The following is a 116,311-nucleotide window of genomic DNA, read 5'->3' as shown; positions in this document are numbered from 1 at the left end:
CAAATGGGGGAGGCTATTAGTGGAGTGGTGGCAGGTGGGAGAATTCAAGTTCAGTTTTGAACATATTAAGTCTATTAGTTGGAAATTTTTAAACACACAAAATTAGAGACATTAGTTCAGTGAATTCCATTACTGTTCCAAAAGCTACCATATCTATTCTTTTTCTATTCAAGTATTTTAAAACACATCTTGGGAAATATATAATGTAACCCATATTACCTTGGTGTTTATCTTTAACAGATCAGAACTTCTGTTTTTGTTTTTAACAAAGCCACAGCTGGGGCACCTGATTTCAGCTTAGGTCATGATCCCAGGGTCATGGGATGGAGCCCCTTGTCAGGCTCCCTGCTGAGCGGGAGAGATTCTCTCTCCTTCTGCCCCCTCCCCAACTTGGGCTCTCTCCAAAAAAAAAAAAAGAAAAAAATTAAAAAACAAAAACAGAAACCCACAAAGCCACAGTACTTCACTAAGACTTGTCTGGATTTAGACAAATAAGTATTGTGTTTTAAAATCTAGATTTCCCCCCCCCCTAAAAGATAAACTAGGAAGAATTACCTTAGGAAAGAATTACTCTTTTTATTTTTTTAATGCTTATTTATTTTTGAGAGAGAGACACACACAGAGTGCTAGCGGAGAAGGGTCAGAGAAAGAGGGAGACACAGAATCCAAAGCAGGTTCCAGGCTCTGAGTTGTTAGCACAGAGCCCAACACAGAGCTCAAACTCACAAACCGTGAGATCATGACCTAAACTGAAGTCGGACGCTTAACCGACTGAGCCACCCAGGCGCCCAGGAAAGAAGTATTCTTTAGGAAAGAATTATTCCTTCCCCCGCCCCAAATAATTCATTAAATACTAGCTAGAGATATCATGCTTGTCTGGCATATAAAACACTCGATGTAGAGAAATTAAATATACAGACTTTTTAGGTTATCACATAAAGCAATAGTTAATCATTTTATGAGGAAGCATAATAAGAAAACATATTTCCATCCTTGTGAGCATACAATCTAGGGGATTAAAAATCTATAAACAATCTTACACCATTTTATATCATTGTACAAAGTGCTGAGAGGATTAGAAGTGAGTGCTGTGAGAAGTGTCTGGAATTCACAGAATGTCTGGAAGGTTTGAGCGTTTGTGCCCATGTTTCATTTTGCGTATGTATGAGTGCATGTCTGCTTTAACTCTTTTGGTGGGAGAGGGAAGTTAACGTTTTCAAACATAAAAATAGAATAGCATAATAAGCTCCCAAACTCTGATCTCACAGATTCAGCTATTATAAACATTTTGCCACACTGGTTCTACCCATTCCATTAAAAAAATTTTTTTTAACGTTTATTTAGAGAGAGAGTGAGAGAAAGCACAAGCCAGGGAGGGGCAGAGAGAGAGAGAGACACAGAATCTGAAGCAGGACACTTAACCAACAGAGCCACCCAGGCACCCCAATAATGGTTTCCTAACATCTGTCTTTGTTCTTAATGTCCCCAGCCCATATTCAGATTTCTCCACTGTCTCAAAAATATCTTTTACAGTTGGTTTGTTTGACTCAGGATCCAAACAAGGTCCACTCATTGCATTTGATAATGTCTCTTAAGTCTCCTACAATCTAGAACACCTTTTTTTAATACTCTGAAATCGTTGAAGAAATGAGGTCACTTGTCTGTACATTGGCCCACCTTCTGGATTTGTCGGATTGCTTTCTTGCAGTGTCATTATTTCTCTTTACTGGAAGTTGGAGACAAAAGCTTGATTAGATTCAGATTCAACTTTTAAAAAAATGTTTATTTATTTTGAGAGAGAGAGCATGAGCAGGGGAGGGGCAGAGAAAGAGAATCCCAAGTGGGCTCCATGCTGACTTGGGCTTGATCTCATGACACATGAGATCATGACCTGAGCCAAAATTAAGAGTCTGATGCTCAACTGACTGAGCCACCCAGGCACCCCAGATTCAACAATTTTTTGACAAAAATTCACTACTTCCTAAATATTGTGTAGTTTAAATTGCATCACATTAGGAAACATAATTATAGCTGTCCCACAATACACGATCTAAGATTGGTTAAAATCTATAGGGGATCCCCCAATCAGTCCTCTAATGGTTTTAGCATCCGTCATACCGTTGCTGAAATCAATGATTTACTACGCATCCTTGTTCTGGTCCAGATTGTTTTCATTAGGTTAGTCTCACCTTTTATTGTTCCCTTTATTTCTGTAGCCTACTGTTTAGAAAAGATCTTTTCACCCTCCAGCTCTCTTTCGATTTTCAGATCCATTAAGTCTAGGGTCATATGGGACTGAGGACATCTAGGGCACCGTCTGCCTTGCCTAGGGAGATAATGAATTGGAGTCAGTGTTTCCTAAAGTTCATACCTGAAGCTCATAAAGCAGGAGGTTGTAATAGTACTCTGAGTGGACTGGAGTTAGGGGAAAGTGGGTTGGAGGGAAACAAGGGATGTGGCCGCGTGTCCTTTACTGGAGTCAAACTCAAAAGGCTTTTGCTGAGAAATAAGAAAATTCTTCAATAAAGCCTTAATTACTTGATTTTAGAGGAGCGAATTAAGGCACGGCCCAAGTCAGTCCATAGATGTGAGGTGGAATCAGGGCTCAGAAAAGGAGAGAATCCTGGAATCCCAGAATATAGTCTTTCAGGGACTCAATCTCGGGACTACAACTCCCAGAATTCTGCTCTCCGGGTCTCACGCGCACTGAAGCGACTGCGCTTGCGCGCGGCTGGTGACGGCCGTCCTTCCCAGGTCCCACAACCCCCGAGATTCCGCGCGCCAGCCCTCCTCCCTCTCTGCCGAGATAGCCTCTTCCAGGCCCTCTGTCCGTCCGCTGGGGGCGCGCGCAGATGCGTGGCAGGCGGCCGCGGCGCCGGCGGCTGGGAGCGCGGGTCGCGTGGTGGTGTGTGGTTGCTAGGGGCGTCTGAGGCCGCCCGCTCGCCCCAGCAGGCCGAGGAAGGAAGCAGCGCGGAGCCGGCGCCGAGCCGGGGCGAAGCTCGGTCCGCTAGGTGAGTGTGGCGGTGAAGCTGGGGGAACGACCCGCCGCCGGCCCGACTCTCTTGCCCCTGCCTCTGCCCCGGTTCTTTCGCGCGGGTCCCCAAGCCCTCCGGCGGCTCCCGCCCCAGCCCCGCTTCCTGCCCGCCAGCTCTCCATCTCCGGGTAGGCGAGGGGGCTGCGGCCTTCCACCGGGCCGGGTCTTCGGACGTCCTGGGGACCCTTCTCCCCCTCCGCCACGCCCCGTGAACTTAGCCCGCCTCTGGGCGCCCGGACCCTGCAGCATCCCCTCACCCTGGGCCTCCGTGCCTCCCCTTTCCCGCCGCGCTGCGGTTTAAATTCTCCTCGCCTGTGTGTGAGCCCAAGCTACCTCTCAGGCTTCATAGGTGAAGTGAACACGGATATCCACTTTTTTAGTTCCCCACCTTCAGTAGGTGTAGAGAGATACTATTCCCAAACTGTAGAGTTTCAAATAGGGTTTGAGATCCTGTAAACGTTAACTCTTCATTTGTTCATCCCTTTATTTAATCATTCATTCAACAGTGTTTTACAAATATCGACAAATATTTAATGAGCCAGAGACTGTGGAAGGCGCTGGGGAGGTGTAGTGGTGAACAAGGCAGGCATGTCTTCGCGGAGCTTGTAGTCTAGAGATTTTCATCAAGTAAACTAGCATTTGCCATGCTGTGTGGTGTGTGCTCCGATAGAACGTTAGATATTTAACCCAGCCTTGCTCGGAAAATTATATCATCCCCATTCCCTGGTCTTCACATTCTCTTTCTGGATGTTGGAAATGTTTGAATCCTTCCTCCTTTATTGAGTAATCCTTGCTCCCCCAGATACTCCAGATCACATCTTCCTCAACTTCATCATCTGTTGGTTTAGCCAATCAACAAATAGCTGGGGGACCCTTTGGGACAGTGTTCCCTCCGTCCTTCATTTCTTGCAGTAAATATTGAGCTACTGTTTGCATAAAACCCACCCCCTTGGTGCCCAGAAGGCAACCAGCTGCTTATTGATTGGTAGAATGGAACCTTGAAAAGTTATCAAGTATTTTCTGGGAATAAAGAAGTGAGAACACATTCCAGATACAAAATAACTTTAGAGAAAATACAGCAAGGCCTAAAAAGAGAACTGGAAGCAGTTTGACAGGCCTGAGGTGCATTTAGAGGTAGCTATCCAGTGACAAATAAGAAAAGGAAAATTAATAGGGGTTAGATCACAAAGGGCCTTGGATGTTTTGTTAAAGAGAACAGTATCCTCAAGAGCAGTGGTTTTTCAAGCAGGGTAATTGGGGCCCAAGACTTCCAAGGGATACACCTGCGTATATAGCTTTAGAAGGGTCCATTTCCAGATCCTCAGCTTTCAAATGAACTCTTCTGAAACTGACTTGACAAGAAAAGGCAGGTGGAGGGGGGCCTGGGGAGGGATGTTATATCCTTCACACTTCCCTGTATTATCCCAAGTGTAAAAACCTCAGGTTGCCAAACAAAGCATTTGGAAATACTGATTTCAGGAAGGCCTCCTTTGGTGAGTAAATTACTTTGAAAACCCAGAAGGCTTCCTCTCCCCCTAATACACATCGGTGTTAGGGTGAAGTCTGTGATATTCTGAATTCAGAAGAACCCCACAGTTAAATGTGATGAGAATGTTTTTTGGGACCATGGGTTTTTCAAGCTATAGGATCAAACTTGTATGAAAAGCTTTTAAAGAGATTTCTTTTAATTTAGGTGTGTGTTATTCAATAAGATAGCTAGAAATTATTTTATTAAATCATGAAATGCTTATTCCAATTATGGTTAACTTAGTTCTTTTTATAAAATGTTTAGTAGTTTCTACCTCCTTTTTTTTTTTTTAAGTTTATTTATTTATTTTGAGAGAGAGAGAATCCCAAGCAGTCTTCTTACTCTCAGCGCAGAGCCCGATGCACCCAGCTCTATTCCATGAACTGCGAGGTCATGACCCAAGGCTATGCCAAGAATTGGAAAGCTACCCTACTGAGTCACCCAGGTGCCCCTCTGTCTCCTTTTAACAGAAGAATAAACTTGTTTAAACTTGTGATGAAAAATTTTAGAATTAAACTTTATTTATTTTTTAAATGTTTATTTATGTATTTTTGAGAGAGACAGAGCACGAGCAGGGGAGGGGAAGAAGAGGGAGACAGAACCCAAAGCAGGCTCCGGGCTCTGAGCTGTCAGCCCAGAGCCCGATGTGGGGCTTAAACTCAAAGCCCTGAGTTCATGACCTCAGCTGAAATGAATGCTTAACCGACTGAGCCACCCAGGTGCCACAAAGAACTTTGTCCTTGGGAGCCCTCGGGGGTGTTCTGGACAGACAGTGGTATTCTAGACCAGAGTGCTCAGACTTACTACTCTTAGGACTTCTTTTTAATTTTTTTTTTTTTTAATTTTTTTTTCAACGTTTTTTATTTATTTTTGGGACAGAGAGAAACAGAGCATGAACGGGGGAGGGGCAGAGAGAGAGGGAGACACAGAATCGGAAACAGGCTCCAGGCTCCGAGCCATCAGCCCAGAGCCCGACGCGGGGCTCGAACTCACGGACTGCGAGATCGTGACCTGGCTGAAGTCAGACGCTTAACCGACTGTGACACCCAGGCGCCCCATCTTAGGACTTCTTTATACACTTCAAAAGCTCTTTGGGATCTTCAATATATTTTTTAATTGGGATACATAATCTTGATAGTTACCGTACTAGAAATTGAAATATATATTAATTCATTTAGAAATAAAGCCATTACAAGTTAATGTAGAATTTTTAAAATGAAAAATGATATTGTTTCAAAAAGATAAGTAGAAGAGTGACATTTTTTCAAATCTCTTTAATGTCTGGCTTAATAGAAGACAGCTGGATTTTCATATCTCTTTCTGTGTTCAGTCAGATTTGTTGTTTTGGTTGAATTATTAAGAAAATCCAGCCTCACATGGACATTTAGTTGGAAAAGGAAGAGTATTTTTAATAGCCTTTTCAGATAATTGTGGATATTCTTCTTTGGTATTACACACAAGTTAACAAGGGATGGTTTTATGAAAGTTATTACAGTGTGGTATCTGAAATGATAGCAGTGAACTTTTCATACTTTGTTACATTAAAATCCATTGGTCTGTCTCTCATTTTGACTGCGTCTTTTACCCAGAGAGGATTCTGTAGCATTGTGTGATAGGTATCTGGAAAATACTGGTTTCACTGAGTTACGTGGCTCTTCCAAATGTTGACACATTTTATTAACAGTGTCAGAAAAATCATATCACCACACTCTCATCAGAAAAAGGGTTAAGTGTTGGGAAGCTGTCAAGCTCATGGCGGCAGATACAGTTTTGCCAAAATTCCAATTTTCTCTTGGAAGCTCGAATTTTATCATTGGCAACAAATACTGTCAGTTGTTTTTTTCTCGAGTTGCCAGTCTCACTTTGTTTTATTTTCTAGAAAATGTTTGCCAAATGCCAAAGTCTGAGTAACCCGTCGCTTTTGTGACATTTATTCTTCCAAGTGAGGATGATGTTCCACAGAAAAATTTTGCAATTCACACGCACAGTGCTTTCCTTAGAGGTAGCCATCACCTTCTGTATGCCACATAGGTGTTTTATATGTGCTTCTTGTTTTGTCACACAGAATATTAAAAAGATGCCCTCCAGAATTGAGCTTTAATAGAATTTTTACTCTGCCATCAAGGACATTCTTGGGTAAAGCTGGCATTCTTTCACTGTGTGGTGAGGAGGCGTGTGGTGGTGAAGGATCTAACTTGGCATGCCATTGTCTCACTTCTTGCTCCGGCACCAAACGTTGACCCCCCGTCGCTTTTGTACCGTCAGTGGGAAGGCCAGCACAGTTAAAAAGGCGAATCCCATCTTAGTTTTGTTAGGAAAATTGTTTCACCAGCAGAACCTGTGGACTATCCCCAGAGGACCACCGTCCACCCTCAGGAGGAGGGAAGAGGTTCCTTTCCGGTGATGAAAGCGAAGGCTTTAGGAGAGCTAGTCACCCAATTATGTTAAGCCTCCAGCAGTTTTCACTTTTCAGTAATTTTACCTCCCTCAGCTCTAGGTGCTGTAAGCTAGATTTTTCTCTCAGGTTGGCCAACTCCTTTTGCATTACTGAACTGTGTTCTGTAAAAGCTGGCTTTCTTAACTTGTGGTATTGACCCTCCCTTCTCATCGGGCTACGGTATTGACCTTCCTTTCTCAGGAGGCCTTCAAGAAGTTCATTGCTCCTCCACATTTTTTTAGGGAGACATAGCTTGGGATTTATCTCATAAGAGAAGTTGAGTCTGATTCCTATATTCCTCCCCATTCAGCTTGGTTCCAGATAAGACAGTTCTATCTTCTAACATATCTACTGAGCGATTAAAGCAGTCTCATTAGAGAGCTTTCGAATTGTAGACTCTGAGCCATTTCTGATGTCCTGAGTTCCCCCTGGTGACGGTGAGAGACAACCTAGGTAGAGGAGGAAAAGGGAAGTGCAGGTCCCAAGGGCCACACCCACTTCTGTAATATAGGAGAGTGATTTGATCAGTGGGTAATGAATAATTGCTTTCTGTAGAAATAGATACCTTGTCCAAGTTGGTCTGGACCTGGCCCCTGGAGACTTGATGGTTTGAAACAACAGCCATAGATTTTCTAGCGTAGGTTGCTCATCATTCACTCTCAACTAAGGAGGAAACTTGAGGCAAAATTACATCTCAAAGCGTGGAAGGCGGAATGAAACGGGCAGTTTGTGGATGCCGGATAAAGATGACAAAGCAGATTGGTGTGCTTCCTGAGACTGCTTGCTCTAGAAGAGCAGAGGCTACAGCCCCGGACGGCAGTTGGGGATCTACTGCAAGAGCCCTGCGTTTGGTGAGGTGGGTGGGTGGAGGGGGTAGATATTGGGCTAAGCTAGCTCTGTAAACAGAAAGAAAGGGATGTTTGAAGTCATTTTGCTTAAGAACGTTTTGTAGTTCTTTATCCTTTTTATTTTTTAAATTAATTAATGTTTTTATTTATTTTTGAGAGAGAGAGACAGCGTGCGATCAGGGGAGGGGCGGAGAGAGAGGGAGACACAGAATCCGAAGCAGGCTCCAGGCTCTGAGCTGTCAGCACAGGGCCAGACGTGGGGCTGGAACTCACTAGCTATGAGATCATGATCTGAGCCAAAGTCGGTTGGTTAACCGGCTGAGCCATGCAGGCGCCCCCTATCCTCCTTTTTTATCCGTTTAGTCAAGTTTTTTTGTTTTATTTTTAACAGATTTTTTTTTTTTAATGTTTGTTTATTTATTTTGAGAGAGTGCAAGGGAAGGGCAGAGAGGGAGGGAGAGAAAGAATCCCAGACAGGCTGGGGACATCAACTGTGAGATCATGAACTGAGCCAAAATCAAGAGCTGGATGCTTAACCTACTGAGCCACTGAAGCTCACCTATTTTTTTTTTTAATTTTTTTAATGTTTATTTATTTCTGAGACAGAGCATGAGTGGGGGAGGGGCAGAGAGAGAGGGGGACACAGAATCCGAAGCAGGCTCCAGGCTCTGAGCTGTCAGCACAGAGCCCGACGCGGGGCTCGAACTCACAGACTGCGAGATCATGACCTGAGCCGAAGCTGGACACTCAACCGACTGAGCCACCCAGGCGCCCCTGAGGCTCACCTATTTTTAACAGCTTTGTGAATGTATGAGTGACATTGAATGTACCCATCACCCCCAAGTCCATGGTTTTCGAAACCTTGTTCTAGGGAGCCTAGTGCCGGTGAGGTTGTTTGGGGAGGAGACATGGGAGGCATTGCTGAGGAGGAGGTCAAACTAGGGCAGTGATCTGCCCCCTTCTGCCAGATTAGCTTTGCATTTGTCTGTTATAGCTACACCCGGATTCCCTATGAAGACCATCATGGAGCTTGTGAGGTATATCCAGGTGAAAAGAGAACAGTGTTGAGAGTAGCCTTTGCAAAGTATCACGTTAGAGGAATAAATACGCAAGAGATATTTATGGAGAGAGTGGGGCTTGAGTTGTGCCTGGAAAAGGTAAATAAAATACAGGGATTCAGAAGGAAGAGGCTTAGTGGAGTAAAGGCCTGCAGACAAGTTTGGAAGGTTTATTCCAGGAGTTTAGTGTTAAGACCAGCACAGTTCATACAGCAGTTCAAGGTAGAAGGAAATGGAAATAAGCCTTTCAAACCCAAGCTGAGAAATCTGGATTTTATTTATTGACTCATGTGAGAATCATCTGGAATGTTAAAAATGCAGATTCCTGGGTGGCTCAGTTGGTTAAGCCTCTGACTTGTGCTCTCAGCTCAAGGATTTGATCTCAGGGTCGTGAGTTCAAGCCCTGTGTTGGGCTAGATGTGAAGCCTACTTTAAAAAAAAAAAAAAAGCACAGATTCCTGGTCCTACCGAATCCTCTCTGAAGATGGGATTCAGGAATCTGCACCCCATGTTATTCTGATGCGGATGGTTGTTGGGCTACTGTGGTATTTAATGAGGACTCCTAGAAAATGTTTGAATCAGGAGTAACCCATTGAAGTAAAATCAAGCAAAGTGAATCTGGAGGCTGCCTGGAGGATGGGATTCAGGAGGGCAGGCCCTGGAAACACAGACTTCAGTCTGGATGTTATTGCAATGGTCCAGAACTGGGGTAGGGGTGGAGAAATGAAGCCTGCTAAGGAAGAGAATCTCTTAAATTTTATCACTGGTTTGGCCATGGAGAATAAGGGAAAGGATGAAGTCCGAGGTGACTGACATATTCTTAGGTGACTGAGAGAAAGAAATTTCCACTGAAAGAAATTGAAGGACAAGTGTGCAGGGCTGGTTTAACAAGCTGGATTGAAGTGATTGGATACGCATGATGAAAAGGTAGAACAGACAGTTGGTGACGAGGACATGAAGCTTGAGAGAGGTCAGGTCTGAAGAGTGGCTCTTCTGTAACTAATAGTTGAAATTGCAAGAGCAGATTGGTTGGATGTGAGGGAGGGGATAAAAGAGGAACTTGGAGGACTTTGGAGGGGGCTTCATGGGGAGAAAAGGCACTGGGGAGGAGTTGGGTGTGGCTGTGGCCTGGTTCCTGCACCGAGTAAAGAAGTAGCAACAAGGAGATGGTGGTAGGAGCACCTGTGTGACCTGAAGAGCGTCCACTGGTGGCTGTGCTGGTTTTAGCTGTTATAGATACATTTGAATATTCAGCAATATTTAATGAGCCCCGATTACATTTCCAGGGCTCGTCATAACACTATGTAAACAAGGTCCCAGTTCTCAAAGAGCTTTCATTCTGGAAGGAAAAATAGACAACAAAGGAATGCATAAATAATTGAAGTTTTTGTTTTAAAAATAAGGAATATGGTTTTTGACTAGGTGATTCATTTTTATAGACAGAAATTAAAATGATAAAGAAGATAGGTAAGTCTCACACCCCATTGATAAACTTAAAAAAAAAAATCAGTTCCTATTTATTTTTCCACTATTTCTTTAGGGAGTTACAAGGAAATATTCACATCCAATAATTTCAGTTAGTGGAGGAGTGAGACTAAAACGAGGTAGTGTGATAGGGAAGGATCGGGGGTACTGCATCAGCGTAGACAGGCTTTTTGAGGTGGTGATATTTGCTGAACTCTAAAGATCTGAGTGTTTCAGAGAGAACAGTGGAGCCTCTGGGAACACAGGTGGGAACACACCTAGTGAGGAGGAAGAATGGCTCTCATAGGGTCAGAGATACAGGAGTCAGATCATGTAGGCCTTGGAACCACCAGATGGCTTTAAGCTACATTTTATTTTTTTATTTTTATTTAAAAAAAATTTCTTTTTAACGTTTATTTATTTTTGAGACAGAGAGAGACAGAGCATGAACAGGGGAGGGGCAGAGAGAGAGGGAGACACAGAATCTGAAACAGGTTCCAGGCTCTGAGCGGTCAGCACAGAGCCTGACTCGGGGCTCGAACTCACGGACCGTGAGATCATGACCTGAGCCAAGGTCGGACGCTTAACCGAGCGAGCCACACAGGCGCCCCTAAGCTACATTTTATTTATTTATTTAAAAAAAATTTTTTTTTCAACGTTTATTTATTTTTGGGACAGAGAGAGACAGAGCATGAACGGGGGAGGGGCAGAGAGAGAGGGAGACACAGAATCAGAAACAGGCTCCAGGCCCTGAGCCATCAGCCCAGAGCCTGACTCGGGGCTCGAACTCACGGACCGCGAGATCGTGACCTGGCTGAAGTCGGACGCTTAACCGACTGCGCCACCCAGGCGCCCCCCCTAAGCTACATTTTAAAAAGGGCACCATGACCACAGTCTGGAGAATTGATTATAAAGAAGGCATAAGAGTTAGAAGCAGGAAAACCAGCAGGTGAGAAGTGATAGTGGTGTGGACTAAGGTAATGGTAGAATTGGAGAATAGATGGCTCCAAGGGCATACATTTGAAGCTGGAAAGACTTGATGGTGGATTGAGTGAGTGGGAGTGAAGATCTGAGGTCAGGGTGAAATCATTGCCACAGGGCATGTTGGGAGTGTTGGTGTTGCATGAATACCAAAGGGACTTAGCCCCTTCTGCCTGCATGTTTTTTTTTTTTTTTTTACTGAAGTCTTTTTGTGCATTTGAAGCTTATTTACTGCCTCTGATTCTACAAGGTCTCTAAAGGTGAGTCGGTTAAATGAGGAATAGGATTGAAATGATTGATGGCATTCTTTTTTTTTTTTTTTTTTTTTTGAATGTTTATTTTTGAGAGAGAGAGAGAGACAGAGCATGAGCAGGGACGGGGCAGAGAGAGAGGGAGACAAAGAATCCAAAGCAGGCTCCAGGCTCTGAGCTGTCAGCATAGAGCCCGACACCGCCTGGTGCTGGAACTCACAAACTGCAAGATCCTGACCTGAGCCGATGTTGGATGCTTAGCAGACTGAGCCACCCAGGCACCCCTGATTGATACATTCTTATCTCAGCCCCGCTCCCATTGTCCTTAGCACGACTTTACTGAAATATGACATTCCCATCTAGTTTCAAGAAGATTAACAGAAAACATGTTCCCTTCTTGAGTAACAGTGGTCATAGGAAAAAACAAAAACAAAAAACCTTAAGCTTCCCATGTTGTCCCCGTGGTCCTTCGACCCTAGCCAGCCCTTATCTCAGCCTCAAGGTTCTTGTTTCTCAACTGGTGCTGACAGCAGCTGCTTTTCAGTTGAAGTCAGGACCAGGCCTTGTGTTTTGTTGGACAATGAGGTTTTGCTTAGAATTAGGTTTAAACAGCATTTCTCCCCTAAAAATCAGAGACCTCCCCCTACATGGTGTGTTGATGGGCCCCAGAGAAAGTGCTGTTGAACTTTATCTGCCAGGCTCCCGTGTTTGCCTTCTTCCTCTTATTCCCCTTTAAGCCAGGGTTGGCAAATTCCCTGGCAGGTTAGAGCAGAGTATGCTGGGTGACTAGTTCATATTAAGGTGGCTACCAGTGGCTACACTGAAAAGACTTATATACTGGGGAGGCCCTTCTTTAAGGCATGTGACCTCAGTTCTTGCACCTTAGTGATGGATCCCCAGTCAAGCCTGCTTCAGGTAATGGAGCAATGAGTTTTACTTCATTGGCTGGAATCATTCACTGGTAAAATTCATTCCTGCCAGTCTAATTTCAAACAAAAATTGAAGTTGATTGTGCGCTGCCTACCTCCTGGTCTGAGGACAACCAAGCTTCCCTTTAAGTAGTAATAACCTTTTTTTTTTTTTTTAAGTTTATTTATTTTGAGACAGAGAGAGAGAGTGTGTGTTTGTGTGTGTGTGTGTGTGCGTGCGCGTGTGTGCAAGCAGGGGCAGAGAGAAAGGGAGAGAGAGAATCCTAAGCAAGCTCCGTGCTCTCAGCTTGGAGTCTGATGTGTGATGTGGGGTTTGAACTCACCGTGAGATCATGACCTGAGCTGAAATCAAGAGTCAGACACTAGGGGCGCCTGGGTGGCTCAGTCGGTTGAGCGTCCGACTTCGGGCTCAGGTCATGATCTCACAGTTTGTGGCTTCAAGCCCCGCATTTGGCTCTGTGCTGACAGATTCTGTGTCTCCCTCTCTCTCTCCGCCCCTCCCCCACTCGTGCTCTGTCTCTGTCTCAAAAATAAATAAACATTAAAAAAATAAAAAAAAAAAAGAGCCACTCAACCAATTGAGCTACCCAGGTGCCCCCAGATGTTTTCCCTATTTTTAAAATTGCCTATTTAAAAAATTTTAAATTGGGTTCGTTTTCATCCTTTTTTTTATTATTTATTTTGAGAGAGAGGAAGGAAGAGGGCATATGCACACACGCATGAGTGAGCAAAGGAGGGCAGAGGGAGAGGGAGAATCCCAAACAGGTTCCATCCTGTCAGCTCAGAGCCCCACTCAGGACTTTATCCTATAAACTGTGAGATCATGATCTGAGCTGAAATCAAGAGTCGGAAGCTTAACCAACTGAGCGACCCAGGTGCCCTTCATCTTGTGAGAATTCTTAGTATATTCTGAATACAAGTCCTTTATAGTTGCAGCTATTTCCTCCCCGTTTGTAGATTTTTATTTTTCATTCTCAGTAGTGTTTTTCTAAGTTCTTTTTTTATATATGTGTGTGTAGCTTTTTTTTTTTTTTAACTTTATGTGTTTATTTTGAGAGAGAGTGTGGGTGACCGAGAAAGGGAGAGAGAGAATCCCAGGCAGGCTCTGTGCTGTCAGCACACAGCCCAACACGGGGCTCGATCTCACAAATTGTGAGATCATGACCTGAGTCAAAACCAAGAGTTGGACACTTAACTGAGCCACCCAGGTGCCCCTTTCTAAGTTCTTAATTATGATATAATCCAGCTAACAGCTGGACTGTTAACCATACTTTCCTTTAAAATTTTTCAGTCACGATTTTTGTATCATATCTAATAAATCTTTGCCTTGCCCAAGGTCATAAACATTTTCTCCTGTTTTTTTACCGAAGTGTTATAGTTTTGGTTCTTACATTTAGCTCTATGATCCATTTTGAGTCAATTATGGTCTAAAGTAAGAGTCTGAGTTCATGTTTTGTACATGGATACCCACTGTTCCAAAGTCATTTGTTAAAGATTATCCTTTTCCTCATTAAATTGCATAGGCAACCTTATTGAAAATTAATTGACCGTAAATGTAAGGGTTTATTTCTGGACTCTGTTTGGTTCCATTCATCTGTATGTTTATTATGCCAATACTTACATTGCCTTGATTACTGTAATTTAATACTAAGTTTCTAAATCGGGTAGTGTAAGTTCAACTTTTTTTTCCCCCCTCTTTTAATTGTTTTTGGCTGTTCTGGGTCTTTTTCATTTCTGTGTAAATTTTAGGATCAGCTTGTCAGTTTCTCCAGGAAAGCCTGCTGGGATTTTGATAGGAATTGCGTTTACTCCATAGATCAGTTTGGGAAGAATCGCCATCTTAACAATGCTGAGTCTTCCAGTTTATGAACATGTTATATGTCTCCGTTTATTTAATTTTCAATATCTCTTGGCAGTGTTTTGTAGTTTTCAATGTACTTCTTTTGTTAAGTTTATTTAAAAAAAAATTTTTTTTTTTAATGTTTATTTTTGAGAGGGAGAAAGACACCATGAGCAGGGGAGGGGCAGAGAAAGAGGGAGACAAAGAATCCGAAACAGGCTCAGGCTCTGAGCTGTCAGCACAGAGTCCGACATGGGCCAGAACTCATGAACTGTGAACTTAAGACCTGAGCTGAAGTCGGACATTTAACTGACTGAGCCACCCAGGTGTCCTAAGTTTATTATTATTTTTTTTAATATTCGTTTATGTTGCGAGAGAGAGCACACACATGTGCATGCACAAGTTGGGGAGGGGCAGAGAGAGAGGGAGAGTGAATACCAAGCATGCTTCACGTTCAGCACAGAGCACAATGTGGGGCTGGATCTCATGACTGAGATTGTGACCTGAACCGAAATCAAGAGCTGGATGCTTAACTGAGTGAGCCACCCAGGCACCTGTTGTTAAGTTTATTCTTAAGGATTTTATCTTTTCTAATGCTATTGTGAATGGATGTGTTTCTTTTATTTCATTTTTTACTTGTTAGTATATAGAAGTAAATCAATTGTTGTATTTGATCTTGTATCCTATTATCTTACTAAATTTGCTTATTTAGAAGGTTTTTTTGTAGATTTCTTAGCATTTTCAATGTACAAGATTATGTCCCCTGCAAATAAGTATAGTTTTATTTCTTCCTTTGCAATCTACATACGCTTAATTTTTTTTTCTTGCCTTATTGCACTGGTTAGAATTTCCTGTGCAGTGTTGACTAGAAATGAGGAAAGTAGACATCCTTGTCTTATTCTCAATCTTAGAAGGAAAGCATCTAGTGTTTTACTATTAAGTGTGATATGAGCTGTTTCTGTGATCTTACGATGCCTCTATCAAATTTGGAATGTTTCCTTAGTTTTTGCAGCATAAGAGATAGTCTGGGCTCATCTGATGCTTTTCCTGTCCCAACTATTTTCCAAGGAGCTCTAGTTCCTTTGTTCTTTTTATTGACAAATGGTATGTAGTGATCAGGGTCTGGGCACTAAGTGAGTAACAATCACTTTTTAACTCTTCACCCAGTGTTTTCAGAAATCCCAACCATCTAGTTATATAAAAACTGTAAGGGTATATCCCAAAGCACTTTTTTTTTAAGCTTATTTATTTATTTTGAGAGAGAGAGGAGAGAGAGAGAATCCTAAGCAGGCTCCACACTGAGTGTGGAGTCCGACACAGGTCAAACTCACAAACTATGAGATCATGACCAGAGACAAAATCGAGAGTCAGAAGCTTAACTGGCTGAGCCACCCAGGCACCACCCTCCCCCCCACAAAAGCACTTTTCAATTGTTTTTTAGTGCCAAGTCACACCTGCAGGTGAAGAACCTAGTTACCAGTAATATAATAAATTGCACAGAAGTTTCCCAAATGACCAGACTACTATGTCTTTTTATAAAAGGACATTATTTGTACTAGCTGAAATTTTGCAGCGGAATACTTGCTGTGCTGCCTTCTCCATGTGTGTTTCCCCCTTCCGACCCCTCCCCCCCTCCTTCATTGATACTTGAGAAAAGAGCTGAGGGAAGAAGGTTTGACCAGACGGTGCCAGTAATGAGTATGATAACTGCCACCCACCCCTTGAATGTTTAGTGTGGACTGTGCTTTATGTGAATTTTCCAATTTGATCTCACCGCTACCCAGTGGGAGTTATGATACTTCTTCTCTTGTCTTTTCTCAAACATTCCAGCTGTGTGGTTTCAGCATTGAATGAATTCACTATTCATCAGAGCTCTGTTTGATGTGAGTTATGAAGGGATGGTAACTGCTGACCCAGCATGTCTGTGAGGGATCATAGTGCCCTGGAGACTCTTGGAATACTTCCCACAAGTAACATGTGGTTGGTTGGTGTTGTTTTGAAGGATTAGACAATACAGATGCCCATGAAGTAAACTGGAAAAATGTCCCCCTCCCTTCCCCTCCCATGCCCCATCCTTCATTCCACTCTTCTCCCCAAGATACTTACCATGATAGTTTAGTGTATATTCTTCCAGCCCTTTGTTTTTGCTTAAACACATTCAAATGTCCTGAGAGCTGTTTCAAAGGGGCTTTTATTCCCAAGAACACGCTCCTCAGCTGATCTGCCCTAAACTAACCTTTCTTTTCAGCTGGGCATGTTCCTGTTTGGACCTTGACTGAGGAACTTAATCAGAAACAGGCTTGTTTGCTTCTAAACTTGAACGCTTCTGGCAATAGCATAGTGTTTGTATCCCCTGTTCACCCCTTGAGTTCTCCTATTCCCCAGGGATAATCTGTAGGAGCAAGAAAGGTGTAAGATTAGTAGCTCTGTGAAATGTGTTAGATTGTTCAAAATCTAACAGATGAGGTCAGTTTATTGGTTCCTAAAGTAAGTTCCTCACAAGCTCTTGGTTGGAGGGTCAACTAATGGCGGACCCTTGAGAGAGAGTAAGTATGAGTGCCTTTACTTGTCTTTAAGTAGTGGATATATATGTGGCTAAAAAAATGTATGTAAATTGAATGAAAATAATAGGACTTGTGAATCCTTTTAATTTATACAATCACCAATTACTCTAAGTTTAGACTTGCTTGGGTTGGGTGTTCTTGTGTTTTGTTGTTATAGAAACAGACTTTTTCTTTTAATGTTTGTTTATTCTGAGAGAGAGCACACATATGAGAGCACACAAGGGACAGAGAGAGAGGGAGAGAGAATCCCAAGCAGGCTCTGATGCTGGGGGTGGGGGTTAGGGGGGGTAGTTTCATCTCAGGAACTGTGAGATCATGACCTGAGCCGAAAGCAAGAGTCGGATGCTTAGCCGACTGAGCCACCCAGGCGCCACCAGTTGGGCGTTTTTGAAACAAGGCTTTCATCAGTAGCCTTTGTGAGGCTTCCTACATATATAAATACCTTTCCTTCTTATTCTTGCCTTCGATGTCTCATCCTATAATGTTTCCTGGGAGATGGGCAGCCTGTTTCTGAGATTCTAAAGACACACATAGACACACCAGTGTGTATCATCACAGTGTGCTTAGGAATCTGAGGGAGTTGGGGCGGGGTGGGTGGTGTACATTGTGTCAGGAGCCTAGGGTATACTACAAGGGACAGGTTTTATGACCTCGTGGGAAAATGGCCTTCTGAGTATATGCTTTCTCTGGGGTCTGGGTACCAAGACATTATTTGTCCATCTAGGCTTTGACTTTATGGCAGAAACCACTATTGCAATGTGTTAGATTTTGAAACTATTTTCTCACTTCCTCTACTTTTTTTTTTTTTAATGTTTTTATTTATTTTTGAGAGAGAGGGAGAGAGAGAACAAGCAGGGGAGGGGCAGAGAGAGAGAGGGAGACACAGAATCCGAAGCAGGCTCCAGGCTCCGAGCTGTCAGCACAGAGCCCGACGCGGGGCTTGAACTCACGAGCCACAAGATCCATGACCTGAGCCGAAGTCGGACACTCAACCGACTGAGCCACCCAGGAGTCCCTCACTTCCTCTACTTCTTATATTTAGGCCTTCAAAGGCGTTTTTCTGTTGTTTGTTTTTTTTTTTTTTATGTTTATTTTGAGAGACAGAGTGGAGAAGGGGCAGAGAGAGAGGGAGACACAGAATCTGAAGCAGACTCCAGGAGCCGTCAGCACAGAGCCTAATGCGGGGCTTAAACTCACAAACTGCGATATCATGACCTGAGCCAAAGTTGGCCATTTAACTGACTGAACTACCCTGGAGCCCCTGGAAGGTTTTTTAAAGTTTGTCGCTTCGCATTCCTATAGTCAGATGAAGTCATTCTTTGGTACTAGAGTGGCAGTGCTATTGAGGGTAGCATATGGAAAAGGTGACCCATGGCCAGGAGTCAGAGGTCCCTGGGACCCAGGTTGCCTGAATTTTCTAGCTAGGTCTCTACTTCCCCATCACATGGGGTTTTGATTTCATTAATGATCTCTGTAAAGAGAAAGAAGAAGGTTGCTTTTAGCAACCATTATTTCCTGGTCTAAACCAGACACTACTTCTGAACCAAAAACTATGATACCAGGTCAGAACATTTGTACGTGGTACTGTTATGAGTGATACTGTTTACTTCATGTTCTTGAAGCTACTCTGTGTAGGTTATCTGACATGCCAGATCGGTTTTGCTTGGCAGTTCCTGACACCGTCATCTTCGCCAACTCTGGTTATCTCTTACTAGCTCTGGAGCTGTTTCCCAGAAAGGGATGTACAGAACCATCTTCTCATCTGTTTGACCCCTGTGTCCAGATAATGTGTCCTTACAAAGACAGGTGGCTCGTTTCTGAGTTGCCATCCTACACATCATGGGGACTACGAGAGGAAACAAGCAGTGGGAAACAGCCATTGCAAAGACATAGGAGATCTGGAATCCTGTTAGAGGAGAACCCACTTTACTCTGGCGCTTGCCCAGCTGGTCTGCTTCACACTGTGCCTGGGAGCAGGCCACCCGCAGCCTCTGAAGAGGGCAGAAGTATATTCTTTGCTCCTTCTTACTCATTCGGATTAGAAGTCAAGTCAGCCAGATGCCAGGCCACTTGGTTCAGTATTCCTGGCACTGAGGATTCATGTGACACGATGCAGAGAGGCAGACATTGCGTGGTGTGTGCAGAAGGGAGGAAGAAGGGTTCTCTTCACCCAGCAGGCAGTGGGCCTCCATGGCTACAGGGGGAAAGTGGGATTGGCCATGGTTCTGAGACGAGCACATGCTTTTACAAGCTTCGTCCACGAAGGGGCTCAATATAAATGGTGGGAGAGAGTTTCCAACCTGGGTTTTCTCTTGAACCTGAAGCTTAAGGATAATTGAGGGGACAGGGAATGAGTGTGTGTTTCATTCCTGTTTAAGAGGCATTTAGAGTCAGACAAACTCTAGTTTTAATCTAGGCACCACTCATTATCGGTTGTTTAATTATAGAAGAGTTACTTAGCTTTTCTGATTTTCAGATTCATCACCAGTAATTTGAATATAAGGTTTTTGTGAGGATTAAATAAGATAATAGAGGTAAAATGCCTAGCACACTACCTGGCATTTGTTAGATGCCCAAATTAGTCTTCATCACTGCTAGCGTGTTCCCCTTCATTTACTGAACTTTTCCAGTGTATTCATTCATTCAGCAGAATATTGAGCACTTAACTATGTTCCAGACACAACTGAGGACATGGGCTAAAGGAAAACATGCTTGTCGCTTCTGGTCAGATGAGTGGTCCAGTAGACCGTCATTAAAGTTCAGCATAATAGAAACAGTGACGGTGGCATGCACACAGATGAGGCATCCTTTGCAAAGTGGAGAGTCCAGGAAGGCTCCCAGGAGAAGGGGATATTCGAGCTGATTACTTTTCAGTCTGGTGAAAAGAAGGAAAAGGCTCCAGGGAGTGGCACTTGCAAAGCCATGAAGGTCTGAGATAGTGCAGTGCCCACGAGGAGCCACAAGTGGGGCATTTTTCAGGCATACCAGTGACATTTCCTTAGCCCTTTTCTCCAGTCACTTTGGTGTGTCTGTTGGGTTGCATTGGTAGGGCAAGACGTGAGGACTACGTGAGTTGGGACTGTGAATCTGTTGAGTGTACACAACGCACACGTGTGTGGTCTTGTAAAGTCCACGGCAGGCTTTGATATTCCCTCGTGTCTACTTCTCTACCATAAGTGCACACTGTGTGATTGGCCCCGGCAGTATTTCCATAGTTTGGACTTGGTGGAGGTCCATTTTCTGTCTCCTTAGTATGAGGCTGCTGGCATCAAAATCTAGTTTTAGAACTTAGGCTCTTTTTAGCCCACTGCCATTTTGAATGTTGGCAGTAATGAGTTGTGGTTTTTGTACTCTCTCTCCTTGAGAAAGAATTCACATAGGTCAGCCTTTGCAGGAAAAAAGGGCAATGTCATGTGGCTTCTGCAGGCTTTCTGTTGTTAGACAACACCAACAGTTCCTATAGATGTAGATAGGAATAGTGGGTCTTCCTTGGCCATTAGTCTCTTATCAAAATACAAGGACCTCTCCCCGTTGAAGTTTGTGTTTTAGAAGTAACTTGAGCCAAAAAATTCTCTGCTAATTCTTTCCCTCTTGCCATTGCAAAAACACTTCCTTGGTAAGGATGCCAGGATTCCATTCAGAATTATCCCAGATGAATGACTTCTTATAGAAGGGTCTTATTTTTTTCCCCTTTGGATGCTGTCATTTGTGAAAATTGGAGATTATTTTGTGACTTTGATTTAGAAAGTAAGTGACCATGCTTAACAGACTGTTTGGAACTGAGAATTACTGGCTGGTTCAGAGGTTTTGCCTTAGAGGAAGCATTGAATGAGGGAGTGTCTGAGACAGGCCCTCCCTCCCTGAGATCCAATCCCCAACTGATACCTGGGGTTTGATATAAGGAAAGCTCTCCTACTTCTTCCTCTATATTCTGCCCCCTGAACTCTCCTGTCCCACTGTGGCTGCTGGAAATGAGGTCACTTGAAGTAAAAATACCGTTGGTGTCCAGTTCCATTTTGTTTCTACTTTTTCCCACCAACAGCTAGCATGGGATTTAAGTCCATATAGTTGGCAAGACGCTTGAAGAGATGAAATCACTGTCTCAGCTTCTGAGCAAACTGCAGAGGTCAGCCCGGGAATTCTCTGCTTATATCTCAACTTGTCACACTTAACTATAAAATGCAGGCCACGCCAGGGGTGACTGAACGTTGGTCAGGGACTCCTAGATGTAAAATCTGTTTCTCAAGTGACCTTTGGTCTTTCAGAATTGGTTGGTGAAGAGGAAGATATTGGCTGGTTTCTCTGCCACCCCCAGACTTGCCTTATTCCTTGCCACACTGGGGGTTAGGCGAGGGAAGGAAGCCACTCGGTGAAGTGGATGGTGACACACAGAGAGATGTATTTTGCTTTGGAGAGAGAGGAAAGATCTCCCTGAGGGTGTGGGAACACGTGAGCAGACTCACTGGTGGAGTCTTAAAGTCCGTGTCCTTGATGAAGCCGGCTTTGATTGCATGAGGGTAGCAGGAAGACCACTGGAAGCACCCTAGGACTCTCGTGCTCTTCTCTCAGGGTTCTAAATGACAGCCACGGCCGGGTGCCCAGGAAGAACCGAAGGGGGGCTCTGTTGCCCGGTGTCTGTCCTTCTGGGACTGTGACGTTCCCTATGGCTTCTCTCCCCTTCAGGCTGACGGACTTCAAGGATGCAGCCGCTACTACTGGAGGTGTGTGGCACCTTTTCCGAGTTGGGCCATGAGGCCACGTGGCCATGATGTGGGCCCCTCATGGCCTCAGCAGGAACAGAGCACTACAGCATTGGCCTCCGCCAGAGAAACGGCTTCAAGCAGAGTGGCCCCTCAGGCACAGTGCCCGCCCCGCCACCGGAGAAACCCTCCGAGGGCAAAGCCTGGGCTCAGGCCCATCAGCAGGTGAAGCCAATCTGGAAACTGGAGAGGAAGCACGTGGGGACACTTTCAGCAGGGTTGGGCCCAGGCCTCTTGGGGGTCCCACCCCCGCCAGCATACTTCTTTTGCCCCAGCACTTTATGTAGCTCAGGGCGCACGGCCGTCATCGCAGGCCACAGCACCTCCTGTTACCTGCACACCCTCCCAGACCTGTTCGGCGGCACCCTCCTGTACCGCCGCTCCGGCTGCAGGCACAAACCGTACCAGCAACTGGAGTCTTTCTGCTTGCGCTCGAGCCTGCCCGGAAAAACACCATTTTCTCTCCCTCAGAAGAGCCTCCCTGTCAGACTCACTGCCAACAAGGCCCCTTCTTACACAGTGTCCCCCATGGCTCAGCCCATGGCATCCTCATCTACAGATCCATACCTCTCACTGGGAGCGGCTGGGGAAAATCCTTCGGGGAAGAGCCTGGCCTCTGCCATCTCAGGGAAGATCCCCTCTCCATTCTCCCCCTCCTCCCCCTCCTCCCCCTCCTCCCCCTCCTCCCCCTCCTCCCCCTCCAAGCCCACGCTGAATAACAACTCCTTCATGCGGCCAAATAGCACTAAAGTGCCTTTATCTCAGGCCACAGAGGGCCTGAAGCCAGTATCCTCACCCAAGATCCATCTTGTCTCCTGGCATCATTCGGGGGGTACTGGAGACTGTGCAGTGCAGCCTATTGAACACAAGGTCCCCAAGAGTACTGGCACTGTCCTAGATGATGCCCCTGCCTCTAGCACCCTGTCTGCCCCCAGCTCCTTAGACATGTCCACCACCAGTGTTGCCTCTCCCCAGTATAACCGGAGTAACTTAACCACAAGAGCAGAGCCACATCCCTGTGGCCTGGATGGTGACTTTGTTTCTCAGGCTCTGACTAAGGAGGTTCGGTTCACTGAGGCCGTGAGGAAGTTGACTGCAAGAGGCTTTGAGAAGAAGCCAAGGCAAGGCTGCCAGTTTGAACAGTCTTGTTTCATGAACTCCAGCTTGCAGTGCGATCTCCTCAACAAGAACAGGCTGTGGAAACCTCCCTCAGTAGGCCAGCAGTTCCCTCAGGAGGATGCTGGAGCAAACAGCAGGATCCTCCCTAGAGCCCGGGACACGTTGGAGTTGGACAGCACAGTCTTCTGTACCAAACGCATCAGCATTCACCTCCTTGCCTCACATGCCAATGCACTCAGCCACAGCCCTGCCTGTGGGTCTACGATCGACTCCCCACCACTGGGAGAAGACAAAACTCCCATTCTGCCTTCTCCCTCTCAACCCCTTGGCGTAGCTGATGTGGCCACCCGTCTCTCTTCCATCCATCTGGGCCAGCTTGGGACGGAGGGGCCTAAGGAAGCCAGGGAGCTGGACTCACCTGCTAGGGACATCGGGTAAGTTGGGGGACGTTTTTGATTGATTTAGAGCAGGAGAATGTATACACCATAATTTAATGACACTGACCTTATGTCTTTGAAGGTGGTTTTATTTTTTGGCTGCCCTAGAATTTTGGTTTTCACTTTAGGGCAGAGGTTGGCAAACTAGACCAGTAGGTGGGCCAAATCTTGCCCACTGTCTGCTTTTATAAATAAAGCTTTATTGAAACACAGCCTTCCCCATTCATTAACTGCTGTGTATGGCTGCTTTCCTGTTACAATGGTAGGTTTGAGTAGTTGCAACAAACTGTATGGCCCACAAAACTGAAAAGATTTACTCTCTGGTCCTTTAGAGGAAGCGTTTGTTTTAGATTAAAACCAGGGAGAATAATACCAAACATCTTGTGTTGGAGCCTATGACTTTTCTACTTAATTCCAAACCAGATCAGGCTCTTTGCCATTCCTGGTATGATAGCCATTAAAAAAATTTTTTTTTAATGTTTGTTTATTTCTGAGACAGAGAGAGACAGAGCATGAGTGGGGGAGGGACAGAGAGAGAGGGAGACACAGAATCAGAAACAGGCTCCAGGCTCTGAGCTGTCAGCACATAGCCTGATGTGGGGCTCAAACTCACAAACCGTGAGATCATGACCTGAGCTGAAGTCAGACGCTCAACCAACTGAACCATCCACGCACCCCAATGCAGCCATTTTAGAGTTAGGGTATACACATGCTTGGCTTCTTCTCTTGTGCTTTGTTACCTCTCTGGAATCTTGGTCTACCAAGTCCTTGTTCTGAATTCCCAGAAGTCTAGCGACCTTTGAAGTCAGTCACCAGGCATTCGTTGATGGTGTTTTTGTATGCAGAATTGTGTACTTACGTGCTATGAGGGACTTCAGAGAAGATAGGAGACAGGGTAGCTCTCTACACCACAGGGGCTGTGGGCTTGAGGAACTGTGGCTAGACCTAAGCTCTGAGGGCAAGAGAAATGAGCAAGAGACAGCAGGTTGGTGAGTGGAGAGAAACACTGGGACATGATCAAGGAATGAGAATCTAACTGTGACCTGTCTTACTGACTGGGCTGGGGCATGATTCTTTCTTACAGTTCAGCTACACACCTCCAGGTAGACCTGGGTGAGGCTGAAGATCTAGAAGAAGAGCTGGTAGATGGTTTGGAAGACTGCTGCAGCCATGATGAGAATGAAGAAGAGGAGGGTAAAGGACCCTCTTACCTCCCACTAGGAAGTGGTCACCACCTCCAAGGGAAGGGGGCTGACAGCTGTATGCTGACTCCTTGACTCCCTTTATCACCTACAGTAATCATTTGCTTCGTGGGTCTAAGGGTGGTAGTGGCTTCTGGGGAATGGGTTTCCTAGCCCTCCCATCCCACCAGTCTTGCTTTCTCTGTGCTGCTGCCCAGCTCACAAAAGGCCGTGCAAGGCAGCAGGGTGGTATTCGTGGCTCTGCGGGAAGGCTGAGCCAACATGTCCAAGGAAGAGCTGCCTAGGCTTGGTGAGTTTGTATAGCAGCCTCTCCTAGTGGAACTTCTCTCTTTGCCCCCCCCAGGAGACGCAGAGTGCTCCTCATTCAGTGCTGTCTCCACCAGCGAGTCGGTAGCAGTGATCTCTAGGTGAGTATTATGTTGATCATTGGCAGAGGCTCATTTGCTGTCTCTTTAAGATTATAAGGAGATTAATTACCTACGTCATTAATGGCCCCGTTAACTGTAACTCATTTTTACCAGAGTTTTACATTTGCGATTTTAGTTTTCAAACAAGGACCAGAAGCATATTGTATCATTTAGGCTTAAAAATAGTACCATGTTTCTTAGCCTACAGTTTGGTCTTAATTTCCAAGAAATTGTTCAAGTAAAAAAATGATTTCAAGAAGTGCTTAGAAAATTGGGCCACCTGGGTGTCTTAGTCAAGTGTCTGACTCTTGATTTCAGCTCAGGTCATGATCTGATGGTCGTGGGATCAAGCCCCAAGTTTGGCTCATGGAGCCTGCTTAAGATTCTCTTTCTCCTTCTGCCCCTCCCCCACTTGCACATGCGCATGCTCTCTTTCCCCCCCCCCCCAAAAGGAAAAAAATCTTCTAGCTTAAATCTAGGTTATTTTATTGACTACCCTTGGTAGAGTCTGAGAAATATCCATGTCTAACCAGGGAACCAAAAAGTCAGTCTCTTCATGTAGGCTCTTCTTTTACAAAACAGGTTGTTGGAGGATGCTGCGTAACTGAGATGGGGAACCCAGGGGAAGGAAGGAACGCAGGACTGTGAGGAAGTTATTATAAATGAGGGCAGTCACTCTGCTGAAGGTCTTTCAAGGACTTGCTGAAGGGTCACATATGCTGCCTTTCTGGGTAGAAAGTTAACACCTTCAACATAACCTTACTTGTTCCCCTCACCACTTACAACTTTGCCTTATTACATTGTTTTATTAAATATTATTAAAAAAATATTATAAAGAACCCCCCTGCCCCAAAGTACTAATTTCTTTTTTTTTTTTTTTTAATATTTATTTTTGAGAGAGACAGAGTGCGAGAGGGGGAGGGGCAGAGAAAGAGGGAGACACAATCCAAAGCAGGCTCTAGGCTCTGTCAACACAGAGCCCAGTGCAGGGCTCGAACTCACGAAATGGAAGATTGTGACCTTAGCTAAAGTCGGACACTTAACTGATCGAGCCACCCAGGCGCCCCTAGGGTGTTTTTCTTTTTAAAAATAACTTCTGGGGCGCCTGGGTGGCTCAGTTGGTTAAGCGTCTGACTTCGCCTTGGGTCGTGATCTTGCAGTTCAGGAGTTCGAGTCCCGCATCCAGCTCTGCGCTGACAGTTCAGAGCCTGGAGCCTGCTCCGGATTCTATGTCTTCCGCTCTCTCTGCCCCTCCCCTGCTCATGCACTCTCTCTCTCTCTCCCAAAAGTAAACAAACATTAAAAAAATTTTTTTAGAAAAATAACTTCTACTGAAAATGTAAAAGGAACAAATACAAGTATTGACAGTTGGTGTTTTGTTTTTCGTGTAAAATCTCTGCTAATTTTAATGAAAATCAAGCCACGTGTCAAGGCTAACATATACCTACTGTACAGAGCGCCCACACTCAGCTTGCTTTTGTCTGTGTCAGCTGTGCCTCAAATGAAGCAAAGAGGACAAGGAGCCTTCCATGCCTTGGTTGGTGCAGACGAGGCAGGCTGCAGCTCTGTGAGTGGGATGGTAGCAACGCCAGCACCAGTTTTGAAGCCCCAAACTAGCAAGGGGAGAGAACTGTTTGGAAAGAGAAGACACAGAACTAGAACTTTCTGTGAAGGTGGATAGAAATCCTGTCCTAGGTAACCCTGAGTCTAGTGTTACTCAAGCCTAACTGGTCCTCCTTCCAGAAAAATAAAGCCACATCTGGATGTTGACTTGAGGACCTCTGCTCTCCATAAGAGGAGGATAATTGACTTGGAGTCCCACCTTTTCCGTACTTAAGGGTGACCTGGGTTTGTCTTCAGGCCTACTTTGAGACAGCTGCACAGCCCTTTACTTAAACTTTCTGAATCATATAGTATAAAATTCACAAAAACAGTTTGCTCATAATTTGTTCACTGGTTAATTTAACTTCTACAAGATGTACAGACCTTATCTATACAGGCTTAAAACATAGATTTTCAAACACGTGGAGGTTGATGAATTCCAAACCACTTTGCATTTTAAGGATGACTAAAATCAGAAATACTTTGGGACTAGCTAAAATCATTTTTTCTGAATTGTGAGAGATTTATATATTTTATCTTATAGAAAAGTTGACAGTCATAGAAAGGTCATTGAAGACCCTGTCTCTGTTTCTCTACCTAGCAATAGTTAGTTTATTGCCTTTTCTGTTTCATATTCTTTTTTGAAGAATCACTTAATTTAATATTTTTTTAATGTCCATTTATTTATTTTGAGAGCAAGAGAGCGTGAGTGGGGGGGAAGAGCAGAGAGAGGAGAAAGAGAGAATCCCAAGCAGGCTTTGCACTCTCAGTGTAGAGCCCAACATGGGGCCCAATCCCACAAACTATAAGACCATGACCTGAGCTGTAATCAAGAGACAGACACCCAACTGACTGAGCCACTCAGGTGCCACAAGAATCACTTAATTAAAAAAAAAATTGGGGGGGCGCCCAGGTGGCTCAGTCAGTTAAGTATCCAACTTCAGCTCAGGTCATGGTCCACAGCTAGTGACTTTGAGCCCCACGTCAGGCTCTGTGCTGAGAGCTCACTTGCTAGCTCTCTCTCTCTTTCAAAAAAATGAATACATGTTAAAAAAATTTTTTTTAATTTGTTTTTTAACGTGTATTTATTTTTGAGAAAGAGAGGCAGACTGCAAATGGGGGAGGAGCAGAGAGGGAAAGACACAATCGGAAGCAGGCTTTAGGCTCTGAGCGGTCAGCACAGAGCCTGATGTGGGGCTCGAGCCCACAAACTGCAAGATCGTGACCTGAGCTGAAGACGGATGCTTAACTGATTGAGCCACCCAGGCTCTCCAAGAATCACTTAATTTTAGAGCTGGAGGTCATTAAGAGTCCAGTGTCTGTCTGTCTGTCTCTTTTTAATGTTTATTTATTTTTGAGAGAGGGAGAGACAGTAGAAGCAGGAGAGGAGCAGAAAGGGGGAGACACAGAATCTGAAGCAGGCTCTAGGCTCTGAGCTGTCAGCACAGAGCCCGACACGGGGCTCGAACCTGCAAAGTGTGAGATCATAACCTGAGCCGAAGTCAGATGCTTAACCTACTGAACCCCTCCAGTTTTTTTTTTCAGATGTGAATATTGAGGACCAGAGAAGTAACTGTTGCAGCGGCATAGTTTACTGCTAGCTCAGAAGCCAGCCCTCTTGAGGAGGCAGCTAACAAAGATTTTCTACCTTTTTTTTTCTTAATTAAACTTTTGATTTGGGGACAATTATAGATGCACGTGCAGTTGTAAGAAATAATACAGAGAGATCCCCTGAACTCTTTACTCAGTTTTCCCCAGTGGTAATATTTGGCAAAGCTAGTACCATAGAGTACAATCAAGATATTAACCTTAGTGAAGATACAAGTATTTCCATCACTGCAGAAATCCCTCTTGTTGCCCTAATAGCCAAACCTCCCTCCCTCCTGTGCCTGTTTCCTCCTTAATGCTTGGCAACCACTAATTTGTTCTATAACTTTTTCACAAGTTGATTTCATCTTGATTTCATCAAGAGTATCATAAAAATAAGAATAAGATGATTGCCACATGTAACTTTTTGGGATGGGCTTTTTTTTTTAACTCCGCATATTCTCTGCAGATTTATCCAGGTTGTTGCATGCATCAAGGTTGTTCATTCCTTTTTATTGCTGAGTAGTGTTCCATGGTGAGGATATGCCACAGTACATTTACCTGTTGAAGGATATTTATACTTGGGTCATTTCCAGTTTGGGCTGTTGGGAATAAAGCTGCTATAAACCATCACATACATATATTTTTTAAATTATTTATTTATTTTAAAAATGTTTATTTGTTGGGGCACCTGGGTTTTCAACAATCCTAAATTCTGATACTCAGTAAATTCAAAGCCTTTCAAGTAGACTGTTTTGGAAATGAGGAATTAAGAGTTGAGTTCAGTGACATTATTTCCTTGAGAATTAGTATTTAACGTGACCCAATAACATTCTTTAAAAATTCTTGATTTAAAACACTGAAGTGCTGATTTCTGGTGTGCTGTAAAATAACAGGTAGAATGGCTGTTTAGAATCTAAAGATTAATCTTAAAACAGTAATGTCTGTGGATCATACCGACTCAGCAGAGAGAGTAATAACTATTTTTTCCACCCCCAATGCTATTTAAAGAAATGGTCTGCGTGTGTCAGCTTGTACCCAATACATAGTTGAGGTGTTCATTTATTTGAGATCCCTTGAGATAGCCTTGGCTATCTTGGCTAACCACTGTTGGAACAACAGTAGGGACTCAATAGCCCACTGCCCCAGATTCCTAGACCTGTGTTACCATACTGTTACATAAAAATCTGATACCACAAATCATTTCCAAAATGGAGAAAAGCATTAATTACCTGTGTATCTTCAGATTTAACCTACATATAAAATGTGCTAGAGGTATCACTCTTTTCTTTCTTTCACTTTTTTTTTCCTTTTTCTTTTAAAAACTCTGTTCTTCTTAGGTCTTTTCTGCTCTTACTCCTTTTTAATTATTCTTATCAATTTTTTTCTCTCTTCTTTGTCTCTGTGTAGCATATTCCTCTTGCACGCACCCAGACCCATTACCTACTTGCAGAACCACTCTTTTCAGGGGCTTCCCCTGCCTGTGACCTGTCACTAGAAATTTTGGAGCTGAATCACAGAAGGAAGTGTTGGAAAATTTGGTCTTTAGGTGACATTTAATAGTGTAGCTTATGGGTTAGCCCTAGCGCTTTATGGATTACTATTTGCAAAATAATTACTGAGCACTTGTCTTTGTAGAATCACAATTTAAAAGACAGCATCCCCAGGGCTCCTGGGTGGCTCAGTTGGTTAAGCATCTGACTCTTGATTTTGGCTCAGGTCATGATCTCACAGTTGGTGAGATCAAGACCTGCATTGGGCTGCATGCCTCAAGCACAGAGTCTGCTTGGGATTCTCTCTCTCTCTCTCTCTCTCTCTCTCTCTCTCTCTCTCTCTCTCTCTGCCCCTCCTCTGCGTGTGCACTCTCTCACTTTCTCAAAATTAATAAACTTAAAAACAGCACCCCGAAAGAAAGTATATGTCGTAGTAACAGCACTCCACGGTTGTGGACTTCCCTTTCTCTACCATGTGTCTGTTTTTCATCCTAGGAGCTGTGCAGAGATTCTGACCAAACCCCTTTCCAATGAGAAAGTTGTCCGACCAGCTCTCATCTACAGTCTCTTTCCCAATGTGCCCCCTACCATCTATTTTGGCACCCGGGATGAGAGAGGTAAACCTGGCCAAGTGGCTAAGTCCATAAGTACCCCCAGGAGAAGGATGCTAGCAAAGTTAGGAGGAGGTGGCAATAAGGTAGCAAGGGTTTTCCAGAGTGGCTTTTTTTGGCACTCGGTACCTCACCTGGTTCACCAGTCTGAAATGGGGAACTTTTCCTTGTCTGTCCTGAGCTGACCCTTGTCAGCCCCATAATCTCATGCCCCATTCTTGCCCTCTAGCCTTGTTTCTTCTCCCTTGCAACCTCCCTCCTTTCTGTGTTCCTCAACCCTGTGCAGCCCCCCTTACTCTACAAAGGACTTCTCCTTTGAAACTTTGGCCTGGAACAATACTTAGTGGCTTGTCTACCTAGGTGAAGTTGAGCAACAGTGCCACCTTTTTCCTCTTCTCATCCTGACTCGTGCTCTTCTTCACCCCCATCCCTTTTCCCCAGTGGAGAAACTTCCCTGGGAGCAGAGGAAGCTGCTCCGGTGGAAGATGAGCACAGTGACCCCCAACATTGTCAAGCAGACCATTGGACGGTCCCACTTCAAAATCAGCAAAAGTGAGTCACCTGCCTTAATGCAAGCCTGTTCTTTGCCCCAACAGATGGTCTTAGGTAGGAGGAGAGCCCTAGTTACCTCCTGATATGTGGGGACCCTGTCCTGAAGTTTCCAACCTCAGAGGAAGACCTAGCTCTGAACTCCTTCTGGGCTGGAGCCTGTTCCTCAAAATTAGAAGACAAGGAGCCGTTGTTCTATTCCTGACCCCAGAGCCTCGTGTAGGACAGCTCCATGGCGACTCTCAGAAAACTGGGTCTGGGAGCTGTGCCCAGGCCCAGTGGTATTTCTGGGGCCTCTGAGCCTCTCCATCCCAAGGACTGAGCTGCTAACAGAACTGACTCCCTGATGTGCCCTCTGTAGGAAACGATGACTGGCTGGGCTGCTGGGGTCATCACATGAAGTCTCCTAGTTTCCGATCCATTCGGGAGCATCAGAAGGTAGGGGTCCTTTCTGGGGAGCAGGCGGGAGGAGGTCAGTGTTGGGAACAAGGAAAGAGGGGGGTGGCCGTGGAGAAGCCAGGAAGGTGTCTAGAGGAGCAGAGGCAGTGCTGGAGGAGGGTGCGGTGGGACCCTCGCAGACCGCGCACCTCTAGCGGTGCAGGGGCGGTGTTCCGAGCAGTGGCAGACTGCCCGAGACACTTTTCCCTCTAATGTGTCTGGAGGTGCAGCACCTGTTTCCATTGATCATGTTTCTCCTGTAACTGCTGCGCGTCACCTCCACTCCCCCAAGCTGAATATGCATAAAGAGGGTGCTGGTCTAATGTTGAAACAAAGGAGTCCCTTGCCCCCAGACTTAATGAAGGCCATGTGCTTTCCTGTCTTTGTCCTACAGGCTGTCATGGCAAAAGACTTAAAACACCTTTTTCTTTGCACTTATCTGACTTAATCACTATTGTACGGCTGTTCGTGAACTATCAACTCCTTGAGAGCACTACATTTTGGTGTGTTTTGTGTGTGCTTTTGTCATCTTTTGGTACTTATGTAACTGAGTACTTACCATTAGATGGTGATGGTAAGATGGATCAAGGGCTCATGCTGTCATTTAAGGAAATTGGAACGGTACCATGAGTCTTGCTCTCTTCCTCGTGGCCTCACCAGGGCCATCCCCCTGCTCTCACCCTTTGTCCCTTCTGTAGCTAAACCACTTCCCAGGTTCATTCCAGATTGGGCGAAAGGACCGACTGTGGCGGAACCTGTCTCGCATGCAGAGCCGCTTTGGCAAGAAGGAGTTCAGCTTCTTCCCCCAGTCCTTCATCCTGCCTCAGGATGCCAAGCTCCTGCGCAAAGCTTGGGAGAGCAGCAGCCGCCAAAAGTGGATTGTTAAGCCGGTGAGTGGATCACAGTGGGTGGTAGGAAAAAATGGGGAACAGTGGTGTATTGGGCCGGGAGCACATCTCGTCTCCTTTCCACTTGATTTCTAGCCAGCGTCAGCTCGAGGCATCGGCATCCAGGTCATTCACAAGTGGAGTCAGCTCCCCAAGCGAAGGCCTCTCCTGGTACAGAGGTGAGCCTGTCTCTAGCTCACATCTGGCTCCCCATTCTCCCATCTCCTCAACCTGGAGATTCACTGTTTATAGTGTTCTTCTGTCCTGTGTCCTCCCAGCCAAAGACCTCCTTCGCCAAATGTTTTAAGGTCTTTATCCCAGGGACTGTTCGCTGGCTTTTGCCATTTTATCCTGAGCCCTGTCTCATTGGTCATGTCCCTGAAGCTGGCCTTTCCTCGTGTAGGTATCTACACAAACCCTACCTCATTAGCGGCAGCAAGTTTGATCTGCGAATCTATGTTTACGTCACCTCCTACGATCCTCTGCGGATTTACCTCTTTTCAGATGGACTCGTCCGCTTCGCCAGTTGCAAGTATGTGGTAGTGGTGAGGCCGCATCCTGACTCCTCTGGGGGGTTTGTTTTCCTGAAAGAGAAGAAAAACTGGAGGATGCTGAGCAGAAAGAACACACTTTGGTAGTTTGGGTTAACAAGAGAGAAGGAGGAGGATATTTGGAAAACCCAGTCTTCTTTTCCTTCCTTATGTCTCCTTTTACATGGAACGCTTCATTTCTTTTTTTTCTTTTTTCTTTTTTTTTTAAATTTTAATGTTTATTTTCAAGAGAGGGAGAGAGAGAGACAGAGCATGAGCAGGGGAGGGGCAGGCAGAGAGAGGGGACACAGAATCTGAAGCAGGCTCCAGGCTCCGAGCAGTCAGCACAGAGCCCAACGTGGGGCTTGAACTCACAAACTGTGAGATCATGACCTGAGCTGAAGTCAGATGCTTTACTGACGGAGCCACCCAGGCTCCCCATGGAATGCTTCATTTCTGACACTTCTGGTCATGAAATGCATTGGGGCTTTTTCTAAACCACATGAGGCAGTTCTCTGAGACACTGGCTGGGTACCTACAATTTAACTCTTGCCACTGTCCAGCCCCCAGATCATCCAGTCCCCAGAGCATCCAGTCCTCCAGGTTGGGGCTCATTCTCACAAGGTTGCCTCTTCTTCCTGCTTCAGACGCCAGTCATAAGTCCATGTGCCACCTATGCATCTGACAACTGGTCTGCTATTAGTCAGAGGTTCCTGGGACCCCCTTCTCAGGTTCCATTAATTTGCCAGAGAAGCTTACCATAAAAGGAGATGGTAAAGTTTGATTATAGATTAATATCCAGACAAAGCAAGGTGTCAGAGGAGACAAGGCACAGAACTTCCCTGCCTCTCTGGATACCAATCTCCCAGCACGCCCCACGTGCTTACCCACCCAGAACCTGAACCCCTTACTTTTAGAATTTTTATGGAGGCTTCATCACATACACATCAGTTCTGTTTTTAGCCTTTCAGATCATCAGTTCTGTTTTTAGCCTTTCTCCCTCTTAAGAGAATGGGGGGGCGGGGTCGAAGATTTCAAGCTTTGGTCTGTCTGGTGATCAGACCCTATCCAGGAACCCACCCAAAGTTGCCTCATTAGAACAAAAGACCCTTTTGTCGCCTAGGAAATTACAAGGGTTTCAGGAGCTATGTGTCAGGAACTGGGGTCAAAGACCATATATGAGAACAAAAGATGCTTCTAATGCTCTTATTACTGAGGAATTCTTAAGGGTTTTGGTAGCTCTGTGCCAGGAACCAGGGGCAGGGACACAGAGGTCAGTTTCTTATAAATCGTATTGTCACTTGGGGACTAGGAAATGAGAAAGTTCTCTACCTCATTGAATGTGGGTTGGGTCTTTCTGCAGGACCAAGGTGGGGATGAAGGAGAGGAGTCCCACATCCCTTGCCCTATACTTCTCTTCCACTTGGCTGTTCATCTGTATCCCTTGTCATCTCCTTTTATAAGAAACTAGTCAACATAAGTAAAAGTTTTCCTGAGTTTTGTGAGCTGCTCATGATAAAAGAGCTGTGGTATTTTAGAAACCTTACTGGCAGATATACTTCTCAGACTCTTGTGCATCTGAAAAGATCTGTCCACTTGTCCTTTACCTCCTCAGGATTTGGGAAATGTTTGGACCCTTGTCTGCCTGCCATCTCTCTATCTTACCTCTGCCTTTTTCCTCACTCCCAGGTATTCCCCTTCCATGAAGAGCCTTGGCAACAAGTTCATGCACCTGACCAACTACAGCGTCAATAAGAAGAATGCCGAGTACCAGGCCAATTCAGATGAAACGGCCTGCCAGGGCCACAAATGGTACCCAGGCTGGGCCCCCATGAAGTGGAGGCCTAGAGGGGCACAAGGTTCTAGCCTTTGGGGAGGTTCAAGGGAATGGTGAGCGGAGTATTGATGTAAAGCCCAAAGGTTATTTAAACACTGGGCACTTCGGAATTGGTCTGTTTGCATCTACGCTCCTTTCTTAATTGAAAACCTCAAAAGAAGAGATGTGGAGAAAACACCTTTGGACCTCTTACTCCTTTTTCTTTCTCTTTCTCTTTCCTTGATCACTCATTCATCGAATATAACCCCAAATACTACCCCCGTCCCACCCTTGCAGGGCACTAAAGGCCTTATGGAACTACCTGAGCCAGAAGGGAATCAATAGCGATGCCATCTGGGAGAAGATAAAGGATGTTGTTGTCAAAACCATCATCTCGTGAGTCACACTGCCACCCTGGGTGCAAGGCCTGCCACTGGATCCCCTTTTCTTATGGGCCTCCACGCTGCTGTGTCCTAGACATTGACCATGCTGTGTGTCAGTTTCTGAGGACGGGCAGTAGGAGGGAGTGGATAGAGTTCTGCTCTTCTACTGAACTTCCTCTCCAGAAGCTGGCTCTGGATCAGAGGCGTCTCTTGGGAGCTGCTTTTCCTGGGTTACTTCTGTTCTCCCATCTCTGGGCAACTCCCCTGGCAGGGCGGCCTGTGTAGGGCTCTCTGGGAAGAGCTGGGCTGAATACTTGGTCTTCCCTGTGACCAGGTCAGAACCCTATGTGACCAGCCTGCTGAAGATGTACGTGCGGCGGCCCTATAGCTGCCACGAGCTCTTTGGTTTTGACATCATGCTGGATGAGAACCTCAAGCCCTGGGTCCTAGAGGTCAACATTTCCCCAAGGTAAGTGGGATTCTCAGGGCCCTGAGTAGAACTCTTCCTGTAGCTCCGTGATCCTCTACCCCTTTGCCCCCCATGCCTTGCTGACTTTGGGAAGACCTCTCCTTCACTAGAATTTGTGTTTTCCCTTCATGGTCTGTTTTTCTCATTCACTCATTCTTTGCCATTATCTCAAGAGTCTTTGAGGATGGAGAGAGATTGTTAAAAGTTACTCTTTTCAACTTGATCCCTACTGCATGCTTTTGCCCTAGTGGATGAAAGTCATGGCCAGGAACCCCCCCTGAGTGAGGTTATTCACTATCTGTGGGGCAAGAAGTCCCCCATGATGATGCACATGAGTTGGGGAGGCAGTGAGTAAATGGGGCTAGCCCTAACTTGGGTGCATAACCAGAAACAGTTTTACTGCTCTTTGTACTCTTTCCCAAAGCCTCCACTCCAACTCTCCATTGGACATCAGCATCAAAGGCCAGATGATCCGTGACCTTCTGAACCTGGCAGGCTTTGTTCTGCCCAACACAGAGGATATGGTTTCCAGCTCCAGCAGCTCTAGCAGCTCCAGCACCAGGTCAGCCTCCCTGCTTGGCTGTGGCTTACCTGGCAGCATGAACAGCCCCATGGTGACTGTGGGAAGGGATGATGTCTGGGCGCCCCCTCCTGATGGTCTCCTTTGCGACTCAGTCTGTCCCCACAGTCTATCCACACACCTTTCCCACGTCAGTGCCCCTCAAAAGCATGTCTGGTTATCTTGTTCCCAGCTCAGGAATCTCCAACAGGGTGTGGGGAATCAGCTTTGAACTCCTCACAGGCACATTGGAGGCCACAGCCTCCTTTTCCCAGGTGCCCCTCCCTCTACTTCTCCCCCTGGCTCCTGTGCTCTGACAAATCAATCACTCATAGGACCTCAAAGTTGGAAGGATCCTTAAGGATCAGTGAATTGAGTCCCCCCCCCCCCCTGCAATGTATATGGCTTCTCGCTGTCCTCCTATAGTATCCCCTCCTCTGCTCATTGGGATTCTTCCTCCTGAAGTTCCCCTCAGTCAGACCTCCCTGTTGTGACCTCACCCATCCATGAGAGCCTAGCTGAAGACAGAATCTTCATGAAGCCAGCCCTACATGGGCTTTCTCCACCATAGCCCCACACCACTTGGAACCAATCTTGAGGAAAGGGAGCTAGTATTTAGTTGGTACCTGCTGTGTGTAAGGAGAATCCTGTAACTTATCTCCACAGCAACCCCATGAGGTTGGTATTAAGTATCCTCAGTTTACAGATGAGGAAACTGAAAATCACTGGGGTTAAGTAGCCCACCCATGGTTATTCAGCTACAAAGTGGTAGAGCTGGGATTCCAATCCTGATTTGCTAGGAACAAAACTTGCTTTCCCCACCATGCCTTGCAGACTCCTGTTTGGCTCTGTGCTGTGGTTGTCATTTGACACCTGCCGTCTTGTGAGTATTTTGGAGGCTATCTTTGTGTCTCTCAGCAGTAATCATAGTAATGTGGATGAGGAAACTGTGGTTCAGGGAGGTCATGTGATTTGCCCAGGATAACACAGCCAGTAGGGCTGAGCTGGGTACTTAGGAAGTGTCCACCAAATGAAACTGAAGTATCCAACAATTATTTGGGGGGGGGGGGGGGGTCCTCTTTTTTTTTTTTTAACTACTGAAATGCAACCTAATGAGGTACCTTATACTCTTTCAGTTTTCCATGGTAATTGATCTTTGGACGCCCAGACAGGGCATTATGGTGTGATCTATTCAAGTAACAAATATTCCTCTAAACTTCTTTGTCTTCTCTTGAGAAGGATGTGACTCCATCCAACAAACCACTTAACCTTGGTGCCCTAGTGAGTCCCCTGACCCTGACCAAGAGTATCTTCCTTCTCCAGTTAAGCTTAGGGTCCTGGGATGGACCCTCTCTCCTCATGTCTTCAGGATGTGAAGCTGCTGACCTTACCGTTTGCTTCTTTTCCATCCATTGCCTTAGCCTGCCCAGCTCCCCCAGGGACAAATGTCGAATGACCCCAGAACAATTCACTGCACAGAAGATGAAGAAAGCCTATTATCTGACCCAGAAAATTCCTGATCAGGTAGGAGATTACACACACACACACACACACACACACACACACACACACACCGAGTGCCAACAGAAAGTTTCCTCAGTCAAATATTTGGGACCCTAAGGCGACCGGTTTTCCCTTTCCCTAGGACAGGGTTTCCTAACCCTGGTCCATGATCCCTTGGTGTGCAGAGATCTGCTGGCGTATGTGTCGTTCCAGGAGAGAGTTGATGGCCTCTATCGCATGGTCAAGAACCACTGCTCTTAGCAAAATGCTATACTAGCCATCCCTTGTTGTCAGAGCCATAGATCCTTTGGGTTTCTTTCCTTGAGGTGCGTTGAACCCCTAGGAGGGTTGACATCTTCTCAGAGCAGATGAGGGAGCCAAATATGACAGTAGCAGACAAAAGGCTGCTACCAAATCAGAGTTGTTGGATTCTGCTCCTGACTCCAGCCAGCAAACCTCTTAAAATCTCTGTGTCCCAGAGGCTCCCCTACCTGGACCAATGGCATCTTCCCCAGACAGCAAAGCTCAGTAGGCTTGGGAATAGATGAGTTCCAGAGATGACCCACTAGTCGGCCTTGGTGCTGCCTTGGGAGTCCTGGAGCCTAGGACCTCAGAACTGTGCTCACTGTCCCCAGCTTCTGGATTCTCTGCCTCCAGCTCACACTCTCTGTCACGCCCTCTTCCTCTCTGTTCTTTGGGCCTTAGGACTTTTATGCGTCTGTGCTGGATGTCCTGACACCAGATGATGTTCGGATTCTGGTTGAGATGGAAGATGAGTTTTCTCGCCGCGGTCAATTTGAACGAATTTTTCCTTCTCGAATCTCCTCTCGCTATCTCCGCTTTTTTGAGCAGCCACGATATTTCAACATTCTCACCACCCAGTGGGAACAGAAGTACCATGGCAACAAGCTCAAAGGTGATGTGTCCTCCCTACCCACAGGAGGCCATGTTTAGTGAGTGATTAAATCTCAGTAGACCAAGAAATGGGCCTCCCTGGCAAGAATTGACCAGTTGATTCCACCCTCTTAAGTCCCACCCCTGCTAATCTTGTCCTAGGAGTAGATCTGCTTCGGAGTTGGTGCTACAAAGGGTTCCACACAGGAGTTGTCTCTGATTCTGCTCCAATGGTGAGTGACACCGTTGCGGGGGAGGGGACAAATTCAGTCAGTCCCTCACTCCACCTGAAGAGTGCAGCGAGAGTTGGATGGAGATCCAGACCTTCTCACTTCTCCCCTAGGCCTTGTCTCTGTGTCTCATGACTCTTCCCTTCCAAGGGAGTAATGGCCTCCGGGACTCCCTGGATGCCTTTCTTTCAAGAGCCAAGAGTGCTTTGTAGCGTCAACTTCTTGCCTGAATCTGGAAAGAACAGAGATTTTTGTCCCAGATGGGCCCATGCTTGAAGGGTAGGGAAGAGGAGAGCCCCATGGTCACTCAGTGCTCCATAGAGCTGGGAAAGAGTCCCAAGACCCCAAACACTCCCTCCTGACTTCTGCCTAGCCCTTTTGACCTCACTGCTTCCTTTGCTTTTAGTGGTCTCTCCCAACATCACTTCTGACTGTCCCAAAGGGTGATGTGGCACTCAGTGCTTTCAACAAATCAGAGACTGGCAAGCTGGGGTGAGTGCTGTCTGAGCAAGGGAATGGTGTTGGATGTGAGTTCAAGGAGTTTTCTTCTTCCTCCCTTCCCAGATTATGAGAAGATCAGCATTCTCCAACTGCGGGTTGGTGGGATATGCAGCCACATATGGGATATGCGTATCACAATGTGCAGCCAGTGTCCTCTGCCTGGTGACTCCCCTTCTGCCCAGCAAAGCTGAGCTGGAGCATGGGGTTACCTGCAGACACAGCCCCTCTTAGCCGTGCTCACTAGCTGTGGGCTCCTTGAGCCTTCCTTCGCTCACACATTCGTGTTTGCACCAAGCTCTCTAGCCTTCAGATAAAGAAGGTGTATTTTACGGTTATTTACATCTTCGTGTAATCATGGTCTGTAGCGCCATAGTGTTGTGAATGTCTGGTCCAGACTCTAAAGACAAATCGTAGGCTGAAGTCTCAGCCACATAGCCATCTCTTTCTTTTCCCACCCGCTTCTTCAGAAAACACAGCTTCTCTGAGGGAAGCATACCACTCTCTGAAGATGGGACCATGCCCAAGCCCAAGAAGACCCAAGCTGGCCATTCTTCTCTTCCCAGAAAACCCAGTTCTTCCAGGGACAGTGAGGATACCAGCAAAGAGCCCAGCCTCTCCACCCAGATGTTGCCTCTGATCAAGTACTCTGGGCAGACTTTGAGACTCTCTGCTTCCCCCACCTCCCAGTCAACCGGTGACTCACTCCTGGCTGCTGTGAGCCCATGACTGGCCTCTCTCCATTAGCCCCTGCCTAGGAGCACCGGTGTTAGCTACCTCATGGGAATTGGCTGGCTGGCCAGCTAGCCTGAGCCCCGGCCCCTTCCTCAAAGTATTTTTTTGAAGTGGTTGAATTGCAGAGATGGGTATCTGAAGGGCTGGAGGGGTGGTGGGAATGGGGAGAAGGTGAGGAAGGTTCACTGGCTGGTACCTCATATCCCAGCAGAGAAGCCACTGATGGCCACTCAGCCTTATAAAGCAGGGTTTGGTTTCTAACTTCAGAGAGCCACGTGTGGTTTGTGTGAGGCCTTGGTGCTGTGAATGAGTTACAGCTCTGGAGGAAAAAACACATCAAACATATTTGGGCCTGAAGTCCTTTGCCTGTGATTGAGGAGGTCCCTCCGAAGGTCCTTATCTCCTCAGGTCTCCCCACCACCCTCTTCCCCACACTGTGCCCCGAGGAGCCACTTTGAGAAACCTTCTGACCTCCTCAGTAGACAGGCAGGGAGAGGCCATACGTGATGAACCCATTTCCTGTCATCCTAGTCTTTAGGGGCTTCATATTTCCTTTCATATACCCAGCAGCCAATAGCCCTGAGTCTGTTCTGACCTCACGTCACTACCTGTTCAACCTTATAGACTTCTTTCTCATGAATGTTAGCTCTTCGCTATCTGTGAGGTAAGAGGTCTTGAGCTTTGTGAATTTGCTGTGGCCCCAGTGAAGGAGCCCAGGTAATCCCAGTTGCTGTTGTCTGTGTCTACACATCAAAAAACACAACCCAGGGGCAGGGCGGAAGGAGCTGCGATTTCCCCACAACACACAGGAAGTTGTGGGTTCTTACCTCCTTCACTGATTAGCGGGGTCTAGCTCACAGGCCACCAGGCGAGCAGAGTCTGGGGGCATGGCCGGTGGGTTGCAGGAGCAGTCACCGTTGTAGAATGGCCTTCTAGTCAGACCGCTGATGAAACTCTTGTACTCTTCACTGAATCTACCTCCCTCCCCAAGACTCCGTAAACAGCGAGTGTTCAATAAACGTTGACTGAGCGAACTGTGAGTACAAAGAACACGAACACCTGAACCAGAAGTTCTCCTCTCTGTGCTGGGGCCCAGTGATGCCCAGGGGAAGCACGCGGTGGAATAGTGGATCAGAAAGGTGGTTTTCACTTGAACTATGGTTTCTCCTCAACTCAACCCAGCACTTGCTGGTAGCTGCTCACTCGTTCCTGGGCCCTGTGGTCTCTTCACTTCAGTTGTCTAGCAGCTGTGCCCAACATGAATCCACCTGGCCCCAGGCTCTTTGCCTTTATTCTCTCTGAATTTCATAAAGATGATTACCCTGCTTCGTGGCTTCTGGAGTTCTAAGTGGTGAGTTGGGATGGAGCCATGGAAAAGTCACTGAGAGGCCTGACTGGGTTCAAGGCCATGCAATAGATGGCTGCGCTGGTCAGTCTGAAGGCCATGTTGACAATTGTGAAGAAAGCTTTGTGACAAAGTCCTGAGATATTACCTGCTGCTCAGTAGCAAGGACTTCAAAGTCAGGCCCAGCAGGAGAGGCCCTGGCGGTCCTTAAATCTGTTCTGATAGAATTGAAGCCAGCTCTGTCCTGTGCCACCTTAGTGTGGTACTCCACTGCAGTGTCAAAACCTTGTGATGAGAGCAGTCAGCAGCCTTCCTAAGAAAACTGGCCACCTGCATAAGTACTTTTGTGGTGGCTGGTCTGGTGCAAGGGCTTGGCTGTGGAGGCCTGGCTGAGCTGGTTTATTCTTTGGAAACTAGCTTAAGTTCTGTGGCCTGCCAGCTGAGAATCCCCAGAAGGCATAACCAGTGCACTGACATCCCTGTAACTGGAGAGGGGACCAGCATTGCAGCATCATGGGATAAGGAGTGGGAGGGGAGCTTACTAAGTTAAATAGGTAATGAAAATAAGTGTCCGTAATAGTTTAAAACGTGTTTATGCATACATTATTTTTTTTTAATGTTTTTACTTTTGAGGGAGAGAGAGGAAGCATGAGTGGGGGAGAGGCCGAGAGAGAGAGACACAGAATCTGAAGCCGGTTCCCGGCTCTGAGCTGTCAGCACAGAGCCCAATGCAGAGCTCCAACTCATGAACAGTAAGACCATGACCGAACCAAAGTCGGATGCTTAACTGACTGAGCCACACAGGCACCCTTATACATACATTATTTTTAGTTTCCATCCTATTACAATCTCTGAAGGTGTGGTGTTTTGCCACATGGGACAAAGGAATGGGGATTATAATCCCTCTTCACCCTTGAGAGAAAAAAATCTTGCTTAAGCATTCAGCATACATGTTTAGCAATGAACACCTGTGTTAAGGTATTCAGCTCAATAAGGACTTTGGGAGAAGTAAGATTTGTTGAAAGCTTAAATCTGGAGGTGTAGTAGGATAAATGTCAGAACGTGTCCACTGTTTTTTTTTAAATTGATAACAGTCCCTGTTTGGAGACGGAATGGAATGTTCCGGAGTCAAGAAATGAAGTACAAGATATTTCTGGATCAGTGGAGTAGGGATTTGGGGTGGGGGCATAGAAGGTAGTCACTATTCTGTTTACTTCAAATTCACTCAGGATTGATCAGAAACTGATTTAGAATGAATACCAATGAAGAATAGTGGTGTTGTGATAGGAAGAGAGCATGGACCTTGTAATCTGACCTTGGGTTCTTTTTTTTTTTTTTTTTCTTAAGTTTATTTTTGAGAGGGAGCACGAGCAGGGGAGGGGCAGAGAGAGAATACCAAGCAGGCTATGCACTGTCAGCACGGAGCCCATTGCAGGGCTCAAACTCATGAACTCTGAGATCATGACCTGAGCTGAAATTGAGTTGGACACTTAACCGACTGAGCTATCCAGGTACCCCTGACGTTGGGTTCTAATTTCAGTTCTGCTGTGTGACCTTGGGCATGTCATCTAACTTTTTAAAGTCAGGGTTTTTTAAATAATTTTTTTAATGTTTATTTTTTTTAAATTTATTTTTGAGAGAGGGAGCACAAGTCGGGGAGGGGCAGAGAGGGAGACAGAATCCTAAGCAGGCTCCAGGCTCTGATCTGTCAGCACAGAGCCCAGTGCGGGGCTCGAACCCACAAACCGTGAGATCATGACCTGAGCCGAAGCCAGATGCTTCACTTCAGCCCACTTCAGATTCTGTGTCTCCCTCTCTCTGCCCCTCCCCACTCACGTTCTGTCTCTCAAAAATAAACATTAGAAAATAAATAATATGAAAATAATACCTACATTAAGCATTACAAATATGTGAAGTATTCAGTCCTATCCCAAGAGAAACTAATTAAAAAGGGACAGCAAAGGGTGCCTGGGTGGCTCAGTTGGTTAAGCGTCCATCTCTTGATCTCAGCTCAGGTCTTGATCTCAGCATCATGAGTTCAAAGCCCCACGTTGGGCTTTGCCCTGGGCATGAAGCCTATTTTTAAAAAGAGCAAGGGAGCAATGGGGACCTGGTGGGTGGAAAGGGGGAGGAGCAGGGTACAGAGAGTAGGAGACCTTGAACTGGAGCCAAAGAGCAGGTGCACCAACCCAACAGCTGTGCCAAGAGACTGTTGTTACAGGTGCATTCTTCTGCTTTTATGCTATTTACTTGTTGATGGTGATTGTCCCTGTCATGATAGCCTAACAACACACTCAGTTGCCCTCTGGGGCCATCCAGCACTGGGCCAGTGGAGGCAGGGGATAATCTGGCACATGGTATTGCCATGCCCCTCTCAGCTGAATTAGTTGTACAACGAAGGTGGTCACCACAGACAACTGGGGGACCTCCCCTCCTTGTTTCTTTTAGAATTGTCCTTTAAGAGTTTTAAGATTTAGCTGTGTACTTACTGGGTGAATCCCCCAACTGCTTTGAGACTTAGAAACATTGGCAGTTTCAGAGATGTATAGCTGAGGGACCTCCGTTTCATGCCACTTGTGATTCTGATCCAGCCTCTCAAGCCTTGGCCTTTTAGACAACCCTCTCCACCACAGAGTTTGCACCTTCATTAATGTCCAGGGATCAAAAGATGCTCTTTTGAAAAATTTTTTTTAATGTTCTTATTTACTTTTGAAGGAGAGAGAGAGAGAGCATGAGTGGGGGAGGAGCAGAGAGAGAGGGAGACACAGAATTCGAAGCAGGTTCCAGGCTCTAAGCTGTCAGCACAGAGTCGGATGGGGGGCTTGAACCCACAAACTGTGAGATCATGACCTGAGCCGAAGCCAGATGCTCAACCGTCTGAGCCACCCAAGCACCCCGATAGATGCTCTTTTGACATGACCTTTCATCAGTTTTGGAGCAATGAAAGCTGCAAGCGATCTTACATTGCTCTTGACAGATTTCTCACGTAAATGAAAGAACACAAGAAGGATCAATAGTTATTTTCTAAACCCATTTGTGCCTTTATTATAATGGACTAGGACACAATGCTAGGGACTAATTTTGAAAAGATACAAGTTTCAATCAGTGAAGTGAGACCAAAGCATACCTCATATAGTAGTTACGAGGTTTAAATAAGGGGAAAGTGTATGTAAAACACTTGGCAAAGTGATAACATATATAGTGCAGATTTCAGATGGATTCTAGGAGCACCTGGGTAGCTCAGTTGAGTGTCTGACTTTGGCTCAGGTCATGATCTCGCTATTCGTGAGTTCGGGCCCCACATCAGGCTTGCTGCTCTCAGTGGAGAGCCTGGATCTCTGTCCCTTCCCTGCTTGCACTCTCTCTCTCAAATATAAACAAAAAATAATAAAATGGATTCTAAGATAACACCACCAAAAAAATTCCTTCCATAAAGTAATAGTAATTTACCATGTTACTATTTCAATATTTTACAATACTATTACAATAGTGTGTGTCTATTACAAAACTGATTAAAATATACTTTGATTCTATCCGTGGGATACCAAACCTGATTATTTAATCAAGATAATTAGCTTGGAAAGATTGGACCTCCTAACATTAGTTGTCAGGGAAGTACATTTAAAACTAGAATGATGCAGATTCAGATTTGTGTATATGCTTGAATGAGGGCGAAGCTACCATCTGTAGATTATGACTGAATCTCTAAGTCAGAATTTTGTCAAAGCCAAATGATAGGGCAGTGTGTGGCTGGGCCTCCATTCACCCATTCTCCCAGGTGCCCACTACAGGGGCACACTGGGCGGCATCCTGAGCGAGAGCCGCTCCTCCTGAGACACGGATGCGTCTGGAAAGGGAGCCGAGTCCTGGCACGCAAGACACATTTGTGGAGAACCTGGTGTTAAGCTGTTTGTAGAGCACTTGCTTCTGGGTCTGGGTTGCTACGTAGCAGAGCAGTTCCCTCACTGGGGTCTAAGGGGTTGGGGCGGGGGGAAGGGGGCAAAACAAAAGAAAACCAAAAGAAGAGACAAACTATATGGATGCCCACTTTCAAAGCAGGATGGCTCAAAGGAAAAAGCTTGCAAATCCCACGTGTCAGTGAGGATGTGCAGCAAGTGGAACATGCATTGCTGGTGGGAGTGCAGAATGGTCCATTGGAAACCAGCTTGGTAGTTTCTTGTAAAATAAAACGTACCCCTAACATACCACCCAGCAGTTCACTCCTGCATGCAAATGTTCATAGCAGCTTTATTCATAATAGCAAACACTTGGAAACAACCCAAATATCCAACAACTCCTGAAAGAACAAACTGTGATGTATCTACTCAATACGACTTAGGGATAAACTGATACATGCACCAATGTGGATGAATCACGAGAGCCTTGTACTCAAGCCAAAAACAAAAGACTACGTACTTTGTGATTCCACTTACATAACACTCTAGAAAACATTCTAGAAAAGGCAAATTGCAGTAACAGCATATCAGTGGTTGCCAGAGGCTGTAGATGAGGGAGGGGATTGACTGTTTAGGGGCACGTTGGAAATATTCTGTATCTTGATTGTGGTAGTGGTTACATGACTGTACATTTGTTGAAAGTAGTCAAATTCTACACTTCAGATGGGTGAGCTGTGTAGTATGTAAGTAAATAAAGCTAACTTTTTAAAAAGAACAAGACAAAGATACCATTTCCTGATGTATATGCAAATTAAAGGGACAATGAGATAAAACTAGAATAATTAAAATTTAAAAGGCAATCAAGGGGCACCTGGGTGGCTTAGTCAGTTAAGGTTCTGACTTTGGCTTAGGTCATGATCTCATGGTTCATGGGTTCAAGCCCCGCCTCAGGCTCTGCTGACAACTCAGAGTCTGGAGTCTGCTTCCTGTTCTGTGTCTCCCTCCCTCTGCCCCTCCTCCACTAGTGTTCTCTCTCTGTCTTTCAAAAATAAATGTTAAAAAAATTAAAAGGCAATCAAGAACAAATGTTGGAGAGGTGCTACAACTGGGGCTTTCACATACGGAGTGTAAAATGGTGCGACCATGTTGGAGCACCAGGAGTTACTTGTGACTTAACATTTATCTATTTACGAGTCCGCAATCCCACCCCTAGATAGTCCTCCTCCCAATAAAATAAGATGCCCAACAAAAATGGTTTTTGTTTTTAACTTTTTAAAATATTTTATTTATTTTTGAGAGAGAGAGCATGAGCAGGGGAGAGGCAGAGAGGGAGACACAGAATCTGAAGCAGTCTCCAGGCTCAGAGCTGCCAGAGCCCGACGTGGGACTGGAACTCATGAACCGTGAGCTCAAGACCTGAGCCAAAGTCGGATGCTTAACTGACTGAGCCACCCAGGCACCCTGCCCACCAAAAATGTTTATTGCAGCCTCATTCATAATAACAGAGTTGGAAACAACCCAACTCAATAGATCAGATAAAATGGTCTGAAATACTACTACTCAGCGATAAAAAGAAACAAAACTAATCTATTCAACAACATGGATGAATCTCAGAAAAATTATGTTGAGTAAAAGAAGGCAAAAGAGTACATGGTGTATAACTCTACTTTGGTGGAGTTCAACAACAGAGGAAAATAACCTCTGGGGATTAAAATCTGAACAATGTTGGGGTGCCTGGGTGGCTCAGTCAGTTAAACATCTGACTTCTGATCTCAGCTCAAGTCTTGATCTCAGGATTGTGAGTTTGACCCCCACATTGGGCTTCATGCCCAGCATGGAGCCTACTTAAAAAAAATTTTTTTTTTGGAAAAAAAAAATCTGAACAATGTTTCCTTCTGGGAGTCAATAGTGTAGTAAGGGGCACTAGGGAACTTTCTGGAGTGATAGTAATGCTCTATTCTTGAGGGGGGTGTTGTTTACATAGGTAATGTCAAGTTGTGCACTTAAGACCTGTGCGTTAATTTTTTTTAGTTTACTTATTTTCAGAGAAAGAGAAAGCACGAGTCTGGGAGCAGCAAAGAGAGAGAGAGAAAATCCCAAGCAGGCGCCACACTGTCAGTGCAGAGCCTGATGTGGGGGCTCGAACCCACAAACCGCGAGATCATGACCTGAGCCCAAGTCAGTTGCTTAACTGACTGAGCCACCCAGGTGCCCCTACCCTGTGCGTTAATTTTAAGATAGCACTTTTAAGAAATTGAGGTGACACTGAAATAACATAAAATTAAGCATTTTAAAATGAACAATTCAGTAGCATTTAATATACTCACAATGTTGTGTAACAACCACCACTATCTAGTTCCAAAACATTTTCCTCAAACTAAGAGGAAACCCCAGCACCCCTACCTCCAACCCCCACTTTCTGCTTGCTAGTTCTATAGTTTATCTATTGTGGACATTTAATATAAATGGAATCATACAGTTTGTGACCTTTTGTGTCTGTCTTCTTTCACTTTGTATATATCCAAGGTTCATCCACTTTGTAGCATGTATCAGTACGTCATTCCTTTTTATGGCTTAATAATATTCCAGTGCATGTATATGTAGGGTCACAACCCTCTCGGGAGTTCCTGGTGTAGTCTGAAACCACTCCCCATAGGCAGTGGGCAGGGACAGACTGAGGAAAGAGGCAGGCCACTCTGTGTTGGTAGGTGGCAATTTTAATAATAGCAAAGGGAACTTAAATACAAGGCTTATCTTGGTTGGCTGCAAGATGAATGGATCCCCACACCTGCCCCGCCAAATCTTAAAAGCTTATAAAGAGGCCCTAACTGGGTTCAGCCACATAGACCAGGCAGGTGTTTTCAGCATCACATCACCATCTCAAGGTTCTGTCCTTGGATCAGTCTCTGGGAGCAGAAAGGCAAGGGACTGGGGAGGGAGGGAAGAGCTTCCAAGGGCCTGGGTCCAGCTCACAGGTCAGTGAGTGGTCCTGTCTTTTTTTAATCCTCCAGCAATATATACCACAATTTATTTATCCATTCATCCGTTGATGGGCATTGGATGGGTTCTATTTCTGGCCTATTGTGAATAGTGCGATTGTGAACATGTGTGTATATGTATTTGTTTGCCTGTTTTCAATTCTTTTGGATGTCGTATTAGTTTGCTAGGGCTGCTGTGACAAAGCACCACAACTTGGGTGGCTAGAACAATAGAAATACATTGTCTCATGGTTCTGGAGGCTTGAAGCCTGAGATCAAGCTGTCTGTAGAGTTTGTTCTTTCTGAGGATGAGGGAAAATGTGTTCCATGCCTCTCTCCTAGCTTCTGGTGGTTTGCTGACAATCTTTGGCATTCCTTGGCTTGTAGACATATAACCCCAATCTCTGCCCTCATGTCCACATGGCATTATCCCTGTGTGCATATCTGTGTCTAAATTTCTCCTTTCCATAAGGACACCAGATTGAAATAGGGGCTCACCCTATTCTAGTATAACCTCAACGAGTTACATCCTTCAATGACCCTATCCCCAAATAAGATCACAGTATGAGGCACTGAGGGTCAGGACTTCAATATATTAATCTGGAGGCACACAATTCAATGCATCAGAAGTATATACCTGGGAGTGGAGTTCCTGGCTCAGATCAGCTGCTGATAATGCTGTGACAATGACAGGATCTGTCTCGGTATGCAGCTCTCTAGAATAATTATGATAGTCCTTGAGTGCATGATATATTTAAAATTTGAAAGATAGTCCAATTGAAACCAGACATCCCAAATCTGAATGTTCTTTGGCAGAGGAATACAAATTTTAGACATCTCTCTTGTTGGGAAACTAATTCAAAGCCAGGATCCATGGGCTTGGTAAGTACAGCCATCTCAGCAATCATATCTGAGACTATAGCTGATACAAATAATCACTGATTCTGTTGCCTCTGTCAGACAGGAAAAGTCTCAAATCCCTAGAGATGAAAGAATTTTTTTTTTGCATTCCCTCTCTAGCCTAGACAAATTGCCCTTCTTATGGGTTGTGATATTAAAAGATGAAGTCTTTGACATTGAAAATCTCATCATGATGTATTTCAGAAGGGAAATAAATCATAGTTCCTGGAGGAGGTATTCTAGACATTTTGTTAATTTGTGTACTTCTCTCCTTATAATGGATGCTTAAGCCAAACAAATTAGTGAGTGTCCCTTATGATTCAGGCATTGTTCTTGGTGTAGACACACATGTGCGTACACACACACACACACACACACACACACTAAAAATTTCTTTCAATATTGATATTATTATCTCTTTTTTGGATAAGAAGAATGAGGTTCAGAGAGTTTAGATGACTTGGCCAAGGTTGTTGAATGAATTAATGAATGCATGTACCACCCAGTTTCCTAGTACTTTGTAGCAGTTACCAACCTCAGAAATCAATGGGAAGATCTAGGCTGAAGGAAGGATGGCCTGTGAAGCCAAAAAAGAGTCAAAAAATGTTAGAAGATTGACAAATGTGACAGTGAATTAATCATACGATCAAAGGTGCCCTAACTGTTCAAAAAGTAATAATTAAATGATTTATAAATGATGTTTAGTGTGTTTTTGCCCCATATAGTGTTTCTTATACATTTTCATCTACTGAAAATGATGAAGTAGACAGTATATGGCCATATAAAAACTTCTGCCAGTTGTCAAAAGGAGTTTCCAGCACCATTATTCTAATATCTATGGCACATTCCCAAACTGTGGGTTTGGAAATGGAGGTTTGGTTTTCTTCTTTACCTTTCCTTTCCTTTTCTTTTGTCTCAAGATTTACTTTACTCATACTACTCTAAATTAAGTGGCCTGTGTTTAGAATAAAATGACCTGCATTTACACTAAGGGATCTCCTAGTGATTACATACCCTAAACGTTACCTCACTGTATACCTCAGAGATGCAGCTGTAAAAAAAAAAAAAAAAAAAAAAAAAAGACCTCATAAAATGGAATCAAGAAGTTCAAACTGCAAATTACATTGTATTTTATTTCTATGAGAAGTCAAATTCAAGACCAGTGCTATATCCATCATAGTGAACAACCAGTAGCTAATTAATTCTACAGAGACACTTGTAGTGTCATTAAAGAGTTTTGCCAACTCTCACCTGTCACCTTTTTTTTTAAGTTTATTTAATCTGAGAGAGAGCATGAACAGGGGAGGGGCAGAGAGAGAATCCCAACCAGGCTCTGTGCCGTCAGCACAGAGCCTGATGTGGGACTTGAACTCCTGAACCATGAGATCATGACCTGAGCTGAAACCAAGAGTCAGACACTTAACTGACTGAGCCACCCAGGCGCCTCCCCCACTGCCATCTGTCACCTTTCTTGACAAAAAACCCTCCCCTAATATTGCAGATGGTAAACCAACTCCTCAGTGTGAAAGAAAACATATGTTTGGAGTCATGAACAGTTTTTAAGAGAGACAGCAATAATTTAAAATTTAAAATCTAATTTAAAATCTACATGATTGTTTCGAGACAAGATGAAGTAAAAGGGATTGGATTTATACTTCCCCCAGGAAACAACTAAAAAAACTGGACAAAATATGAAACAATGATTTTCGGACCCTGGACAACAGGCAGCATAGGACCTGAGAGATGGGAAACAAAGCATGTGACCTGGTGTTTGCCCCAGCTTACTGCCTGGAGAGAGTTTCTAGGCCAAAACTCAGGGAGTTGGAGGCCAGGGGGAGCTTCTTAGAGCCCCTGAGTTGAAGAAGGGGAACTAGGAGTTGGGGAGACCAGGAATTCATAGGCAGATTCTCAAAGAAGAGAGCTACACCCAGAGAAGGGACAGGGAAAGTGTTCAGGAGATCTACAGAGGAACCTTTTCTGTCTTCAGCTGAACTCTGACCAGCGCATGCTTGAGAAAACACCACCCACACCTGAGAGGAAACCCACCTAAGGGAACAGTCCTCAGAACTCATATAGGGACAGGAATAGATTATGGTCCCCCCAAATAGATTGGGTCCCCCAATAATTCACGGGACATCAGATTGAACATTCAGAGGTATATAGCCTCAATAATGGGGAAAAATTAGTCCTAGACTAAATAAAGTCTGTTCTAATCCCACCTAACAGAATTTAAATCTTTAAAAAATATTTTTTAATGTTATTTCTTTATTTTGAGAGAGAGAGACAGAGAGTGTGAGCAGAGGAGGGACAGAGAGAAAAACACAGAATCCTAAACAGGCTCCAGGCCCTGAGATTTCAGCACAGAGCCTGATGCAGGGCTTGAACCCATAAACCGTGAGATCATGACCTGAGCGAAAGTCGGACACTTAACTGACTGAGCCACTCAGGCCTAACAGAATTTAAAATCCACATGGTTGAAATAATTTATTTCCCATCTTTGGAGACGGTTGTCTTTCCATCTGGCCCCTCGATAAATATTTTGTAAAGTTGAATAGAGATTTTTACTTTGTCCAGATTTCAGCATCCGACTCCCCAGTTAAACAAGTGCAAAGGAAGACATGGGTGAGAACATCACAGAAGTAGAATGAGGTGTATCAATAAATGTATCGAGGGGTCAGAATATCCTGTCCCCTTCAAGGTCCTTCTAGCTGGACTAAGAAAAAATTGAGGAGCGCCGGGGTGGCTCAGTCAGTTAAGCATCCAACTTTGGCTCAGGTCATGATCTCACGGTTCGTGAGTTTAAGCCCTGTGTTGGGCTCTGTGCTGACAGCTCAGAGCCTGGAGCCTGCTTCCGATTCTGTGTTTCCCTCTCTCTTTCTCTGCCCCTCCCCTGCTCATGCTGTGTCTCTCTGTCTCTCGCTGTCTCTCAAAAATAAATAAACATTAAAAAAAAATTGACATGAGACAAATTAACAGAGAAAATAAAATTTAAGAGTATATGTACGAGGAATCCAAACAGACATGGAAATTCTGACGTCAGGCAAAATGAGGGATATATGTCATCCTGCACTAAGGAGAAGCGGGTAGGGATCTGGGACTTCAGAGGGAAGGAATGCACATCACAGGGTGATAACAAGAGCAGGTGTTTGGTAGCTGTTTTCCCTGCCATATAGATGGGTCACTCAGATAGAATTTATCTGGTAATAACCATTGTTTTGGGAAAGATCTCCAATTTAAATTCTTCTGAGTAGTTAAGGGAGGGGCAAAACTTTTATTGAGCCCACAGGGCTTTAATTGCCCTCAGCTTGAAATCATCTTCATGCCAAAGCGGCCCATCTTGGGGCAGCCTGCCCTGGGCCCCTACACATTCCATTTCTATATTTTCTCCTCTATCTTGCTCGTGTCCCATTTAGCAGCAGGTGAATCCAACTCTCTGGGTAAAACTATAAAATCTAATGTCCCCATCAGTGCTTAGAACATGTGATGACAAAACTCTTTTTCGTAGTGCCTTGGAGGTGGTAAGCAGGTTTAGGATGAAACTGAACATGTCCTTCCAAGCTGCTGGCTGCCAGAGACTCATTGACGTGGATGATGACCGGAAACTTTATACCTCTTACGAGAAGTGTACGGCCGCTGAGTAAGGGACATTCCTGCTACAGACCTAGGAGGACTGGAGAAAGAAAGTGCAGATCTGTTCAGGGCTACGCTGTGGATGCCAACCTCAGTGTTCTCAACTTGGTCATCGTGAAAAATGGGGAGAAGGATATTCCTGGACTCACGGATGCTCCTGTGCCTTGTTGCCTGGGGCCCAAAAGAGCTAGAAGAATCCGCAAACTTCTCAGTCTCTTTAAAGAAGATGATGTCCGCCAGTGTGTTGTGATGGGGCTCTTAAACAAAGAAGGTAAGAAACCTAGAACCAAGGCACCCAAGATTCTGCGTCTTGTTACTCCACGTAACCTCCAAGGCAAATGTCGGCGTATTGCTCAGAAGACACAGAGTTCTAAGAAAAATAAGGAAGAGGCTGCAAGAAGACACTAAACTTTTGGCCAAGAGCATGAAGGAGGTCAAAGGAAAGCGCCAGGAACAGGTTGCCAAGAGACAGAGGCTGCCCTTTCTGAGAGCTTCTACCTCTGAGTCCAGGCAACAATGAGATTTTCTGGGCGCCTTGGTGGCTCAGTCGGTTGAGCATCTGACTCTTGATTTCGGCTCAGGTCATGATCCCAGAGTCGTGGGATCTAGGCCCACTTGGGCTCCATGCTGAGTGTGGAGTCTGCTTGGGATTCTTTCTCTCCCTCTCCCCCTCTCCCCAGCTCTCTCTCTCTCTCAAAATATAAAAAACAAAATTAAAAAAAAAGAGATTTTCTGGGATGCCTGGGTGGCGTAGTTGGTTGGGTGTCTGACTTTGGTTCAGGTCATGATCTCGCAGTTCACGAGTTCAAGTCCCATGTCAGGCTCTGTGCTGACAGCTCAGAGCCTGAAGCCTGCTTTGGATTCTGTGTCTCCTTCTCTTTCTGCCTGCCTCCCCCTCCCCCTCCTGCCTTGCTCATGCTCTGTCTCCCTCTCTCTCTCAAAAATAAATAAACATTTAAAAAATGAGATTTTCTAAGAGTAACAAATAAGATCAGACATCAAATCTCAAAAAAAAAAAAAAAAAAAAGAGCATGTGCTAGCAATACTGGAAACTGTTTAGCCCCTCATTTTGAACAATGTACCTATTGTTTGGTAGCATTACTGCATCTGTTGCATCCACACGACTCCTGAAACAGAATGCTACAGGCAACAGTGACAGTCACAACAAAGTTTATTACAATGAGAGGCAAGGCCAACCGATCGGGACCAACACTCTTGATAAGAGTGTGGCTCCAAACAGCCAGGGTACAGAGTTTTTAAAGCCGATCACATCATTTTATCATTACCTGGGAACAGAACAGAGAAACAGTTCCCAGATGAGTTAGAAACAGTTGCCACATGAGTCAGAAACAGTTATCGAATGAGGTGATTATTTTAGACTTTCTGCCGCTAAGTTGCACCCAGTGGATCTCCTTGATCTTGTCTCTGATGCTCTTTTTTTGAGCTTTTGTTTCCTTCATTGGTAAAGCCTGATTCACAAGAGTATGAAGTATGATTTACAAGAGTAAAAGCAAGGCTGTTATCTTTTGATCTTCAGTGTCAGAACAAAGTTGTTATTTTTCTTTTTTTCTTTTTTTTTTTTTTTTTAATTTTTTTTTCAACGTTTTTATTTATTTTTGGGACAGAGAGAGACAGAGCATGAACGGGGGAGGGGCAGAGAGAGAGGGAGACACAGAATCGGAAACAGGCTCCAGGCTCTGAGCCATCAGCCCAGAGCCCGACGCGGGGCTCGAACTCCCGGACCGCGAGATCGTGACCTGGCTGAAGTCGGACGCTTAACCGACTGCGCCACCCAGGCGCCCCTCTTTTTTTTTTTTTTTAACGTTTATTTATTTTTGGGACAGAGAGAGACAGAGCATGAACGGGGGAGGGGCAGAGAGAGAGGGAGACACAGAATCGGAAACAGGCTCCAGGCTCTGAGCCATCAGCCCAGAGCCTGACGCGGGGCTCGAACTCCCAGACCGCGAGATCGTGACCTGGCTGAAGTCGGACGCTTAACCAACTGCGCCACCCAGGCGCCCCGCAAAGTTGTTATTTTTCAAGCTGAGCGTTAGCCCTACACTACAATTTAACCCTTACACATCCTTGTTATACAAGTATCCATCCACACAATATTTAGGCATCGCACCTCTCCAGGGACTATGCTGGTGATTCTGCCACCCAATACATTCGCTCCCCAGCTCAATGGCACTATTCTCTGAAGCTTGATTCCGAGAGACTCAGTAATGTTGTTAGAATTGTAAGTTAGTCTTCCAAGGTTGGTCCTATAAGCCTTTTGTTGAAATTGTGGGTTTGTGGGTTTGAAAATGGAAGTTGGTCCTTTGGTTTTCTTCTTCTTTTTTTTTAACTTTGTTTACTGAGAGAGAGAAAGAGAGAGAAGAGGCAAGAGAGAGGGAAAGAGAATCCCAAGCAGGCTCCATACTGTCAGTGCTGACCCTGATGCGAGTCTTGAACTCATGAACTGTGAGATCATGACCTGAGCCAAAATCAAGAGTCAGACACTTAACTGACTGAGCCACCCAGCCGTCCCCTTTGGTTTTATTCTTAACCTCTCATTTACTCTAGTGAGTACACTTTGTCATGGGTCCAGCCAAACCTTCTACTATCCTTCAAACTCTCTACAAACCCTCTAACAAGCTTCTAGGTTGAGGAATCTTGGAGGGGGCGGGGTACAAATTATATGCACAGCTAGGGGCATGGACACAGAATCCAGCTTTCCTCTCTGGAATGCCATGCCTAATTTCCCACCTATTTCAGCCCTGGGCTGGTCTGGGTCTCCTGCTATCTGTCTCTTTTTCCTTTCCTTCTTTCTCTCCTTCTCTTCCTCCCTCTCTAATTTTTTATGGTGGTAAAATATATATAACACAAAATTTGCCATTTTAGCCATTTTAAATGTACAACCCAGTAGCGTTAATTACACGTGCATTGTTACACAACCATTATCACTGCCTACTCCAAATATTTCATCACCCCAAACAGATGGCTAGTGTGGGAGGCTGTTTTTTCCAAAGCTGACCGCAACAATCTCTCTGAAAACACGTGTAATCTACAACTGGTCTCACCATTCTTCTGTTAGGAATCGGGGTCTGATTTCCCGCCTCTTGGATCTAGGAGAGCATGTTACTGCTCTGGCTGAAGAGTATGGCAGAAGGGATGCTGTGTCCCTTTTGAAGCTGGGTAATAAAAGATGACGCAGCTTCTGCCTTCTTTGGAACACTCCTGCTTGCAGCGCTTAGCTGTCATGTAGTAAATCCTACTGCCTCGAAGCTGCTGTACTTTGCAGAAGCCAAGCCACACAGAAAAGCCATGTGAGGACGCTCTGGACAACAGTTCTTGTCTCTGAGCCATCAGGCACTTCCAGATTCTTCCAGTCCCTCGGCCTTTGAGTCTTTCAGACTGAGGTTTCAGACATCATAGATGAACAGAAACAAGTCATTCCCGCTGTGCCTGCTCCAGATTCCTGGCTCACAGAATCTGTACGCATAATGCAGTGAAGGTTGTTTTAAGTTGCTAATTCTTTGGACAGTTTGTTATGCAGCCATAGCAGAAGTATAATACAAATTATTGGTTTTAATGCATAATTAGAACACGTTAGCTCCATTCACTCCTTCCTGCTTTTTGCATTATTTTTGTGATTTAGAAGATTACGTATAGCCAGTCATGCAGATGGCCAAAATATATTTCTCATATAAATTTGATCTTCATCCGTGGTTCCTGGCTCACAGCTTTCAAGACCCTAGGAGTTTCCTGAAAGAGACAGAATGAATGGGGGAGGGGCAGAGAGGGAGAGAGACAGAATCTGAAGCAGGCTCCAGGCTCTAAGCTGTCAGCACAGAGCCCCATGCAGGGCTCAAACTCGTGAACAGTGAGATCATGACCTGAGCCAAAGTCGGATGCTTAACTGACTGAGCCACCCAGGTGCCCCTATAAGGTGACTTTTGGAAAGCACCTAAGAATGTGGGCTGGTTGCCAGGGGAACCAACAGTGAGCAGAGGGATGGAACTTTCAGTCCCTCCCCCTGATTTCCAGGGAGGGGAAAGGGACTGGAGGTTGGATCAATCACCAACAGCTAATGATCTAATCAACATGCCTCTGTAACGAAGCCTCCGATAAAAAACCCAAAGGATAGGGTTTGGAAAGCTTCCAGTGTGGGGAGCCAGAACGCTTCCACATGTCACGGTGCTGGGCCCAAACTCCATGGGGACAGAAGTGCTTTTGTTCTGGGTATTGTCCTATGTTTCTCTTCATCTGGCTGTTGATTTATCTTCTTTTAAATTATTATTTTTTCTTTTTTTATTACAGTATATTATTGTAATTGTTTTTTTCTTTTTTCTTTCTTTTAAAAAAATTTTTTTAAATGTTTCTATTTATTTTTGAGACAGAGAGAGACAGAGCATGAGCAGGGGAGGGGCAAAGAGAGGGGGAGACACAGAATCCGAAGCGGGCTCCAGGCTCTGAGCTGTCAGCACAGAGCCCGACGCAGGGCTTGAACCCACAAACTGTGAGATCATGACCTGAGCTGAAGTCGGACGCTCAACCGACAGCCACCCAGGCGCCCCTCTTTTAAATTATTTTCAATAAACTAATAATTCAGTGAGTAATTGGGTTTCCTGAGTTTTGTGAACTGCTCTAGCAAATTAAAGCCCAAAACCTAGGACCATCTGCATTATAGCTAGTCGGTCAGAAGTACAGATAACAACCTGCACTTGTTGTGACTGGCATCTGAAGACCAGTCATGGGAACCTCCAATCTGTAGCTGGGTGGTCAGAAGCACAGGTAACAACCTGGGCTTGCAATTGGCATCTGTAGGGGTGGGGGGCACTCTTGTGGGACTGGGCACATAACCTGTGGAATCTGATGTGGATGTGAACAGTGTCAGAACTGAGCTGAATTGTAGGACAGCCAGCTGGTGTCCAAGCATCACTTGGTGGTGTGGCCTCTCCACCCCAACAGACACGTTGGAATTGCATGAGCGGAACCCTTCATTTAAAGTTACATTTTAATTCTACTATATATTGCAAGACTCCTGAAAGCAACACTTGGCTTTCTGGAGGCTTTCCTTCTTAGATTTTCAGTCTCTCACTTTGCAGCCCTAGGCTTTGACAAATGTCCTGAGAGAGTAATGCTGTGTGCTGGAAACCCCCCATGAGTTCTGCCAACATTTTTTTCTAGTTTCTCTCCCCCATGAGTGGTTCTTCTTGAAATGAAAGCCTGGACTTTCAACATCCTTCCTGTTTCCAGAATTTCCAAATGCTCCCAGTATAAAAATACCTGTAGTGATCAGCTACACATTCTTCTTCCTCAATGTCTTCATCCCTCTCAACCTGCTACTCAAAATGTGGTCTATGGGCCTGGAGCTTGTTAGAAATGGAGAATTCAAGCCCTATCCCAGGCCTCCTGAATCAATACTTTCTCTCCATTTGTTAAAAGAAGTAAACGAAGCTTTGGTTAGAGATTAAACAGGACACTCTGGTATATTATAATAATGATAATTAATTGAGTGATGAACTTGACTTATATTATCTTCCATTCTTACAACAGCCCTGTAAATTAGGTATGTTTTATTCTTTTTATTAAAGAATTTTAGAAAATTTTATTTTTTTTTTTGAGAGAGAGAGAGAGAGAGTGCGAGCAGGGGAAGGGCAGAGAGAGAGAGAGAGAGAGAGAGAGAGAGAGAGAATCCCAAGCAGGCTCTGCATCATCAGTGAGGAGCATGATGCCAGGGCTGAACTCGCGAACTGTGGGATCATGACCTGAGCTGGACTTAAGAGTTGGACACCTAACCGACCGAACCACCCCGGCACCCCAGGTAGGTTTTATTCTTATTTAATTGTGGAGAACTGAGGCTTACTCAAGGGGTTATATATAATTTGCTCAACGTCTCATAGCTAGTAAGTAACATAATTGTAAAGAAATTATAAAGAAATTAATTTCTGGAGTTGTATTATATTATATTTATCATATTATAATTATGTTTATAATTATCAAGAAATTGATTTAAAAAGTTAAGACAACATACAGAAAAAGTATAAAGAATGAAAGTCACATGTAATTCACCACTGTTATTAATTTTGGTATGCATCTTTCCAATTGTGTGTGTTTGTGAGAGAGAGAGAGAGAGAGAGACAGATGAATTGTTGAAATGGTTTTGTGACTTGTTGTTTCTTAACGAAACATCATGAGCATTTTAATACTATCTTGCTCTTTTCACTATATCTGGCTGCCTCTTGTTTCAATAAGTTCTTTTGTGTCAGGATAGGGAGCCGCATTCATGTGTCGGAGAACAGCAGCACTCCTGGTCACTCCCTTTTCATCGAGGGGCCCTCTCCCATCAAGGAAGCAGTGGCTGGCGTGTTTTATCTCATTCTTTTTAGGGAAAGACCCACACAGCAGAGAAGAAAATAGTCATTTATTTGTTTGCGAAATTTCAAGGTCAGACATATGATGAAATATTTAGGAAAAACGTATTTGCTTACTGACCGCCAGCCAGAATTTCCTGCTCTGAAGAGCCTAAGATGTACCTTAGGTGGCAGATGGGGAGACAATGACGAGGAGGTTTAGCAAAAGGAAGTCAGTCAAGAGCATTGCAGAGAGCAAGATGGAGTCACTCATGTCAAACAGTGGCCTGTGTCAAGCAATGATGCAAGCAGCTAAGAGCGTCACAGCAAAGACCAGCACCGGGGGGATGCCACACTCAGAACTGACAACCAGCAGGAACAGAGGAGGTCTGCAAAGGCCCAAGACAGATGAAATCCCTTTAGAAAGGGAGGATGTTTGAAGCAAACTATCAGAATCTGGACACTGACCCCTCTGGGTCTGACTACTTCAAAAAGGCAGCTGCCACTGAAGGCTTTGGCCGGTGGATCCCCAAACAGAACAGAGACCCTTCACTTCTTGAACAGCATAAGCACTTGCTAGTGCCAGGAGCTGACCAGGAGCGGATTGAGGCCTTATCCCAGCTGGGGATCAGACTGACTTCACTTTTGGTTCGTTAACTTCCTACCCCTGTTCGATCTTGTTTGTTGCGTGACTTGTAGGAGGTGCCCTGCTCTGTGTGACTTCTAGGAAGCCACGTTAAACATGTGAAATGTCATTGTGTTTGGAATCCCAAAGCTGCTTTATAGTGACGCTAACCCTGCTTTATGACTGAGTGAAATGGGCCTGTGGAAAGACACAACTTCAGTGTGCTCACGACAAGCATTCACAATCACCGTGGCTCCCAGCTTTGGAATTCCGGACTCTGATTTTTACTAGCTGTGTGACTTGGGCAAATTATTTTTAATCTCACCCCTCTGCTTTCTCAAATACTAGGAGAATAATATAAACCTCAGTGTTGATGCAGGAATCAAGTGAATTAATATTAGGAAAGTCTCAGAAGAGTGCTTGGCACAGAATAAGCCCTCAAATGTTAATTCTCCCTCCTTCTCCCTTTCCCTTCTTCCTCTCTTCTTCCTCCTTCTTCTAGGCTAATGTGTGTCTCTGTGTCCTGTACTTCTCCTCTGCCAATGATTTTGAGAATCAGAGATCAGAAAAGACCTGTACCAGCTTCCAGAAGGGAAGTCCCAGAGATTCCCTCATGCCCAATATGAGGACATCTGAGATATGTAGGCAGATGGGCCTGAGATGACCTCAAAGTTCATGCCCTGAGTTCAGGAAGAGTCAGATGCTTCCAGGAGCCCATGAAGGATGCAGAGGCAGGAGAGAGTTGTGTGTGTGCGGTGATGGGTGGGGGGCGGGGGGAGGGTGAGACCCTTTGGTCACCAATAGGGTTGGAATGTGCAGTCAGGCAGAAATGAGGGCATTTCAGTATGAGCCAATAGCATCTGAAGACCAGGTTGGAATCTTCACATGTGTTGGGCACAATGTAATTCCCTAAAATTAGACCCAGCCACAGTATTGCACCTGCAATTCTGACACAAACTAGCGGGAGTTAGTGTTGCCTTTACAGGTTAAGGGAACAGTCCCCAACAAGACTGCCCTCACTTCAGATGCCACCTGCAAGTTGGGGGGTCCCCAAGCCCCCTTATGCTTTTGACCAACGGGCTGCAGTTTCAGGGATTCCCACACCCTTATGAGGCTTGATAATTCACAAGGATGACTTACAGAACTTGGGAAAGTTCTATCCTTAAAATTACAGTTTTATTAAAAAGCATCTGAAAGAGGACCAGACAAAAGAAGAGACCAATAGGAGGATCTTGAGCAATGGAGCTTCCATGTCCTCTCTTCTTGGAATCAGGAGGTGTCGCCGTTCTAGAATATTCCTGCATTTGACAACCAGGAAACTCAACTGGGCTTTGGCATCTGGGGTTTTTATTGGCTTTTTGTTACATAGGCAGGATCTAACATATGGGCAAGCTCTCTGGCATGACTACCCCCCATCCTGAAACTATCTAGGGATCTGCTGCCACACTCCTATCCCTCATGTAATTCCAACAGCTTGGAGGCTCCAGCTCGGGACCCGGGGACAAAGACCAGACAAATTCTGTATTACACAGCAGCAAGCATCCTTAAATTTGCACAAGATAACTTTCTTATTCAAAATGGAATTCCAAATAAGAGCATGTCAGCCTCAGAAGGCCAGCACAGGGCGCCTGGGTGGCGCAGTCGGTTAATCGTCCGACTTCAGCCAGGTCACGATCTTGCGGTCCGTGAGTTCGAGCCCCAAGTCAGGCTCTGGGCTGATGGCTCAGAGCCTGGAGCCTGTTTCCGATTCTGTGTCTCCCTCTCTCTCTGCCCCTCCCCCGTTCATGCTCTGTCTCTCTCTGTCCCAAAAAAAATAAAAAAATAAAACGTTGAAAAAAAAAATTAAAAAAAAAAAAGAAGGCCAGCACATATCCTTGGGGCAATTTCTAGAGACCTCAGGAGGCAGCGCCGGTTGGGATAATGGTGAGCTGCTCCCCCCACAAAGGCTCGAGTCACAAGGACTGGAGGACACTGTTTGCTCCAGGCAGATAATTATGTGGGGCCAGGCAAGGGGTCCTACCTTCCTATGGGCCATCACCCAGCCTCTGGTTATCAGGATAATAGGAGCTCCTCTCCACCTCCCATTTCTGCAGTAGAAATGTTCACACAACTTCGTCCTTCCTCTCTCCCCTCACATCTAGTGGAAAGAGCATTGAACTCAGTGCCCAGTTCCTGGGTTCAAAGTCCAGTTCTGCCACTGACCTTTCTTTACCTCTCTGAACTTTAGTTTTCCTTTTTTTTTTTTAATTTTTTAAATGTTTACTTATTTATTTTGAGAGAGAGAGGAAGAGTGCGAGCAGGGGAGGGGCAGAGAAAGAGGGAGACACAGGATCAGAAGCAGGCTCCAGGTTCTGAGCTGTCAGCACAGAGCCAGACATGGGGCTCGAACTCACAAACCATGAGATCATGACCTAAGCTGAAGCCTGACTTTCAATGGACTGAGCCACCCAGGTGCCCCTGAACTTTAGTTTTTCTTCCCTGGAGAAGGAGAATAATGACCTTTAACTATTCAAGGAGACTGTGGTATTCAAATAAACAGCTGTGAGTAGGCAGGTTTTTTTTCTTTTTTAAGTTTATTTATTTATTTTGAGAGAGAGAGAGAGAGAGAGAGAGAGAGAGAGGGAGAGAGAGAGAGAATCCCAAGTAGGCCTCTCAGTGTCAGCACAGAGCCCAGTGTGAGGCTTGAACTCACAAATGGTGAGATCCTGACCTGGGTCAAAACCAAGAGTCAGACACTTAACCAACTGAGCCACCCAGGTGTCCCATGTCAGTAGTCTTTTTAAAAAGAGGCAGTATATGGGAATGCAAGATGGTTCAGCCACTCTGGAAAACACTAGGGAAGTTCCTCAAAAAACTAAAAATAGAACTACCCTACGACCCAGCAATTGCACTACTAGGCATTTATCCAAGGGATACAGGTTTGTTTCGAAGGGACACATGCACCCCCATGTTTATAGCAGCACTGTCGACAATAGCCAAAGTATGGAAAGAGCCGAAATATCCATTGATGGATGAATGGATAAAGAAGGTGTAGTATATATATACAATGGAGTATTACTCGGCAATCAAAAAGAATGCAATCTTGCCATTTGCAACGACGTGGATGGAACTGGAGGGTATTATGCTAAGTGAAATTAGTCAGTCAGAGAAAGACAAAAATCATATGACTTTACTCATATGACTTCACTCATAATATAAAAACAGGGAGGGGGACAAAACATAAGAGACTCATAAATATGGAGAACAAACTGAGGGTTACTGGAAGGGTTGTGGGAGGGGGGGATGGGCTAAATAGATAAGGGGCTTTAAGGAATCTACTCCTGAAATGAGTGTTGCACCATATGCTAACTAATTTGGATGTAAATTTAAAAAAATAAAAAATAAAATAAATAAAATAAAAAGAGGCAGTATAGGGGTGCCTGGGTGGCTGAGTCGGTTAAGCGTCTGACTTCAGCTCAGGTCATGATCTCACAGTTGGCAAGTTCAAGCCCAGCGTTAGGCTGACAGCTCAGAGCCTGGAGCCTGCTTCAGATTCTGTGTCTCCCTCTCTCTCTGCCTCTCCCCCACTCATTCTACCTCTCTCTCTCTCTCTCTCTCTCTCTCTCTCTCTCTCTCTCAAAAATAAATACTTTTAAAAAAGAGGCAGTATATCAGTTGTCTCAGGTTGCTATTATAAAGTACCACAGACAGGGTGGCTTGACCAGCAGACATTTATTTTCTCACAGTTCTGGAGGCCAGAAGTCTGAGATCGAGGTGTCTGCGAGGTTGGTGTTTTCCTAAGACCTCTCTCTTTTTGGCTCGTAGACATCCTCCTCAGATGTCTTCACTTGGTTTCCTCTGTGTGTGTGTCTGTGTCCAAATCTCCCCATAAGGTCCTGTGAGTTTAGGGGCCATTCAACCTCGTCTCACCTCGATCACCTCTTCAAAGGCCCTATCTCCAAATATAGTCACGTTCTGAGGTGCTGGGGGTTAAGACTTCAGCACGTGGATTTGGGGGGTCGACGATTCAGTCCATCACAAGCAATATTTCAAATGGGACTGCATTAGCTCAGGAACAGGCAGAGAGAAGAGTGGGGCATAAAGCAGGGGGTGAAAACCAGCACACTCACAGATTTTGTTTGCACTGATTAATTTGTTTATTAAAGCTGTAGGAGGTTTTCATATAAAAATTCAGATTTTGGGGGCTGCTCTTCTAAAATCTAAGAGTTCCAAGGGCGCTTGGGTGTCTCAGTTGGTTTAGCGTCTGACTAGGCTCAGGTCATGAGCTCACGGTTCAGGAGTTCCAGCCCCGTGTCGAGCTCTGTGCTGAGAGCTGGGAGCCCGGAGCCTGCTTCAGATTCTGTGTCTTCCTCTCTCTGTGCCCCTCCCCTGCTCACACTCTGTCTCTCTGTCTCTCTGTCTCTCTCTCTCTCAAAAATAAATATTAAAAAAAAATAAAAAATAAAATAAAATCTAAGAGTTCTAGCCACACCAGGCCTGTATTCCCACATGGCAACACTTGGCTGAAGCTGGGTGGTAGCTGCCCTGGGGCTGAATCCTGTAGTTGCCCCAATTCCCAGCACACCCCCACCCCCTCATTGCCTATTCTGATCCCCAGCCTGGTCTGTTTCACCTAAAGTTGTTATGCTTTTGGCCTCTGGGATGAAGAACAGAGAAATAGAAATAGATTCAAATGCATACTAGAAATGAAGAAAAAATGTATGTGGTATTTCAAACCTATGGGGATACATTGTGTGGAAGAATTGACCATGCCATCCCATCCCCAATCGGAGGACCATTTTTTAATGTTTATTTATTTTGAGAGAGAGAGAGAGAGAGAGAGAGAGAGAGAGATACAGAGCATGAGTGGGGGAGGGACAGAGAGAGAGGGAAACACAGAGTCCGAAGAGAGTTCCCGGCTCCGAGCTGTCATCACGGAGCCTGATGTGGGGCTTGAACCCACAGACCATGAGATCATGACCTGAGCTGAAGCTGGATGCTCAACTGACTGAGACACCCAGGCGCCCCATTTGGAGGACAATTGTTGACTTGAGTTTAAGGCAAGTGCTTTTCGCCAGGTGGCAGAGAGTGCAGTCATTAAGAGCTAGTGTAGAGCTTCTGTGATGCCAGTAGTTCTCCCAGACCCCAAGAAAGGCAGGAGAGAAACCAGTTGCTTTGTTCTTCAGCAAAATAATTGATGCTCACTCATTCTATTTAATTTAAAAGGAAATATTTTTGCTTCAATACGGTTTAGGCTGCACAAATTACAAAAGTAATTTGTCTAGAGTGAGATGCTTACTTTTACAGGTCAGCTGGTAGAGGAACCATGTCAGCAACCCTGGCGCCATGTTCGCTGGTGGGAATATTGTGAATAAAATAGGAACTGGAGGTTATTCCTTCATCATCGGCCAAGAGCTGGGTGCCCACCCACCCTGTGCCTCTGGGACCATTGGCTGAAACTCAGGGTTGCATGAAACTACCAAACTAAGACTCAGAACCTTTTCTGAAGAAAAGAATCCAGGCTCCTTGGGGAAGAGGTGGGGTTTTCCCAAGGAAGGGAAAGTAGAGTTTCTCCACTTCAAGACTTGAAGAAGAGAATGCAGGAGGGACAATGAACAAACCCAGAGCTGCAGAACCCAGTTAGAAAGCTGTGGAAGAAGCATCTGAAGCACAGGGTCATGAAGGTCTAGGGCACCAGCTGCCTACCTTCGGGCAACTTGAAGGAGAACGTTGGATTCTCCTATGTAGGGATTCCCCTCTGAAAATGTCCAAACATTTGGACATGGAACTAATATTCCAAACTAAAAAGTTTGGAAACATGTGCTGTACGGTGTTGGGAACACTAAAGAGGCAGAGTGGCATGATATGAATGGGTATGTCCCTTCCCATATCCTCCTCGCCTCCAGTGAGGATGGAGGGTAACCTTGGGTAAACTGTAGCTCTGAGCTGCAGGTGGTAATTGTAATATCAGAGGATGATCCAGAGACAGCTCCTGAAAGCTACATGGCACCAAAGGAATGTTCTGGAGTGAAATGGAAGATCAAATCTGCTAAGTCTTATAATTTAAAGGATGCTGCTCCCCCCAGATAGGAGATGGGGGCACCCCCAGCAAATTCCTGAGCTATTATTTAATAAATGATGTTGGAATAGTTAGATGTTATTTAATTTAATAACAGTGGGATAATTAGATATGTTAACACCCCAGGTCAAACCGGAAACAAAAATTAATTTCAGATGGATTGACTTGCTAATTGTGAAAAAAAATACAGCATGTAAAAAACAAAGCTATTAAATATAAGGTAAAGTATATGAAAGTTTTTCCCCCTAACAATCTTGGGATAGTCCCAAGCAAGATTTGACACCAAAAAGTCATTAAAGGAAAAATTGCCAGACTGGACCACACAGAAATGAACAAAAGATATCTTAAATACAGCAAAGATATAGGAAACAGATGACCAGGAGAAAATACTTGTAGTATATATAACAGAGAAAGGTTAATCTCCCGAAATAGGAAAAGAAGACCAACAAGCTAATAAGAAAGAAAAAAAAAACAACAACAGGAAAAAGATGAAAGTATATAATTAAGGGCTTCATAGAAGAAATAGAACGGGTCCATAAGAATATGCATTTTTATGTCAATACTGCCCAAAGCAATCTATATATTCAATGCAATACCTATCAAAATAACACCAGCATTCTTCACAGAGCTAGAACAAACAATCCTAAAATTTGTATGGAACCAGAAAAGACCCCAAATAGCTGACGCAACCTTGAAAAAGAAAACCAAAGCTGGAGGCATCACAATCCCAGACTTCAAGCTGTATTACAAAGCTGTAATCATCAAGACAGTATGGTACTGGCACAAGAACAGACACTCAGATCAATGGAACAGAATAGAAAACCCAGAAATGGACCCATGAACATATGGCCAACTAATCTTTGACAAAGCAGGAAAGAATATCCAATGGAATAAAGACAGTCTTTTCAGCAAGTGGTGCTGGGAAAACTGGACAGCGACATGCAGAAAAATGAACCTGGACCACTTTCTTACACCATACACAAAAATAAACTCAAAATGGATGAAAGACTTAAACGTAAGACAGGAAGCCATCAAAATCCTCAAGTAGAAAGCAGGCAAAAACCTCTTTTACCTCGGCCGCAGCAACTTCTTACTTAACATATCTCCAGAGGCAAGGGACACAAAAGCAAAAATGAACTATTGGGACTTCATCAAAATAAAAAGCTTCTGGGGTGCTTGGGTGGCTCAGTCGGTTGAGCGTCTGACTTCGGCTCAGGTCATGATCTCACAGCTCGTGAGTTCGAGCCCCATGTCGGGCTCTGTGCTGACAGCTTGGAACCTGGAGCCTGATTTGGATTCTGTGTCTCCCTCTCTCTCTCTGCCCCTAACCCACTCGCATCCTGTCTCTGTCTCAAAAATAAATAAACATTAAAAAAATAAAAATAAATAAAAATATTCTGCACAGTGAAGGAAACAATCAGCAAAACTAAAAGGCAACCGATGGAATGGGAGAAGATATTTGCAAACGACATACCAGATAAAGGGTTAGTATCCAAAATCTATAAAGAACTTAGGAAACTCAACACCCAAAAAACAAATAATCCAGTGAAGAAATGGACGAAAGACATGAATAGACACTTCTCCAAAGAAGACATCAAGATGGTCAGCCGACACATGAAAAAATGCTCAACATCACTCATCATCAGGGAAATACAAATCAAAACCACAATGAGATACCACCTCACACTTGTCAGAATGGCTAACATGAACAATTCAGGCAACAACAGATGTTGGTGAGGATTCGGAGAAAGAGGATCTCTTTTGCGTTGTTGGTGGGAATACAAACTGGTGCAGCCACTCTGGAAACCAGTATGGAGGGTCCTCAAAAAATCAAAAATAGAACTACCCTACGACCCAGCAATTGCATTATTAGGTATTTATCCAAGGAATACAGGTGTGCTGTTTCAAAGGGGCACATGCACCCCAGTGTTTATAGCAGCCCTATCAACAATATCCAAAGTATGGAAAGAGCCCGAATGCCCATCAACAAATGAATGGATAAAGATGCGGTATATATATATATACAATGGATAATTACTTGGCAGTCAAAAAGAATGAAATCTTATCATTTGCAACTATGTGGATGGAACTAGAAGGTATTATGCTAAGAGAAATTAGAGAAAGACAAATATCTTATGACTTCACTCATATGAGTACTTTAAGATACAAAACAGATGAACATAAGGAAAGGGAAGCAAAAATAATATAAAAACAAGGAGGGGGACAAAACATAAGAGACTCTTAAATATGGAGAACAAACAGAGGGTTGCTGGAGGGGTTGTGGGAGGGAGAGATGGGTTAAATGGGTAAAGGGCATTAAGGAATCTACTCCTAAAATCATTGTTGCACTATATGCTAACTTGGATGAAATTTAAAAATAAATAAATAAATTATAAAAAATGAAATGAAATAAAATGAAATAAAGTAAAAAAAAATTTAAGGGGTGCCTGGTGGCTCAGTCCATTAAGATACCCCACCACCGATTCTTGATTTTGGCTCAGGTCATGATCTCACAGTTCATGGGATCAAGCCCCAAGTCAGGCTCTGTGCTGACATCTCTTCTACTTGTTCTCTTGCTCTCTCTCAAAATAAAACACTAGAATGAATGAATGAATGAATGAATAAATAAATAAATAAATAACATTTTTTAAAGTTTATTTATTTATTGAGGAGCGGAGGGACAGAAAGAGAGACACAGAGAGAGAATCCCAAGCAGGCTCTGCCCTCACCGTGGAGCCCTGGGTGGGGCTCAATCTCACATACCTTGAGATCACGACCTAAGCCAAAATCAAGAATCAGTGGTGAGGTGCCTGAGTCGGGCTCTGTGCTGACAGATCAGAGCCTGGAGCCTGCTTTGGATTCTGTGTCTCCCTTTCTCTGCCCTCCCCAGCTCGTGCTATGTCTCTCTCTCTCTCCCCGTCAAAAATAAATAAACATTAAAAAGAATTCAATGGGCAGATTTAACGGTAGGTTAGACACAGCTGAATAGAGAATTAATGAGCTAGAAGAGAGAAAAGGATTTAAAAAATGCAGAAAAGTGGGTAAAAGGAAGGATCAGTCAGAAGGTCTAACATATGTATAATCTGAAGTCCTAGGAGAGAAATGGAAAAACAGATTAGGGTAGAAGAAATGTTTGAACAGATAATGTCAGAAAAACTCCCAAACTGATGAAAGATTTTCAGTCGCAGATTGAAGAAACTCTATGTCCCCTAAAGGCATAAAGAAAAATAAATCCACATGTAGCCACCTTAGCTGACCCTCTAATTGTTGCCCCTTTGAACCTAATGTGCCCTTTCTCCTTCTGGCTCTTTATATATATATATATATATATATATATATATATATATATATAAAGACAATTCTTCCAGTGTTCTTAGAACAAGCCTTACCATCCTGCTGGTTCTCTCACTAATGGTTGCATAATCTTTGATCTGTGTTTATTTTATATTTGTACAAGCCATGTTTTTAACGTTTTGAAATAGAAGTAACTTTTCAATATACTTTGAATATATGTGAAAAAAAGGATTCATGAAACAATAATCTTTCTTATGGGCAGTATTTTCTATACTGCTTTATTCTTTTTTATCTTATTAAAAAACAATAATTCTGGTTGCAGTCACTAAATCTGGGCTCAACCTGCACTTTGAAAAACGCTGCCTTGGCAGATTCAGGAGTGTGTGTGCGCGTTGGGGGTTGGGGGGGTGGGTGGGTAGAATTGCATTAACAACCCCTTAATATTTAAATTTGTTTGCCAGTTTGGCTTTCACCCTCCAGGAATCAGATGACCTTGGATTTGGGACGGGTTTTCTTTTCTTTCTTTCTTTTCTTCTCTTTTCTCTAGTGGCTGGGCGCTCGGACAACCAGCGGGCGCATAGGAAAAGCCAGTGGCCGGTTTAATCTCAGCAGCCTGTTCCAGCTCCCGGGGAAGCGAGGACAGCTGGGGCGATGGCGCCCTGGGGTGGCCAACCCGCAGGTCAGACGACGGCCAGTCTCACGCACTGGGTGGGGCTTCCGAGAACTTTCTTCTACTGCGAACCAAAGTACCGTCCAGAGAACTTCAAGTTCTCGCTGAGAGTCCGCGAGAGAGCAAGGTGGGGAGTCGCGGCATTGGCGGCCACGGTCGGGGCTCGGGCGGTCTCCGTATATCCCCCGGGACAGCCTCCGCGGCGGCGTGGGCCGGCCCCTCCCCCGGGCCTCAGGCTCACGGCTGGAGGAGGTGGCTTCTGTGAGTCGGTTAGGTCCTGTTGGAGAGACTCAGGACCGCGAGGGAAAGTGAGCGGCAAGGGGCCTGGCCAGCCTGCGCCCGGCCTACCCGGCGGCTGGCGCCTTGACCCCGCCCCCTTGGGATTGATCTCTGAGCGGGTTCCAGGCGCTCTTCACTCGCGGTCCAAAGACGCGGGCGGCGCGGGCCATGGATCGCGTGGCTGCGTTGAGGGGCGCGAGGCTGCGGTGGGCGCTGCTGGGGACGCGGGTGGCCCTCCCTGGCCTTTGCCCGCACGGGGCCAGAGCCAAGGCCGCGATCCCCGCCGCCGTCTCGGCCACCGCCGAGACTCCTGGAAACGGGCCTGGCGACCGGAGGCTGCGGACCCTGGAGGAGATTCCGGGGCCGGGGCAGCTGCGCAGTTTCTTCCAGCTGTTAGTGCAAGGCTACGTTCTGCACTTACACAAGCTCCAGGTAACCTAGCGGGGGCGGGGCGGGGGAGAGGGTGGGGGCTCGCGACTGGGGGGTGGGGGTGAGCACAAGGATAAAGAAGCTGGAGATGGGGACACGTTGGACCAAAAGTGAAGGACACGAGAATTTAGCTCAGGACCGACTGGAGCTATGGTCATAGACTGGAAATCTGTAGGGATTATGTGCGAAGGGTAGACAGAACCCTGTGAACCGAAATGAATAGGTCCCGGAGTGGTATGAATCAGGAGGGCACCAGGGAGGAGGGGACTTGGGAGGCCAGGTTTGGAATGAACAGGGGTAGGGGTGCCTGAGTGGCTCAGAGAGTTAAGCACCTGACTTCAGCTCAGGTCATGACCTCTGGGTTCGTGGGTGTGAATCCCTTGCTGGGCTCTATACTGACAGCTGGGAGCCTGGAGACTGCTTTGGATTCAGTGTCTCCCTCTCTCTCTGCCCCTCCCCTGGTTGCACTCTGCCTCTCTCTCTCTCTTAAAAATAAACATTAAATTTTTTTTTTTTTAATAAAATGAACAGGGGTTGAGAGAGGAGAGAACTGTGTTGGTAACATTACTTGGTAATGTAAGGGTATAAGCTGCCAGATGCGGCACAACGACTGTTTACTTGTGTGGTGATGTTGGCGACCATGGACTTCTTCCAAAGGAAATGGATTCTGGAGGATTATGGTCGTCAAGCAATTCGCAGGATAGATTTTTCCACAGAGAGAAAAATGTCACTTCTCGAGTGAAAGCAAAATCATAGACATTAAGGAAAAGGAACATTTGTTTAAATTAAGGAATCCAGTAAGAAGAGTTTATTCAGTGAAATGCACATGGAGGCAGATAACCCACTCCGGATGGACAGAGATGGGAAAACCCGATGTTGGCTAAGTTGGAAGAGTTTTAGGAAATGAACTGTAGAGATTCACCTCAGATCTGTCTTCCTAATGACTATGAAAAAATATAAACATGTCCACTCTGCTCCAGGCACGTTTCCAAGTGCTGGGATTCATTGAGAGGTGACCAGTGCCCTCAGTGCTGAGCTGGAAGCTTATACCCTAGGGTTTATATGCTCCTTTGGGGGAAGAGGGAGAGAGGGAAGTGAACAGATCAATAAACAGCCAATTTGAGGCAGAGAACTTGAGTGCCCTGAGAGGAGAAGCCTGCCCAGGGTTGGGGATTGGGTGGCACCTTTGATTCATTTATTTGCTCTCTAGGCACATGTGTGGTCATCAGTGATTGGCAGGAAGAGTGGGCAGGCCTTTGGCCGGGCTGGTGAACAGGCTGGTTACCATGTCCCTGTGCTGGGCAGTAGTCAGAAACTCAGAAGAGCTCTGGGCACTGGGGATAGGCCAGGTCTTTGAGGAGGGCCATGAAGGTCAGACAAAGGGCCCTGGTTCCTCCGAGGGGCCATGGTGGGCTCTTGAGCAGGCACGGGGTGAAGATGGCCTCTAGGGGGCACTGTCGAGGTTATGGTGTGTGCAGTAGGATGGATTAGACAGGATTGGTAGAGAGGGCCTCTGGGGACAAAGGATCAGGTGTGGCAGTATCTGAGGCACCCTCCAGACAAAGCTGGATAGGGAGTTGAGGATGAGGGTGAAAATGGCTATGAGGGCTTGAAGTGCTTGAAGTGCTTAGCTCTTGTTTCTTAGATTTGGTGGGCAGGTCACAAGACACATAGAGCTGGTTAAAAAAATCATTCCTTCTGGGCTCAGCTTTAAGATACCAAGTAAGCTGAGACACCAGAGTTCTGTAAACTTTTCCTGCTTGATTTAACCTCTAGAAATAGGAGAGGCCCAGTGAATGCCCCAGTGAACGCCCCAGTGAATGCCCTAAGGATTCCTCCTCATTTCATAGGGAGAGTTTACTGGAAGGTTTTGCTGAGGATTATCTCTAGAGCAGTAACTACCAAAGAAATTGTAGACCACCCTAGGAGGTGGAGGAGGAAGAGAAGAAAGCCAGGAATGTGTAGCCTTTTATTATTATTTCTTTTTTTTAGTGTTTATTTTTGAGAGAGAGAGAGAGCGGGAGAGACACAGAATCCGAAGGGAGGATTCTCCCAGGGCTCTAACTCACAAACTGGGAGATCATGACCTGAGCCGGAAGTAGGATGCTTAACTGACTAAGCCATCCAGGCGCCCCAGGAATGTGTAGCCTTTTAAAGGAGCAGCCAGGGCTAGGATTTTGGAGAGTCCCCTGGCTCCTGCCCTGTATCCCAGAGATCTGGAGTCACATGAACCTTCCCAGGGCACTGGTGGAAATTATACTAGCCCTTCCCACTACATGTGACTGGTGTGAGTTAATAAAGAGTCAAAGCCTGCGCATCTATAAAACCCTGTCAATACCCCTATTGAGAAGGAGGATACATTTCAGTGACCCACTTTGTATCATTTCAGATTTGTTTGGTTGCCTCTCACAGTGGCTTAAACAATAAAGTAGCTTTATTGGTTCATATAACCAAAAAGTCTAATAGTTGGATGCCCTACAGCTATATAGCCTGGTCTAGAGATTGATGAGATCATCAAAGCTATAGTTTTGCTTTTCTGCAGTTCTCTTGGCTCTGCTGCCTTGCAAAAGTTAGTTGACTGGCCTGGGTTAATTGCCTGTCTCTGAACCCATCATAGTGGCCATTGACATACTCTAATTAGCTTAGACACATGTAGGCTCACCTCTAAAGCTGGGGTTGGGGTCCCTCCCACCTCAACCAGGTGAGTGCTGCACAAAGCAGAGCAGTTGAAGTTGATATAAAGGCAGCTGACCATAATATCCCCTCGGCACCCTCGACTGTCGGGTCGAAACTGCATATCACACACAAAAATAATAAAGTCAGCTCAGGAGAGCATTGTAGGACTTAAGGGAGTGGAGTAGGGACTGGGACATGTGAAAATCGTGCTAGTCCATAAATGCAGTTCCCTTCTCTTTCTTAAAGAAAATAATATCAAGAGTGCTAGAAAAATGAAATGTGAACGTATGTTAAATTTGTATGTAAACTTATGTTAAGTTGATGTCTTCCAAAGATGGGGACCCAGAGACTGGTGAGATCAGTCATCTATTCCGTAGCTCTTATTGCAGACTGCCTTCATGTGCCCCACTTTGCCTTGTGCCCATAATTGTCATTTCATGTGTCATGTTTCTCTCTCTCTCTCTCTCTTTATTTATTTATTTTTGAGATAGAGAGAGTGAGCGGAGTAGGGGCAGAGAGGAAAGGAGAGAGAGAATCGCAAGCAGGCTCCACACTATCAGCCCAGAACCTGACATGAGGTTCAAACTCATGAAGTGTGGGATCATGACCTGAGCTGAAATCAAGAGTCAGATGCTTAACTGACTGAGCAACTCAGGTGCCCCTCTCTTTTTTTATAGTTACAATTTTTTTCTTTTCTTTTTTTAAAAAGTTTATTTATTTTAATTAATTAATTTAGAGAGCATGAGCGGCGGAGGGGCAGAGAGAGAGGGAGAGAGAGAATCCCAAGCAGACTCCACACTGTCAACTCGGAGTCCAGTGAGGGGCTCTAATCCATGAACTGTGAGATCATGACCTGAGCTGAGATCAGGAGTCAGACGCTTAACCGACTGAGCCACCCAGGTACCCCTCCTGTGGTAACTCTTAAGATCTCTCTTAGAGACTCTTAAATACAGAGGACAAACTGAGGGTTGCTGAAGGAGGGGGTGGGGGGTGGATTAAATGGGGGATGGGAATTAAGGTGAGTACTTTTCAGGATGAGCACTGGGTGTCATATGTAAGAGACGAATGACTGGATTCTACTCCTGAAGCCAAAACGACACTGTATGTTAACTAAATTGAAAATAAATTAATAATAAAAAAAAAAGAAAGTGAAAAGACAGTCCATAGAATGGGAGGAAATATTTGCAAATCATGTATCTGATAAAGAACTTGGGTCCAGAATATATAAGAACTTCTACAGTTCAATAATAAAATAACTAACTCAATTTTTTAAATGAAAGCAGTATTGGAATAGGCATTTCTCCAAAGAAGGTATATAAATGCCTTAAAAGCACATGGAAAAATGATCTATATCATTAGCCACTATAGAGGGATGCAAATAATAACCGGAAGAGGGGTGCCTGGGTGGCTCAGTCGAGCATCCAACTTCAGCTCAGGTCATGATCTTGCTACTACCAGTGCAGAACCCACTTCGGATCCTCTCTCTCTCCCATTCTCTCTGCCCCTCCCCCACCCTCAAAAAATTTTTTTAAAAACATAAAAAAGAGATCTACTCTCTTAGGAACTTTTAAATATACAATAGTGTACTAATAGTTATAGCCACCATGCTGAACATGACATCCCCGGGGCTCACTTATTTTCTGTCTGCACTTTTTGTCTTTTGACCCCCTTCACCCATTTTCCCTACTCCCACCCGCCTCCTCTGGCAACCACCGATCTGTTCTCTATATCTATGAGTTCGGTTTGGGTTTGTTTTGTTTTTAGATTTCACATGGAAGAGAAGGATCAGTCAAAATTTGTCTTTCTCTGATTTATTTCACTTAAATAATGCCCTCAGGGTCAATCCATGTTGTCCTAAGTGGCAAGATTTCCTTCTTTTGTGTGGCTGAATAATGTTCCACTGTATATATACCACACTTTCTTTTTTCTTAATTAAAATTTTTTTTAATGTTTATTTTTGAGAGAGAGACAGACAGACAGCCTGAGAGAGAGAGGGGCAGAGAGAGAGGGAGACACAAAATCCAAAGCAGGCTCCAGGCTCTGAGCTGTCAGTACAGAGCCCGATGTGGGGCTCGAACCCACGAACCCATGACCTGAGCCGCAGTCCGACACTTAACCCACTGAGCCACCCAGGCGCCCCTATAGTACAATTTATCAATTCATTCATCAGTGGACACTTAGGTTGATTCCAGGTCTTGGCTATTGTAAATAATGCTGCAGCGAACTTGGGGGTGCTTATATCTTTTTGAGTTAGTGTTTTTGTTTTCTTTAAATAAATACCCACAGTAGAATTGCTGGATCATAGGGTAGTTTTGTTTTTGTTTGTTTTGCATAAACAAACAAATTTTTGTTTGTTCTTTTGTTTTTTAAAAAATATTTTTATTTATTTTTGAGAGAGAGAGAGAGAGAGAGAGAGAGAGAGCAAGCAGGGGAGGGCAGGGAGAGGAAGACACAGAATCGGAAGCAGGCTCCAGGCTCTGAGCTGTCAGCACAGAGCCCAACGTGGGGCTCGAACTCGTGAACCGTGAGATCATGACCTGGGCCAAAGTCAGATGTTCAATCGACTGAGCCACCCAGCTGCCCCAAGAGTAGTTTTATTTGTAATTTTTTGAGGAACCTCCACACTGTTTCCCACGGTGGCTGCACCAGTTTGCATTCCCACTGAGAGTGCACAAAGGTTCCCTTTTCTCCACATCCTCACCAACACTTGTTGTTTCTTATTCTTTTGATGTCCATCTTAACAGGTATGAGGTGATATCTCATTGTGGTTTTGATTTGCATTTCCCTGATGATTTTTGATGTTGGGCATCTTTTCACGTACCTGTTGGCCACTTGTATGTTTTCTGTGGAAAAATATCTATATGGATTTTCTGCCCATTTTTTAGTCAGATTTTCATGGATATTTTCTATTGCCTTTTTAGTTTCTATTTATTTCCACCCTGATCTTTGTTATTTTCTCCTTTCTATTAACTTTGGGGTTAGTTTGTTATTCCTTTCCTAGTTTCTTGAGGTGTAAAGTTAGGTTGCTTACCTGAGATCTCCCTTGTTTCATAATGTAGGCATTTATCACTCCGAACTTCTCTCTTAGAATTACTTTTGCTGCACTCCATAAATTATGGCTTTTACCATTCTTTCCCCGCCCCCCCCCCCCCCCCCCCCGCCCCAGCCCTTTCCCTGAAGCCTGCAATCCCGCTCTCCACTGATATCAGCATCAAAGGCCAGATGACCTGGGACCTTCTGAACGTGGCAGGCTTTGTTCTGCCCAATGCAGAAGACATATCGTTTCCAGCTCTGGCAGCTCCGGCACCAGGTCAGCCTCCCTGCTTGGCTGTGGCTTGGCTGGCAGCATGAACAGCCCCATGGCGACTGTGGGAAGGGATGGTGTCTGGGCGCCCCCTCCTGCTTGGTGTTTTTTCAGCTCAGTCTTATGCATGTACCGCTGCTGCGTCAGTGTCCCTAAAGCATGTTTGGTTCCCCTGCTCAGGAATCTCCACAGGACCTGGGGAATCAGCATTGAACTCCTCACAGGGATGTTCAAGGCCCCAGCCTCCTTTTCCCAGGCACCCCTTCTCCCTTTCCGTTTTGATATGTTGTATTTTCCATTTTCATTTGTCTTTAGATATTTTTTTGATTTTCTCTTCTGATCTCTTCTTTGACCCCACGATTATTCAGTAGCATGTTGTTTAATCTCCACATATTTATGAATTTTGCAGGTTTTTCTTTTTTTGTAATTGATTTCTAGTTTCATACCACTGTGGTGAGAAAAGATCCTCCATACGATTTTACTCTTCTTAAATTTGTTAAGACTTGTTTTGTGGCCTATCATGTGATCTAGCCTGGAGAATGTTTCATGTTCACTTGAGAAGAATGTGTATCCTGCTGCATTTGGATGGAATGTTCTGTATATATCTCTTAAGTCCATCTGGTCTATTGTGTCACTTAAGGCCAATATTTCCTTATTGATTTTCTGTCTCGGTGGTCTGTCCACTGATGAAAGTGGGGTATCAGTTTCCACTACTGTTACTGTATTGCTCCCTGTTTCTCCATTTAGATCTGTTAATATTTGCTTTATATATTTAGATGGCACATGTTTCATGCCATCACCTGTTTATATGGCTTAGAGGCTGGGCTGGTAAGTTCTGAGGGCTGGGCCTGTGTCTTTCCCACCTCCGTGCCCTCCAGTGCCAGATACAGTCCTTGGTACAGGGAAGGTTCTTAGTAATGTTTGATAAAAAAATAAATAAATAAATGTCATGTACCAGCCAAAGGGCTGTGAGTGGTACCAAGCAGTGGTTCCATCAGGTGGTAAACTTTGTGAGACTCGCCTTAGCTCTTTGGCCTGGGTTGTTTGACATAAGATCGAGTGAAAAGACAGTATGGGCGGTGGGCCGACTGAGTAAGCCTCACCATTCAGGTCTCAACTTTTTGAGTTCAGAAACTATATCTTATCAGAAAATTGAACATGGGCAGACTATTAGGGACTGACCAACATTGGCCAAACCCACAGAAACAAATTGTGGACTGGAGTGCCCACGGTTTATTTACTGAAGAAGTCAGCCCTCTCGGGAATCATAATACTCCATCACATAGAAACCCCTTATTCTAATGATCTATTGCTGCATAACAAGCTATCCCAAAATATAATGGCTTAAAACAACATTTTGGTACACTCATGATTTTGTGGGTCAGGAATTTGGGCAGTGCACATCAGAAGTGACTTATCTCAGCTTCCCAAGGGAGCAGGGCTTCGGTTTGAATGGCTGGATATGGCTGGGATGGCTCGAGTGGGGCCATGTTTCTGTTCAGAAACTAAATTTGTTTCCATGGCTTCCTCAGTGTTTCCCCATGTCACATCTCCTGGGACTGGAATTTCCAAGATGGCTTCTTCAGTTGCATGTTTGGTGCCTGGCCTGGTTTGACCAGATCAGCTAAGCATCTCTCTCTCTTTCCATGTGGCTAGTTTGGGCTTCCTTACACCATGGTGGTCTCTGGATGATCAGACTTCTTATGAGGCCCTGGCTTTCCCCAAAGTGAATGTTCCAAGGGAAAGAAAGTGGAAGTTGCCAGTTTCTTAAGGCCTGGGCCTGAAACCTGGCACAGCATCATTTCTACTGTATTCTACCCATCAGAGCAGGTACAGAGCCCACCTAGATTCTAGAGGAGAAGATGTAGACCTCACCTCTTAGTGGGAAGGATGTCAAAGAATCTGTGGCCGTCTTTAATCCACCGCCCGCTCTTCCTAGGATCCAGGTACCTAGGGAGAAAAAGTAGTACCTACATTAGTGGACTGCTTAGTATGCAGAGACCCCAGAACTAAAGGAGTGGAATTGTACGGAAGGAAATTTCATCTAGGCCTTGGAGAAACCTGGTTGAACGTGCTTCTCTGGTGCCTGTCCATTAGATTAAGTATCTCTCTCTTGAAAGATAAATGCTGCCAAATTCTCGCTGTTTGACTTCCCTCTTCTGGGTTTTGTAACGACCCCTCCCATTCTGTTAACACATTCTTTCTTCAGTTTGGCTAATACCATTGATTAGATGGATTTTCTGTCCCAGTACTCATGTTACCATCCAGCCCTTCGGAGATTGTCCTCTAGTTACCTTTTTTTGGCTTTCAGTCTCATCTGGAAGACATTATGGTAGTCCTTGAGACTATGGCAAAATTGGATGTACTGCCTTTAAGCCTCAGGGTTGGGAACTGAAACTGGGTATTAAGGTCAAAAGTGTGAATCATACCACCTTAGCAACTGCACTGTTAGAATTTTTATCTTACAGATAAAATTCTGTGGTCAAAGAGAGTACCGAATATTCAAAGTAACAGGATTTCTGATTGGGAAAGATTAGAATGACTTACATGTCCCGTTAAGGGTCTAATTGATTATAGTGTCTTCATCTGGTGGAATTTATGCAACCACCAAAAAGAACAGGGACAGCTCTATGGGTATTAATGTAATTGCTTGCTAAGAGATGGGAAGAAAGTGAGACCCAAAATGGTATTATATGCCATCATCTGTGGATGAAGGGGGAATGTGAGATATACATGCATATATGTGTTTAGTAGGTGCATGAAATATCTCTGGGAGGACACACAAGGAATCGGCAATAATGATTGCCTCTGTGTGATGGTTTCTTGGAGTCTGAAGATGAGAGTTAGGAGGAAGTCTTATCTTTTATTGCAGGACTGCTCTGGACCTCCACCAGGTTTTCTCTGGCATCACCCTGCCCAGGCACAGTTTGCCAACTTTTAGGTCCTTTTGTTTACTTTTTCACTGTTTTGAATTTTAACAGTGTGCATGTGTGTATTACCTATTAAATTTTTTTTAAAAACCACGAGAGCCAAAGAATGGAAAGCAGGAGATAAATGCAAGGCTGACCAAGTGCTTCCTGGTCTCCCATGATATTTTGAGGTCTTCCAATGGCCTTTTCTCTTGTACCCTTGTTTGGTTCTGGGTCCTTACTTTCGATTTCCACCTGTCTGCCTACATCTTCTTTCTAGTTCTGCGTCACCTGCTGATCGTGCAGTCCTTGTTCTTTGAATGCCTTCATTGTTTCACCTGAGACTCGTCCAGTTTGTGGGCAGAGTGCCCTCAACATACTGCGGTTTTCCTCTGGGTGTGTGAGGGGTGTAAGTGGGGGGTGGGCAGGGTTTCTATTTCCCTGACGGCCTCTCTGAGGGTGTCCCAGGCAATGCTTTTTCATGGATCACCCTGTATCCTCAGCCCGTTGTTTCTCTACGAGTGCAAAATCAGAGGGAAATTCTTACTGTCCTATGGTCTGGTACATGTCTTAGTAACTTGTGACAGTTCTGTCTTCTTGCATAAAACCAGACATTTTTATGATGATTGAAGTAAGGGCTACACGCATGCACATTTTTTTTGCGGCTTTGTTTGTAAAATCAAAAATTCAGAAACCTGTTAAATACCCATAAGCAGGATAAATAAATTGTGATATAGTCATACAATGGAACAATATACAACAGTCATAATAAATGCACAAGCTCTTAATGTATCAATAAAGAACTCAAAAACAAGGTTGAAGGACACCTGGGTGGCTCAGTCGGTTAAGCGTCCGATTCTTAATCTCAGCTCAGGTCTTGGTCTCAGGATCGTGAGTTCGAGCCCCGCCTTGGGCTCTGCACTGGGCATGAAGCCTACTTAAAAAACAAACAAAAAACCAAAAGTCCCAAAACAGCAAGGTTGAGTATAGAACGATAGGTACAGTAGAATACTATTTCTGTAAAATAAAAACCACACAAAAATACTATAAGCTATCACTGGACACCTATATGTACAGTAAAATTATATAAACATTGACAGAAAGGATACATTTCCGATTCAGGATAGTGGTTGTCCTGGGGAGGGAGGGCAAAGGGAAGGACAAGAAGGGAACTTGGAAATATTTTCCTTTTGGAAAAAGATTTGAAGCAAATATGACAAATATTAACAGTTCTCTTCATTTGAGTGCGTGGGTGCATGTGCATTTATAATGTTATTTTCTTTAACTCTCCACATTAAAATATTCATAATAACAAATAAAGTAATCCTGCTCATCCTAAGTCCAAATAGTGCCCCTGGGCTGCTCTGATCTTGGAGGAGATCATTCAAGGCAAGGTTGAGAGCTAGGAGAACCTGGGAATGCTGTTAATTATTTAGCACCTTCTGTCTCCCGGAAATGTGAATTCCACTTGTGTGAGGGGGTTGGGGCTAAATTCTCCATGACGCTTTGACAGCACTGAGACATGACGGTCCCAGCGGGGTTCCTCTTCACCTTTGACCCTGAGTGGGCCTTCTTTCTGACCATCTGCCAGTGTAGGCAAAGGAGTGGCCCGTGCCTAGAGTTACCTCTCTCCCTCTGTTTATCCAACTGATGGCCTGCCAACTTTTAGGGGCAGGTTTAGTGACACTGGCAAAACAGTACGTGAGGTTGGTGAGTTTACTTTTGTCCTTGGCGCTATTTACTTGCTGTTTGAGTGTTTGTTGTGTTTTTTGTTTGTTTGTTTTGTTTTTTGTTTTTAGTTTTTGCCGTGCTGAGAGCCTCCCTAAGGAGTCTACCAGTCACTAAACTAAACAGGCCACTAAGTAGGAAAATAGAACCTTGCAATGCGGTATCACTTTTTTCCAGGGGAGATTTTAGTGTTTTGTTTTGTTTTTTTCTTGTAACAGCTTTTTTTTTTTTTAATTTTTTTTTTCAACGTTTATTTATTTTTGGGACAGAGAGAGACAGAGCATGAACGGGGGAGGGGCAGAGAGAGAGGGAGACACAGAATCGGAAACAGGCTCCAGGCTCCGAGCCATCAGCCCAGAGCCCGACGCGGGGCTCGAACTCACGGACCTCGAGATCGTGACCTGTCTGAAGTCGGACGCTCAACCGACTGCGCCACCCAGGCGCCCCATGTAACAGCTTTTTTGAGATATAATCGCATGCCATAGAATCCACCCTGATGAACAACTAAACGGCTTTTAGTATATTCGCAGACTTGTGCAACCATTACCACATCAATTTTCAAATGTTTTCGTTGCCCCGGAAGGAAAACCTCGTGCTCTTTAGCACCGCCGGGGCCTCATTCCCTCATCAGCCCCTGGCAGCCATTAATCTATCCTCTTCCTCTGTGGATTTGCCTGTTCTGGATACTTCGTATAAATGGGCTCATTGAATACGTGCTCTACTGTGAAAAGCTTCCTCCAGTTAGCATGACGTCTTCACGGTTCATCCATGTTGTAGCACGTGAGCATCAGTGCTTTGTTCCTTTTTATGGCTGACTAATATTCCGCGGTGGGGATATGCCACAATGTGTTCCTCTACTCCTCGGTTGAGGGAGGTTTGTGTAGTTTCTGCTTTTCAGCTCAGTGTTGCTTTCGAGTTTTCAAGGTGCCCACAGCTGTCGAAGGTAAGCATAGCGGACATGAGTTAGAGTGGTGAAAACAGGTTTTATTCAGTAGTGGCTGTCAGGAGGGGAAGGAGATAAACTCCATTCTGGTGTGGGCAGGGGTGACTATGTCTTTTAAAAGAGGGAGAGAGCGGGGAGCAGGATGGCAGGCCCTTGAGCAGAGTCAGGGAAATGAAAAATTACAAAAGGCAGGAAGGGGGGCAGCTGGTCCATGTGAAACTCATATGGTTAGTTAACTGGTGCTTCTCAGCAGGACTTCTATACTTCCTCAGAGACTGGACAGGGGCCTTATCTTTAGGTGTCAGCCAGAACAAACAGGAAGTTCTTTAGAGTGCAAGCAGGAGAGGGACAGAGAGAGAGGGAGACACAGAATCCGAGCAGGCTTCAAGCTCTGGGCTGTCAGTACAGAGCCCGATGCAGGGCTGGAACTCACAAACTGTGAGATCGTGACCTGAGCCAAAAGCAGACGCTTCACCGACTGAGCCACTCAGGCACCCCTCAGGCTGGCACTTTAAGGGGCCTTTATCCTCGGAATGAAGGTCATCCTATGGAGGCTACTCTGAACTGTTAGAAACTATGTCCATGAGTTCAAGTCTTTCTAGGCCCCAGCCGAGGCCCAGTTAAGAAGAGGGCTGGGAAGAGCCTGAGCAGAATCTGGTAAGGAGAGAATCTCTATCACAACCTTTTAAACATCTGAAAGCTACAGCACTTTGCAACAACAAAAAGCGAGTCTGTTTACCACATATTGCATAGAATTTCAGTTTTCCATCCCCCACCCCTGAGCCTGTCTGCACACCCCAGGTTACCAGCCTTTGCCTTGAGGTGGGTTAGTACGTTTTAGGCATTATATCTGTGAATTGGTAATTGCCATTATGGCCTGCCTTGGGTTATTCACCTTAACGTGTGTGTAGCCACAGGGCACCTCTTTGAGATCAACTACTAATAGAATTCTCTTATTTGACTGATGAGGAAATGTCAAGCAAGAAAAGGCAAAGCCAAGGCCGGACTGATTTAATCAGCAAAGATACAACAAGCCACTGTTAGATTTAGACATTTCATTGCTAAATAGTGAAAGGAAGAGTAAGGCAAAGGTGCCGGCTCCCCAGGAACCTTGTCCCGCACATTCAAAAAGACGCCACTGAAACTTTTCCCACCAGATGAGTGCAGCGTGAGTTATGGGGTATCCCGTTGCTGAGGCGTTCCTTCTAGACTGCAGCCAAAGGGTTTTATGTTCTGCAGTTCTTGTCTGAGTGGGGGTGGGCAGAAACCCCACACTTCATCGGAACCTGGGAGGTGATGAGAAACTGTTTCATGACAACCTCCCTAGTGAGATAAGGAGGTGAGTGGGTGTGGGCCTTATTGCAACTCCTCACAGACGTTCTTCCATGTCCCAGGAAGATGGCAAAGTGTTCTGCCAAAACTCATAAGCTATGGCTCAAGTCTCTATGTGCATAGATAGGTACTGGGCTGCTCCACCGTTCAACCCCAGCCCTTCACATATCCCAGAGTTCGCAGGGATGTAAATACCCCATCAGATAAATATTCCAGTTCTACTGACGGGAGCGCCTACCAAATCTGTCTTTGGCAGTATTGGATGAGAGTGACCACATCCGTGACTCCCTGTAGGTTGATTAGGCCTGTTTGGAGTATATACTGCAGCCAGGCGCCCCATCCAAGGGCAACCGGAGTTGCAACCACGCACACCCCACTTCAGCCAACCCCGCGGAAGTGCCGGGCATTACGGTTGCCTATTACCACCCGTGCTGAAGGGTTTGGAGCAGCCTGTGACAAGTGAACAAGAGGCCAACAGTAACAGGATGAAGCTAAAGAGACCAGATCAGTGTCCAGAAGGTTAATCTTGTCCTGTTATCTTTATTGGAGGCTGACCATTTCTGAAATCACTGGCCCTTGGGAGGTTTCTAAGAGTTTTTAGATTGAGATTCTATTTGGCCAGTGGTCAAGTTGAGGGCGGTGGTGGTCTGAGTTAACTTGGCCACATGTCAGTTAGATGCCACCTTGTCTGTAGATAGGGGCTGAGAGAGAGAGAGAGAGAGAGAGAGAGAGATTAATAGTCCCTCCCTGCACCTCCAACTTCCCGGGGATGACCCCTTATCTCCCACAAGCCAGAGGTATTCCTCTCCCCACAGCCATGTGTACAATGTGACAACCTCCTAGCAGTCCCTTCACTTTTTTGTCCCAATCCTCCTGTGTGTCCTAACCCTCACATGAGCCCTGCTCTCTCCTGAGGTGCCTCAGTTATTTCTTCCTTGTATACCTCCTACCATTCTAGAACATCTCCCATCCCCACATCGGGGCCATCTTGGGAGCTGAAACCTCATATTCATGGCCATTACCGTCCATATCTATTACTGCCCAAGAGCGGCAAGCAGAAGTGATGGCGAAAGAAGCACCAAGTTAGGATAGCTTACTCCATGACTCTTCTCGCTACTTGCAAAGTAGCTGTTAGTTTTCCAAGGGGGTAGGTGTGGGAAGAAAAATGGGGGAATGAGAAGAGTTAATTATGTGGCTCGGGTCTCTTACAGCCTATCTCGGGCCTCTTCCTGGCTCTCCAATCTCACAATGAAGAATTCTGTTGAAATGGCAGATACCCTCCTGGTGAATTGTCACATAGATATTCCAAACTGACTTTCTTAGGTGTGTCATCCACTGGGAGCTGAGGCTGGGTTATCCAGTTATCTTTTTCAGTTTCTCCTTTAAGAGTCCACTCCATGTTTCAGTGGCACTGGCTTCCTGGGGATGATACGAGGCATGGAAGGTTCAGTGAGTGTTCCACGCAGCTGCCACTGCTGGGTCCTTTTTACTTCAAGTGGGAACCATTGTTTGAATGGATGCCCTTGGGAAACCAAATGTATAGCACTGTCCATCGAAGGGTCTTTGAATAGTGTGCTCCTCGTGCTGTGCAGATGGAGACGGTAGTGTCATACCTTGAAGAGGTGTCTGCTACAATCGATGTCCGATGGTACCCTCAAGAGGATGGTAGGGGACCTGTACAGTCTGTTTGGTAGGACAGGCCAGGTCCAGTACCCCTCACTATGAGCCCCCAAATTTCTTTTACCACTGGAATGTCTAGCTGGCAGTCTGGGCATATCTGCCACCTTCTTTGGCTTCACATACTGCGGTCACTATGCCTTGTTTGGGGGCTCCCATGGATGGAGTACCATGCCCTGTGCAGCAGTCTGTCTGGATGGCTACGGTCCTTACATTTGTATCACAGGTCTCCTTCACAGCTTGCTGATTTCACCCATATTGATCCAAGGAAACCTTTGCCACGGGCATGCCTCCAGGTCATGAACAGAGGGTATGGGTCTTGTGTGATCTGCTGCCATGATGATCATTGCCAAAGAGGCTGAGACTTGTTCATCCAGGCATTCCACTGCCAGGCATCAGCCCACACGCTCATGAGTCAGTGAAAATGTAACAGGGTGTATTTGGGGAGGTCTTTTCCAGAGCAAGTAGCACAGCTCACAACAGCGAGCGTTCTCTTTTCCGTGCATAGTTTTAGACAATTTTCTTTGGGGGGTACATGGCAGCATCACCCCAGGACACCCCATGGCCCCCAACTGAGCTGATCTATCCATGAACCAGGTCCAGGCATTGTCAGTAACTTCAGTGAAGGTAAGCCCCCAAGAAATCTGAGGTGTTGGCATAGACCCTGCATCTGAGTCAACACATCTAGAGGGCGACTAACCACTTAATGGCTGGTATGCTATTTTCTGGATGTAGTGCATAATCAGGGATGCTTGTCAGGCAGTACCCACTTGATGTTCTCGTTTCCCACGGGACATCAGGTAGAACAGCACTTAGCCGTGTCCGTCTCAGTGTGCATTAGCGCTCAATATCAAGCCAGTAATTGTCTCTCAGTTGGGGTATTCTGGGTGGTGAGGTCAGGCAAGTGCCATGTCCAAAACCCTAAGGAACCATTGCCTAGTGGCCACATAATTTTACCACTGGTCTCAGTCTGTGTAATGTCAGTCACTGACACGTGTAGCTCACATGTCTCATGAGGACTGACTGGCCGCAGTGGAAGAGCAGTTTGTACTGTTGGATTGTCTGTCTGTCTATCTATCTATCTATCTATCTATTGATCTATCTATCTATCTATCTTAGTAATCTCTACACCCAAAGTTGCACCTCTTCCAACTGAACCAGCCAGACACCCCTGGATTGTTTCCTTAAGCATGTTTGTCTGTACTAGTTCTTTGATCAAGACAGTGATCTTCCTTTCCACCCCTTCCCTTTCCTTGGAATCCCATACTACTTTACTGATACCGCATGACTGAACCGAGAGAACAAGGTGGACTCCTGGTGGTCCACTCAACCCACTACCACTGCTCTAATCATGGCGTTTCCCCACCGAAAACATCCCTTACAGTTTAGAGAAATATTACATGTATATAACACATTTATTCCCACAATACATTCAGTATATCTTTGACGAACTGATGACCAGGGAGTATTTTATCTGTAGCCACAGCCACCTGTCTAATGGGAACAGTTTTCCTTTCCTTAGTAATACAGACGGGTAAGGAACAACCACGGAATGTTTTTAAACATTTTATGGGACCCTCTCCCTTTTTTCTCGAAAAACCAACACAACTTGGGGCACCTGGATGGTTCAGTCGGTTAAGCATCCAACTTTGGCTCCGGTCATGATCTCAAATTCTGTGTCTCCCTCTCTCTCTGCCCCTCCCCTGCTTGTGCACGCTCTCTCTCAAAAATAAATAAACATTTTAAAATAATAAAATAAAATAAAGTAATAAAATAAAATATAAAGTAAAATAAAATAAAATAAAATAAAAACCAACACAACTCATCAGGGCTCTCGGGGACCATGGTCAAGGACTCCTGTCCCCTTGTCACTAAATACATCAACCAGGCTTGTTACTGCCTCCCAGGATCCTATTGCACACTTTGCTAGTTGGCCTGTGGGGTCTCACGGTCTTTTTCCTAAAAGGATGCCATGACCTTATCAGCTTTGGTGAAGAGAGTTAAAAAACCCCATGTAGTCAATCTGTCAGGAGCAGTGGGGTGACACCCTTGATAGTATGGTTCCTTCTATAGGTGCAACTTTCATATCAGGAATATACTGCTTTTTAGGTGGTAAAAGACAGCAGTTTTTTCTTTGACTGCCAGGGGGATTACACCCTGTCACTCTACCAACGTTGTTTCCAAAACTACTTGGCAAGCTGACTCTGAATCTTACTCATCACTCCTACCGGGACCTTCAACTTGCCAACCAACAAGACATGGTTATACAATGAAAAGTTTGGACCTCAGAGGAATTTTCCTAACAGTCTAGGAACGCTGTCAGTGAAACATTTTGAAACCCATCATACATTTTGTATGTAGGAGGAGTTGGCTCATGAGTCTCTCACTCAGAATCACAGAATCACTTTCCCTTTTGTTTTGTCTTTGCTGTCCCACACTTTACAGAAACACAGACCAAAGGGTTTAACACAGGCACTTCAGGAGGTGGGTAGTGGCTGGAAGGTCAGGGATTCCAGGGGGTGGGGGACAAGGGGCGGCATGGGGGTGGGGGGCACCTCCACTGGAAAGACAGCTTTGCATTTACTTTCAATTTTCAGTGGCCATTTACTGACAGAGTGGATATAGGACTGTGGGAAGACCGCTGCTCCTCGGCCCTGCCTGCCTTACCTCTCCTACCCTGCTTGGTCCATGCCATCCGCTGGTGGGAGGACCCTTCTCTGCCCTCCAACACACACTTAGGTCGGAGCACGTGCTACTAGATCATGGGTTCTACTTTATCTCTGAACCTGACCATGTGGTCCCAGTTTTCTAGAAGGCCATTATAACTTTACCAGCACCATATTGGGAACCAAAAGTATCGAGTTCACATGTTAGACAAGGCAAAGCCAAGACATAACAGATTTTTCTGGAAAAGATACAGCAGGCCACATTTAGATTTAGACAGTTTATTACTTACATAGAGAGGGACAGAGTGCCTGGGTGGCTCAGTTGGATAAACGTTGGACTTCAGCTCGGGTCATGATCTCATGGCTTGTGAGTTCAAGCCCCGTGTTGGGCTCTGTGCTGACAGCTCAGAGCCTGGAGCCCGCTTTGGATTCTGTGTCTCTGTCTCTCTCTGTCCTCCACCCTCACGCTCTGTCTCTCTCTCTCTAAAATAAACATTAAAAAAAAGAGAGAGAGACAGTGAAAAGAAGAATCAGCCAAAGGTGCCAGCTCACGGAGATCCCTGTCCCACACAGAGGGGCCGGATGATTGCAGTGTGAGTTGTGCGATATGTTGAGGTGCCCCTTCTAGACTTCAGCTAGATGGTTTTATTTTCTGCAGCTCTTTTCTGAAGGGGATAGGGCAGAAAGCACACACCTCATCTAAACCCAGAGGAGAATCTGTTGGTCTCCTGACAGCCTCCTAGGGGACACAGGGAGTCAAGTGCTGGGTAGCTTTGTGGTGGCTCCTTGTAGGATTTCTGTCCTCTCGTGTCCTGGGGTGGGTGGTGTCACAGGGCATTGAACTCTGAAGACTCAGGGAAGGCTGGGTTCAAGCCTCCGTGTATATGAGTACAGGCAGAGTCTCACAGTCGGGAGGGTGCCATGGTGGAGCTATCCCCCAACAAAGTGACAAAGCCCATTAGTGTTGGGGCTGGAACTAGAACAAAATCTCCTGCCAAGCAGTCCCTGACCCTTCAACTGATACTGCCAGCTGTGGATGAGATAAAAACACATGACAATGAACAGGCACTTTCTTCCTGCAAAAATTTCTCTTGTTTTTTGGAAAAATCACATAAATATGAATTATGTGCTAATAGTTTTTGACTACGTACCACCTGTAAGAGAAAATGTCATTTCAGTGTGGCTGAAGTAATTTGCAGAATATTAAACATTATTCTGCATATATAAATATGTGTTTGTTGTAGAGAAATCAGAAAAGTATACAGACACAAAAAGGAGAAAATCCAAATCTCCCATAATTCCCAAACCCTGCACATGTCACAGTGCCTTGTACACATAGGTGCTTCATAAACATTTGTGAAACAAGTACATAAATACACACATAATCTTAGTGGTAAGTAAGCATTATCCCTGTTTGCTAATCCTTGGTGAATAGGTTTCTACATTTTCCTCCATGTGTCATCAGTATATGTATGTATGTATATATATGTATATATATGCATATATATGTGTGTATATATATATTTTTTAATGAAACTATACCATATACTCTTTTGTAGATGCCCTTTATTAAAAATAAATGTGCATACCTTTTGGGGTCCCTGGGTGGCTCAGTCAGTTAAGTGTCCGACTCTTGATTTTGGCTCAGGTCATGATCTCACAGTTCATGAGAACCAACTTCTCTCTCTCTCTCTCTCTCTCTCTCTCTCTCTCTCTCAAAAATAAAATAAATAAATAAACTTTAAAAAATAAACAAATGGGGGTGCCCGGGTGGCTCAGTCAGTTAAGCGTCTAACTTCTGCTCAGGTCATGATCTAGTGGTTCGTGAGTTCGAACTCCGCGTCGGGCTCAGTGCTGACAGCTCAGAACCTGGAGCCTGCTTCAGATTCTGTGTCTCCCTCTCCCTCTGCCCCTCCCCTGCTTGAGCTCTGCCTCTCTGTCTCTCTCAAAAATAAATAAACATTAAACAAAAAACCACTCAAGTATTTGAAAATAAATTAATTAATAAATATGCATACCTTTCTATATCAACAAGTACACCTATAGCAGTTTTAAATGGCTGACTAGTGTTCTTTTGTATGGCTTCACCAGAATTTGCTGAACTTTATTGTTATATATTTAGATTTTTTTATGTGTAAAAGCTTTGATATATCTATCACTAAATATCATGCCCATCTTTAGAATAAACCCCTAAAATGGAATTATTGGGTAAAAGATTTTGTTCTGGGCTTTGACATGTATTGCCTGCCAAATTGCCCTCTAAGAAAGTTGTAAACACAGTAGTTTTGCATAACAGAGGGCATTCTCAGAGACTGCCCCTGTGTTCTTCCCTGAACAGTTAAACAGACCAACAAATACCCCTCAAAGCTTGATCCCTAGTCCTGGGTTAGGAGTTAACAGTGGAAAGGAAAGGTTGGTCTGGTTCTCTTTCCTCCTTGATCTACAGTTGAGAAAAATTTTGGAACCAAAGAACTGACTCAAGTGGACATTCCTCAGCCTCTTTCCGTTCTTTCTTTTCTGAGGGGCTATTTTTTGTTCACATCAGGTTCTCGCTGAGGCTCTGGAGGTTTTAAATACCAGAAACTTCTAGGCTTTTTTTTTGTTGTTGGGGGGAGGGAATTCACATAATACAATTCATCATTTTAAAGTGTACCATTCAGTGGCATTTAGTGTATTTTGAATGTTATGAAATCACTAATTCTAATTTCAAAACTTTTTCAATACCCTAGAAAAACACCCTGTCACCAGTTAATCTCTCCTTTTTGCTCTGTCCTGCTGCCCCTCAGTAATTGTTAATCTGCTTTCTATCTCTATGGATTTGCCTATCCAGATAAATCATATAAAAAGGACCATACAGTATATGACCTTTTGTGTCTGGCTTCTTTGACTTAGCACATGTTTTTAAGATTCATCCAAGTTATAGCATGTATCATACTTTGTTCCTTTTTATGGATGAATAATATTCCATTTCATGTGTAGACCACAATTTGCTTATCTGTTCATCAATTGATGACATTTGGGTTGTTTGCACCTTTCAGTTATTATGAATAATGCTGCTATAAATATTGGTGTAAAAGTTTCCGTGTGGCATATTTTCATTTCTCTTGGGCATACACTTAGTAGTGGAATTGCTGAATCATATGGTAATTCAGTGTTTAATTTTTTGGGGACCTGCCAAATGGTTTTCTGTAGCATCTGTACTATTTTTATAATTCCATCAGCAATGTACAAGGGTTTCAGTTTCTTCACCTGCTTACCAACAACTTGTTATTTTCTGTTTTTTGGATTAAGGCCATCCTACTGGGTATGAAATGGTATCTTATTGTGGTGTTGATTTGCATTTCCTTGATGACCAATGATGTTGAACATCTTTTCATGTGCTTATTGGCCACTTGTATTCTCCTTTGGAGAAATGTTAAGTCCTTTGACCATTTTAAAACTGAGCTGCCTTCTTGTTGTTGAGTTCTTTAAGACCTCTTGTATATTCTGGATATTAAACTCTCATCAGATGTATGATTTGCAAATATTTTCTCCCATTCTATAGATTGTCTTTTCACATTCTTGGTAATATCCTATGATGTACAATATTTTAAATTTTTTATGAAGTCTTATTTATCTATTTTTTCTTTTATTGTTCATGCTTTTAGTGTCAAATTTAAGAATCCATTGCCAAATCCAAGGTCATGAAGATTTGCCTCTATATTTTGTTCTAAGAGTTTTATGGTTTTAGGTCTTGTATTTAGGTTGCTGATCCATTTTGAGTTAATTTTTGTATATGGAGTGAGGTAGGAGTCCAACATAATTCTTTTGCACTTGGTTATCTAGTCGTTCCAGCATCATTTGTTGATGAGACTGTTCTTTCCCCACATTGAATGGTCTTGACACTTTTTACAAAAATCAATTCACCATAGATGGTGGACTCTCAATTCTTGTCCATTGGCCTATATATGTATGTATCCTTATGCTACTGCCACAGTGTTTTGATTATTGTAGTATTGTAGTAAGTTTCAAAATTAGGAAGTATAACTCTTCCAACTTTGTTTTTCTTTTTCAATATTTTTGGCTATTCAGGGCCTTCTGCAGTTCCGTATGAATTTGAGGATTGTTTTTTTCCATTTCTGTAGAAAATGTCATTGGCATTTTGGTGAAGATTGGATTGCATCTGTAGACCACTTTGGGGATTACTGCCATCTGAACAATATTAAGTCTCCATATCCATGAACATGGGCTATCTTTCCATTTATTTAGTTCTTTGGTTTCCTTCAGCAATGTTTTGTAGTTTTCAATGTACAAGTGTTTCACTTCCTTGGCTAAATTTATTTTTGAGTATTCTATTCTTTTGGATGCTTGTATTAGTTTTCTCTGGCTGCTGTAACAAAATATGACAGACTGGCTGTCTTAAACAATATAAATTTATTGTCTTTAACTTCTGGAGGCTGGAAATCTGAGATCAGGGTGCCAGTAGGTTGATTTCTGGTGACAGCTTTCTTCCTGGCTTGTAGACAGCCACCTTTTCCCTGTGTCCTCGCATGGCCTTTTCTTGGTGTGTACTTGCAGAGAGAGAGAGAGAGAGAATGCTCTCTGATGTCTCTTCTTATGAGGATACTAATCCTATTGGATCAGGGACTCACTCTTATTTAATCTTAATTACTCATTTAGTCTTACTTACTTCCTTAGAGGCCCCATCTCTAAATACAGCCACACTGGGGGACTAGGGCTTTGTATGAATTTTGGGGAAACACAAACATTCAGTCCAAAACAGATCCAATTCTAAATGGGATTATTTTCTTAATTTCCTTTTTGGATTATTTTTCCAGGCTTTTACAACTAATTCCCACTCCTTTGGAGCCACTGTTACTGGTTTCTTGTGAATCTCCTTCTCTGCCTCGCTTCTGTCTGTCACTGTTTGTCTCTCATATTCTTCGTGTTGTCTGCAACTTTTTTCTCCACCTGATTCATTGACATCTGCTAAATATTGTCTAAAATGTGTGTAGTGGTATGTCAAGGCAACATGGGAGGTAGTTAAGAAGTATGGGGGCGCCTGGGTGGCTCAGTCTGTTAAGCGGCTGACTTCAGCTCAGGTCACGATCTCACGGTCCGTGAGTTCGAGCCCCGCACCAGGCTCTGTGCTGACAGCTCAGAGCCTGGAGCCTGTTTCAGATTCTGTGTCTCCCTCTCTCTCTAGCCCTCCCCCATTTATGCTCTGTCTCTCTCTGCTTTTCAAAAATGAATAAATGTTAAAAAAAAAAAAAAAGAAGACTGCAATTATAAGAAGTATGACATCATTCCTGACCTAGAAGATTTTCAATCTAGTTGAAGAGACAAGACTTAACTAGGGAGCAACTTATAAGCATATGTAATCAAATTCTCAACTGTGTGGCTCATACACTGAGATGTAAACTCTCTAAGGGTAGCTGTTCCTGCTGTGCACACAGCTGTATCCCCAGGCCCTAGATAAGTATAGGAAGAACAGGATATGAGCTCAATAAATAAATGTTGAGTGAATTCATCACTCTCCCCCTTTGGAGTCTCACTTGGTGGAAGCTACCCCTCCCATTCATCCTGGAAGATGATCCCTAGGGGACTCTGTTCTGCAAAGTGGCACTTGGACAGGATCTATCTGAGAACGTTGGGGCTCTCTAACTGGCTCAGGTTACGGCCTAATGGTAGGTTCACAGACATAGCACACTCTTTCAGCAAGTATTATGGTGTCTTTCTAAAATAAGTTCCTACATAAATAGATCCTTGTTCAGTTCCACTGAGTAAACTGAGAAGAGGAATATGAAGGAAGAGGAAAGAAAGCATGGCCTATGCAAAGGGGGAAATGCCTCAGAAACTTCCAAGCTGACAGCCAGGAAGAGGTGCCAGAGGTTTTGGATTCCAGAGAAGCTGGTCCCCAAGTAAATGGTTGTTGATCTAGTCTTTTAAAACATGACTTTTTTTTTTTTTTCTGATTCTAAGATCATGGTAGAAAATCTGAAAAAAAAAAAATCACAGTATAAAGAAGAAAGTAACCTATCTATAAACCATGACTCAGAGATTACCAGTATCTGCATTTTAAAAAAATGTTTGTTTGTTTGTTTGTTTGTTTGTTTGTTTGTTTATTTATTTATTTTGAGAGAGAGAGAGAAAGAGCACAGAGGAAGGACAAAGAAAGAGGGAGAGAGAGAAAATCCCAGACAGGCTCCACACTGCCACTGCAGAGCCCGATGTGGGGCTTGAACTCAAAAACTGGGGAGATCATGACCTGAGCCAAAACTAAGAGTTGGATGCTTAACTGACTGAGCCATCCAGGCGCCCCACCTCTATTTGCATTTTTATGAAACTGTAACATGTAATTGTATTTGAACTTAACACAAAGAGAAAAAACCCAAACTGTAGATAAGTATTTCTTCAAAATGAGGTATTGTTTCTTAAGAAGAGTCCTCTAAAATTAAAGCATTAAGACTCATATTAAAAGGTTGGGGTTGGGACGCCTGGGTGGTGCAGTCGGTTAAGCGTCCGACTTCAGCTCAGGTCACGATCTCGCGGTCCGTGAGTTCAAGCCCCGCGTCGGGCTCTGGGCTGATGGCTCAGAGCCTGGAGCCTGCTTCCGATTCTGTGTCTCCCTCTCTCTCTGCCCCTCCCCCGTTCATGCTCTGTCTCTCTCTGTCTCAAAAATAAATAAACGTTAAAAAAAAAAAAAAAAGGTTGGGGTTACAAAACAACAACAACAACAACAAAAAGGTTGGGGTTATTGTGGAGGTTCTCGACCTGGGGTGATTTTGCCTCCCTGGGGACATTTTGGCAATGTCTGGAGATGTTTTTGGTTGTTACAGCTTTGAGGGCAGGGAGATGCTAGTGGGTGAAAGCCAAGGATACTGCTAAACATCCTAAAATGCACAGGACAGTCCACCACAACAAAGAATCATCCAGCCCCAAATGTCAATAGTGCCGTGAGGAACCCTGGTTTATTGCATAGTTACGTTGGTTTTAAATAGTATATATTTTTACTTATTTTTTATTAAAAATTTTTAATGTTTGTTTATTTGTTATTTATTTATTTATTTATTTTTGAGAGAGAGAGAGCGAGAGAGAGCGCAACAGGTGGAGCAGCAGAGAGAGAGGGAGACACAGAATCCGAAGTAGGTGCCAGGCTCTGTGCTGTCAGCACACAGGTCTCGAACCCACAAACTATGAAATCATGACCTGAGCCAAAATCTAACGCTTAACTGACTGCGCCACCCAGGTGCTCCAATAGTATGTATTTTTAAAGGACCTAAGTTTGTTTGTAGTTCGATGGAGCAAGTGGTTGAGAACCATCTAGGTGGTCTGAGTTTGAATTCAGACTCTTCTACTTCCCAGTAAAGTGACCTTGGGCAACCTCTTTGGGCCTAACTTTCCTCTTTTATGAAATTGTGGTAATGTTACACCCCCCTCATACAGCGGTAGTGAGGACTGAATTTCTAACGTAAGTGTTTGGAATAGCGTCTGTTTTATGCTAAGCTCCGTGGAAATATTTACTATTATTATCATTATTATTATGTGATTAATACTTTTTTTAAGTTTATTTTTGAGAGAGAGAGAGATAGTGTGTGCACAAGTGGGGGAAGGGCAGAGAAAGAGGGAGAGTGAGAATCCCAAGCAGTCTCCGTGCTGTCAGTGCAGAGCCCCATCACAGGGCTCGATCTCACGAACCATGAGATCATGACCTGAGCCAAGATCAAGAATTGGATGCTTAACCGACTGAGCCACCCAGGCACCCCTGTCATTAATATCTTAAATAAACCAACTGGAATCACAAATTAAAACTTATGTTTAAGATAATTCTCCTAAAGAATTCAGTAGAGAAAAACAGACATATAAGTACTTTTACAAAATGGAACCTTATAAATCTAAGGAGTATATACATGAATTGAGAGGTTTGATCAGCCTTTCCCGCTTTCTGGAATTACCTGGTCAGTGGCAGATGACTCATTGTTTTGCAATACACTTTCTTTTTTTCCCTTTAGATTAAAAATACTTGAATTCATAGGGTACCTGGGTGGCTCAGTTGGTTGAATGTCCAACTCTTGATTTTGGCTCAGGTCATGATACCAGAGTCATGTGTTTGAGCCCTGAGTCAGGCCCCACACTGTGGAGCCTGCTCAAGATTCTCTCTCTCCCTCTGCCTCTCTCCCCCACTCACACTTTCTTTCTTTCTTTCTCTCTCTAAAATAAAAAAAAATCAAAATTTTGAATTCATTCTCATAGTTCAAAGCTCAAAACGATATGACAGGATATACATTGTGCAATCTTGCCTCTCACTGCTGTCCCCTCCACCTGCCCCATCGGTAGTCACTTTAATTAGTTTCTGATATGACCCAATATTTCTTTATAAAAGCAAGTGCAAATGCTGTATATTCTAATTTAGCCCCCCTTTCTTAGACAGAAGATATCATACTTTTCCATTTAACAATCTACTTTGGTTATGTATATTTCTTTTCCATTTAACAATCTACTTTGGTTATGTATATTTCTGTATTACAATCCAACTTTTCATATTACTACACAGGGGGTGATTCATCCTTTTTTAAGGTGACATAGTATTCAATTATGTAGACTTCCCATACTTTGTTTATAAATGTATTTGTAATTTCTATAAATGTTAGCAAATTGTCCTCCATGTAGGTTTGTGTAATTTTAGACTCCCACCAGCAATGTACAAATATGCCTGTTTCTCTCCAGGAATCCCTGTAGTTTACACACAATCATCTGTTCAAAATCATACCACGCTGGTAGGCATTACTGGGAGGTGAAAGTGGAAACAAAACTAAATAGATGTCGGGGGGGTTGTCAAGGCTGTATTCCTAGGAACTGACAGAATCGGCTGTTAGTTCGGGGTGGATTCTGGGCAACTGGGTAATATATTGAGGGCAATTAGGTCGCATTGGTCCTAGGAGAATCTAGTTTTTAACACCAATAGTAAAACACAGTAAGAAACCACTATGTTTCAAATTCTTTAAGTTTGTGGGTGTTAACTTAGCCAGTAAATTTAGTGTCAGTGTTTGTGGATTCTTTTTAAGTTTTACCTCCAAAACTCAAAGTATACTTATTTTCCCCCTCATTTCCAGCACCTATAAAAACATTACACCAATGCCAGTTTCACAGATGCAATGGGTACCGATTGTCAAGTGCTTTAGAAATTCTAAGATAAAATAGTTGATCATTATTTTACTGAGCAGCTAAAAACTTTTTTGTTAAAAATAAATTCATACCACATACCTTCATATTTTAATCTTGACTTTCTTTCTCAGCTTCTTGTTTTTCCTGGAGTTTCTATTGTGTTTCTTTTTTCTCACTGAATACATGAGGTATTTATCTTTATCTCATTGAAAGCAAGCTGCAGTAGATTTAAATGCTTCTTTGAAGAAGCCAGAAGCCATAGGTATTCTATTATACCTCACTAAAGGGTTCAGTTTCTCTAAAACCTTGGACCCCATATGTTTATACCTCAAAACATACCCCGTTTACCACATCCCATGTTTCTAAAATCTCGCTTCTCCAAGGACCTCAATTCTCCCAGTTCTGCCAGATACTCATTGCTCTGAATATTCTAACTCCTGTGTGCTCATTTTTTTTCCAGTGTTCTTTCAGAACCACAGGCCATCCTAGTGCCTACCTCCTTTAAAATTTGCTTTTGCCCATCCCACTTGCTCTGGTGTGATTATCAGATACTCCCCCATCCCATCTCCTCTCTAGTAAATGCCTACCTGGATGGGCCATGGTTATTCAGCTTTCATTGACCCCCACAGATGCTGAACAAGACCAAGTATGGTCCAATGTGGGTAACCCGCCTAGGGCCTCAGATGTATGTGAACCTGGCCAGTGCCCCACTCCTGGAGCAAGTGATGCGGCAAGAGAGCAAGTACCCAGTACGGAACGACATGGAACTATGGAAGGAGCACCGGGACCAACAGGGCCTGGCTTATGGGCCCTTCACCACGTGAGCTGGGGCCTAAAGGGACTGGTACAAGGCCTCAGAGGGCCAGGCCCAAGGGCAATGGCATTGGGAAGCCACGGGATGATGGGCAGGGTAGGCTCTCCCTTCATCCTCTGAGCCTGATACTCAGTCTAGAAAGCTGGTTGGGATGGGCTGAAGCCCAGCGGCCATTCATTGTCTTTTCCACTAATGTATTTTATGACTTTGGACAAATGAATAATTTCTCCTTCCTTGGCCGTATGTTTCTTATATGTAAAATGGGAAGTTTGGGGTAGAATGCCTCCACGCTCTCTCTAGGACCTTTCCAGCCCCATTATTCTACATTATGGTTGAAGATATCGCAACGTGAGCCATAATCTATGTGTAGTTGAAAAATCATTGTCACCATATTAATTAGGAAGGCTGAATTTGACTTTAAAAATATTTCCTAAATTATGTATTATAGGTTTGTTGTTGCATATAACTTTCACAGGTGCTCTCCATACGTAGAAACAGATGTGGGTTTCAGCCTTGAAGTTACACCCAGAAAAGTTAAGATTATTTTGGCAGTGACAAATTCGAGGACGGGCTGAATATGTTATATACGCATATGCCAATTGAAGTAAACAATCGAGAATCATTGGCGATGAACCATTCCCAGTGTCACAGGTTGTAACTGGGTATATTACAGGGTTTTTTAAAATCGTTTTTCATTTTAATTCCAGTACAGTTAACATACAGTGTTATATTAGTTTCAGGGGTACAAATAGTGCTTCTACAATTCTATACATTACTCAGTGCTCACCATGATAAATGTAGTCTTTAATCCCCATCACCTCTTTCACCCCGTGACAGGTTTCATTTTGCTATGGTATGTTAACAGAGCTCCAAAGTAATGAACGACTTTTATTCTCCCTAGTTGCTTGACATCTCATGCTTTCGACATTTCTTAAGAGACGAGAGTTGATCCTGGCGGTGGTTGTGGTAATGGCACCAAGGATAGTAGCTAACTATGTGTTTGTGACGTGCCAGGTATCAGGCTAGTCTCTTTACATTTATTATCTCACCTTATCCTCACAAGCCCATGAAGTAGATAGTATTATAATCCCCATTTTACAGATGAAGAAACTGAAGCCTAGAGAGGTTTTACATCGCTTGCCACTGGCGAACGAGATCTCTCCGATTCTGGAATTCAAGAAATTAATGCCTTGATACTTTTGGAAAGGAAGCGAACTGGTGAGAGGGTGCATTTCATCTGCCTCTGATGCCCATACGTCCATTCTCCCATCACATGTGGTTTTTTTCCACCCCTTTTTCCTGGTTCCTTCACAGGTAGACAGTTTTAGAACTTCCAACAATTACTGAGCCCTTTGCTCGAAGTTCTGGGAAGAGAACAGAGAAGGCCTATGTTTCAAGAGCTCTTTAACTTGATGTCTGACCCCGAGGGCAAGATTTGGGTCTTAGGTTTTCGCCAGGTCAGGCCACCACTGGAATTGGTGGCTCAGGATCTAGAATTGGAGCCGGATGTTATGTGCACCCCTTTGTCACCTGTTTTTAATTTTTTACTCTAAAGCCAGTTTCCTAGTTATATTGTACCATATACATGTATTTTAAAGCTATTTTACTAACCAATGATGAGTTCTTTTTTGTTTTAGTGTATATATGTGCATAAGTACATAAATATATATATTTTTACATCTCATTCTATGAAACATTGTCTTCCCAAGAAATATTTTAACAACCGCAAAAATGTTCTCATTTAAGTTCCGCAAATCTGATCGCTACTATTGGGAGAATTTTTTACTCTCAGAGAAACCCTACAGCCTGAAGTTCCAATACATGAGTCTACTCTGGCTTTCATTTCTTTGTCAGCGACACTTTTAGTTGATCTTTTTGCAGGGTTTCCCAACATAATAAAAAAAACTCCTGGGGTTTCAGGTTCATTTAAATAAATAATTTTCTAAAATTAAAAAAATAAACCCCGATTCTTGCCATAAGCCTTTTTAGCGTCTATCTTTTTAAATACCATATTGGTTTTTAAAATTCAAAAATAATACTTATTGTAAGATTTCCAATGATGAAATATTGTCTGCCTACCTCCCACTCCCATCCCATTCTTCCAAGTAATCCTGACAGTTTGGTGGGTCCTTCTTCTCTACTCTATGTGGAAACATGTGGATACACATACGGATATTTAGGATTTCCTTTCCTCCTCGTAAAATTGGACCATATTGTACTTATTACTCTGCAACTAGCTTTTAAAAACTTGGCCCATACCCAGCTTTCTTAGGAGAGGTAACAGGTTTGGGGAACAGCTGCGGGTGGGGACAGTTCCTGAGCATGAAGCCCCGCTGTGGGAAGCATGGTCCCACCCTCGTGAGCATCCCTGTCTAACCAGGATGGGGACACAACCCCTTACTGGATGCCCGTAGCAGGAGGGGCTGGGGCACCCGCCTGGTGGGTTTCCCTGTCCCTTAGACCCACTAAGTCAAGCAGAGCATGAAGGTCCAGAATCTGAGCATCCCAGGAACCCTCATTTGTTCCTCCTTTCTTCCTCATCCGCCACACAGAGGACTGGAACCATCGGAGTTCCTCCTCATTTCACATACAGAAGATTCTGGAGTTGTAGCATCCTAAGATAATCAGAGTCGACATTCCTTAAGCATTCGCCATGTGCCAGGCTCTGATCTAAGCACTGTAGTTGTCCAAACAACCCTACTAAGATAGGCACGCTTATTATTCCCTTTTTATGGAAGGGGAAACTGAGGCACAGAGGCGTTAAGTCACCTGCCTAAGGTCACTCAGCCAGTAATCATCAGACCTGTGACTTGACCCCAGGGAGTCTGGTTCCAGATGCGCATCTTGACTACTCCCACGATGGTATAGTGAGATTCTGAAGTTTTGTGATTCCAAGATTCTGTCATTTGAAATTCGGTGATTCTGTAATTCTAAGTCTAGGAGTCTGAGATTTTCCTAGACCCTGTTGAGGTCTCGGGGCAGGGGGAAGACCCCATCTAATCTAACCTCCATCAGCTGCTTACAAGTGTGTGGTTCCTCCATCCTCCACAGGGAAGGACACCACTGGTACCAGCTACGCCAAGCTCTGAACCAGCGGATGCTGAAGCCCAGTGAAGCTGCGCTCTACACCGATGCTCTGAATGAGGTGATTGATGACTTCCTGGCCCACCTGAACCATCTTTTGGCAGAGAGTGCCTCAGGGGACCACGTGTCTGACATGGCTCACCATTTCTACTACTTTGCCTTGGAAGGTACCCTTGTGGGGACAGGGGCTGGGCGGGCAGGGGCCAGAGGCAGGTCGTGTTCCCTCTCCTCAAGCCCCCTGGATTCTGGGTGCCATGACACCACCTCTTGTGATGGCCTTTGTGCACTGCCAGCTATTTGCTACATCCTGTTTGAGAAACGTATTGGCTGCCTGGAGCGACCCATCCCCCAGGACACTGTGGCCTTCGTCAGATCTGTCGGGCTCATGTTCCAGAACTCACTCTATGTCACCTTCCTCCCCAAGTGGAGCCGTTCCTTGCTGCCTTTCTGGAAGCGATATCTGGATGGCTGGAACACCATCTTCTCTTTCGGTGAGGAGGCCAGGGAGGGAGGTTGTGGGTGGGTTCCAGGGTCTGTGCGTCAGCAGTCTGTCCCAGGACTCCCTACCTCATGCTTCCAGCCGTCAGAGTGGCTCTTGGTCCTGGGAGATCATGGCTTTTGACCTTGTCCTCCTCTGTTCTCCATTGTCTCTGTAGGGAAGAAGCTGATTGATCAGAAACTCAAGGAGATAGAGACCCAGCTGCAGAAAAGTGGGCCAGACGAAGTGCAGATATCTGGCTACCTGCACTTCCTGCTCACCAGAGGACAGCTCAGTGCTCATGAGGTCATGGGCAGCCTGCCCGAGCTGCTCCTGGCTGGCGTAGACACGGTGCGTGAGGGGGGCCAGCAAGGAGACCGGGGGCTCCCAGCTCCTGTCCTGAACCAATTCCCCATTACCCTCATCTGAGCCTGACCTTCGTTCCTCCAGGTACCTGCTTCTCTTTCTGTGTCTCAGATGTAGAGCTAGAAGGAAAACAGGGAGGTCCTTCATCCCGGCAGAGGTGGGCAGGAAATGGTTCTTTTTCGTTTGTTTTTTATTTATTATTTTTATTTGAGAGAGAGAGAGCCTGCATGTGAGCAGTGGAGAGGGAGAGAGACAGAGACAGAGAGAGAGAGAATCTTAAGCAGACTCCACACACAGCACAGAGCCTGATGTGGGGCTTGATCCCGCAACTCTGGGATCATAACCTGAGCAGAAATCAAGAGTCGGACACCCAACTCGACTGAGCGATCCAGGCACTCTGGGCATGGTTCTTTTGTAAGAGGGATCCCATCGCCTCCTGGAGCCTCTCTTGGCCAGCTAGGAAGTCACATTTCACATCTATTTGAGATGCAATTTAAGCAGAGAGCTCGGCCACAAGCGCCTTCTTGGTCAGACTCTGCATTCCTTTTGTCACGGGGGGTTGCCCTCTGTTACGGTTTCCTTGTTGTTAGAACGTGATTCTCCATCATATGGGTCCTCATCCTGCTGTGGAGTCACATGGAGGGTCCCCATGAGCCCGTGTCTCTTTCTGCCATGCTCGCGGCAAATTCATTTTTCCGCGCACGCTCACTCACACTCCCCCCACTACCTAACTAGCCTTTTTCCTAGAAATCCCTCCTCACTTTATCTCTCCCTCTGCCTCCCAGACATCCAACACAATGACGTGGGCCCTGTACCATCTTTCAAAGAACCCAGAGATCCAGGCTGCCTTGCATAAGGAAGTGGTGGGCATGGTACCCCCCGGGCACGTGCCCAAGTACAAGGACTTAGCACACATGCCCCTGCTCAAAGCTGTGCTTAAGGAGACCCTGCGGTAGGTTGCGGTTCCCAGGAGCACAGGGTCTGTGCAGAGGAGGACTCAGAGACAGGAGTCGGAAGTGGGGGCTGCTGGGCTGGCGCTAGGGCCAGGGGTGAGATGGGAAGAAGGGCCTGGGGCACCAGAGGTGAACCTGTGCTTTCTTTTCCCTGCAGCCTTTACCCCGTGGTCCCCACGAACTCCCGGGTCATCACGGAAAAGGAAATCGAAGTCGGTGGCTTCCTCTTCCCCAAGAACGTGAGTGGGGCTGAAGAGCTGGGGCTCCCAGGGCTGCCCTGTGGCCCTAAGCTGATGGGCTGCCCCTTCTCGCTCCGCAGACCCAGTTTGTGTTCTGTCACTATGTGGTGTCCCGTGACCCTGACATCTTCCCTGAGCCAGAGAGCTTCTGGCCCTACCGCTGGCTGAAGAAGAGCCAGCCTGCTACCCCTGGGGTCCAGCATCCATTTGGCTCTGTGCCCTTTGGCTATGGGGTCCGGGCTTGCCTGGGTCGCAGGATTGCGGAACTGGAGATGCAGCTGCTGCTGTCAAGGGTGAGTGGGGGAGAGGCTGGAGGGCTGAGTGGGCCAGGGAGGGCTGATGGAGGCCGTGGGGAGGAGCAGAAGGGCAGCACAGGGAGGGAGCGTGTAGCGGAGGGCAGGGGACGGAGATCGCGGATCCTAAGGCCCATGTGTGTTTTACCTCCCAGCTGATCCAGCAGTATGAGGTGGTCCTGGCCCCCGAGACGGGGGAGGTGAGGAGCGTGGCCCGCATCGTCCTGGTTCCCAATAAGAAGGTGGGCCTGCGTTTCCTGCAGAGACAGTGCTGAGCTGGGCCCGGGCCTTCCTGGAGCAGCCCCCTTCTCTCTCTCTCTCTCTCTCTCTCTCTCTGGCACAGTAATTTCTGGCCACTGCTGTGTCTCAGACGAGAGGCTCCCAGACGCCAGCGGTCCAAGACAGTGTACTTTCTGTAGAACCCTGAGCTTTGGCCACTTTTATAATTTTGAACATTTCCTTCTCAGATAAAAGGCCACTTCTCCCCCCCCCCCGCCCTCCTCCCCCGCCCCCCCGCCGGCAGTCACATGGCTATCTTTGGAAAAAATATAGAATAAAGGGACTTTTATTGATAATTGGAGACCTTTGTCATTCTTTTTGATGACCCAGCATCTGACCCCCTTTCTGTGTGTGGGGAACACCGTGTCCCCACTTAAGGATCTTGTGGGAGGCGGAGCCATCTCCCTCCATGGAAAATGAGAACACCTGTGTTTTCCTGGACCTCACACAGAGGCCTTGTCTTCACGCGCTGTTGGCCAAGGCCCTGCCCGAGAAGGATCTGCAGAACAATCCTCCGGGCACCAAGAGGGGCACCGTCTTTTGAACAGAAGTGCTTTGATAGAGGTAATGAGGTGCCACAAACATGGATGAAGGTGTGCTAGGCTGGATCTCCAGGAATGACTCCTGGGACGGCCCTGGGGCACTCAGCCTGGGATGCGTCACACTGGCCGCCCTCGGGAGGACGAGTGCTGGGAAGCTATCGCTACAACTGCGGGCCCTATGCTACTCCTCGTCTCCCAGGTCAGGGCTGGTGGGGGTGGGTGGGGGATGGGGAGGTGGGCAGTAGCCTCCCCGCCCCCACTCCTGGCCCCCATGACCGCCGCCTCGCTCCCACCTTCCGTGTGCCTCACATACAACCGAGAGGCTGGAGCTCGAGCTGCAAGAGAACACGGGGATGGTAGTTTTTAGTTTTCCAGCCTCTTCCGTGCAGGAAGCCAACCAGAGGGAAAGCACGTTGGCACGGAGACTGGGGAGTACCCGGGGCTGGAGAAGGCAATGAGGCCCAGCCCCCGTTGTAAATTCCTGCTGGGTCATAGAAAACTAAAATCAAATTTCTTCTGTTTGTGAGGATAAAGAAAGTCATATCATTGCCCTTATTAAAATCCTTCAGAGGCTTCCCTCAGGCATGAAGCAAAGTCCAAAGTCCTTATCATGGCTTAGAAGACTCTGGCACCCTGCCCGCCACCCCCACTCCCTGCCCAGACACCCTTTCCACAGCTGAACCCCAACTCCTTGTATTTGCCTGAGCACGTTATGCTCTTTCTGGCCTCAATATTTGGTTCTTCGTGTCCCCTCTTCTTGGAACAGTGTCTTCACCAACTGCCACGTCATCCCAGAGAACTTGCCCTTCCTTAGGGCTCAGCTCAAATGTCACTGCCTTTGAAAAGCCTCCCCTGACCTCTCTGGGGGGAGCACAAGCACTTCCTCTGTGCTCTCCCCACCTCCCCACCCACATGAGAGAACTGAGCGCTCAACCTGTTCACCTTGTTGGAGACCCCACGGTCTCCCCCACCAGCTGTGCACCCACCAGAGGGCACAAACCAAGTTCCTTTCAGTTTGGAGCCCAGTGAGCAACTCTGTGTCTAGCATCTAGGAGGCGATTAAAAAATGTTTGTTAAATGAGAAGAGGCTGGGATGGTAGGCAGGGGAAGGAAGAAGAGGGGAGGATACAGAGCTTTCTGTATGGAGCGATCTGGAGAGAACTGGGAGGAATTCCTGACTCTGAGGGCATAGCTGTCTGCCACCTGTGCAGGGATCCACCTGTGAGCGGTCCCTATAAATGCAGAGAATGGGGGCTGGGCTCGGGGCAGGGGGTGGGGTGCGAGACTTCTGTCACCAGGTCACTCAGCAACTTCTGCCTTTTCCAGTGTCTGCTCCTTCAGACCACGGGGGGGCTGGGGTCTCGAGGACTCTGAGCTGCCCACATAAGTCACAGGAAAGTGTTGTCACAGTGAGGCTCCCCGATTATCCACCCTGACCTGACTGCGAAGAAAGAACAATAGGAATTAGGATAATTACGGATAAGTGGACATTAATTCAGCACAGGAGATACGCTCTTGACCGAAAACAATGTGCACATCTCATTACTCCCTTTCCAGCTAATTTGAACTTGTTGGATCCAATTAGAATCCATATTTTTGGGTAAGACTTTAAGGAATCAGCTTGTCTTCTTCTTCTTCTTCTTCTTTTTTTTAATGTTTATTTATTTATTTTTGAGAGAGAGAGACAGAGAGAGACAGAGAGGGAACGAATCCCAAGCAGGCTCCATGCCGTAAGCACAGATCTCATGGATCGTGAGATCGTGACTTGAGCTGAAATCGAGTCAGGTGCTTAACTGGCTGAGCCATGCAGGTGCCCCTTGACATCAGCTTGTCTTCTTAAACATTTATGCAGCACTCCCAGGAGTAAAAATAGACCGAGTACCCAATATTTTCTGGCTGTCTACATGCTCGTGTTCTACAGATGTTTTAGCTCTTGATGTATCTTGGCTCATTAATATTTGTTCAGTTCTAGCTCATTATTTGTGATTCCAGATGTAAGGTGCACGTCCAATACAAATTCTGACAGTTGTCGTCAGGGGATGGACATAACGTAACCCTGTGCTGAATTCTTCTGTATTTGCACATGTTTGTAAGGCTAGCGAGAATGCCAGCAAATCGTGTATCTTCTACCTTGTGCCCCTGCTTTCAGCCAGCTCTTCTTGTAGATCTTGGTCATAACAAATAATATAGACGCCATAGGGCGACAGACAATTTTCCTAATTATGGAAATGAGGCGCCTGTATTTCTCAGCAAGCTATCGTGCCCATCACGTGTTATGCATCGCAAGCCTCTAGTTTCTACAAAAAAATACAGTTGCCCTGGTCGCACCCCCCAAGTCAGGAAATTAGCATCTCTCTAGGAACGGAGCCCTGGCATTACCATCTTATAAAGCTCCCCTGGGGATCCTGTGGCACAGCCAGGGTTGATAACTGCTGAGGTGATGTGAGATGATGAGAGAGGTGGATGAGAGTCCGGCCTGGAGGTCACAGAACCTCAGAGGGGCCTCGGGGGTCAGGGCAGGAGTCGGGGGCATGGAGGCAACGATGCCTGCACCATCTGGCCAGCCCCAGGTTCCTAGGTATGAACAGAGGAGCCAGCAGAGTGGCTGGCCTTCATACTTTTATTCAGAGTTGGGGCGGGAGTAGTCCCCATGGCAACCCTTTGCCTCTTTTCTGGCAGCCATGATGCGGGAGGGCTGTCAGGAACTGAGGGTTAGGGAGAAGGGCCCAAGGGGTAACTGCTGGGTCCTCAGAATGGTGGGCCCAGGAGGTTGGAGACCTATCTACTCTTGGGGGGGAGCAGGAGGGGGAGAGAGTGATTTCCTCAGGCTGCCCTTTCCACCGAACACCTGGGCTGACCTGACGGTCTGCTCACGCAGAGCAACCTGGGATACCACCTCAAAGGACTGACCCTGCTACACATTCCCTACAGTCGGCTGCAGCAGGAGGCAGCCTGCCCCAGGCTCCCCAAGGTTGTCACTTGAGACAGGCCCAGAGAAGCACCCCCATCCTCCCACTTGAGCCCAAGGCCCAGGACCTTCCCAGGCAGGGCCAGAGCAGAACCAGCACTGACCCATGGGTTATGGCAAAGTCAGAAACAGAAGATGCATGTCTGTGAGAAAATGCCTTCATTTACTGCCTGACTCATCAAGCACAAATGTCTCCACTCTGTTGCTCTGTGAGGTAAATGTGGTGGGATCATATTTTAGAAATATTAACCTCTCCTCTCCCCACTGGATAGCAGACAGCGTCCACTGCCACAGGGGAGGGATGACATAATCGAAGCCTGGCCTTGGCTTTGGAATTTCCAAAGCCTGACCCTCAAAGCAGGTGGCAAGAACTCAAGACACATGCAGTGGACTTGGAAGAATGGATGACGGGTTAGAGAAAAAGGCCCCACTGGTGAAGATTCCATAGGTTGGTGGGGGGTGGGGAGGCAAAGAGACTAGACATTTCTGGGGCCCCTGAGAAGGGAGCTGTGTCTGAAGGGAGGAGGTGAATATGATAAATACCCCAGAGAGGTTTGGAAATGATAAGGAGATGATAAGATCCCTGTGCCCTATGTTTCCAGGGTAGGGGCTAAACACACACACACACACACACACACACACAGCAAAACTCAGCGCAGAACAGATCACTTGCTGTCCGTCTGAGCAGATGTGCTTGGGACCACACAGCGTCCTGAAGCCCAGAGGGGTGCAGGTCCAGGAGCTAGAATGTCTTCATGCCCCCAGAGAAGGCAGGCCCAAGGAGGCTTTGTGGTAGGGACTGAGGGAGCACCTAGCAGGGGCCATGCCTGCCAGTGACCGACCAAGTGACAGAGAGAAAGGAATGGGAATATTTTAGCAGGTGCTGACAAGTGTGGTTGATGATAAGTGAGGAACAAAGTCTTCCACTACTCAAAGCCTCTCCTTCTCACCAAAGTTAACCCCAGGAAAAGGTGGTGGGTGAACCCCAAACGGAGATTAATTTCTACCACCTGGTGAAACAGGGTCCATAATAGGAATTACATTCAGTGTTTAAAAAAAAAAAGTTGTCTCTAGCAGATTAGAGTTTGTGGACTGAGTTGCACTTACTCTGTCATTAACTAATTAACATCTTCTTTATGGTTTTGTTATAAATAAAAAATGAAAAAAGAAACTAACACTCTATGCACAAAAGCAAGGCCAGTGGTAGCGTTTGTCAATTACAGATTCTCCCTCGCGTCTTTGAATTCAGAAAGCACAGGGCTCTTGCTGCAGGTTCAGGCCAAATGACTAGTGTTTTCGGAGTGAAGCTTATACAATTTAAGTGCACGGGTTGGTTGTTCTTTTTCTTTTTGTTCTCTCAGTGTTCATCCTCAGTGATCCAAACACAGGCTGTCACTGGGGACTGAGAACACCGTTTGCTGGTGCTTGGGATGAGAATGGAGGGAGGACCCCACTCAACAGGCTCTCCACATGGCTGCTGTTTCAATGCTGGGAGGGAAGAAGGGCAGTGGCCAAGTTGTGGGGAGCCACCCTTAGTAGTGTGGAAGAATAGCAGGGCCTCCCAGGTAGTCCAGAAGCTGAGGAATCCAGAGCCCATGAATACACCCAACTGGCTGAGGGCTCGCCGCTCCACTGGGGCCAGTGGGGGGAAAGTGATATGGGTAGGCATGGAGCAGGCAGCCCTGGGGTAATCTCAGTGCCTCTGGTTCATAGATCTCCAGGCTCGACTCAGCTGTTCTTAATTTCATCATCCCATGGAGGACTGGGAATTCCTGAGGGCTTCTGGGAGCACAGGCAGGGCAAGGGCAATGACAGAGGGCTGGTGAAGCCTGTGAGGAAAAGAGAAGACAAGACAGTGACTCCGTGGGCAGGAGAGGTTGCGTTTCCAGTAGGGGAACCTCGTCTTGCCATCCACTGCCAAGCGGGTGGAATCTGAGCCAGCCCCTAGCCAACGCGGTACCAGGAAAGAGTCTGAGGTCATGTCGGATTTACTGAGATGATTACTTAGATAGAAACCCCCTCCTTTCAGCCGTAGTTCTGACTGAGCATGGAAATTCTGTTCAACAAAGGTTTATTAACTTGCTTCCTTCCAGTGGGATTCCCAACAGGTGGGAGCTGAGTTGCGAGAAGGCAGGTCAAACTCCCCAGAGCATCTGAAATCACATCACTGCCCTTGCCTCGACCCCAGCCCCTCTCCGCCCCTCTTGTGACTACCCTCATGACCTCAGTGGAGAGTGGGACAGAGTGGGGGCCTCACGGGGAGTCCTGATACTTGTAGTTTTCATGGGGCTGCTCAGCAGTGAGCTGGGCACCCCCATCCTTAGGGGGCCTCAGGCTGAGATCTGAGAGCCTAGGAAGACCAATGGGCTGGTGCTGAGGCCGATGGCCCAGGGCAGAGCCTACCTGAACCACAGCCAAACCAGCAAACTGGGGTGGGGAAAGATGGAGACCATGTTCCCTGGCTCCCTTCGTTGGCTTCTGCGTGTGGAAGACGGCCTGGGAGTGAGGACTCAGATATTCTCAGGCACCGAGGGCATCGATGCCAGCAGGGCTGAGCACCAGTGCCTGAAGGATGTCGGAGAGGGACACCACGCCCAGGAGATGCTGGGTCTCGTCCACTAGCACCAGCCGGTGTACCTGCGGGTCCGCAGAGGATCAGTGAGAGGTTCGAGCCATGCAGCTATGGTAACCAACGAGATTGTCACCAAGACTCAGGGGCAACGACGTAAGTGGGGGAGCCGAAAAGTATCTCCTAGAAACCAGTTAGAAGTAGCTCTGACCACGCCGGGGTGATCAGCTGTCTGTGGCCCTTAGCAGGACCAGTTGCAGACCGGTGTGGACAGATCTCCAGTTGCAGGATCAGTTGCAGACGAGTGTGGACACTGAGAGCTTGAAATGGCCATAAAATGGGAGGACAGGGCAGGTGTCCGGTGTCCAAGGACAGCTGGAGCTGCTCATGGGGACTGGGCCATATGTGCTGGGGGCATGTATGAAGGGGCACGAGGTACCTGCTCCCGGGCAATCCGGTCGATGACTTCCCCCAAGCTCTCATGGGGCTGGCAGGAAAGGACTCCTTCCAGACACAGTGTCCTCTGCTTCAGGGCTTCGCCCACACTCATGTCCAGGTGGTTGTAGGTTTGCTGGGCAGCCAGGTGCTGGGGCAGGGAGGCAAGTGCCATGTCAGTCAGCCCCTTAACCAGGCTCCGCCTATCCACTTGCCCTCTACACACCTCTAAAGGTCCTTCCGGGCTACAGATACCCCTCCATCGGTTCTCACAGCCACAGCCTCCCGGTGGCACCCCAGTTCCCTATTCCCGCAGACACTTACAATCACATCGAAGCGGGAGTAGAGGCCCACGACTTGTCCTGCAGGGGTGGTGGGGGGCCAGGTGGTGAGAGAAAAGGAAGAGGTTCACGTCAGAACCAGCATGCTGTGCAAGGGCCGGAGGCAGGCTTTCAGAAAGAGTTACTGGACATCTCCCTGTCCTCCCCAGGCTGCAGGCTTTTTTTTTTTTTTTTTTAGGTTATTTATTTATTTTGAGAGAGACAGAGAGGGAGTGCAAGCAGGGGAGGGGCAGAGAGAGAGGGGGACAGAGGATCTGATGCGAGCTCTGTGCTGACAGCAGAGAGCCTGACACGGGGCTCAAACCCACGAACCGGGAGATCATGACCTGAGCCGAAGTCAGCTTAACCGGTGGAGCCACCCAGGCGCCCCGAGGCTACTGGCTTTAAAACAGGCATCCAGGGGCCACTACCTAAACCCACAGATCACACAGCGTCACAGCCAGAGAGGAGACGCCTGAAATCATGCCTCCCGATGTGATGCAATTCGACTACACAGTGTCACCTCTGAAATATCCTAGCCTCAAATGGATAGCCTGAACCCGATCAAGCCTTTAGATCTAATTTCCAGTTTACAGGAAACTCAGGAATAGAGGAACAACACTGAGGCCGTCTGTAGAAAGCAAAGAGACAAATCTGGATGGGGGGACATTCTATAGGACGACTGACCCAGGATTGTCATTATAGTGCTATGAAAATTAAGTGAGGAAGGAACTGTTCTGGATTAAAGAAACTAAAGACAAAAGAAGCATTGCAAAGCATGGACCTTAACTGGATCCTGGTTTGTACAAACCACCTGTAAAAAAGATATTCTCGGGGAAGGCGAGGAAATGAGAATTAGATTCAGATATTCGATGATATTAGTAAGTCATTCTGGTTTTGTTAGGTGATATAGGACATATACTGATTTTAAGAGATGCAGACTAAAGGGTTAAGGATAAAATAACATGATCTCTGTCATTTAAATCACTTTAGCAAAAAATAGGGGAAAAAAAAAAAACCCTGGTTATGACAACGTGTTAACAATAGTTAATCCAGGTGACGGATATGTGGCTTTCATTATACGGTGTGTCCCACCATTTTCATACATTTGCAATTCTTCATAATGAAAAATAAATCAAAACATTTCTTGGGGCACCTGGGTGGCTCAGTCAGTTAAGCGTCCGACTTTGGCTCAGAGCACGATCTCGCCGTTCGTGGGTTCGAGCCCCGCGTTGGGTTCTGTGCTGACAGCTCAGAGCCTGGAGCCTGCTTCAGGGTCTGTGTCTCCCTCTCTCTCTCTCTGCCCCTCCTCTGCTTGTGCTCTGTCTCTGTCTCTCAAAAAACGAATAAACATTCAAAACACAAAAACAAATAAAAAAACATTTTTTGATATCTAGCTTCATCACAGCAATTTTGACTTTGAAACAGTTTACAGCCACAGTTCAACCAAAGAAATGATCATGTAGTCCCTCTAATCCCTCTCTTCAAGGCAAGAAGGTGAGGTCTGGCTGGATCCCATGGCCCATTTTAGGGTGAATTCCCATTAAAATCTCATCTTCGGTTTCCTCTTACCATGCTTCTTAACTGCACATAATCTTTTCAAATCATCCCGTGAAGTCAGAGGATGGGTGTTATTAAGATTCCCATTTCACAAATGAGGAAACTGAGGCACAGAGAGGCTAAGTAAGGGTCCAAGATTTAAGCAGGCAGACTTCTAACTCCACCCTGGGTCCCGAGCAGACGCCCACAGACCCCTGCCTGCCACGGCCCCACCCCAGCCAGCCCCACTTCTGGGTGCAGGTACCAGCTTCGTTGACCACAGGCAGCGCAGACACGCGCCGGTCCACAAAGATGTCCAGGGCCGTCAGGATGGGCGCCGTGTCCAGCACCACGGCCAAGTCTCGGAATGTGCCGATGCCCAGATCTTGGATGGTGCGGGAGAGGAAGGAGGGCTGGGGCAGCAGGGAGCCCTGGGTGGGTTGGGGACAGGTGGCAGTCAAGGTGGAGCAGCCCCCAGAGTGCTCCCAGCGGCTCCCTCCCCGGTCTGCTGGGCCAATGACTTCTCAGCCCCTCGGGTCACCCTGAGGCTGTGCCCAGGCTCACAAAGATGTGCAGGAACTTGAGCAGTCGCTTGTGTGTGAGGATGTGGAGCACGGCGCCTGAGACCGGGTCCAGGACCGGCAGACGGTGGATCCGGTTCTTGATGAGGGTGTAGACGGCTTCGAACAGGCTGCAGAGGTGGGAGCAGTGGGTCTGGGGGAGAGACAACCCCCACCCCAGCCCCTGCAGAAGGACAGGGTGTCCAGACTGCCTTGTCTGCCACGGGATGAGCCCCTGAGGTCAGAACTGAGGGGCTGACCCGGAAGGGGACTGCTCAGGCAAGGAGGCTCAGGTGGGTGGCTGGGGACGCTTACCTGCTGCTGGGAGAAATGGAGACCAGAGGCTTGAAGCAGCCTTGAAGGTAGATCTCTGTAGGAAAAAGCCAGAGTCAGGCCTGAGGAGCTGGCCACCTTGCCTCACTGGGCAGCCCAGCCCCTCTGTCTTCCTCCCTCAGGCCCTCTGGGCTCCCTCTCACCCTTCCCCTGCGCCCTCCAAGAAATCCCCACTGCCCATCCTCCACCTCGGGTCCTTGGCCCCATGCTCACCCACACACCCTCAGCCCCTTCCAGGTCCCTTCCGCCAGCTCACCTCTCCAGGTCTCAATCTTATGTTCTTCAATCTCATAGATCTGGACCTAGAGACGTTGACAGGACTCCGGAAGTCGGACACGGGCCCCTCGGGCACCAGGCTCCCTGAGCCACCCTCCGCCCCAGCCCAGATGGGAGCCCCTGGGGTCCCCAGCCCACTCCTCACCAGCGGGGACCTGTAATAGCGATGCAGCACCAAGATGAAGTCTGTGATGGTCAGCATCCCTGCAGGGTTAGGAGGGAAGGGCAGGAGGTCAGCCTGGGGCCTCGTGGTGGGAGGCAGGTTGAGGGGTCAGACCCCCTTCCGGGCTCTGCCAGAGTCCTAGGTCTGAGACAGCTGTGGGAACTGTGGACAGAGGGAAGCGGGGCAGCGCCCCCCCCGCCTTTTGTGCTTCCCCTGTAATTTCTCTCCCCGCCCCTGCCGCACCCTTTTCTATTCTCCTAATTCCTTCCTCTCCCTTTTCTCTTTTCCTATCTAGCACCTACGACACGGGACCATGGGTGAGTAGAGCTGGAGTGGTCAGCTGGTCAAACCTCCTCCACGCATGGGGGTCTCCCAGCTGGCCACCACGAGGCCGGGATCGGATGTTCCCCCACGCCAGCCCCCGGCTTGGCTCACGCCAAGGGTCTGCCCGAACCCGTGGCGTGTCGGAGCTCAGCCCCGGAATCCCCTCGAAGATCTCTCTCTTCCCTCTGCCTCCCAGCCCCTCCTCACCCACGAAGCTCTGCTTCTTGCTGTCCCACAGCGGTGCCGCCCGGATGCCGTTGGCCACTAGGGCAAAGAAGGCCTTCTTGATCTGAGGGCCAGAGAGAACACCGAGGGGTGAGTCTCTCACTGCCCGTCAGTGGTACCCTGTCCCAACCAGGGTCCTCCCCCGGGGCCTTCTCCCGAGATCTCCTCTGCATGAGCTTGACTGCCCGTCCTAGGCCATGGCACACACTGGCAGGCTCTTTGCCAGGCACACTTGCTGCAGAGATGAGGCTGCTGGTGGCCGGAGGCACTGTGGTGACGCCTTCACCTGGCACATCAGGGTGTGACAAACTCACTCGGGGTTTCTACTCGGGTGCTACATGCGTACAGTCACACACAGTATAGTTTTCACTAATCTACGTGCTGGAGGTACGCTTATTCGCGTAGCATCTACAAAATAGATTTCTCTAAATAAATTTGACGTTGACTCATTTGGCTTCACCCTAAGTAATACTATCGCCGTGCTTCTGGAAACACTGCTCCGCTATACGTGATGGTAAAAGTGGAAGCAGGCGTTCTATAGCTTAGCCCAAGGGAAGAGCAGGGGCTAGAACCCATCTTTTTTTTCTCTTACTGAGAGCTCCCTGCTGTTTGTCTTAAGCCAGCCTGCAAGGTCTTCCCCATACTTAGGGGTTCACAAAGTACTCCCACTTGACCCGGGTTATTCCAGGAGTCCTCTGAAACTTGGAGGGCAAAGCAGGCATTTCCTGTCCCCATCTTATGTCATTTTTTACTTTTATGTTATTTTATTTTTTTTAGTAATCTCTACACCCAACACGGGGCTCAAACTTACGACCCCAAGATCAAGAGTTGTATACTCTTCTGACTGAACCAGCCAGGGGCCCCCATTCCCATTTTAGAGATGAGAGCGGTGACTGATGCCAAAGCCTACACATACTCAATGGCAGAGCTGGGATGACAACTGGGGAGTAGGGGTCCTCCCCACCACTGGTCTCCATGGTGCTAAGAAGGATCTCTGGAAAGGGACTCGCGGGGGGGCCCTGGAGCGGGTGAGTGGAGGCTACAGCCCCATGAGAACAAAGGTGGGGCAGAGCCACGGCCTCACCTCCAGCGTGGTGTCGAAGATGACCAGCTTGGAACTGGTTGCCATGGCGTCGTAGCAGGTGTGCTCCTGCATGAAGTGCATGTAGATCTGGGCCCCCGGCTTCTGCAGTTCGTCGTCCCAGCCCAGCCTGGGTAACAGGGCCCGTGGGGATGGGCACAGGGCAGGCCTCTCTTCCACCCGGCCGAGCTCATACCCCCACGATGCTGTGGCCGGGAACCCTATGTCCAGCTCTAGCTCATCCGTGCTGGAGCCAGCGGCCGAGGCTTCGTGGTTAGGGGGGAAGATGTCCCACTCTGTTGGTGGGGCGCCCACTTTGGCCAAAGGAGCAGCCTGGGACAAGTGTGTGGCCTTGGGGAACGTGGCCTCCAGTCCAGCGTACTCAGCAGGTGGCTTGGCCTGGGGGTCTGTTGGTGGGGAGAGGACAGTAAATCTGTCTTCTAGAGACCTTTCTCATCCGCTGGCTCTGTTCATCCTCACAGCAGCCTTGGGAAGCCTGGATGCTGTGGCCCCATTTTGCAGGTGAGAAAGCTGAGTCTCAGAGTCACACAAGACAGTGGCTCTGTCCTGAGTTGGCCGCGCCAGGCCCCTGGCTCTGCTGTGCAGGTGACTTTTCCCATGTGGAGTGACAGACTACAAGATGAGGGTTGGGGCCAACTCTGTGCTCTGGAAGGATCCAGGGCAGAGCCCCAGCCCCAGGCTCCGGGATGTCCCACTGCCCCCGCTCCCATCTCCCCAGAACTGGCCTTGGCCTCACCTTCCCCCAGACCCGGCAGCTCCCCTTCCGCCACAGCCTCCTGCCTTGTCCACCTGGAGGCCTTGGCCCCCTGTTTCTCATGGCTTCTTTCTGAGCCTGTGGTCATGGCCGGCGATGACCATGAAGTGTTCTCTCCTTCTTCTAGACAGCTCATCTCTGGAAGGGGGAATGGGGCCTGTTTGGTTAATGGGGAGTAACACAACAAAATCAATTAAAATGTTATTAATCATAATATTTCACATTTGCAAGCTTCCCAAGGGTTCTCCTCCAATATATTTCTCACTCAAACCTCATAGCAATCTTATAAGGGAGATGTTATCATCTTATTTTACTGAAGCGGGACCTGAGATCAGAGAGGTGGGGCAATTCACCACAATTCACACAGCTATTTACTAAGTGCTAACAGAACTAGGTTCGGAGTCTTCCGCCTCTAGATTCTCCCTACTTCCTCTGAAAGAGGAAAGAGGGGGGTGAGGGAAAAAAGAAACAGAGGAACAAAGAAGGAAAGAGGAGAGACAGAGAGAAAAGCCAGGCTAGCAGAGTGGAGACTGCGGGCCCAGAGAGGTGGGAGACAAACGAAGTAGGAGGAGAGGCTACGCCCTTGAGAAGGCAGCCCCGCCTACCTTGACGCTCAGGTCCCCCAAGGCTGCTCCAGGATGGGTTCTGTGAGGAGAAGAATGTCTGAAGGGGTGGGGAAACGCCCTGCATCCCCGAACCCACGGGTAGCTTCCTTTCCCACCACGTGTGCGCGTGCAAGCACGCACACGCATGCACGCACAGGTGCACCCCCGCAAACACACCCGTACGCCAACACTTGGACACACTCGGAAAAACACATCCAACCATTCCCAGGCATGCAGGGCACCACATACGTCGCTGACACAAAGAACACACACACGCGCGCGCACACGTGTTCACAGGCACCCACAGGCTCGTGCGCACACGCACACACACTCATTCACACTCGTTCACAGGGTGTGGTGTGCTCGCAATCCCCTGGCCTCGGCTGCCCCAGCTCCCGTCCCCCGGGACCCCTGTACCCGGCGCAGTGCGCGCTCCATGCGGCCAACCCCGGACCAACCGAGAGCAAGTGCGCAACACAGGCTGGGCAGCACTATTCTGGGCCCGGCCCCTGGCGCCCTGCCCTCCCCGGATCGGTTTCTCTCTGGGTGTCAGGCAGCGGGAGGGAGGGCTCCTCGGGCTCAGCTGCTCTCGCCCAGCCGCCTGGGGCAGGGTGGGGAGGGAAGGG

General features: G+C 45.9%; 3 protein-coding genes and 1 pseudogene across 6 annotated transcripts; 3 read left to right on the top strand and 1 right to left on the bottom strand.

Annotated features, from left to right (window-relative positions):
- The first annotated feature begins 2,764 nt into the window (after nt 1–2,764).
- Nucleotides 2,765–42,652, top strand: TTLL4 (tubulin tyrosine ligase like 4). Of its 3 annotated transcripts, none has more exons than XM_047872140.1 (19): nt 2,765–3,011; nt 21,618–23,247; nt 24,335–24,444; nt 24,796–24,859; nt 30,037–30,158; nt 30,594–30,704; nt 31,063–31,139; nt 31,838–32,029; nt 32,123–32,205; nt 32,430–32,558; nt 34,246–34,368; nt 34,670–34,768; nt 35,090–35,224; nt 35,649–35,786; nt 37,205–37,307; nt 37,992–38,202; nt 38,343–38,413; nt 38,817–38,902; nt 39,379–42,652. In XM_047872140.1, the coding sequence occupies exons 2-19, from the start codon at nt 21,716–21,718 to the stop codon at nt 39,635–39,637; spliced, it is 3,645 nt and encodes a 1,214-aa protein (XP_047728096.1). In that variant the 5' UTR covers nt 2,765–3,011; nt 21,618–21,715; the 3' UTR covers nt 39,638–42,652. The 3 variants fall into 3 exon arrangements, with proteins under 3 accessions (XP_047728096.1, XP_047728098.1, XP_047728097.1); XM_047872141.1 differs by lacking the exon at nt 2,765–3,011 and adding an exon at nt 16,899–16,916; XM_047872142.1 differs by lacking the exons at nt 38,343–38,413; nt 38,817–38,902; nt 39,379–42,652 and adding an exon at nt 36,618–36,666 and having other exon boundaries at nt 37,992–38,129.
- Nucleotides 42,653–52,295: 9,643 nt separating this feature from the next.
- Nucleotides 52,296–52,912, top strand: LOC125173059 (40S ribosomal protein S6-like; annotated as a pseudogene).
- Nucleotides 52,913–69,245: 16,333 nt separating this feature from the next.
- On the top strand, nt 69,246–103,266 carry LOC125173721 (sterol 26-hydroxylase, mitochondrial). 2 transcript variants are annotated; one of them, XM_047873207.1, is made up of 9 exons: nt 69,246–69,504; nt 97,094–97,284; nt 100,330–100,529; nt 100,656–100,853; nt 101,019–101,191; nt 101,992–102,158; nt 102,317–102,398; nt 102,479–102,691; nt 102,847–103,266. In XM_047873207.1, the coding sequence occupies exons 2-9, from the start codon at nt 97,094–97,096 to the stop codon at nt 102,964–102,966; spliced, it is 1,344 nt and encodes a 447-aa protein (XP_047729163.1). In that variant the 5' UTR covers nt 69,246–69,504; the 3' UTR covers nt 102,967–103,266. The 2 variants fall into 2 exon arrangements, with proteins under 2 accessions (XP_047729163.1, XP_047729162.1); XM_047873206.1 differs by lacking the exon at nt 69,246–69,504 and adding an exon at nt 69,511–70,088.
- Nucleotides 103,267–108,288: 5,022 nt separating this feature from the next.
- Nucleotides 108,289–115,932, bottom strand: PRKAG3 (protein kinase AMP-activated non-catalytic subunit gamma 3). Its single transcript, XM_047871480.1, has 13 exons — nt 115,686–115,932; nt 115,063–115,218; nt 114,309–114,712; nt 113,207–113,288; nt 112,658–112,716; nt 112,493–112,538; nt 112,219–112,273; nt 111,908–112,034; nt 111,609–111,774; nt 109,809–109,846; nt 109,489–109,635; nt 108,884–109,117; nt 108,289–108,309 (listed from the first exon to the last, which is right to left on the bottom strand). The coding sequence occupies exons 1-12, from the start codon at nt 115,930–115,932 to the stop codon at nt 109,001–109,003; spliced, it is 1,644 nt and encodes a 547-aa protein (XP_047727436.1). The 3' UTR covers nt 108,289–108,309; nt 108,884–109,000.
- Between the last annotated feature and the right edge of the window lie 379 nt (nt 115,933–116,311).

This window comes from Prionailurus viverrinus, chromosome C1, assembly GCF_022837055.1.
Source record: "Prionailurus viverrinus isolate Anna chromosome C1, UM_Priviv_1.0, whole genome shotgun sequence".
NCBI classification, from domain to species: domain Eukaryota; kingdom Metazoa; phylum Chordata; class Mammalia; order Carnivora; family Felidae; genus Prionailurus; species Prionailurus viverrinus.
The sequence above is the reverse complement of the archived record's forward strand: the minus strand, read 5'-3'. Positions and strand labels throughout refer to the sequence as shown.

Coding starts and splice junctions, on each gene's coding strand:
- PRKAG3 (XM_047871480.1), bottom strand. CDS start 115,932: ATGTGGTGCCCTGCATGCCTGGGAATGGTTGGATGTGTTTTTCCGAGT. Junction 113,289..114,308: donor TCTTCGACACCACGCTGGAG/GTGAGGCCGTGG, acceptor TCTGGCCCTCAG/ATCAAGAAGGCCTTCTTTGC. Junction 112,717..113,206: donor CAAGAAGCAGAGCTTCGTGG/GTGAGGAGGGGC, acceptor CTAACCCTGCAG/GGATGCTGACCATCACAGAC.
- TTLL4 (XM_047872140.1), top strand. CDS start 21,716: ATGGCCTCAGCAGGAACAGAGCACTACAGCATTGGCCTCCGCCAGAGA. Junction 31,140..31,837: donor CCATTCGGGAGCATCAGAAG/GTAGGGGTCCTT, acceptor TCCCTTCTGTAG/CTAAACCACTTCCCAGGTTC. Junction 32,206..32,429: donor AGGCCTCTCCTGGTACAGAG/GTGAGCCTGTCT, acceptor TTCCTCGTGTAG/GTATCTACACAAACCCTACC.
- LOC125173721 (XM_047873206.1), top strand. CDS start 69,825: ATGGATCGCGTGGCTGCGTTGAGGGGCGCGAGGCTGCGGTGGGCGCTG. Junction 101,192..101,991: donor TCCTGGCTGGCGTAGACACG/GTGCGTGAGGGG, acceptor TCTGCCTCCCAG/ACATCCAACACAATGACGTG. Junction 102,159..102,316: donor GTGCTTAAGGAGACCCTGCG/GTAGGTTGCGGT, acceptor TTTTCCCTGCAG/CCTTTACCCCGTGGTCCCCA.